Raw genomic sequence first — 144,179 nt, 5'->3', positions numbered from 1 at the left:
CCGATTTACACTCATATGACCACAGAGGCCAATCTTTTACTCCGATTTAATTGAAATTTTGCACAGGGAGTAGAATGAGCATTGTAGCTATGCGTGCCAAATTTGGTTGAAATCGGTTCAGATTTATATATAGCTCCCATATATATCTTTCGCCCGATTTACACTCATATGACCACAGAGGCTAATGTTTTGCTCCGATTTAGTTGAAATTTTGCACAGGGAGTAGAATTAGCATTGTTTCTATGCGTGCTAAATTTGGTTGAAATCGGTTCAGATTTAGATATAGCTCCCATATATAGCTTTCGCCCGATTTACACTCATATGACCACAGAGGCCAATCTTTTACTCCGATTTAATTGAAATTTTGCACAGGGAGTAGAATGAGCATTGTAGCTATGCATGCTAAATTTGGTTGAAATCGGTTCAGATTTATATATAGCTCCCATATATATCTTTCGCCCGATTTTCACTCATAAGACCACAGAGGCTAATTTTTTGCTCCGATTTAGTTGAAATTTTGCACAGGGAGTAGAATTAGCATTGTTGCTATGCGTGCCAAATTTGGTTGAAATCGGTTCAGATTTAGATATAGCTCCCATATATATGTTTTTCTGATTTCGACAAAAATTATCAAAATACCAACATTTTCCTTCTAAAATCGCCACTGCTTAGTCGAATAGTTGAAAAAATGACCATTATTTTCTTAAACTTCTAATACATATATATCGAGCGATAAATCATAAATAAACTTTTGCGAAATTTCCTTAAAATTGCTTCAGATTTATATGTTTCCCATATTTTTTTTACTAACATTGTGTTCCACCCTAGTGCATTAGCCGACTTAAATTTTAAGTCTATAGATTTTGTAGTAGTCTATCAAATTCGAGTGATATTTAAATGTATGTATTTGGTACAAACCTTTATATATAGCCCCCAACACATTTGACAGATGTGATATGGTATCGAAAATTTAGATCTACAAAGTGGTGCAGGGTATAATATAGTCGGCCCCGCCCGACTTTAGACCTTCCTTACTTGTTTGTTTTTAATAAAATTCGGAAGACTAAGTCAGTAAAAAAACTGATGAAGATTTTTTTAAATTTTTAATTAAAAATGTATTTGAAACAATCAATTGTTAATCGAAATAAAAACTCTAAGCCAATTCAGAAAGTAATTGAAACTAGTTACATTTTTTAATAAAAACAAGTATATATAGCAGTAAGTTCGGTCGCGCCGAATCTTAAATACCCACCCCCATAAATGAAATATTATAGTTTCCTTTGAAATTTCACGGGGGATTGATGACAAATTTTCTCCCAAGCAGAGCAGTTCAACAATTGCACTTTCCGTAGATAAATTTAAAGATTTTACATATGAAGACTATATCAGATTCCGGATTTATAAGAACCATTTTTGTTTGAGTTTTAGAGGAATCATTAACATCTCCTGTAAGTATGCAAGAAAATTATGAAATAACGCCTTGATTTGAAATCTAAGATCTATAGATTTTCACCCCCATTATTTAGATGATTACGAAAAGTAAAATTTGGAAATTTTACTTTCAGTTTAAAACCATTTTCATGATCAGTGCGCCTTCTATATCCTCAAGAAGTGAAATCGATCTATATGGAGGCCTTACCAAATGGATAAAAACTAAATTCGATAAACGTTTTTGTGAGTCTAAAATACCAGTATATTTCCAATTTCAGGCAAATTGGATAAAAACTACGGTTTCTAAAAACCCAAGCAGTTAAATCGGGAGATCTGTCTTATGGGGCTATACTAAAACGTGGACCGATACTCAATGTTTTCGGCACACCTCTTTGTGGTCGAAAAAATATTCCAGATTTAAAATTTCGTGCAGATTGAATAAAAACTGCGGTTTGTATAAGCCCAAGAAATAAAATCGGGAGATCGGTCTATATGGGGGATATAGCAAATCGTGGACCACTTCTCGTCATTTTCGGCACACGTATTTGTGGTCCTACAATACCTCTAAATTTTCAATTTCAGGCAAATAGGATAAAAACTACGGTTTCTATAAGCCCATGAAGCAAAATCTGGAGATCGGTCTATATGGGGACTATACAAAAACATGGACCGATACTCACCATTTTTGGCAAACCTCTTTATGGTCCCAAAATACCTCTAGGTTTTAAATTTCAGGTAAATTGGATAAAAACTACGGATTCTAGAAGCCCAAGAAGTAAAATCGGGAAATCGGTCAATATGGGGGCTATACCTAAACATGGACCGATACTCAACATTTTTGGCACACCTCTTTATGGTCCTAAAATACCTCTAGATTTTCAATTTCAGGCAAATTGGATGAAAACTATGGTTTCTATAAGCCCAAGACTCCAAATCAGGAGGTCGGTTTATATGGGGACCATATCAAAACCTGGGCCGATATAGCCCATCTTCGAACTTGACCTGCCTGCAGACCAAAGACGAGTTTCTGCAAAATTTCAGCACAATTGCTTCATTTTTTAAGACTGTAGCGTGATTACAACAGAGAGACAGACAGGAACACTTATTTATGCACCCAAAATACATCTAAATTTTGAAACTCAGGCAAATCGAATTAAAACTTGGGATGTCTTGACGCTCAAGACCCAAAATCGGGGGGTCTTCACAAATGTTCATCACGATAGCTTCATTACTGAAGACTGTAGCGTGATCACAACTGAGAGACACCCATACGGGCACGTCTATATCGTCTTAGAATTTCTCCCTGATCAAGAATGTATATACTTTATGTAGTCGGAGCCACCATGGTGCAATGGTTAGCATGCCCGCCTTGCATACACAAGGTCGTGGGTTCGAACCCAGCTGCGACCAAATACCAAAAAGTTTTTCAGCGGTGGATTATCCCACCTCAGTAATGCTAGTGACATTTCTGAGTGTTTCAAAACTTCTCTAAGTGGTTTCACTGCAATGTGGAACGCCGTTCGGACTCGGAGGTCCCTTGTCATTGAGCTTAACATAGAATCGGGCTGCACTCGGTGAGAAGTTCACCATTGTGGTATCACAACCCAGCAAAAACTCCTATTACCAGGTATGAGTACAAGTATGCCTGCGCCAAATTGGTAACAACTTCCTCGTACATATATCAGGGCATGACATTGGAGGAAAGTACTTCCGTGCAAGCATACCAGCAGTCGAAAAATAAGTACTTCTTCGCAAGCATACCAGCTCTCCAAAAATAATATCTTTACCATAAAGATACCCAAAAAGTGCGAACTCACCCCTGTTGTTTTGTAATCCAACACACTATACCACGCTCCACGACATGGATCTATTCAATGATGTTATTTTGTAATATAAATTATGTACTATACAACTTTACAACTTTAGAAAACAAAGAAATATTTTATTGGCAATTTTTTCTGAAATGTAATTGGCATTACTTATCGCTACTATTAAGGTGCCCACTGTAGAGCCGAACCCGGACCTCAAGATATGATTTTGATTACCGGTATTAATAGAAAGAATCACTTTTTGCCTACACAGGTAAGTTATTAATTTTAAATCCCAGGTAATACTGCAAGTAGTAACCTTTTTGATTACCGGTATTACTGAAAGAATCCCTAATGCTTACCCAGTTTTTGGTGGGAATTGACTGAATAGTCTAAGTGAGCCTGAAATATCGGGCTGCCACTATATCTACCTAACCTAATCTATGTAGTCGGAAATCAATATGTTACAAACGGAATGACAAACTTATTATACCCCCATTACTATTCTGCTGGGTATACAAATTGGAGTTAAACACAATTTAAGAAAAAATTTCTCATATTATAACTTTATGATGGTTAATGCACTTATAAATGCATATTATGTAAAACTCACACACTGAACTAATTTATAATGTCATGTCATAAAAGTAAGTAAAAACTAATTGAAATAAGGAATCAATCTATTTTCACGAATTTGAAAAAATCCAAAGATACTATAGAAATATTCCCCTTTTCATCCAATGTCGAGTTGTCGACTTTTTCGTTAAACGACGATTTTCACCAACTGTCAAAAGTAGACAAAAAGTCGATTAGGCCACTCAAAAAAAAAGTTTACTTGGATCCAAAGATTGCGACCTTCCCTTAAGGGTTTTGGTATTGATTCTGAGCCAAAGATGCGGCTTCTTTAAAATAAAGAAGTTTTTTAGCGACCTATCTGGTTTCAAATCTAGGACCAATAACATTAAAATTAGGATACATATCTCATTTATCAAATTTTCAGTTTAAAAATCCAAATTATAACTGATACTGCAAAGTAAAAAATGTTTTCTTAATTCCAAAAAAAAAACTTTAATCCAAAGACGCTAAATCCTCAAAATAAGTCTTAGCCTATATTTGAAGCGTTTTTATCTTAAATCTAAAATTTCAATATTTCAATTAATTTAAGGACAATTTCTTTAAATCAAAAATGTGTTTCTTTACTTTAAGAAAAATTAGCCTTAGTCCAAAGACATGTGACTTCAGCGGAGGGACGCAAATTTACAAAATTTGTGTCCTAAATTTGATGCAAAAAATGTTTGAAGCAAAGATTGTAAACTTTATTTGAATTAAAATTTCATTATTTTAAAGAAATTTGCCCTTAATATTTTGTGAATTTCGCATCCTAAAATTTAGGTTGCATAATCTTTAATATCACGTCAATATTTTTTCAGTGTCGAAAAGTCGATATTCGACTTTTGTAACCCTAGTTAATATAATAAAATTTGTATTATAATATTTATAAATAGAACTATTAAAAATAAAAAAAGTATATATTTAATTTTCTTGTATAATTATGACCTTGCTTTGCTTTGTAGGGAACATGATATAACGATCTTAGATTTGTCAAACTATGAAAATAACCACTTTCGCTTTTCTCATCGAATTTTGTAATAAAGATAAATAAAATCTATAAATGGACATTAGGTCTGTTCATCAACTAATAACCATAATCAATTTCTTGCTTATGCCATATTTGTAAGACACAGCATAAACTTGACGATACAATGAACTCTGTTTTAAGTGTTTATGTTTTGCCAAAATAAAATCTACTACAACGCCCTCGCAAAATTTACAAATATTGGTTGTATCACTGTTACTTACTTTGGGTGTCTTCGTTTGCCTTTCGATAGGACCATATTGGACAGTGTTTACAAAAAAATACCATGTTAATTGTATTTGCTTGATGTCAGATGTACTATATTGTTTTTTTTTTTTAAAGAAAAGTGTCCTGAATATTATGTACATTGCGTATTCTAATATTTAGATTGCATAATCTTTAATATTAAGCCAATAGATTTTCTCGTTTAGATGCTAGCTATACAGAAAAAAAGTAAACTGTTTTATAACAAGAATGAACTATCTCGCGCGAAAATTCAACTAAATTATACTCCACATTTTGAGATTTCCACAAACCATTGTTAAAACTAGGAACATTAAATGCCCTGTTGTACTTTTTAACCGCAGTTCACGGTTAAAAGGAGAAGAAAAAATTAACTAAAAACAAGTATATACGGCCGTAAGTTCGGCCAGGCCGAACCTTATGTACCCTCCACCATGGATTGCGTAGAAACTTCTACTGAAAACTGTTATCCACAATCGAATTACTTGGGTTGCGGAAACACTTGCCGATGGCAAGGTATCTTCAAACTTCCTAACACCGTCTTCTAAATTGCAAGGTAGTCCATACGTGGTATATATTAAACTAAAAAAGGCCGATTAAATATGTATATAATTAAGTTTGACAAAATTTTTTATAGAAATAAAATTTTGACAAAAGTTTCTATAGAAATAAAATTTTGACAAAAGTTTCTATAGAAATAAAATTTTGACAAAATTTTCTATAGAAATAAAATTTGGACAAAATTTGCTATACAAATAAAATTTGGACAAAATTTTCTATAGAAATAAAATTTTGACAAAATTTTTTATAGAAATAAAATTTTGACAAAAATTTTTATAGAAATAAACTTTTGACAAAATTTTCTATAGAACAAAAATGTTGACAAAATTTTCTATAGAAATAAAATTTTGTATAGAACAAAAATTTTGACAAAATTTTCTATAAAAAAAAATTGATAAAATTTTCTATAGAAATAAAATTTTTACAAAATTTCATATAGAAATAAAATTTTGGTAGATTATTTTTGGCTCGAGTGGCAACCATTATTATGAACCGATATGGACCAATTTTTGTGTGATTGGCTATATATAACTATAGACCGATATGGACCAATTTTGGCATGGTTATTAGCGGTCATATACTTACACCACGTTCCAAATTTCAACCGGATCGGATAACTTTTGCTTCTACAAGGGACTCCGAGATCAAATCTGAGGAACGGTTTATATGGGGGCTATATATAATTATGGACCGATATGGACCAATTTTTGCATGGTTGTGAGAGACCATATACTAACACCACGAACCAAATTTCAACCGGATCGGATGAATTTTGCTCCTCCAAAGGCTCCGGAGGACAAATCTGGGGATCGGTTTATATGGGGTTATATGTATTTATGGACCGATATGGACCAATTCTTGCATGGTCGTTAGAGACCATATAGTAACACCACGTACCAAAATTCCAACTGGATCGGATGAATTTTGTTCCCGTAAGAGGCTCCGGAGGTCAAATCTGGGGATCGCTTTATATGGGGGCTATATATAATTATGGACCGATGTCGACCAATTTTTGCATGTTTGTTAAAGACCATATACTAGCACTATGTACCAAATTTCAACCGGATTGGATGAATTTTGCTCTTCCAAAGGCTCCGGATGACAAATCTGGGGATCGGTTTATATGTGGGCTATATATAATTATGGACCGATATGGACCAATTTGTGCATGGTTGTTAGAGACCATATACTTATACCATGTACCAAATTTCAGCCGGATCGGATGAAATTTGTTTCCCTTAGGGGCTCCGCAAGCCAAATCTGGGGATCGGTTTATATGGGGGCTATATATAATTATGGACCGATGTCGACCAATTTTTGCATGTTTGTTAAAGACCATATACTAGCACTATGTACCAAATTGCAGCCGGATCGGATAAAATTTGCTTCTCTTAGATGCACCGCAAGCCAAATATGCACCGAAAGAATTTTCTTCGTAAAAAGAACGAAAAATTTCGTTAAAAGTACGAAATTTGTCATTGTTTTACAACCAAAGAAACTTTTCATTAAAAGTACGAAATATTTCGTACTTTTTACGAAGAAAAGTTCTTCCAAAATTTTCGTAGTTTGTAAGAAAAAAATTCGTACTTTTTATGAAGAATCTTCGTACTTTTTATGAAACAATTTCGTTCTTTTTATGAAAATGTTTCGTACTTTTTATGAAAAATTTTCGTAGTTTTTATGAAAAATTTTCGTACTTTTTATGAAAAAATTTCGTACTTTTTTCTGAAAAATGTTCGAACATTTAGAAAAAAAAATTATAGTCGAAAGTGCATTTGGTTGTAGTTGCAAGTGTGAAAAATGACATCACTACTTTACATCTTAAGTTTTTGAATAATTTTTAGTTTTATTGCTTCACTTTTATTCATAGCGCGCTATCAACCAAATGAGAAGTAGCATAGACTTGCATAAAAAAATAGAATAAAGGAATACACTCAAGCACATTATAAAAGACAATTTAATGCTGCGAACGGAAATTTTACAACTTCAATGAAACTTCTTCGTTATTTCAAAGAAAATGTTTCGTACTTTTTATGAAGAAATTTTAATGCAGAATGTTTCGTAAAATATTCGTAAAAACTTCTTCACAAAATTCATGAAATGTGAAGAAAGTTTCGTTAAAAGTACGAACTTTTTACGAAGAAAAGTTAATGTAGAATGTTTCGTTGAAGTTTCGTATATTCGTAAAATTTTCTTCGTAAAATTTACGAAAATGAATGAAAATTTCGTTATTTTAATGAAGAATTCAGGAAGAATAGTTAATGAAGAATTCTTCGTAAAATTAACTAAGAGAATTCTTTCGGTGTGGGGATCGGTTTATATGGGGGCTAGGTTAGGTGGCAGCCCGATGTATCAGGCTAACATAGACTATTCAGTCCATTGTGATACCACATTTGTGAACTTCTCTCTTATCACTGAGTGCTGCCCGATTCAATGCTAATCTTAATGACAAGGGACCTCCTTTTTATAGCCGAGTGCGAACGGCGTTCCACATTGCAGGGAAACCAATTAGAGAAGCTTTGAAACCCTCAGGTGCGTAACTATAAAGGGGTCAGAATTATAATAATTAATAATAATTAATTTATGCTTGCCTATTTTCCTTATTAAGAAAATGTCAAGTCCCCAGAACATGTAGAAGCCAGTTCTCCATTTATTTAATTAATATTAAAAAATATACCCATTAGCCTTCAAACTCACTTTCTTCGGCGTCTAATTCTAATTCCGTCGGTCTGAGTTTGTTGTTTGCAGAATTAACTGATCTTGATGAAATTTCGTACAACGTGTTTTCTTGGCAAAAAGACGAACGTTGCTGAATTTGGAAAAAATCGGGTCACATTTAAATATAGTCCCCATATATATACATATGCCCGATTACGACAAGTGAGATGTTGCGCTTACCTTTAACCCGATAATTTCCAATTTAACACAAAGTATTTATTTATGGTACCTTGAAGTGTGCAAAAATTTTCTCAAATTCTGTTCAGATTTAGATATAGCTCCCATATATATGTATCGCCCGAATTTCCTACATTTGACTATAAGACTTTTATTTATTAACCGAACTTACTCAAATTTGGCAAAATTTAATCTTCTATAGTACTAGCTATACCTGTGAAATATCATCGAAATCGGTTCAGATTTAGATATAACTCCCATATATCTGTATCGCCCATTTTTGGCCATAGGACCCTTATTTTGGTTCTCTTGTGGCTTTCCCACTTCATTTCCTCAACTCTTCGTCGTTTTTATTGCGGAAAAAATTAAGCACGAAAGTTTTCAATTTTTGCTCTCCTTGATCACACAAAAATTTTGGTAAACAATGACAGCATCTTTGCTCATGAACAGGGTTGCCAAGTTTTCAATTTACTTTTGATTTATACTTTCCAAGATGTTCTAAAGTAATTCCAATTGGAATATCGAATAATTTTTGATATTGAAAATTTAATTCTTTGCCATTGTTTTGCAATTTCCCCCCATAGTGCAACGGGCGGATAGTAGACGGCCTATTTCTTATAACCACTAATTATTATATGGCATTCATATAAGTGCTACCTTACCCCAGTTTACCTTTAGACATTGCTGAAATTATACTTCCATATTATCTTATTACGTCTACGTCATGAATTCGATCATTGTCTACGGAGAGGGAAGAAAATTCTGCAAAAATCCCGTCCTTACTTTCATTAGAGCGTTTCGCTTTCGCGTTGTGTATCCCAATTCAATGAATGAATGAGTGAATCGATGAATAAGTGGACGTAGACCGAGTGTACAAAGCCAACGACGATGGTTAGTATTGACTGCAAAAGCATTTGAGCATTTTTTCTGCACACATCCATTTCAAACACAGTTTCAATTACGAACTAAGCTTGATTTTGGTTGAGCCATATAAAAGCCGTTAGCATTTGAAAATAGGTTTTTATTTGCTCGCATACTGCGGAACGGATTATTTCATATTTGACTATCACTTACAAACGTAGCACATGCGCAAGTGTTTTTTCTCAATTGCATAATTCGCTTTTAGTGTAAAAGTTTGAAGAAAGAAATACTAATAAAACAAAAACTTTATTAAAAAAACAAATATTGATTAAAAAGGATTTGTTGTGAAAACTGCAGGCCATGGAAATGGATTCAAATATTCAAAATTTTTTCCGTGATAAAAATGTTTTTCTTACTGGAGGCACTGGATTTCTGGGAAAAGGTGTGTGTGTGAAATCAAACAAAAAAAAAAAAACAATAAAATATTAAATAAATAAATATAATTAGGATTTTGTGGAAATTACAAAATGCAGGAAATGTCATAAAACAAATTACAAAGTAGCTAAAATTGTGTGACGTAAACTTTAGAAAAATAATATTCGAATACTATAAAGATAATTATAAACAAGTTCGAAAACAATTTTTGCAGATTTATTATTAGTAAAGATAAAAGCCAAAACAATGATAAATCAAACCAAAAAAAATGCAACAAATGGCTATAAAAACATCTAACTACTAAATAATTACTAATGATGAGAAAATTAATGTGTCTTCATAAATATTTTCTGATTAGAAAAAAAAAATAATAATATTAATAAAAAGGTATCGTTGAAACATCAGGCTTATTGGCGGGTAAATGAAAATAAATATTTTGACCGTCTTGTTGAACTAATATAATAAAGTGATTAATTATTTATACGTAGTATATTGTATAATACATAATGAAAATCATCGCACACAAAATAAATATGAATAACAACAATACCAATTAGTTTAACAAACCAGTTAATTTTAGAACAAAGATATAGCAATAATATGCAAATTAATTTCAACAATTTATTTGATATTGAAAAGAAAACTATAAGAAATGTGAATATAAATGTGATAATAAAAATTTCGTAGAAATGCGATATACACCGATAATAATGCACGAAAATCTACAGTGGTGGTCATATAATTACCCAGCAACAAAAAAATCTAAAAAAGTAGTTTGTATCACCAACTTGTGATCCGGAAAAATATTTTTTTTTTGCCAATTTCACTTTTTATTCTTAACACAATTTTTAATTATACTTTTATATTCTAATTAACTAATTTTTAAAAATTGAAAAAATTTTTCGCTGCGTCTGCTGGTGGAATTTGTGTTTGTTGGCATCATTACAGAATGCATAAGCACACTCAGCCAAAAACGCCATAGAATACGAAGCGTTAAAACGGCAATTCAAATATTTCTGATATGATCGTAAGACATAACATTATAACTACTTCTCGAGATGTTCTTTATTAGTATATATGAAAAACTAAAAACACAGACTCAAATCTCACCGGCATCAAAATTTTTATCAAATATTTTTTCAAAAAATTTTTTGAGAATTTTTGAGAAGGAATATGATCACCTCAAACATGTTTCAAGAGCAAAATGTTATTTTTGTATGGTGACCATGTAACATGTTTGCCACTAAAATGTTATTTTCTCGTCAAATATAACCTGCTTGCCGAAATCAGATACATGATTTCCGAGAAAATAACATGGTTGCGAAAACCATGTTACATGGTCACCACCCAAAAATAACATTTTGCTCATAAAACATGTTTGAGGTGATCATATTCCTTCTCTGGGTGTAGACATTGTAGCGCTAATGACAACTTAACTTTATTTTAGTTCATAAAAATATGTTGATTTTAGTTAAATATTGTCGAATGTGGGTACAAGTTCCTTATTTGCTTTCTTTAAAAACGTGAACTAAAAATAAGAAAAAAAAAGTTGTATAAAAATTTAGTACACAATTTTACTAAAAATTAAATTGAGTTCATAAGTCGCTCAAATGAGTAAATTTTACTAATTTTCGTATGGGGCTAAAGACATTTCAACAATTTATAAATTAATTTTTTCCTTCAACGTATGAAGTTTCTCTAAACAACTGAAATAAATTTATTATTTTTATTAAATTTTCTTCAATTTGACAAAAAGTACAAACTTATTTGTAACATTTTGCAATTAGAACACTATTTTAGTTAACATTTTCAAAAATAAACCTACATTTTCTTTCATGGTTTGTTCACTTTTTTGGTGTATTTTTTCCATTTTAACTCAATGAAAAATTGAAAATTTGTAAAACCTTCTAAAAAAAGAACTTCCGTGGAAGTTAAAAAACCAACAGGCAAATGAAATTTTTAATTTTATATTTATTATTGTTTTATTTTTTTGGTGATTTTCTTATCTTTTTTGTGACATTTAATTGTGTAAAATTGAAGTCTGACCTTAAAAGGCTAAATGGCAAATTTTCTAAGATTGATCCAAAATAACTTCATCGGAAGTGGAAAAAAATGAGGGGGGATCCCGGGATACTCTTAAATAGAAATTGTATGGAACAACTTCCAGTTTTTTTGCATAATAAAAATATTTTTATGTGATTTAGAAATGTATGCTATATTTAGGTGGGTATTAAATTCGAGTTTAGTCGCTAAAATCGTCATTTTTATAGCCTCCACCATAGAATAGGGGGTATATAAACTTTGTCATTCTGTTTGTAACACATCGAAATATTGCTCTAAGACCCCATAAAGTATATATATATATTCTGGGTCGTGGTGAAATTCTGAGTCGATCTATGCATGTCCGTCCGTCCGTCCTTCTGTTGAAATCACGCTAACGAAACAAGCTATCGACTTGAAACTTGGCGTAAATAGTTGTTATTGATGTAGGTGGCATGATATTGCAAATGGGCCATATCGGACCACTTTTACGTATAGCCCCCATTTAAACGGACCCCCCAGATTTGGCTTGCGGAGCCTCTAAGAGAAGTATATTTCATCCGATCTGGCTGAAATTTGGTACATGGTGTCATAGTATGATATCTAACAACATGCAAAAATCACTCCATATCGGCCCATTATTAGATATAACCGATCCCCAGATTTGGCTTGCGGCTGAAATTTGGTATGTGGAGTTACCATATGGTTTCTAACAACCATGCAAAAATTGGTCGATATCGGTTTAAATTTGCATGCAAAAATTGGTCAATATCGGTCCATAATTATATATAGCCCCTATATAAACCAATCCCGAGATTTGAACTCCGGAGCCTCGTAGAGGAGCAAAATTCATCCGATCCGGTTGAAATTTGGTACGTGGTGTTATTGAAAGTCTCTAACAACCATGCAAAAATTGGTCAATATCGGTCCATAATTATATATAGCCCCTATATAAATCGATCCCCAGATTTGATCTCCGGAACCTCTTAGAGGAGCAAAATTCATCCGATTCGGTGAATCCGGAGCCTCTTGGAGGAGCAAACTTTATCCGATCCGGTTGAAATTTGGTACGTGGTGTTACTAGATGGTCTCTAACAACCATGCAAAAATTGGTCAATATCGGTCCATAATTATATATAGCCCCTATATAAACCGATCCCCTGATTTAAACTGCGGAGCCTCTTGGAGGAGCAAAATTTATCCGATCCGGTTGAAATTTGGTACGTGGTGTTATTAGATGGTCTCTAACAACCATGCAAAAATTGGTCAATATCGGTCCATAATTATATATAGCCCCTATATAAACGATCCCCAGATTGGCCCTCCAAAACCTCTTGGAGGAGCAAAATTCATCCGATCCGATTGAAATTTGGTACGTGATGTTATTAGATAGTCTCTAACAACCATGCAAAAATTGTTCAATATCCGTCCATAATTATACACCCAGAGAAGGAATATGATCACCTCAAACATGTTTTAAGAGCAAAATGTTATTTTTGAGTGGTGACCATGTAACATGGTTTTCGCAACCATGTTATTTTCTCGAAAATCATGTATCTGATTTCGGCAAGCAGATTATATTTGACGAGAAAATAACATTTTAGTGACAAACATGTTACATGGTCACCATACAAAAATAACATTTTGCTCTTGAAACATGTTTGAGGTGATCATATTCCTTCTCTGCGTGTATATAGCCCGTATATAAACCGATCCCCAGATTTGAACTCCGGAGCCTCTTAGAGGAGCAAAATTCATCCGATCCGGTTGAAATTTGGTACGTGGTGTTATTAGATAGTCTCTAACAACCATGCAAAAATTGGTCCATATAGATCCATAATTATATATAGCCCCCATATAAATCGATCCCCAGATTTGACCTCCGGAACCTCCTGGAGGAGCCATTCGGTTGAAATTTGGTACAATGCACTAGTAAATATATGACGCTAAAAGTCATGCAACAAGTGGTCCATATCGGTCTATAGTTGTATATAGCCGATCGCCAATCTCACAAAAATTGGCCCATATCTCCAAAAATAATCTACCAATATTTTATTTTGTCAAAATTTTATTACTACACTGAAAAGAATATTTACGGGATATTAAAGATTACGCATCTTCAATTTTAGGATTCGAAATTTACAAAATATTAAGGACAAATTTCTTTAAAATAATGACATTTTAATTAAAATAAAATTTTTAATCTTTACTTCAAATTTTTTTTCATTAAATTTAGGACACAAATATTGAAACATTAGATTTAAGATAAAAACGCTTCAAATATAGGCTAAGACTTATTTTGAGGATTTAGCGTCTTTGGTTTAAAGTTTTTTTTTGGAATTAAGAAAACATTTTTTTCTTTGAAGTATCCGTTATAATTTGGATTTTTAAACTGGCATTTGTTCGTACGTGAGTACCTTTATTAATAAACCGCGAAAAGAGAATGAAAATTTGATAAATGAGATCTGTATCCTAATTCTAATTTTATTGGTCCTATATTTAAAGCCAGATAGGACTCTAAAAAATTTCTTTATTTTAAAGAAGCCGCATCTTTGGCTCGGAATCAATACCAAAATCCTTAAGGGAATGTCAAAATCTTTGGATCCAAGTAAACATTTTTTTGAGTGTATAGAAAATCTTGTCAAAATTTTATTTCTATAGAAAATTTTGTCAAAACTTTTATTTCTATAGAAAATTTTGTCAAACTGAATTATATACGGCTTTTTTCGATTCGATTGTGGATGCCAGTTTTTAGTAGAAGTTTCTTCGCAATCCATGGTGGAGGGTACATAAGATTCGGCCTACCGAACTTACAGCCGTATATACTTGTTTCACGATTACTTTTCTTTAATAATCAATTTAAAGGAATACAAACTTTGTGGAAATTTACTTTGGGCTATTTCCCATCAAGTTATAATAAAATTTGCAACAAATATGTATAATTTTATGCCTGTTTTTGCTGATTTAGTTTTCACTTTAGCGGCTAAACTCGAATTTAATACTCACCTTTTTTGAGCATTTTTTTATTGTTCATAGAAATAAACAGTTTTTTTTTTATAAAAAAAATGTTTCTTCAATTCACAATATCTACTTATTGTGATTAATTTGACCAACAATATATAATATATAAAATGTATTTAAGTGCCATAAACATGATTTTTTTCTCGATTTCATACCTGGGAAACCGGGAATTTCTTCAAAATTTCGTGGGATTCCGCTCAAAGAAAAACTTCCTACTTATCGTATCAACCTTAGACAATCTTGGGAGCCACCGTGGCAATAGTTAGCATGCCCACCTCTAAGTGGTTTCACTGCAATGTGGAACACCGTTCGGACTCGGTTATAAAAAGGGGGTCAATTGTCATTGAGCTTAACATGGAATCGGGCAGCACTCAGTGATAAGAGAGAAGTTCACCAATGAATGGACTGAATAGTCTAAGTGAGCTTGATACATCGGGCTGTCACCTAACCTAGACAATCTTACACCAGCCAGAAAGTATCACCAAAAGAGTCGACTTATCCATAAATTATCCAAAACGAAATATTTAGTAATAACACAAAATTTTACCATTGTTTGGACAGTCTTATCATATAGAAATTTTTCATGGCTTCTTCATATCGGCCCAGAATTAAATATAGAGCTCTTGGAAAATTTCATTCGATCCGATTGAAATTTCGTACGTGATGTTATAATATGTACTCTAACTAGAATGTAAAAATTGATCCATATTTGTCTATATTTATATATAGCCCCCAATATAAACCGATACCCTATGAACTAAATTCCATTTAGTCCCAACATCGGACCAAAACAAAATTTAAAAATTAAAAATATTATGGACCAATTTCGTTCCGATTGGACCAGAATGGAAACGTTAATGGATAGACCATTTTCTAAGAACTCAATAGCCAAGTCTTAAAGTTCTAAAAGTAAACACAAATCGCGTCTATTCCGAACATGTAAATAATGTGCAACACTGACGTCAGCTGTTTGAATACAATCAATGAAAGTAAATGATTTTACATTGTAATTGAGATCTACTCAAATATTAATAAATATTCTATTAATAAAAAGGGTGATTTTTTAAGAGCTATAGGAAAATTAAAAATGAGGTCCTTTGTTATAGAATCGGGCAGCACTCAGTATTAAGAGAGAAGTTCTCCATTGTGGTAACACAATGGACTGAATAATCTAAGTGAGCCTGAAATATAGGGCTGCCACTATACCTAATCTATAATAAATAATTTGCAAGCGTTGTTCGTTCGTAAAACGATTCATGGTTGCCAAAGAGATACAGCTAAAAAAGCACCCTTTATTGGAGAATAAATAAAGCACAATAAGTGATCAAATTTCCTATAAAAAATGTTCCATTTAGCCTACATTATACTTTAGCATACCTTATAACTTGTTGAAATTGTTATTACATATTTACAAAGAATGAAAGTAAATTTCTAGAAACAGCAAATAGGTTTCATAAACCAGAAATGTTCATTATCTGTTGGCAAAAAAACAGTCTCACCTTACTGTCAATTGACGTCTGTTTGCACCATTTGATTAAGATTGAAGTAATCAACAAGTTCCCATTACAAATTAAATCTTTTAAATAATTTACATAACTGAACTGCATAAATGCATTAATTGCTTTGCATGTATGTGTGAAACTTCTATTACAACAAATTCGAAACAAAACAGGAAATATTTAACGGAAAACTACCACAAAGTACATGATTATATTTTAATTACGATTAAATGTTCATGGTTCATATTGTAAGGTTTGATAATGCGTTTATAAATACTGTTTTATTGCGGTACAACAATAGCATTCTAACTTTGTTTGGAAAATAATACCGTTTTTGGCAAAAAAAAAAAACAAAATAAATTTTAAAAACCTAATGTATTTTAAGGAGATGATAATTATGAATAAATTTCTTCACCTTGTGACAAAAGATTATTATTGCAAACTTTATTTATTATACTGAACTGATTCCCCATAAAAATAAAATTTTTACAACATTTTCTATAGAAATAAAATTTTCCATAGAAATAAAATTTTGACAAAATTTACAACTCGTATAGAAATCAAATGTTGACAAAATTTTCTATAGAAATAAAATTTTGACAAAATTATCTATGGAAATAAAATATTGACAAAATTATTTTTAGAAATAAAATTTTGAAAAAAACAAGTAAGAAAGTCTAAAGTCGGGCGGGGCCGACTATATTATACCCTGCACCACTTTGTAGATCTAAATTTTCGATACCATATCACATCCGTCAAATGTGTTGGGGGCTATATATAAATGTTTGTCCCAAATACATACATTTAAATATCACTCGATCTGGAAGAATTTGATAGACTTCTACAAAATCTATAGACTCAAAATTTAAGTCGGCTAATGCACTAGGGTGGAACACAATGTTAGTAAAAAAAATATGGGAAACATTTAAATCTGAAGCAATTTTGAGGAAACTTCGCAAAACTTTATTTATGATTTATCGCTCGATATATATGTATTAGAAGTTTAGGAAAATTAGAGTCATTTTTACAACTTTTCGACTAAGCAGTGGCGATTTTTCAAGGAAAATGTTGGTATTTTGACCATTTTGGTCGAAATCAGAAAAACATATATATGGGAGCTATATCTAAATCTGAACCGATTTCAACCAAATTTTGCACGCATACACTCTTAGAAAAATATGTTTTTCATATGTTCCGATATAAACAAAATGTGTTTCGGGCACAATTTTAAAACACAATATATTTAAGTGCAAACATGTAATGTTCGTAAACTAACACTAAATGTTTGGGACATCTATGTTAATATGTTAGAATATATCATGTTTGGGGCATGAATGTTTCATAAAAATCATATGTGTGAATGCAAACATGTATAAATTTACAAATTTCGACTAAACATACATATGTTGTGATATTTTATTCAAAGCGACAGAGAGAGTATAGAGAAAGAAATAGAGATGGAAACCGGGAGAGTTGACAAAAGATATCAACATAACACAGCGAAAGAATCAAAAGAGAACAATTTCTGTGAAACCGCTTGTATGTTGTTTCGGAAAACTGTTTTATGATAAGGCCAAAAATTTGATATGCTTAAGTCTAAATATTATTTAATTTGAATAAAAATTATAGACATTCGGAACCAAGCGAATAGACATTTGAAAAACAAACAGCATATGTTTTCGCCTTGAGAGCAGCATTTTATGTTATGTATGTGTGGACATGTGTTTTGTTTATCATTTTGGCATTATGGGCACAATTTTTTTCTTGGTTCGTTAAAAGAAATCAGGGGTCTTCATAAAAATAAGGAAAGGGCACTATACTCTTTTTAGAGTTGGGACAGTAAAATGAAATAAGGAGGAAATAGTGACAAATTACACAGTAAAATGTATAAAAACAAAGTTTAGTTCCTCTTTATTAATAAGTAGTCCACGAGGAGTTGACGGACACCTTCAAATATAAAAGCGGACATTAAGTTCGAGTTTTGCAGCTAAAACAATTTTAAAAGTTTATTTTCTTTAAAATGAATTATTAAAGAAAAATAAAAGGCATTTTAGAGGGATGGTGTTAGATGCAAGTAAAAAACTGTTCACGCCTAAATAAATTTATGTTTATATTATAAAATTATTTATGCATGTTTATACTCGACTCCACGTTCTTCTTTTGTTAGAGTTTTTGAATTCCTTCCAAATTTTAAAGTTTTGTACCAAAAACAGTTTTTTTTACAAAATTGCTATTTTTGCAATAAAAAAATAATATTTTATCCAAAAATCAGTCAATTTCGTTTATATCAAGCACTGTTACTGACTTTAAATCTTTAATAACCCACATTTCGAAGTTTCATTATAAAAATTTAATATAGTATAAATATAAATGTGTAAATTAAAAAAAAAATGTTCGGTCGGAGCAGGGATTGAACCCACGACCCTTTGCATGCAAGGCAGACATGCTAACCACTGCTCCACGTGGCAAACAAATGTATGTTTCTGTTAAATAATGTTATGTTTGCATGGGCTCGTGGGCGCTGCAAACTATGCTATATAAATGTAACGTATAACGATAATTATCTGCTGGTGACTATAACAACTACGTAGCCCAGTGGATAGTGTGTTGGCTTACAAACTGTATGGTCCTCGGTTCGATTCTCCGTGCAGGCGCAAGGTAAAATTTAAATAATTTATAAAAGTGAATAATTTCTTCAACATTATTTGTATTACAGAAAAAGGTGCCAAGAACTAAAATATTTCGTGGAAGTGAAAATTACGAGTATGTTAGGAAATGAACACAATCGTCTTTGGGAAAAATTCTTCAAGCATATAATATTTTTGGGCTCAAAATGCTTCCAAACATATAATATGTTCACATAAAACAAACATATTAATGTTTCGGCAGTATCCAATAATATATGTGCTTCCTGCAAAATATGTTTGGAACATATGTTAAAGAAGCGATTTTTTTTTGAGGGTGTAGCTACAAAGCTAATTCTACTCCCTGTGCAAAATTTCAACTAAATCGGAGCACAAAATTGGCCTCTGTGGTCATATGAGTGTAAATCGGCCGAAAGCTATATATGGGAGCTATATATAAATCTGAACCGATTTCAACTAAACTTGACACGCATAGCAACAATGCTAATTCTACTCCCTGTGCAAAATTTCAACTAAATCGGAGCAAAAAATTGGCCACTGTGGTCATATGAGTGCAAATCGGGCGAAAGCTATATATTGGAGCTATATATAAATCTGAACCGATTTCAATAAAATTTGGCACACTTGACTACACTACTAATTCTACTCCCTGTGCAAAATTTCAACCAAATTGGGGTAAAACTCTGGCTTCTGGGACCGTATTAGTCCATATCGGGCGAAAGATATATATGGGAGCTATATCTAAATCTGAACCAATTTCGATAAAATTTGGCACACTTGACTATAGTACTAATTGTTCTTCTTGTACAAAATTTTAAGCAAATTAGGGTAAAACTCTGCCTTCTGGGGCCATATAAGTCCACATCGGGCGAAATATATATATGGGAGCTATATCTAAATCTGAACCGATTTCTTCCAAAATCAATAGGGATCTATTCTGAGCCAAAACACATACTTGTGCCAAATTTGAAGTCGATCGGACTAAAACTGCGACCTAGACTTTGATTACAAAAATGTGTTCACGGACAGACGGACAGACGGACAGACGGACATCGCTATATCGACTCAGGAGCCCACCCTTAGCATTTTTGCCAAAGACACCATGTGTCTATCTCGTCTCCTTCTGGGTGTTGCAAACATATGCACTAACTTATAATACCCTGTTCCACAGTGTGGAGCAGGGTATAAAAAATCCATTGAAATAAAATTTTGACAAATTTTTTTCGGAAGGTGAAGTGTGGTTCACCTTGGGTTTATTGAACTGCCTGAATTTATTCTGATAATTGGTTGATAGTTTTGCTGCAAGTAGAGGATGCTGATTAGGAATGTGGTAATTCCGAAACGTGCGTCCATCCAACCATCTTGCAGTCTATAGGGCTTTGCCCAAATAAATTTGACAAACATTATTTTGTTGGTTAAGCTACACTTGTAGTTTAGTCAATGTATGGTTTTAAGCTGAAATAAAGAAAAACAACAACAATGCAGAAATACAATTTTTAGAAAATTTCTATATAAATAAAATTTTTACAAAATTTTCTATAGAAATAAAAGTTTCATAAAATTTTGCATAAAATATAAATTTTGACAAAATTTTCTATAGTAATAAAATTTTGATAAAACTTTATATACAAATTAAATTTTGACAAATTTGTATATAAACTCTATACACACCATATTCGAATGAAATATTTGTGGTCCTAAAATACCTCTAGGATTCCAATTTCAGTGGATAAAAACTACATATTCCACCAGCCGAAGAAATAAATTAGGGAGGTTAGGTTATGTTAGGTTAGGTCTTAGACCGATGTATCAGGCTCACTTAGACTATTCAGTCCATTGTGATACCACAGTGGTGAACTTCTCTCTTATCACTGAGTGCTGCCCGATTCCATGTTAAGCTCAATGACAAGGGACCTCCTTTTTATAGCCGAGTCCGAACGGCGTTCCACATTCCAGTGAAACCACTTAGAGAAGCTTTGAAACCCTCAGAAATGTCACCAGCATTACTGAGGTGGGATAATCCACCGCTGAAAATCTTTTTGGTGTTCGGCCGTAGCAGGAATCGTACCCACGACCTTGTGTATGCAAGGCGGGCATGCTAACCATTGCACCACGGTGGTGGTGGGTATTTAAGATTCGGCCCGGGTATTTAAGATATGTTATACTTGTTTTACTTCACGCTAAAAAATTTTCGAATGGATCTATATGAGTCATTCGCAGTACTATCCGACCTACATCTATAATCGATACTTGTTTCAAGCTGATAGATTGTTTTGTTCGGATGTTAGCGATTTTAACAGACGGACATCGCACAATGGTTCCAAATTGTTTTTGTTTTAAGAATTCTGCAACTTTGGATGAAGATTTTTATTTGAGTGAAAGCTTAGGTGTTTTCCTGTAAGTTTTTGAGTCTACGGGCTGGCCTTTTATGTAAGCAATGTATTTTGTATTTACCATTGATAAAATAATAATTCAGTAACTAGTTTTAAAAAAATTAATTATTTTATTTCGTTCTTATGTATTACTTCCTCCAATTAATCACTAATCTAGTTCTACATTACTATTAGAATAGATGATTTTCTTTGAAATTCTATTTGTTTAAAGTTTTATCAAAATTTTATTACTATAGAAAATTTTGTCAAAATTTATATACAAATTAAATTTTGACAAATTTTTTTATATAGAAATAAAATTATGACCAAATTTTCAATAGGAATACAATTTTTGACAAAATTTTCAATAGAAATAATATGTTCACCAAATTTTCAATAGAAATAAAATTTTGGTAAATTTTTCATTAGAAATAAATGGCCTGTTCCTGTATATCGAACGAAAACTCATTCGAAAGAAAGGCAGTCACTCGAATTCGTATGAATTTGGGTTTTTCTATTTTTGAAAGTTCGTTTCGTTTGTAGGAGAATACATTGATTATCCAAAATGAGTATTTTCAAATTTTTGGCCTGAGAATTCAGTCAAATGTTAACAATGTTTTTACTTTTTTCTTGATACTTATTGTATATGTTCGTTTATTACTCGACAACAAAATATGAAGTGACTTGCCTTTCGAAATAGAAGAACAAAAATCAATTTTCTTTCGTTTGGAATACGAAAGAAACCTTTCGTTCGATATACAGGAACAGGCCAAAAGTTTAGACAATATTTTCTTTGAAAATATATTTTTTGTAAAATAAAATTTTGCAAAATATTATTTGTATTTTCACATTACTTTTATACCCTTATTTCAAATGGAAAGCTACATTTAGTTGACGTCAATATATTCTAGGAAAATATTTGTATATGGCACATGTAAAATTATATATAATTAATCAATGGGATTTTTATAATATATTTAGCTCTAAACAAATAGAATTTCAAAGAAAATCATCTATTCTAATAGTAATGTAGAACTAGATTAGTAATTAATTGGAGGAAGTAATACATAAGAATGAAATAAAATAATTAATTTTTTCAAAACTAGTTACTGAATTATTATTTGATCAATGGAAAATACAAAATAGATTGCTTACATAAAAGGCCAGCCCGTAGACTCACAAACTTACAGGAAAACACCTAAGCTTTCACTCAAATAAAAATCTTCATCCAAAGTTGCAGAATTCTTAAAACAAAAACAATTTGGAACCATTGTGCGATGTCCGTCTGTTAAAATCGCTAACATCCGAACAAAACAATCTATCAGCTTGAAACAAGTATCGATTATAGATGTAGGTCGGATAGTACTGCGAATGAGCCATATAGATCCATTCGAAAATTTTTTAGCGTGAAGTAAAACAAGTATAAAATATCTTAAATACCCGGGCCGAATCTTAAATACCCACCACCACCGTGGTGCAATGGTTAGCATGCCCGCCTTGCATACACAAGGTCGTGGGTACGATTCCTGCTACGGCCGAACACCAAAAAGTTTTTCAGCGGTGGATTATCCCACCTCATTAATGCTGGTGACATTTCTGAGGGTTTCAAAGCTTCTCTAAGTGGCTTCACTGGAATGTGGAACGCCGTTCGGACTCGGCTATAAAAAGGAGGTCCCTTGTCATTGAGCTTAACATGGAATCGGGCAGCACTCAGTGATAAGAGAGAAGTTCACCACTGTGGTATCACAATGGACAGAATAGTCTAAGTGAGCCTGATACATTGGGCTGCCACATAACCTAACCTAACCTATCTTAAATAGCCGGGCCGAATCTTAAATACCCACCACCATGAATCTAATATAATAGTTTTAGAGAAAACATAAACATATCGTATAACTGATGAAAGAAAGCCTTGATTTAAAATCTTAAATTTGTAGATTTTTACCGCCATTATTTAAATGATTACGAGGAGTAAAATCTGGAACTTTTACTTTCAGTTTCATGCAATTGTTATGATCAGTGCGCCTACTATACCCTCAAGAAGTGAAATCGGTCTATATCGATGCCTTATCAAATGGACCGGTAAAATAAATACGATACAGAGTTTTGAGAGTCTAAGATACATTTTCGGGCAAATGGGATGAAAACTACGGTTTCTAGAAACAAAATGAGGAAAATTGGGAGATCCGGGATATACCAAAACATGACTCTATACACACCATATTCGGATGAAATATTTGTCTTCCTAAAATACCTCTAGGTTTCCAATTTCAGTGGATAAAAACTACATATCAAAGTGGATAAAAACTACATATTCCACCAGCCGAATAAATAAATTAGGGAGGTTAGGTTAGGTTAGGTCTTAGACGGATGTATCAGGCTCACTTAGACTATTCAGTCCATTGTGATACCACATTGGTGAACTTCTCTCTTATCACTGAGTGCTGCCCGATTCCATGTTAAGCTCAATGACAAGGGACCTCCTTTCTATAGCCGAGTCCGAACGGCGTTCCACATTGCAGTGAAACCACTTAGAGAAGCTTTGAAACCCTCAGAAATGTCACCAGTATTACTGAGGTGGGATAATCCACCGCTGAAAAACTTTTTGTTCGGTCGAAGCAGGAATCGAACCCACGACCTTGTGTATGCAAGGCGGGCATGGTAACCATTGCACCACGGTGGCTCCCAATTATTAGGGAGGTAGGTCTATATGGAGGCTATACCAAACATGGACCAATACACACCATTTTCGACACACCTCTTAATGGTCCTCACATACCTCTAGAATTCCAATTTCAGACAAATTGAGTAAAAGCTACGAATTCTAGAAGCCCAAAAAGTATAGTCGAGAGATCAGTCTATATGGGGGCTATACCCAAACGTGGACCAATAAGCACCATTTTCGGTACACCTTTTGATGGTCCTAAAATACCTCTAGAGTTCCAATTTCAGGCAAATTTGATAAAAACTACGGATTTTAGAAGCCCAGGACCTAAAGTCAGGAGATCGGTCTATATGCGTACTACACCAAAACATCGACCGATACACCACATTTGCGACACACCTATTTGTGGTCCCAAAATAGCTCTATTATTTCAATTTCAGGCAAATGGGATAGTAAATACAGTTTCTAGACGCCCAAGAAGTAAAATCGGGATATCGCTCTATATGGGGGCTATACCAAAACATGGATCGATACTCCCAATTTTTTACACACCTTTTTGTGGTCATAAAATACCTTTAGGTTTTCAATTTCAGCCAAATCGGATAGTAAATACAGTTTCTAGAAGCCCAAGAAGTAAAATCGGGAGATCGGCCTATATGGGGGCTATACCAAAACATGGACCAATACACTCCATGTTTGACACACCTTTTTGTGGCCATAAAATACCTCCAGGTTTTAATTTCAGGCAAATCGGATAGTAAATACAGGTTCTAGAAGCCCAAGAAATAAAATCGGGAGATCGGTCTATATGGGGACTGTATCGAAACATAGACCGATAGGCACCATTTTCGGCACACCTTTTTAAGGTCCTAGAATACATCTAGATTTCAAATTTCAGGCAAATCGGATAGTAAATACATTTTCTAGAAGCCCAAGAAGTAAAATCGGGAGATCGGTCTATATGGGGGCTATACCAAAATATGGACACCTTTTTATGGTCCTAAAATACCTCTAGATTTCCAATTTCAGGCAAATTGGATAAAAACTACGGTTTTTATAAGCCCAAGACCCCAAATCAGGAGGCCGGTTTATATGGGGACTATATGAAAACTTGGACCAATATAGCCCATCTTCGAACTTTACCTGCCTGCAAACACAAAACGAATCTGTGCCAACGATAGCGCCATTATTGAAGGCTGTAGCGTGATTACAAAAGACAGACAGACGGACATGCTAATATCGTCTTAGAATTTCTCCCTGATCAAGAATATATACTCTATATAGTCGGAAATCGATATTTCGATGTGTTACAAACGGAATGACAAACTTATTATATCCCGTCACCATTCTATGGTGGTGGGTATAAAAATGGAGTTAAAAATTACAAGAATGTCTTTAGTACCATACGAAGTTCAAGATTGGCGCATTTGTAGTAAAATTTACAAATTTAAAGAAATAATGAACTTTTTTAAGAAGTACGAATTTAGTAAATCTTTTTGCTACATTTAAAAAAAAAATTATTAGAATAAAGGACACTTTCTCCAATATAATTCCATGAATTACAAAAAAAGTTAAATTGGCTTTAGTGAAATAGAGAGTTCATTTTTGGAGTGTTTCTGCCTCATTTGCGTATACTTTTTTCCTTTTGTTAGCTCATTTATCGAATTAATTGGGTTGTAGTATCTTAAAACTTCTTAACATGGTTTTCCAAATTGTGAGTTTGTCCATACGTGGTATATATTAGACAAAAAAGGTATGTATAGGTAAGTCTACAAATAATTACGAATCGATATGGACTTTTGCGGTACGTAGAGAGCCAGAATTGAAATATGTGGGCCGCTTATATGTGGGCTATATACAATTATGAACTTGATATGGACCAATTTTTGTGTGATTGCGGATCGATTTATCGGCGACCGGACATATCCCCCAACGGACATTTCGCCCAAAATGATTTTTGGGCGTTATGACCTCCATTGGGGCGGTCACATCGCCCAATTTTAGTTTGGGCTTTATGTCCTCCCTCATCGCGGTCATAAGCCCCATAAAAAAATGTGGGTGTTATGACCGTTTGAATATAATTGAATATAAACAATAGTTTAAAATAACAAAATATATTTTTTTAAATCATTCAAAAGCTATATATGATTACTTCATCTATCCATAATATTTTTTTAAATATTTAATATATAGATATGCCTCTTATTGACAAATATCGAATCCTGCTTTTATTGTGTATGCTGGAAGAAGATGTAAAACTGGCATATCGTGGCTTCATCGTTTGTTTTAATTGTTTTTGACTGGAACATAATTTTTGACTATTTTTCTTCTCAGCGTACGATTGAAATGGAAAAGCGGCTAAAGTGGCACTACGAAGACCTATTACGCTCGTGAAATAGGACGGTTTAAGCTCCAAGACATTTGAATTTATATATTGAAACATGAAAATTCGGAAATTGATAATTTTTTTCTTTTGAACAAACCAGACAAATGCTGTATTGAAAATTATGTATTTTAAACTGAAAATTGGAAAGAGATGAGATGATCGATGTGCTGCTGATGGGTACGTGAAAAAAATCGCGCGCGCGATTTATTTCAAGTACCCATCAGCAGCACATCGATCATCACATCGATCATCACATCGATCATCACATCTCTTTCCAATTTTAATGTTTAGAACAAGATAATAAAACGAAAGTTGCAAGAATGTGAGGATGAACTGAATGTGATGAATTTAAAATAGGATTCGCACGCGCGATTTGGAGGCAGATGAGATGATCGACGTGCTGCTGATGGGTACTTGAAAGAAATCGCGCGCGCGATTTTTTTCAAGTACCCATCAGCAGCACGTCGATCATTTCATCTCTTTCCAATTTTAATGTTTAGAACAAGATAAGAAACTGAAAGTTGCTAGTATTTGAGGACGACGAGAATTCGCGCAAGCGAATCCTTTGTTAAATTCATCACTACAGTTTGTCCTCAAGTTCTTGCATCTTTCGTTTTATTAACTTGATTTAAAAAATTAACACAGTTATACTGACATGTCGTTTGTAACCTTCGTAAATATTAGTAATTTCTTGTACCCATAAGATAAAATGGAACGACCGAAAAAGGGACATCAATAAAACAATAGCATCTCTGGGGTGGAACACAAAGAGACTGTATGCCAAATCGGCTTCCATAATAGTGGTTTGCTAAAATATCTTTTCCGGCACACTTTCGAACATTTAGTATTCACTCATATGTTCTGATTTGGCAAATACACGCTCACAAAAAATCGCTTCTGTAACATATACTCCCAAACATATTTTGCTTCAAGCATATACGTTTTTGGCTATTGCCCAAACATTTATATGTTTGATCTCTTCCAATATATAATATGTTTGAAAGCATATTGGTCTAAACAATATATGTTTGGGTAGTCAATTTCCAAACATTTTGTATTTTTGCATCCAAATTCAATAATGTTGTCTTCCAAAAAACAATATGTTATTATGTGAACATATAATATGTTTGGAAGCATTTTGCACCCAAAATTATTATATGCTTAAAAAAAATTCTCCCTAACAATATTGTGCTCAAAATTTTATTTATTTATTTATATATTTACAATCATAATGAATTATGAAAATAAACAGGTAATATAGGTGCTAACAACATAGGTTTTCGAACCGAATGCTCAAAATTTTGTTTCTGCCTAATTGTATATTCCCCCACATCTTTCTCACTTCCACGAGATTTTTTAGTTATTAGCACCTTTTTCTGTAATACAAACATTTTAGAAGAAATTATTCAATTTTATGATTTTTTTATTTTAATTTTACCTTTTGCCGGACGGGGATTCGAACAGCGGACCACACAGTTTGTAAGGATCAAAGAAGTATCTGATCAATTGCCCAAGGAAAACTAAAATGTTAATTTTGTAATAACAAGCAACAACCACAAACTTAATTCAATATCGCTCCCTGTTAAATAGCGCTCCAAGCTACTAAACACATATATGTTTATAGGCTATTTCTAAATTAATATATGTTTGCATCCAAGCATATTATATTTACAAACATTTTATGTCCCAAACATAATATGTTCTAACATATTAACATATATGTCCCAAACATGTTATGCTAGTTTATGAACATTATATGCTTGCACTCAAAAATATTGTGTTTAAAAATTTGTTTTCCAAACATATAATGTTTGTAGCCAAACATATGAAAAACAGTTTTTTTCATCCGTGTAGTGCTATGAGTTCTTGGGGGCTTTGTGGAGCGTTTTGCACCATTTTCTCCTTAATTTTCTTATAGACCACGAGATCTGCACTGTCTTTCTAGTTACGGCATTTTGAATTAAATACCGTACGTATTTAGTTAACCAAAATTGGGGATCAAAACTACTTCATTTAGGACAGTTTTTGATTTGTATTCCGACATTATTTTCCTCATAAAATATTGGGCGTTTTGACCGCCTATTTTTTGGGACATATGACCGCGATGGGGGAGGACATAAAGCCCAAACTAAAATTGGGCGATGTGACCGCCCCATTGGAGGTCATAACGCCCAAAAATCATTTTGGGCGAAATGTCCGTTGGGTGATATGTCCGGTCGCCCGATTTATCTGAGAGCTATATATAAATATAGACCGATATGGACCTAGTTAGGCATGGTTCTTAACGGCCATATACTAGCACAATGTACCAAATTTCAAATGAAATTTGCTCCTACAAGTGGCTCCAAAATCAAATCTCGAGATCGGTTTATATGGGGGCTATATATGATTATGGACTGATATGGACCACTTTTGGCATGATTGTTAAATATCATATACTACCTCCACGTACCAAATTTCAACCAGATCGGATGAATTTTGCTTCTCCGAAAGGCACCGGGGGTCAAATCTGGGAATCGGTTTATATGGGGGCTATATATAATTATGACTGATATGAACCAATTCCTGCATGGTTGTTGGATACCATATACTAACATCACGTACCAAATTTCAACCAAATCGGATGAATTTTGCTCTTCCAAGGGGCTCCGGACCATAATTATGGGCCGGTTTCGACCAATTTTTGCATTGGTGTTTGAGGCCATATATTAACACCACGAACCAAATTTCAACTGAATCTGAATTTTGGTCTTCCAAGAGGCTCCGGAGGTCAAATCTGGTGATCGGTTTATGTGGACTAATTTGTGCATGGTAATTAGAGATCACATACTAACACCATGTACCAAATTTCAGCCGGATCGGATGAAATTTGCCTCTCTTAGAGGTTCGGCAAGCCAAATCGGGGGATCGGTTTATATGGGGGCTATATATTATTATGGACCGATGTGGACCAATTTTTGCATGGTTGTTAGAGACCATATACTAACACCATGTACAAAATTTCAGCCGGATCGGATGAAATTTGCATCTCTTAGAGGATCGGCAAGCCAAATTTGGGGGCTATACGTAAAAGTGGACCGATATGGCCCATTTGCAATACCATTCGACCTACATCAATAACAACTACTTGTGCCAAGTTTCAAGTCGATAGCTTGTTTCGTTCGGAAGTTAGCGTGATTTTAACAGATGGACGAACGGACGGACGGACGTGCTCAGATCGACTCAGAATTTCACCACGACCCAGAATATATATACTTTATGGGGTCTTAGAGCAATATTTCGATGTGTTACAAACGGAATGACATAGATAATATATCCCCTTCCTATGGTGGATGGTATAAAAAGAATTAAATTGGCTTTAGTAGCATATGGGGTTAACTTTGTTTTTGAGTGCATATCAGTCTATAATTACCAAGCAAAAACATCTGAAAATTTAAAAGCACTTCCAAAATGTCCTCCGAAAGAGGACATTTTGGAAGTGCTTTTAAATATCTTAGTGGGTAATTATCTTTAATAGAAGTTTGTACACAATCCATGGTGGAGAGTATATAAAATTCGGCCTTACCGAACTTTCGGGCGTATATATTTGAAAAACCTTTTTGGAATGAGTCCAAAGAAAACAATAAATCACTAAGAAAAGATAATGTTGTAAATTGTAGAAAATTTTTATTGAAAATATAAAATAAATTATTATCAAAATAAATGAGAACTAAGTCATTGTTGAAACTGTAACAAAATAATAGATTTTTTCGACGTTCTTCTTGCTTTTCAATTTCATTTTGATTTATTACAAAAATTAGCTTCAAGATTATCCAAAATCGTAGAAATTTAATTGAATTAATGAGAAAAAAAACCCATATGTACTCATTTCTCTCTCTATCACTCGAATTGAGTTGGCCTATGGGAATGCAAATGATGACGCAATCGTCCCAAACGGTAACTAGGTAAGGGATTGTTGATATAAACCAAACATTTGGGAGTCCTTGGTGAGGGAGTTAGGAAATTGTCATTCGTACCATGAATATTTGATGGAAGTTGCAAATGATTATTGTCACCTATTATGGGTGATTCGTACGATTTTATGATAGGAGATTTTACTTTACAGCTGGAACTGAGTGAACTCCTCTGTATTTTTGGTGTATTTTCATGAGAATTTCGTGGGGAAACTTTGCATTTGATAATTGGGCCTGTTGGTGTCAATTCAATTTGACTTAAAGGCGTGTTTTTATCACCCATAATATGATTTTTTTCTGCTTTGAGTTCTCTCATTTTTCTCCGAATAAAACGTTCAAAACTTTTTTCCACATCCATGCTGTAGCGTCCTTTAGTGTCCATTGTAAATTTAGGGTGTTGTTTTTATATGTTTTAAATTAGATAACTTTATTGCTTTAATTTGACAGCTTGTAAAATTTATAAGCTAGAAGATATATATGAGATGTCCCTTTCACTCTCATAGTGAGAATAGTATAAGAGTATTATATACAGCAGTATATCATAATATATAGTTGTCAATTAGTTAAACGTCGCTGATCGTTTTGGCTTCGCAACGTTTAGCAATTTAGTCATTTCTACGTTACTTGAATATGCAGGTAATATATTAAAGTGCAAAAATATCAGCACTAGGATATATTTGTATATGAATGAAAATGACTCTTCTATTTGTTTGCATTGAAACAAACCAATATTAGAGAATTAGGGTATGGTCACACTAGGCAAATATTTACCCAAAATGAGTATCAAACTTTTTTCCTGGAGCACTTTTGAAAAAATCTGAATGCTGTTTTTGGAAAATATTCCTATTGTTATGTAATATATTCAAAATGGTTTGCTGGTTTGACTGTGGCGACGAATTATTTTTTGATTTCTTTCAAATATTTGCCCAGTGTGACCATACCGTTAGAAACATTCTAATTAATTTTTTTTTTCATCTTCTTCTACTTACAGTATTCATAGAGAAGCTTTTACGGTGTACTGAAGTGCAAAGGATATATATACTGACCCGACCCAAGGCTGGTAAAAATATCAATGAACGCTTCAGTCAAATATTTAAAGAACCCGTAAGTATGGTATATGCGACAAATTTATATTTTAGTACACTGACAAAATAGTTTAATTAGTTCAATGTAATTAGTTCCGATATGGAAATTTGTATACCCTCCATCATAGGATGGGAAGTGTATGTTACTTACTTTGTCATTCCGTTTATAATACATCGAAATATTGCTTTCAGACCCCATAGAGTATAGATTTTGGACCGTGGTAGAATTCTGAGTCGACTTAACGACTCAGTCCGTCCTCCCGTCCGTCTGCTGAAATCACGCTAACTTTCAAACAAAACAAGCTATCGACGTGGTACAAGAAGTTTTCTTATGTATGTCGGAGGGGTTTGCAAATGGATTATATCGGACCACTTTTACGTATAGCCCCAGTATAAACCGACCCCCTGATTTGCAGAGCTTCTTGTAGAAGCAAATTTCTTCCGATCCGGTTGCAAATTGGTACGCAGTGTTAGTATATGGTCTCTAATTACCATGCAAAAATTTGTCCATATTGGTCCATATAAAGCGATCATCAGACTTGGCTTGAGGAGCCTCGGGGGGAGCATATTGCAAATGTGCCATATCAAACCACTTTTACGTATAGCCCCCATATAAAGAGACCCCCACATTTGGCTTGCCTATTGGAGGAGCAAATTTCATTCCACCCAGTTGTACATTTGGACGTGGTATTAGTCTATGACATCTTATTACCATGCAAAAATGGATCCATGTCGGCCCATAATTATACATAGCTCCCATAGATTTAGCTTCGGAAGCCTCATTCATGGATGAGTGCATTTAATTTAATCCAGTTGAAATTTGCCCTTTAATTAATAAATTGGTTCATATATGTTCATATTTTGAAACTCCTCAATGTAAAACGAATAAGGACTAAAGAGGCTTACACTGAAAAAAAAAGTCCGTAATTGAACTCACGCCTTTTTTAAACTATTTGTATTCACAGAAAAAAATGTCACGAAAAATTTTCCAATTAAAATTTTAATTGAGTTTTAAAAAATATTCAATTAAAAATTTAATTGAATCAACAAATTTTTTAATTGAAACAAAAATCAATCACGAGAATTAATAGTATCAATTAATTTTTTAATTGAATCAATTATTTTTTTAATTGACCTTCAATTATTTTTTTAATTGATACTATCATTTCTGTGATTGAAGACATTTCAATTAAAAATTAATTGGATCAAATAATTTCGGGATTGAATAAGAAATTTTTTTTTTATGTGTTGTAAAATTAGTTTGTAGTTAAATTATATTATTTTTTTTCGAAATTTGTCAACAGCCCAGTGAAATTTTCCATTTTTAAGTGTGTCTCAAACATTTTATGTATGAACTAAACGTGGATATAAAGTTCAATGACCGTACACATAAGTTCAATAAGAACTAAAGCAAAAGAAAATTTTCGTACGAGTGTTAATTTTTTCTTCTATTTATGAGAGGGTGTAATTTCGTGAGTTGTAAATTTTCCTGATCTTAACAACGTTTTATGGAAATCTCAAAATATGGAGTATAATAGTTCAAATTTCGCACGAGGTAGTTCATTCGTGCTTTAAAATAGTTATCTTAGTTTCGCAGACACAGACTGTTTTTAGCTTAATTTTTTGAGTGTACTAAAATCCATGTTACTTTAATTAAATTTTATTTTCTGTGTAGTTATTCTTAATTCAACAATATATTTAAAATCTCTATCAAATTTTTTTTTTATTTTGTGTTCTTTTCTACAGCTTTTTGAAAAATTACTCACCGTACGTCCTGACCCATTGAAATCCATCAAAACAATTGCTGGCGATTGTACACTTCCAAATCTTGGCATATCCAATGATGATTATCAGGAGTTGATCGAGAACGTTGATGTTGTTATTCACAGTGCAGCTACTGTACGTTTTAATGAACCCCTAAGCAATGCAACACAAATCAATATTGAAGCTACAATCGATCTCATCAAATTGGCCAAACATATGAAACGTTTGAAGGTAAGACCATAGGGTGATCATTATCTGAAGACAATAAAACACATATTTAAAATGAGTAACGAAAGTCTAAAGTCGGGCGGGCCGACTAGTTTGTACCATAGCAAGAATGATAATTAATAATTAAAAAGTCAATAGGGGTAATAATAGTGAAATTTTGACCTACGATGGTCATATGAGTATAAATCGGGGAAAAATATATATACGGGTACCATATCTTAATCTTAACCGATTTCACTCAAATTTGACACATATGGCTAGAATGTTAATTCTACTCTCTGTGCTAAATTTCATGTAATTTGGAGTTAAACTTTGGCCTCTACACCGAAAAAAATCAGTCCATAATTACCAAGCAAAAACATCTGAAAATTTAAAAGCACTTCCAAAATGTCCTCCGAAAGATGTTCTTTATATTACACTACTCACCTTTTTTATATTCTTAGTGGATAATTATCTTTAATAGAAGTTTGTACACAATCCATGGTGGAGAGTATATAAAATTCGGCCTTACCGAACTTTCGGGCGTATATATTTGAAAAACCCTTTTGGAATGAGCCCAAAAAAAAACAATAAATCACTAAGAAAAGATAATGTTTTAAATTTTAAAAAATGTTTATTGAAAATATAAAATAAATTATAATCAAAATAAATGAGAACTAAGTCATCGTTAAAACTGTAACAAAATAATAGATTTTTTTCTTCTTGCTTTTCAATTTCATTTTGATTTATTACAACAATTAGCTTCAAGATTATCCAAAATCGTAGAAATTTAATTGAATTAATGTTAATTCTACTCTCTGTGCTAAATTTCATGTAATTTGGAGTTAAACTTTGGCCTTTTTTTGAAAAGTTTTTATGAAAAATGAACTGACCCATAGTAAGAATTACCATGATTTGGCCCCAAAGATTTTTATACCCTCCATCATAGGATGGGGGTATATTAACTTTGTCATTCCGTTTGTAACACATCGAAATATTGCTCTAAGACCCCATAAAGTATATATATTCTGGGTCGTGGTGAAATTCTGAGTCGATCTAAGCACGTCCGTCCGTCCGTCCGTCTGTTGAAATCACGCTAACTTCCGAACGAAACAAGCTATCGACTTGAAACTTGGCACAAGTAGTTGTTATCGATGTAGGTCGGATGGTATTGAAAATGGACCATATCGGTCCACTTTTACGTATAGCCCCCATATAAAGGGACCCTCAGATTTGGCTTGTGGAGCCTCTAACAGAAGCATATTTCATCCGATCCGGCTGAAATTTGGTACATGGTGTTGGTATATGGTCTCTAACAACCATGCAAAAATTGGTCCATATCGGTTCATAATTATATATAGCCTCCATATAAACCGATCCCCAGATTTGGCTTGTGGAGCCGCTAAGAGAAGCCTATTTTATCCGATCCGGCTGAAATTTGGTACATGATGCTGGTATATGGTCTCTAACAATCATGCAAAAATTGGTCCACATCGGTCCATGATTATATATAGCCCCCATATAAACCGATCCCCAGATTTGGCTTGTGGAGCCTCTAAGAGAAGCATATTTCATACGATCCGGCTGAAATTTGGTACATGGTGTTGGTATATGGTCTCTAACAACCATGCAAAAATTGGTCCATATCGGTCCTTAATTATATATAGCCCCCATATAAACCGATCCGCAGATTTGGCTTGTGGAGCCTCAAACAGAAGCAAATTGCATCTGATCCGGCTGAAATTTGGTACATGGTGTTGATATATGGTCTGTAACAATCATGCAAAAATTGGTCCACATCGGTCCATAATTATATATAGCCCCCATATAAACCGATCTCCAGATTTGGCTTGCGAAGCCTCAAAGAGAAGCAAATTGCATCCGATCCGGCTGAAATTTGGTACATGGTATTGGTATATGGTCTCTAGCAACCGTGCAAAAATTGGTCCATATCGGTCCATAATTATATATAGTCCCTATATAAAACGTTCTCCAGATTTGACCTCCGGAGCCTCTTGGAGGAGCAAAATTCATCCGATCCGGTTCAAATTAGGAACGTGGTGTTAGTATATGGTCGCTAACAACCATACCGAAATTGGTCCAATCACACAAAACTTGAAACTAGAGCCAAAAATAACCTACCAAAATTTTATTTCTATAGAAAATTTTGTCAAAATTTTATTTCTATAGAACATTTTGTCAAAATTTTATTTCTAGAGAAAATTTTGTTCAAATTTTATTCGGTTCATAATAAAATTTTCATCATTGTCAAAATTTTATTTCTATAGAAAATTTTGTTCAAATTTTATTCGGTTCATAATCATGGTTGCCACTCGAGCCAAAAATAATCTACCAAGATTTTATTTCTATAGAAAATTTTTTCAAAAGTTTATTTCTATAGAAAATTTTGTTAAAATTTTATTTCTGTAGACATTTTTGTCAAAATTTTCTTTCTATATTGGATCGATCTTTTTCGATTTAATATATACCACGTATGGACTTACATACAATTTAGAAGATGGTGTTAAGAGGTTTTAAGATACCTTGTCATCGGCAAACGTTACCGCAACTTAACTGCCACTTGTGGGTGGCAGTGTTTAGAAGAAGTTTCTACGCAATCCATGATGGAGGGTACATAAGCTTCGGCCTGGCCGAACTTACGGCCGTATATACTTGTTTTCATCTAACTCATGTTCATGATTTTCTTATAAATTAGTTCATGGATTGCATCGTATTTTAGTTCATTATTACTACGCTGTGAGAAGAAAATACTTAAACTCTTTCAAAATATTCCTGCTATCCGGAAAAATGAAAAAATTTTTGGGAAACCTGTATTAAGAAATTGATTTGAAATAAACTGTTAGTCAGTATAATTTTCAAAAAAGTAAAGAAATTGAGGAATTAAAGGAACAACAAGCCTGTATACAACTAAGAAATTGTTCGTACAAAACAAGTCATTTTTCTATAACCACCAGTTTTTTATTTCAAAAAATTATTATTATATTATACAAAACTATGGCTTATGATATACAATAAATGAAATATTTATATTCGTACGTTGGATGCAGTTACTTGTCGGTAGTTAGTAATTGCTTCTTCAAAAGAGTAATATTCTATGTTATTACGACAAAATTAATTAATTAAAATTCCATGTTTTCTATCCATATGAAAGATATATGTGGCATAAGTTGTTATATTCATTGAATTTTTGTCCAATTTAATCGATTTTGGCTAACTTTTGTTGGGCGGATTTGTCTTAACAGGTTGGCTGATAAGTCTCCGGTCTGACACATAGATGGCGTTGCTAGTATTAAATGCATATTATTTTTATATAGTACCCACCTTCAAATGATTCGTGTCAAAATTTGACGTCTGTATGTCAATTAGTTTGTTAGATAGAGCGTCTTTTGTGAAGCAACTTTTGTTATTGTGAAAAAAAATGGAAAAAAGGAATTTCGTGTTTTGATAAAATACTGTTATCTGAAGGGAAAAAATACGGTGAAAGCAAAAACTTGGCTTGATAATGAGTTGCTGGACTCTGCCCCAGGGAAATCAACAATAATTGATTGGTATGCAAAATTCAAGCGTGGTGAAATGAGCACGGAGGACGGTGAACGCTGTGGACGCCCGAAAGAGGTGGTTACCGACGAAAACATCAAAAAAATCCACAAAATGATTTTGAATGACCGTAAAATGAAGTTGATCGAGATAGCAGATGCCTTAAAGATATCAAAAGAACGTGTTGGGAGCCACCGTGGTGCAATGGTTAGCATGCCCGCCTTGCATACACAAGGTCGTGGGTTCGATTCCTGCTACGACCGAACACCAAAAAGTTTTTCAGCGGTGGATTATCCCACCTCAGTAATGCTGGTGACATTTCTGAGGGTGTCAAAGCTTCTCTAATTGGTTTCACTGGAATGTGGAACGCCGTTCGGACTCGGCTATAAAAAGGAGGTCCCTTGTCATTGAGCTTAACATGGAATCGGGCAGCACTCAGTGATAAGAGAGAAGTTCACCACTGTGGTATCACAATGGACTGAATAGTCTAAGTGAGCCTGATACATCGGCCTGCCACATAACCTAACCTAACCTAATGTGTTGGTCATATCATTCATCAATATTTGGATATGCGGAAGCTCTGTGCAAAATGGGTGCCGCGCGAGCTCACATTTGACCAAAAACAGAACGTGTTGATGATTCTGAGCGTAATACAACCGAGTTTTTCCTCGATATGTGACAATTGATGAAACATGGCTCCATCACTACACTTCTGAGTCCAATCGACAGTCGGCTAAGTGGACAGCGACCGGTGAACCGTCTCCGAAGCGTGGAAAGACTCCAAAGTCTGCTTGCAAAGTAATGGCCTATGTTTTTTGGGATGCGCATGGGATAATTTTTATCGATTATCTTGAGAAGGGAAAAACCATCAACAGTGACTATTATATGGCATTATTGGAGCGTTTGAAGGTCGAAATCTCGGCAAAACGGCCCCATATGAAGAAGAAAAAAATGTTGTTCCACCAAGACAACGCACCGTGCCACAAGTCATTGAGAACGATGGCAAGTCATTGAGAACGATGAATTGGGCTTCGAATTGCTTCCCCACCCACCGTTTTCTCCAGATCTGGCCCCAGCGACTTTTTCTTGTTCTCAGACCTCAAAAGGATGCTCGCAGGGAAAAAAATTGGCTGCAATGAAGAGGTGATCGCCGAAACTGAGGCCTATTTTGAGGCAAAACCGAAGGAGTACTACCAAAATGGTATCAACAAATTGGAAGGTCGTTATAATCGTTGTATCGCTCTTGAAGGGAACTATGTTGAATTATAAAAACGAATTTTGACAAAAAAATGTGTTTTTCTTTGTTAGACCGGGGACTTATCAGCCAACCCTTATAACCATCTGAAATTGCAAAGTTATACAAAATATAAGAAAAATATTATCAAATTCTATCGTACATATTGATTTTTAACTTACTGTTTTCAAGAGTATTTCCTAAAGCCAATAAGGATATCAGCTTAGTTAGCATTAAACGGTAAGAATATTCCAAAAAATTACCAATACAAGGCATGTCTACCTGCAAATGAAAATAATTATTTTTAATAAATTGAAATTTTGGTTTTATTAAAAACGGACAAAGTACCGTTATAATTTTCTTTAATAATCCATTATAAAAAAATAATCTTTGTAAAAAACTTGCTTTGGGCTATTCTCAAGTTATATTTAAATTTATATCGAAGATGTATAATTTTATACTTTTCTTAGAATTTGTTTATTTTTAATTTTAGCGTCTAAACTAAATAAAGAATAAATGACGCAATAACAAACACAAACAATCATACGAGATATTCACAAAATGTTTCTAAAAATTCCTTCACATGATGCCATGATTTCATTACTCTATTCTCACTTCATTTTCCAGTAGAACGTTTATTGATTAGTTGGAATTCTATCTATAAGTTAAGGTAAAATATATACCAAATTTATAAGGAATCTATAAAAAAATTATATACACCCGTCAAGGATTATATTAACTACTTTTATTCTACTTTATCAAAAATTTTCAATGCGAGGAAAAACATTCCAACATATAATAAAGAGGGAAATAATCTGTAGGTAGTCGTCATACGAATCGGTAATGTCGTTAAGTTAATGTTTACTAAAAAAAATTTCCATACAAAATTTTTTGTTAGTAAATTGTCCATATTTTGTAGTAAGATTTTTATATTGCCCATGTATTTTTATAATAGAATCAACGATGCATTAACTACTATGTTGGAAATTTATTTAAGGAACAATACTTCCCATTTCGTAGTTAGTGAACTAAAAAACATTTACTGAATTTTTATAAGTTTTCCTTTAGCTAAGTTAATTTTCGTTGTGGTTACGGAAAATGAACTATATTACAGTAAATTTGTTGAACTATGTGAAAATTAAAATGGTCCTTTAATTTACAAGACACTTTTTTCTGTGTAGGACATATTTTAACCAACAAAGTTGATACAACCCATTTAAAATAAGAAAAAAGCAACCCTGCAAAAAAAAATTGGAAGCTCTTCCAAAGGCACAACTTTAAAAGCACTTCCAGAAGATGCACTCCCAATGATGTTCTTTATTTTAACTACCCAGGAAGTTCTTTTAATTCAATTTTTTATAACTTGGTTTTTTCATACTTTTAATGGATAATTTTAATTTTTTTTTTGTTTCAAATAGGTTAAAAACATAGTAAGAATTCATAAAATGGTACAAATCATTTAAATTTTGTCGACAAAAATGCTAAATCCAATCTGAAAAAATTGTGAATTTTTGAAAATATTTGAGGTGAAACGTATCCGACAAGCGTTAGAATCCATTAAAAATGATAAAAAATTATAAAAATTATTTATTTGACAAAATATCACAGAATTTTTTGATTTACACCCAAAGCATTGAATTCGGATCACACCTAAAGAAGTGATGCAAATTCAGTGCAACGGCTGTTGAAATGAAGGACTTCCGTCCTATGACAAGCCCATGCTAAATTCATCGCTTCTGCGTCAATTTTGCACCACTTCCGGATCCAAAAAGAACATTTTCATTACTTTTTTGGCGACGCTTTTTTTTGCTGGGAAGTTGTAAAAAATAGAATTAAAAGAACTTCCTGTGCAGATGAAATAAAGAACTTCTTTGCGAGGATATTTTTGGAAAAGCTTTTAAAGCACTTTCAATTAGAATTTGTAGTCTACAACAAAATTAGTTTTGCCTTATTGTAGGCCTCTTAGAAAATTTAATTTAACGGAATATGTTTAGGCATTTGATCGGTATTGTTATAACGATTTATGGTACCGAACACAAACAATTTCTCACAGCTTTTTGGTTGTCTGTACAAATATGACGCAATTACGTTATTACGCTTGAACTCCATCACGAATAAGGTACTATTTAAATAATTTCCCAGGCAAATGCTTCTGATTGCTGATTGACAGTGTACTAGTCTGTCAATAAATCAAATATCTTATACCTGTCGTTTCTAGTTTCACTTTTCATCAGTTACTTTTGTATCAAACTACCTCATATTAAAATTGCAATACAAATATCATTGATTAATTTCATTGCTTCCTCATGGTTACCAAAAATCCAATGCTGGTCCAAGATTTTCATTAGCCTTTTGGATATTTAGGTCTTCAGGCTACCAAAGATACAGGTCACTAACCATATTTATCTATGGTCTTATGGTCAACTGCGTGTATTTAAAATAAACTCCTTGTATCTATACCAACTAACGCCAACTTAAAGAAAGATTGAAAGAAACAACTTAAAAACGACATGTAATACGTATTACAAGAAACCATGGTGGCTACAAAAACAAACGTGGCACTGGAAATGTGGTCAATAGGCCGGTTAGTAATGTCTCTGGCCGGGATGTTGCACCACAGAAGGAGGAATGAAAGACAACTCACAAGTGTCTGAAAGTGATTTCTTTCCTATGAATGACTACCTCAGTGGAGAGGCGAAAAGACTCTGTGCGGTAGTCGATGGAGACCAACTTTTGTTATGTTCCACAATATTTGCTCTGATCAAACTCAACGTAATAGCTACAACTATGCAACCAAGTGGCCGACGTTGCTCCAACTGTGTGCGTTGGGATAACAAATGTTTTGGGCGGTTTTGTGGGGACTGGCCTACGGATCAATGAATGGACTGAAGAAAAATGTATTTTCCAACATACGTATTACCCCACTGATAATGGTGGTTGTATGAAATCTTATATAAATCCATAGCAAAGACGTGCATCGCAAAAAAAAAAACCAACCAAGTTGCATATTGCATAATTGATAGCTTTAAAGAGTGCGCTTTAGCTTTCCTTTTACATTTTATTTGTTGTCTCCCCAATGGCAGTGTAAATGACTCCTATCGTATCATGCATTTATTTCCCCTTAAGTTTTGAGTCATGTAAACGCAAATGGCATGATATGGTGGAGATGTACAAGTGTCGTTTCAATATTAGATAAAGTGTTATTCCCAAGACTAATTTACAGCCTGTTTCTGTATCTCGAACAAGCTCTATCGATTGACTTAAATGCATAGAAACAGCTGATTTTTGGTTATAAATCCAGCTGTTTGACTCCATTTCAGTCGATCGATAGAGCTCGTTCGACATACAGAAACAGGCTGTTACTTAAATGGATCTTATTCGTATTACTCCCAAAATGATTGAAGTATTCTAAAACTGTAGTACTAGATATTGTGGTCAAAAAGTTAAAATGGTCAATTTAAACTTCGCTGCAGTTCTTTTATACTTGACCTGGTTGGACTATTATCTGACATCCAATGGCAATTTAAAACAAATTCGAAAACGTAAATGAATTTGTCAAAGTTTCCAGAATTTTTTGTTATGAATTAGTAACAACAATAGACTCAAAATTTAAATTGGTTAATATCCGGGACGGGCCACAATGTTCGTAAAAAAAATATTGGAAATATTTATGATTTATAGGTCGATATATACAAATTAGAGTATAGGTAAATTTGAATAATTTTTGTGAGTTTTCGACTGAATAGTGACGATTTTATAAGGAACATGTGGGTATTTTGGACGAACATATATATGGGGGTTTTATCTAATACTGAGCCGATTTTGATAAAAATTTGGCACACATTGCTAAAATTTAAATTGAACTCTCAGTGCAAAACTTCAAAATTTTTTGAGGGTGTTTGTCCTACACCCTCAAAAAAAAATTGCTTCTGTAACATATACCCCAAACACATTTTGCTTCAAGCATATATATTTTCAGGATTGGTCCAAACAAAATATTGCTTGTATTTTTCAAACATATTATGTTTTACCTTAGGCCATACACTGGTAGTAAAAAATTTTAATGAAATTTTCTTTGTGTGGATGTCCCAAACATAATATGTTCTAACATATTAACATATATATCCCAAACATGTTATGCTAGTTTATGAACCTTATATGCTTGCAATTAAAAATATTGTGTTAAAAAACTTGAGTTCCAAAAATTTTTGTTTTAAATCCAAACATATGAAAAACAGTATTTTTCGTCCGTGTATTCTGTGTGCAAAACCTCAAATAAATCGGAGTGAAATGTTGACCTCTGGGGCCATATTAGTGCGTATCGGACGAAAGATAAATATGAACTAATAAATGTGAACTAATAAATGTGAACTAATTTCAACTAAATTTGGCATACATAGTAAAAATGTTATTTCCATTCCCTGTGCACAAATATAAGTAAATGGGAAGGATTTACCATAGATTTTTATCTAACATACGGTGATCATATGACTGCAAATCGGACGACAGATATACATCAGAACTATATCTAAATCTGAACCGATTTCAACCAAATTCGGTGTGCATATTTATAATGTTAGTTCTACTCCTTATGAAAAATTTTACGTAACTCGGGGTAAAACTTTGGCCTCTGGGGTCATACGAGTGTAAATCGGGCGAATGCTATATATGGGAGCTATATCTAAATCTGAACCGATTTCAACCAACTTCAGTACGCATATTTAGAATGTTAATTCTACACCCTGTGAACAATTTCACGTAACTTGGAGTAAACCTTTGGCCTCTGGGGCCATAGGAGTGTAAATTGGGCGACTGCTATATATGGGAGCTATATGTAAATCTGAACCAATTTCAACCAAATTTGGTGTGCATATTTATCGGAACAAAATGTTGGCCTCTGGGGCATTCTCTGCCCATTTTTGTCTGCGGCGGCTAATACTATTTTTTACTTCCGGCGGCGGCGGATTGATGGCTAAGCCGATATAAATTTGTCTTATCGACGGCGGACAATTATCCATAATAAAATCAATTTGATGTTATCCGTATGGTAATGAGATTAGTTGTACATTATATAGCAACTTATTATAGCAACTTGATACTGACGGATTTTGGGTGGAAAGTTAAACATTTTGACAAAAGTGCAACCATTATTAATAATTTTTCCTGATTCAAATCAATATTTTTGATTAATTGGCGGCTAACTTTGAGTCGAGGTAAGTCGACAAATTCGGCGACGGCTTCGACTGGTAAAAACTAGTCGGCGGCGGCTAAAATCGGCGGCACGACTCGGCGGCTTCATTCTCTGCTCTGGGGCCATAGGAGCGTAAATCGGGTGATAGCTATATATGAGAGCTATATCTGAATCTGAACCGATTTGACTTATATTCTGCTAAATTTACGAGACTCACACAATATTCGATTATACGAAATTGGAAGAAGATCGGTTGATAAATACGTCATTCCGGACCAGATCGGCTACAAATATATATGGCAGCTATATCTAAATCTGAACCGATTTTTTCCAAAATCAATAGGGATCGTCTTTGAGTCAAAAAAGGACCGTAGGGTTCAAATTTAAGGACGATCGGACTTAAACTGCGAGCTAGACTTTGCACACAAAAATACAACAACAGACAGACGGACATCGCTAAATCGACTCAGAATTTAATTCTACTAAAAGATGGGTCTATGACTATTCCTTCACGCCGTTACATACAAATGCACAAACTTATTATATCCTGTACCACAGTAGTGGTAAAGGGTATAAATAGAGTAAGAATTAATAAAATGATTCAAATTATTTAAATTATCTTAAAATATTAATCCATTCGAGGAAAATTGCGAATCTTTTAAAATATTTGATGTCAAACGGTTCAGACAACCGTTAGAATCCATAACAAATCGTAAAAAAGTAAACAAATATTTATTTAACAAAATATCACAGATTTTTTTTAATTCACATCCAAAACACTCAATTTGTATCACATCTTAAGAAGTGAAGCGAATTCGGTGCAACGGATGTTGAAATGGTAAAAATCGGTCTTATATCATAAGATCCCATGTTAAATTATTTGCTTCTGTGCCAATTTTGCACCACTTCCGGATCCAAAAAGAACATTTTCGCTACTTTTATTGCGGTACTATTTTTAATGGGCATTTGGATCTGAACCTAGATTTCCTAACATATAGAATTATTATTATAGTTTATAAATTTTGTTCAGATGGAGTCAGATTTAAATGTATGTATTTGGGCCAAAAACCTTTATATATAGCACCCAACACATTTGACGTCTTTGATATAGTATCGAAAATGTGGATTTACAAAGTGATGCAGCGTATAATATAAAGGGTGATACGGTCAAAATTTGGTCAAGGGAAAACGCGTGTAAATCGGTGAAATCGTTTATTTAAAAAATCAAATTAAATTTCTTTTTCAAGTTTAATTAGTATAAAATTAAGGAATAATATTCAGTTAGGCTTTCGCTTTCCCAAATACGAATTGCCGGGCCTCACGCTTGACACCTGCCATCAGATTTTGTACAGCCACCTTGTCCACCTTCTTCGCCGCAGAAAGCCAGTTTGCCTTGAACTGCTGCTCGTCCTTAGCAGTTTTTTTGGTCTTCTTTAGGTTCCGCTTGACAATAGCCCAGTATTTTTCAATTGGGCGGAGCTCTGACGTGTTGGGAGGGTTCTTGTCCTTGGGAACCACCTGTACGTTGTTGGCGGCGTACCACTCCATGGCCTTTTTACCGTAATGGCAAGATGCCAAATCCGGCCAAAACAGTACGGAACAACCGTGTTTCTTCAGGAAAGGCAGCAGACGTTTATTCAAACACTCTTTCACGTAAATTTCTTGGTTGACAGTCCCGGAAGCTATGAAAATGCTGCTTTTCAAGCCACAGGTACAGATGGCTTTCCAAACCAGATATTTCTTTGCGAACTTTGACAGTTTTATGTGCTTGAAAATATCTGCTTCCTTTCCCCTTCCTTTTGCCCTATAAAACTCCTGTCCCGGAAGCTGCTGGTAGTCGGCTTTGAAGTAGGTTTCGTCGTCCATTACCACGCAGCCAAACTTCGTCAGCATCGTCGTGTACAGCCTTGGGGATCGCGCTTTGGCCGTCGTATTTTGTTTATCATCGCGATTCTTGTAAGTCGATAGACCGGCTCGGTTTTTGGCTCGATGCACGGTTGCGGCATCTCGGAGAGAGAGGTTAGGGTTTCGCTTGAAACTACCGGCAACTCTCTTTGTCGTCTCAGCGGCTTCCGGTTTTCGATTTCCCCTCGATCCAGACTTCCTGGCTGTCGACAAACGTTCCCCAAACACTTTAATTACATTTGTAACGGTTGATTTGACAACTTTTAGCGATTTTGCCAGCTTTGCGTGCGATAAGCTCGGATTTTCGCGATGCGCGCGCAAAATTTTGATACGCTGCTCTTCTTGCTTGGACGGCATTTTGACAACTGAAGAGTGAATTCCAAAATCAAAATAGGAGCAACATTCTACAGACACACGCCTTCAAAATGAGGGGTGTTCAGGTTTTTAAAATGCAAAATTGAAAGAAATACGTCTAGTTTATATTGACCAAATTTTGAACGTTCACCCTTTAGTCGACCCCGCCCGACTTTAGACTTTATTTACTTGTTTTAATTAAAAACATAACTATTATTTATTATTTAATACCTATACTATTGTTACGAATTTGATAATTATAGTTTAAGTTTATTTAAATTAGTTTCCGTTAATTTAAATTTCAAATTGTAACGATAAAATTTCGTTATAACTTGTTGGAATCATCTATTCATTTTCTAGCACTTTCCTGAACTTCTTTTATGTTCTTTTGTTTGCTTATTTTCATGTAAGTTCTCACTCTCTTTGATAACAACCCCTTTGTTTTGTTATTTTGCATTCTCATTTCATCTCATTGTATATTGTCATTGTTTTTGTTCTTGTAGTAATGCGAGCGCATATCTATGTGAGTGTGTATGTGTTTGGCAGCCACCAGATGAATGACTTAATGGTCGTAGATCCTTCTATCATTGTCTAAGAATGTTCTGGCGTTGCCAGAATATTGTAGTGCTACCAGAATGTTCTCGAATTGCCACACCGTCATATATAAGAGCGCTCGCATGCTGCTAACGAGGAGTCTTAATTAAAGCGTCAAACGAATAACTTCAGTGTGAACGAATTGTAAAGTGTGAAGTCATAGTAAATAAATTGTAGATTGTCGTTATTTAAAAGAACTGTGTTTTAATTGTCGGGTAATTAAAAACGCCTAAATATAAAAACGTAACAATTGGTGTCAGAAGTGGAATAACGAAAAAAAAAATCTACAATGAAGTTTAATGAGCTTCGAGTGGAAGACTTAAAAAAGGAATTGAGCAAACTGGAGCTGCCGACAACGGGCAATAAGGCCCAGCTTCAAAAGCGTCTACTGGAAGAGTTTGAACGGCGTAATATGGACATTGCGACGCATGAGTTTGATTATAAGGAAGACATTGATGAATCAATACTCGTCAATACAAGCAGTGTAGAAACTCCATCTGTGGCTTCGAATGTTGTGGATTACACATCAATGCTCAATGCTTTGAGCAAAATGATGGAAGAAAATTCTAGAAAAATGGAAGAAAATTCTAGAAAATTGGAAGAAAAATTCGACGAAAATTCTAGAATGGTCAACGAAAAATTACAACAAATTTCTGAAGGCATGGAGAAACGTGTGGACCATATAGAAAATCAAATTGTGGAATTGGATAAGAAAGTTCTTTCCGTGGATGAGAAAATTATGGTTCATGATGAGAAGTTTCTGCACATCGAGAAAAAAATGTCAGAGCTGGAAATTAAAGGTGGTCCAGTGCGCGTCATCGAGGGCTCAAAAATCAAAACTCCTGTTTTCGATGGCTCAACGTCATTTGATGTCTTCAAATTCCAATTCGAAATGGTTGCTTCTAGAAATTTGTGGAATGACGATGATAAAGCAATTGAACTTCTATTGGCATTAAAGGGCAATGCTGCTGATGTGATACAGAGCATTCCCGCTGCTTCTAGAAATAACTATAATGAAGTAATAGCGGCGCTTCAACGCAAGTATGGTGGAGAGCACAAGCAAGACATCTTTAGAATGGAATTAAGAGGTAGAGTCCAGAAATCAAACGAGACCCTACAAGACTTCGCAACAGAAGTTGAGCGGCTAGTGCTTTTGGCATACCCTGGAGAGAATCATCCTCTTATAGATCGTATCAAGATTGAGACTTTTGTGAATGGCATTCGAGACCCTGAGATAAAATGTGCAACATATGCCGCACAAAAAGCTACATTCACAGAAACAGTAACATTTGCACTTGTACAAGAGACTGCGAGATTGCTGGCACGGCCTCAAATTCACAAAGTACGCAGAGTAGAGACCGAGTGTGAAGAATCGAAATCGGTCATTGAATTGGTAAAAGAGGCTCTAAAGCAGATAATGCAAGAAATGAAGCAGCAAGCAAATAAATCTAGAATGAAATGCTATAACTGTGATAAGGCTGGACATCTTTCCCGGGAATGTAAAGCGTGGCGTAAAACGTCGGGGTCAATCTCGCCATCTCCATTAAACAATAATCAGAAGAAGGCGACCACAAAGCCAAGCGACTCAAATTCAAATTTTGCGGATAATAGAAAAGGTGGCAAACAAGTTATTGATCAAGCCTTGACACGACGGCATTGCAATGTAGAAAACAGACGCTACTCGAAGGCTGAACCAAAGGAGACAGTTGTAAATGTCAGGCAGTTACACATCGAATCTGGCACAGACTGGTCAACAGAGCAACGTAAAGATCCCATTCTGAGAAAAATTATTTCGGCAAAACAAGAAAATAAGAAACCCAGCAAGAAAGACATCGCAGCCGAAAGTCCACTTATGAAAGCATACTGGGCTCAATGGGATAGTTTAGTTCTAGTCAATGGATCCCTGCAACGTAAATGGGAAAGCGAAGATGGCAAGAGCAGCCGAAATTTGATCATCGTTCCAGATTCCAAAATAAGAGATGTTTTGGCGGAGTTCCATAATGGTCCCAGTGGAGGTCATCTGGGAATAACCAAAACCGCCGAGAAAGTGAAGCAACGATTCTACTGGGTTGGATGCCAGAAATCAATTGCTGAATGGGTAGCCAATTGCGAGAAGTGCATGAAGGCGAAAGGTCCAACAAGGAAAAGTCGAGGTCCTATGCAAGAATATAGACCAGGAGCCCCGTTTGAAAGAATAGCAATGGACGTGGCAGGCCCTTTCCCAGTAAGTGATTCTGGAAACCGTTATGTCCTTGTGGTCATGGATTACTTCAGCAAATGGCCGGAGGTGTATGCAATTCCAAACCAAGAGGCAAAAACGATTGTGGATGTTGTCAACAAAAACTGGATATGTCGCTACGGTGTGCCGTCCGAGATTCACTCAGACCAGGGAAGAAATTTTGAATCGGCCATATTCAAAGAGATGTGTGAATCCCTTGGTATCAAGAAAACGAGGACTACACCATTACATCCACAATCCGATGGCATGGTAGAAAGGTTTAATCGCACCCTGGAGGAACATCTTCGAAAAGTGGTGGACAACGGCCAGAGGGACTGGGACGAGCATATACCAAAGTTTTTGCTGTCCTATAGATCTGCCATTCATGATTCCACCTCTCGAACACCGGCCAATGTTCTATTCGGAACTGAGTTAAAGTTGCCTGGAGATCTGATATTCGGCGCTAAACCTTATGAGCTCGCCATGGAAGTAAACAGAAACGACATCCCAAACACTTTCGGAGAAGTTCACGAATCAGTGCGCAACAAAATAAAAATGGTCAGCAACAGAATGAAGGCGAGATACGATCGTGCTGTAAATACTGAGGGCTTCAAGAAAAAGAATTGGTTCTGCTATTTAACCCGCAACGAAAGAAAGGACTGTGTCCCAAACTGCAAACACAGTGGGAAGGTCCATACAAAGTCATCAAGAAGATCAATGATGTTGTATACCGGATTCAGAAGGACGACAGCCCTAGATCAAAGATGAAAGTTGTACATCTGGAACGATTGGCTCCTTACGGAACAGGTTCTGTGCCTGTTCGGGACGAACAGGCTTAAGCGGGAGGCAGTGTTACGAATTTGATAATTATAGTTTAAGTTTATTTAAATTAGTTTCCGTTAATTTAAATTTCAAATTGTAACGATAAAATTTCGTTATAACTTGTTGGAATCATCTATTCATTTTCTAGCACTTTCCTGAATTTCTTTTATGTTCTTTTGTTTGCTTATTTTCATGTAAGTTCTCACTCTCTTTGATAACAACCCCTTTGTTTTGTTATTTTGCATTCTCATTTCATCTCATTGTATATTGTCATTGTTTTTGTTCTTGTAGTAATGCGAGCGCATATCTATGTGAGTGTGTATGTGTTTGGCAGCCACCAGATGAATGACTTAATGGTCGTAGATCCTTCTATCATTGTCTAAGAATGTTCTGGCGTTGCCAGAATATTGTAGTGCTACCAGAATGTTCTCGAATTGCCACACCGTCATATATAAGAGCGCTCGCATGCTGCTAACGAGGAGTCTTAATTAAAGCGTCAAACGAATAACTTCAGTGTGAACGAATTGTAAAGTGTGAAGTCATAGTAAATAAATTGTAGATTGTCGTTATTTAAAAGAACTGTGTTTTAATTGTCGGGTAATTAAAAACGCCTAAATATAAAAACGTAACACTATATTTCAATCACTTTCTATAACTATTTTTAATGCCTTTTTAATTTGTTTAAAAATTTATTATTTAAAAAAATTAAAAATTTATGGTCGTATTTGTTTTTTTTATAATATGGATTAGTAGAAAATACGATCTATTGCAAAATAAAATTTTTCTAATATTTGAAAATATAGTCGTATCACTCCGGGCTAAAAATAAATCAAAAATTTAGACTTTATAGTTCAAGAATTTTTCGTTGATCATTTATGGATATAATTTTTTTTTATATATTTTTTATGTACAACATCCTCAGGCCTTTGTTCATGTCTCTTCTGCATTTGCGAATTGTTTGGCTTTGCATGGTGAGGAACGTTTCTATACTGAATACTTGGGTATAACCAGCGATGGTCTATTGTCCGTCAAAGGTATTTTGGGAAATGATAAATTTGATCGAATGGAAACAGAATTTGTGGGTAAATTTCCCAATACCTATTGTTTTACTAAATCCGTGGCCGAAGAAGCTGTTCTCAAACATGGTAATACATTGCCGATATGTATCTTTAGGCCAGGAATAAGTAAGTATTGAAGATCTTCTCCAGAATTTTTTTACTTTCATAAATTTCTTACAGTTCTACCCACCAGCGGCGAACCTATACCAGGATGGATTGACAATCTCTATGGACCAATGAGTGTGCTATATGGTAGTGCTTACGGAGTACTCAGAGTAATGTATGGTAATGCCAAGCAACCAGCAGGTTTGGTACCAGTGGATTTTTGTGCAAATACAATGCTAGCATGTGCCTGGTATACAGCAACAGCAGTTAAACAAATGTAAGTAAATCGAGGAAATCCTATGATGAAAATACTCTAATGATTTTGTTTTTACCCCCTTTCAGCCCCTCTCAACAACCACAGATTTATAATTTAGTACCTGATAAATCAAATACATTGGAATGGGGAGCCTATAAAAAATATGTTGAAGTTCATGGAGCCGAAATTCCATTGGCTAGCATGATTTGGTATCCATTTTTAATTTTTGCCAACAATATCTACTTGTATCGCTTTCTAACACTGGTCTATCATACACTGCCTGGTTATTTTATAGACTTTTTACTGATACTCATGGGAAGACCTGCTAGGTATGCCTTGCATAATGAAATCCTGGATCATGTAGATGATGTTTTTTTTAATATTTGCATTTGCATTTTCGTTTTAGAATGACAAAGGCATACAAGAAAATCCATAAACAGTGTGGCTTGTTGCGTTACTTCTTGGACCATACATTCACGTTTGATATGGACAATACCAAAGCTATATGGAAAGCAATGACTGCAGATGATCGTCGAATATTCAATTTCGATATGGCCTCTTTGAATTGGAGTGATTATTTCTACAACAGTCTTTTTGGTGTAAGGCGATTTTTGGCTAAAGAGGATCAATCGACCATACCCAAAGCTAAGAAGCTTTTAGTGAAGTAAGTATCTTAGGTATAATTTATCAAGCCGATAATTCGAAAGGATGAGACTAAACGATACTATACTGAATTTTAAAAAACGATCACAATGTACACTAAAGGTGGATATTATGTTCGAATTTAGGCGCTAAAATCGTAATTTTTTCACGATTACTTTTCTTTAAAGTTCCATTTTAAGGAATACAAACTTTGTTAAAACTTTGCTTTTGGCTATTCCCCATCAAGTTATAATAACATTTGCAACAAAGATGTATAATTTTATGCCTTTTTGACTGATTTTGTTTTCATTTGCAGCACTCAGTGATAAGAAAGAAGTTCACCACTGTGGTATCACCACTAAGTGAGCCTGAAACATCGGGCTTCCAACTAACCTAACCTATATAGGATTCAATTTATAGTTTTAATTTCCAAAAAAATATTTAATAAAATGTTTCCACTAAAATGGCCCCAAAAGCTATAAATGGTGATGGGGGTATAATAAGTTTGTCATTCCGTTTGTAACACATCGAAATATCGATTTTCGACTATATAAAGTATATATATTCTTGATCAGCGAGAAATTCTAAGACGATATAAGCATGCCCACCTGTCCGTCTGTCTGTCTGTCTGTTGTAATCACGCAACAGTCTTCAATAATGGAGCTATGGCCCTGAAATTTGGCAAAGAATCGTCTCTTGTCTGAACGCAGGCCAAGTTCGAAGATAAGCTATATCAGTCCAGGTTTTAATATAGCTCCAATACAAACCGATCGCCGATCCAATACAAACCGATCCGTAGTTTTTATCCAATTTGCATGAAATTGGAAATCTAGAGGTATTCTTGGACCATAAAGAGGTGTGCCGAATATATTGTGTATCGGTACAGTTTTCATATAGCCCCTTTATAAACCAGCCCTCCGATTTGGGGTCTAGATTCTAGAACTACAATTAGATGTGCTGCATATGTGTGTATACCTCCATGTTTGTGACATAGCCCCCATTAGACCTATCTCCCGATGTAACTCCTAGGGTTTCTAAAAATTGTAATTTTTATCCGATTTGGCACAAATTGAAAATAGACTGGCATTTTAGACCCATAACAAAGTGTATATGATTTAGTTATTATTGGTCCATTTGGTAAGACCTCCATATAGATCGGTTTTAGATCTTGAGGGTACAGAAGGTACACTGATCATGAAATTTGCTTGAAACTGAATGTAAAATTTCCAGATTTAAATAATTTGTGTAAAAATCTAGATTTCATCATTTTCTTAGAAGAGATGTTTGTGATTCCTCTAAAACTTAAACAAAAAATGCTTCTTATAAATCCAGAATCTGATCTAGTCTTCATAGGTAAAATCTTCACATTTATCTTCGGGAAGCGTACTGGTTGAACTGATCTGCTTGGGAAAATATCTGTCATCAAACGCCCTGAAATTTTCAAAGGAAACTACCCAGCAAAAAATATTTCAGCAGTAAAATTTAGTTGCGCTTTTTGGTAGGCAGTGCATCCACACTGCATGTATCGGCGGCAATAACGTAAACGAGTAATCAAACTAGTTTATGATCATTCGTTTACGTTATTGCAACCAATTCATGCAGTATAGATGCGCGAAAGGTAGTGCTGTTTTCCTTCATACCAATAACAATATTGCTCAGAAATGAGCAATTATATCAGCGCTACATTGAAGCTGCTATAAATCGGGACATCGCTCACAAAAATTCAGCACTGATTCGGTTGTTTTGTAGGCAGTTGGTACTGCCTCTCTCCCTTACAATCCTGCTGAAATAGTGCTCCATTTTTTGCTGGGTATTATATTTGATTCATGGTAGTGGGTATTTAAGATTCGGCCCGGTCGAACTTACTGTTGTATATACTTGTTTTGATTTTCTGTGTAGGATTGATTTGTGTTATCCTATCTTTTATTAATTATTTTGTTATAAATTTAATTCTTCATTATATTTTCTTCTTCTTCTTCTTCTTCTTTTAGATTACATTTTCTCAACTATGCCATCCATATTATTGTGTTTGTGGGCTTCGGTTGGCTGTTATGGTCTCTATTAAAATTGACTGTCCTGCCGTAGTTGATATTTTTTCATTCATTTGAGAATTTTTTATTTAGTAGAATATTTTGTAAAAAATTAGATTTTTTGTTTTTGTTACATATTTAGGGGATATCTTTTTTTTGTATTGTAAGTTACTTTTCATATGCATTGTTTACACAACATTTTTTCATTTAAGCATTGAATAATTCATTTTTGTATTGTAATAAATTGTACTAGGATTAGTCATATTGTAATGCAAATAAGGCTTATCAAAGTTGTATAATATAAAATAACATGTGTGTTTGGACAATGAAAATAATTGTATTGCTCAATTTTCTTCCAAGTATAATTCTTAATTTATATTGCAATGTTCATCTGCAATATAAATTAAAATAATTTTAATTTAGTTTTTTGAAAGTATTTTTGTTTTTATCAAGACCTATGGCAAATGGAAAATGGTTTAAGGTGAGTATTAAGTTCGAGTTTAGCCGCTAAAATCGCTAAAGTGAAAACTAAATCCGTAAGAAAAATGCATAAAATTATACATATTTGTGGAAAATTTTATTATAACTTGATGGGAAAAAGCCCAAAGCAAATTTTCACAAAATTTGTATTCCTTAAAATGGATTATTAAAGAAAAGTAATCGTGAAAAAATTACGTTTTTAGCGGCTAAACTCGAACTTAATACCCTCCTTTAGATAGAAACATAGTTTTGTCCATATTCAAATTACAAAATCCAAATCTAGCGAAAAACAAACATTAATTAGTAACACTGGTCACCAGATGAAAATTGTCCTAATCAAAGAAATTTTTTGGGTGCCATTTTACGCTGTTATTTTCTATGGGACTATATTAAAGCTCATGTCAGAGAAGCCGGACGTCAAAATTGGACTAAGCAGATGCAGCGTTTGAGGCGCAAGTCTTTCAACTTTAAATTATATGGACCATACAATTGATTCAAATAAATATTTTATGCATTTTCGGAATTGTATGTATTTTTTTTTATATTATTATCTTTGATTTGTGACGAAGTGTTTTCTCACCTATTGCTGGGATAGCTAGTCGAGTGTTCAGGGTCGTCACAAAAATTGAGTGATTTAAGACCGTCCGAGAGAGAATTAAATGAAAGAAGTATATACGGCCGTAAGTTCGGCCAGGCCGAATCTTATGTACCCTCCACCATGGATTGCGTAGAAACTTCTACGAAAGACTGTCATCCACAATCGAATTTCTTGGTTTGTGGTAATACTTACCGATGGTAAGGTATCTTAAAACTTCTTAACATCGTCTTATAAATTGTAAGTTAGTCCATAAGTGGTATATATTAGACAAAAAAGGTATGTATAGGTAAGTCTACAAATAATTACGAGTCAATATGGACTTTTGCACGGTACTTAGAGAGCCAGAATTGAAATATGGGGTTCGCTTATACAATTATGAACTTGATATGAACCAATTTTTGTGTGATTGCACGGATGAAAAAGACTGTTTTTCATATGTTTGGCTATAAACATTATATGTTTGGAACACAAATTTTTAAACACAATATTTTTGAGTGCAAGCATATAATGTTCATAAACTAGCATAACATGTTTGGGACATATATGTTAATATGTTAGAACATATTATGTTTAGGACATAAAATGTTTGTAAATATAATATACTTGGATGCAAACATATATTAATTTAGAAATAGCCTATAAACATATATGTGTTTAGTAGCTTGGAGCGCTATTTAACAGGGAGCGATATTGAATTAAGTTGGTGGTTGTTGCTTGTTATTACAAAATTAACATTTTAGTTTTCCTTGGGCAATTGATCAGATACTTCTTTGATCCTTACAAACTGTGTGGTCCGCTGTTCGAATCCCCGTCCGGCAAAAGGTAAAATTAAAAAAAAAAATCATAAAATTGAATAATTTCTTCTACAATGTTTGTATTACAGAAAAAGGTGCTAAGAACTAAAAAATCTCGTGGAAGTGAGAAAGATGTCGGGGAATATACAAACAAAACAAAATTTTGAGCAGAAACAAAATTTTGAGCATTCAGGTCGAAAACCTATGTTGTTAGCACCTATATTACCTGTTTATTTTCATAATTCATTATGATTGTAAATATATAAATAAATAAATAAAATTTTGAGCACAATATTGTTTGGGAGAATTTTTTTTAAGCATATAATATTTGTGGGTGCAAAATGCTTCCAAACATATTATATGGTCACATAATAACTTATTGTTTTTCGGAAGACAACATTATTGAATTTGGATGCAAAACTACAAAATGTTTGGAACTTAGACTACCCAAACATATATTGTTTAGACCAATATGCTTTCAAACATATTATATATTGGTAGAGATCAAACATATAAATGTTTGGGCAATACCCAAAAATGTATATGCTTGAAGCAAAATATGTTTGGGAGTATATGTTACAGAAGCGATTTTTTGTGAGGGTGTGGGGATTGATTTATATGAGGGCTATATATAACTATAGACCGATATGGTCGTAGTTAGGAATGGTTGTTAACGGCCATATACTAGCACAATGTACCAAATTTTAACTGACTCGGATGAAATTTGCTCCTCCAAGAGGCTCCAAAACCAAATCTCGGTATAGGTTTATATGGGGGCTATATATAATTATGGATCAATACCTGCATGGTTGTTAGAGACCATATACTAACACCACGTACTAAATTTCAATCAGATCGGATGAATTTTGCTTCTACAAAGGCATCGGAGGTCAAATCTGGGAATTGGGTATATATGGGGCTATGTATAATTTGGACAGATATGGACCAATTCCTGCATGGTTGTTAGAGACCATATACTAACATCACATACCAAATTTCAACCGAATCGGATGAATTTTTCTCTTCCAAGTGAATCCGGAGGACAAATCTAGGGATCGGTTTATATGGGGGCTAATTATACACCCAGAGAAGGAATATGATCACCTCAACCATGTTTCAAGAGCAAAATGTTATTTTTGAATGGTGACCATGTAACATGTTTGTCGCAACCATGTTATTTTCTCGGAGATTATGTGTCTGATTTCGGCAAGCATATTATTTTTGGCGAGAAAAGAACATTTTTGTCATAAACATGTTACATGGTCACCATCCAAAAATAACATTTTGCTCTTGAAACATGGTTGAGGTGATCATATTCCTTCTCTGCGTGTATATTAGGGGATAATTATATATGATGGACCGATTTCGACCAATTTTTGCATGGGTGTTTGAGGCCATATAACAGGTTGGCTGATAAGTCCCCGGTCTAACAAAGAAAAACACATTTTTTTTTTGTCAAAATTCGTTTTTATTATTCAACATAGTTCCCTTCAAGAGCGATACAACGATTATAACGACCTTTCAATTTTTTGATACCATTTTGGTTGTACTTCTTCGATTTCGCCTCAAAATAGGCCTCAGTTTCGACGATCACCTCTTCATTGCAGCCAAATTTTTTTCCCTGCGAGCATCCTTTTGAGGTCTGAGAACAAGAAAAAGTCGCTGGGGGCCAGATCTGGAGAATACGGTGGGTGGGCAAGCAATTCGAAGCCCAATTCATGAATTTTTGCCATCATTCTCAATGACTTGTGGTACAGTGCGTTGTCTTGGTGGAACAACACTTTTTTCTTCTTCTTCTTCTTACGAGTTAACAGCTGCAAACACCGCTCAGAATCATCGACACGTTATTGTTTTTGGTCAAATGTGAGCTCGCGCGGCACCCATTTTGTATAGAGCTTCCGCATATCCAAATATTGATGAATGATATGACCAACACGTTCCTTTGATATCTTTAAGGCTGCTATCTCTGCTATCTCGATCAACTTCATTTTACGGTCATTCAAAATCATTTTGTGAATGTTTTTAATGTTTTCGTCGGTGGTTACCGACTTTCGGGCGTCCACTGCGTTCACCGTCCTCCGTGCTCATTTCACCACGCTTGAATTTTTCATACCAATCAATTATTATTGTTGATTTCCCTGGGGCAGAGTCCGGAAACTCATTATCAAGCCAAGTTTTTGCTTCCACCATATTTTTTCCCTTCAGAAAACAGTATTTTATCAAAACACGAAATTCCTTTTTTTTTCCATTTTTTCACAATAACAAAAGTTGCTTCACCAATACGCTCTACCTCACAAACTAATTGTCTTATAGACGTCAAATTTTGACACGAATCATTTGAAGGTTGGTACTATATAAAAATAATATGCATTTAATACTAGGGACGCCATCTATGTGTCAGACCGGGGACTGATCAGCCAACCTGTTATTAACACCACGTGCCAAATTTCAACTGAATCAGATGAATTTTGCTCTTCCACGAGACTCCGGAGGATCGGTTTATATGGGGGCTACATATAATTATTGACCAATGTGGACCAATTTTTGCATGGTTGTTAGAGACCATATACTAACACTATGTACCAAATTTCATCCGGATCGGATGAAATTTGTTTCTCTTAGAGGATCCGCAAGCCAAATCTGGGGCGTTTATATGGAGGCTATACGTAAAAGTGGACCGATATGGCTCATTTGCAATACTATCCGACCTACATCAATAGCAACTACTTGTGCCAAGTTTCAAGTCGATAGCTTGTCTCGTTCGGAAGTTAGCGTGATTTCAACAGACGGACGGACGGACGGACATACATGCTTAGATCGACTCAGAATTTCACCACGACCCAGAATATGTTATATATACTTTATGGGGTCTTAGAGTAATATTTCGATGTGTTACAAACGGTATGACAAAGTTAATGTACCCCCATCCTATGGTACACACATAAAAATATCACGAAAATTTTTTCAATTAAAATTTTAATTGATTTTTAAAAAAGATTCATTTAAAAATTTAATTGATTCAACAATTTTTTTAATTGAAACAAAAATCAATCACAAAAATAATAGTATCAATTAATTTTTTATTGGATCAATTAATTTTTTAATTGACCTGCAATTAATTTTTTAATTGACCTGCAATTAATTTTTTAATTGATACTATCATTTCTGTGATTGAAGACATTCCAATTAAAAATTAATTGTATCAATTAATTTCGTGATTGAATCAGAAAAAACATTTTTTTGTGTGTAGAGGGTATAAAAAGCAATTTTCTAATTCAAACGAATAGCATTGGATGTGGGACAGGATAAGGATCTCTTTTAGTACTGCGATTGCACGCATCAACTCAAATGATCTGCCTATTTGGGTTGGCACTTTCTTACCACTGCTATGGGAGCTAAGCTTCTCCCTATCAGCGATGGACTGTATCAATTTTTTTTTTTTGGATTTGCAACTGTCGCAATGTTGTAGACGTCGTAAACGTCACATACGCGTCGTAAATGTAAAAAAACGTAACTAACGTCGCAAACTCAAAATACTTCAGTCGATTCAGCTAGTTAATGGCCTCTGTTTTTTTGGGATGCGCATGGAATAATTTTTATCGATTATCTTGAGAAGGGAAAAACCATCACTAGTGACTATTATATGGCGTTATTGGAGCGCAAAACGGCCCCATATGAAAAAGAAAAAAGTGTTGTTCCTCCAAGACTACGCACCGTGCCACAAGGCATTAAGAACGATGGCAAAAATTCATGAATTGGGCTTCGAATTGCTTCCCCACCCACCGTATTCTCCAGATCTGGCCCAGCGACTTTTTCTTGTTCTCAGACCTCAAAAGGATGCTCGCAGGGAAAAAAATTTGGCTGCAATGAAGAGGTGATCGCCGAAACTGAGGCCTATTTTGAGGCAAAACCGAAGGAGTACTACCAAAATGGTATCAAAAAAATGGAAGGTCGTTATAATCGTTGTATCGCTCTTGAAGGGAACTATGTTGAATAATAAAAACGAATTTTGACAAAAATAATGTGTTTTTCTTTGTTAGACCGGGGACTTAACAGCCAACCTGTTATATATTTGAAAAGAGAGAGAAATTGTCAGAGGATCTAAAGATGTCCGTCTGTCTGTCTGTTGCAATCACGCTGCAGTCTTCAATGATGGAGCTGTCGTTCTAATTCATCAGTTTCTGTTTTTTGTCTACATTTGTCTGGAAGTACTTTAGGTCGACAAAGAATCTTAGCGTTTCGAAAAGTTTCAATAATAGATTTTTTATACTTGTACAACCAAGTTCAAACACATTAAGGGACTTGAAATATATGAATTTAGTCATGGATATAATTCTATTGATATAATTTGATTATATTGATAATATTAATAAAAATTTCGAATTTAATACATTTTTCACAGTATAGAATTAAAAATTATAGAAAGTATCTGTGAAAGAGAATTTGTATTGTGTTTTTTTTTATGATATTACCTTTTTAGGTCATATCTTGGGGAGATCTGGTTTTGGAAAAAAAAAAATAAAAAAAGGCAATTTCTTCTCTACACCTTCAGATTTGATCGTTAATTTTCAGAACATACGGATTCAATTAAAAAATATTTAATTAATTTTTGCTATAAAATGACGATTGCAAAACTGGAATTATAATTGTGCATATTATAATTTTATTAAAATATAATGGATGTTATAATTGTACATGAAACAAATTTGCATCGATTTAGGAAAGACAAGAAAATTCTCTATTTATTAAAGGCATAAGTCAGAGTTGGTCCGAGTAGCATTTTTTTTTTTTTTGGGTTTTCTACAGTCAAAAAATTGTAAACGTCAAAAACTTCATAAGCCCGAATAAAACGTAGAAGATGTCAAAAATACTTACAGGATCCTCAGATTTAACGACGCGATTTGCACCGCTGAGATGTTCTGGATAGCTCATAGAAATGTTGCATCGAGGACAAAAAAAAATTATGACTGCACCGCTTTTAAATTGATGTTTTATTAACAATTTGTGAATCGAAAAACGTCACTTTATCAAATGCAATCTGGAAACATCGAAGCGATTTGCACTGAAGAGATGTACTGGATAGAGTACCAGTGCAACGATTTTCTGGATAGCTCATACAAATGTTGCAAAGCAAAAACCATTAGGAAAACGTGTTTCTTTTGTTAGAGTTTTTTTTTTTTAATTTTAAATTTTAAACTTTTATCACCAAAAAACCATATCTGGAATATATAAAAAAAACATGTTGGTGTTCGGTCGAAGCAGGGATCGAAAACAGGACCTTTGGTATGCAAGGTGGACGCACAAACCACTGCTCCACGGTGCCCAACTAAATGTATTATTCTGTTAAATAAAATTTGTTTAATCGGCTCGTGGGTGCCGCGAACTATGCTATATAAATATAACTTAAAACGATATTTATCTATTGATGAGAATAACAGCTACGTGGCTCAGTGGATAGTGTGTTGGCTTACAAATTGCATGGTCCGCGGTTCGATTCTCCGTTCAGGCGAAAGGTAACATTTAAAAAAATGTATAAAATCGAATAATTTATTCTACATTGTTTGTATTACAGAAAAATGTGCTAAGAACTAAAAAACCTCGTGGAAGTGAGAAAGGTGTGAGAGAAAATGCAATTAGCCAGAAAAAAATGTTTTTTGAATTAGTCTTTATGAAATGGTTTTTACAGCCTGGAAAAGAATAAACGTTTATCACAAAAATTATATACTTTTCTACCAAATAAACTTCCTTAGAGCGAAAAACAAATGAAAAACGATCTTTGTTTGTCTAAAATTTCGTTTGGGAGGAAAGAATTATTTTTTGTGTGTAGAAAACAGACCTAATATATATGTGTTGTGGGAAAAAATCGTGTGGGCATGCAAATTACCAACCACGCCGATTTAAAATTGTAGGTAAGGCACAAATGGTTCAAACAACGTATACTATAAAAAAATTTATATAAAAACTTATTCTTTTCTGAGGAACGAAATTTTAGACAAGCAAAGTTTTCTTTTGACACTAAACAATTTTCCTTCAACGCAAATTAACATTTTTACAGACAATCGTTGAATCGCTTATTATAAATTCTGATTAATTTGCTCTAAACGAAAATATGTTATACTAAAGGGGAATTTCGTTTGTCTAAAATTTAGTTCCGGAGGAAAGTATTTTTTCTTTGGGTGTACGAAGGTTTTTGACGTATGGTAAAATATGTCGTAAATGTATGTCAAATACCTTACAATTTACGACAGACCATCTCTGACACAAGTAGAACTAGACAAATTATTATTTTTGACATAAAATATAATTAGTTCATCAAAATTTGAATCTATTAACTACAGTTCATTTGCTGACTTAAAAAAAGCGAAAACTTTTATTTGGCATCAAAGTGTACAGAACAAAGTATTTCAGTTCGGAGAAAGATCTTAATTTAGACTGTTGTATATGCAAGAAAAAATAACCTAGGCAAATTGTGATTTGTGTTTGAAAATGGAATCAAATATTCAAAATTTTTTCCGTAATAAAATTGTATTGATTACCGGTGGCACTGGATTTGTGGGAAAAGGTATAAAAGCAATAATTTCAACTATAATAAATTACCCCGAACATATGAGTATAAGTTTGTTAAAATAAGTGGAATAGAACTAAAAATTCCAAGTTGTTAAAAAATGTATTACTGTAGGTAACGAATACAAGCGTATCTCAAACAAACAAAAAAAAAAACGCATGGAAGAAGATGTAGCAAAAAACACCATGTCTTTTTGCTGTGTTTTGGTGCGAAAAATGTTTCATATAAGAAAAAAACTGATCACAGAACTGATAACGGATATAAGCACATCGAACTTACGGCCAGGTCGAAGCTTATGTACCCTGCACCATGGATTGCGTAGAAACTTCTACTGAAGACTGTCATCCACAATCGAATTAGTTGGGTTGCGGCAACACTTGCCAATGGCAAGGTATCTTAAAACTTTCTAACACCGTCTTCTAAATTGCACGGTTGTCCATACGTGGTATATATTAAACTAAACAAGACCGATTAAATACCTATATAATTAACGGCCATTTTCATGTAGCTCCGTTATGCTTTAACTGCGAGTTAACAGAAAGTAAATTGCTCTCCAGTTAACATTAACTGAGTGAAGTTAAGTTCCTAACTGGGATACGGAATATATATGCAAGACGTCAGCTTCGTCCATAATACGGTTTAAAAGTTGCTTAGTTAACGGAACACTAACGGAGCTTTATGAAAATGGGGGTAAGTTTGACAAAATTTTCTATAGAAATAAAATTTTGACAAAAGTTTCTATAGAAATAAAATTTTGATAATATTTTCTATAGAAGTAAAATTTGGACAAACTTTTCTATAGAAATAGAATTTTGACAAAATTTTCTATAGAAATAAAATTTTGACAAAACTTTCTATAGAAATAAAATTTTGACAAAATTTTCTATAGAAATAAAATTTTGACAAAATTTTCTATACCAATAAAATTTTCAATAGAATTAAAATTTTGACAACATACTCTATAGCAATAAAATTTGACAACATTTTCTATAGAAATAAAATTTTGCCATAATAAAATTTCACAACATTTTCTATGGGAATAAAATTTTGACAAAATTTTCTATCGAAATAAAGTTTTGACAAAATTTTCTATAGAAATAAAATTTTGTTATATTATTTTTGGCTCGAGTGGCAACCATGATTTGGACCAATTTTTGTGTGATATGCGATATGGAACAATTTTTCTGTGATTGGGAATCGGCTATATATAACTATAGACCGATATGGACCAATTTTAGCATGGTTATTAGCGGCCATATACTAACACTACATTCCAAATTTCATCGGATCGGATGAATTTTGCTTCTACAAGAGGCTCCGGAGATCAAACCTGGGGATCGGTGTAACAGGTTGGCTGATAAGTCCCCGGTCTAACACATAGATGGCGTTGATAGTATAAAATGCATATTATTTTTATATAGTACCAACCTTCAAATGATTCGAGTCAAATTTTGACGTCTGTAAGTCAATTAGTTTGTGAGATAGAGCGTCTTTTGTGAAGCAACTTTTGTTATTGTGAAAAAATGGAAAAAAAGGAATTTCGTGTTTTGACAAAATACTGTTTTCTGAAGGGAAAAAATACGGTGGAAGCAAAAACTTGGCTTGATAATGAGTTTCCGGACTCTGCCCCAGGGAAATCAACAATAATTGATTGGTATGCAAAATTCAACGTGGTGAAATGAGCACGGAGGACGGTGAACGCAGTGGACGCCCGAAGGAGGTGGTTACCGACGAAAACATGAGTGGACAGCGACCGGTGAACCGTCTCCGAAGCGTGGAAAGACTCAAAAGTCCGCTGGCAAAGTAATGGCCTCTCTTTTTTGGGATGCGCATGGAGTAATTTTTATCGATTATCTTGAGAAGGGAAAAACCATCAACAGTGACTATTATATGGAGTTATTGGAGCGTTTGAAGATCGAAATTGCGGCAAAACGGCCCCATATGAAGAAGAAAAAAGTGTTGTTCCACCAAGAGAACGCACCGTGCCACAAGTCATTGAGAACGATGGCAAAAATTCATGAATTGGGCTTCGAATTGCTTCCCCACCCACCGTATTCTCCAGATCTGGCCCCCAGCGACTTTTTCTTGTTCTCAGACCTCAAAGGGATGCTCGCAGGGTAAACATTTGGCTGCAATGAAGAGGTGATCGCCGAAACTGAGGCCTATTTTGAGGCAAAACAGAAGGAGTACTACCAAAATGGTATCAAAAAAGTGAAAGGTCGTTATAATCATTGTATAGCTCTTGAAGGGAACTATGTTGTATAATAAAAACGAATTTTGAAAAAAAAAAATGTGTTGTTCTTTGTTAGACCGGGGACTTATCAGCCAACCTGTTAATCATTGCTTTGGTAAGTCATTATTTGCAAGCATTGTGAAATCCTTCGGGTAATCTGTAAAAATGGTAACTGGAAGATAATATTAGTCCATATAATTTAAACAATATTTGTTAGGTTAAAATTTAATTTAACATATTAACAACTGCTTGTTTTTGTTTTGTTCACTTCTTGCAGTATTAGTCGAGAAATTACTACGTTCTACCGACATCAAATACATTTATTTACTAGTACGCCATAAAAAGGGTAAAGACGTCAATGAACGAATACAAGAAATGATAAACCTACCGGTAAGTTTGCATAAATATGCATGTTCCATTAAAATTACAATATTTCATATTCCTGTCATTCAATAGATTTTTGAAAAATTGAAATGTATGCGACCGAATATTCTGAAAATAATAAAACCCATTGTGGGTGATTGTACTTTGCCGAACCTGGGTCTATCGCACATTGATCGGCAGGACTTAATCGACAATGTCAATGTGGTAATGCATTGTGCAGCCACAGTGCGTTTCATTGAACCACTCTATCGGGCCACCCAAATTAATGTTGCAGCAACAAAAGATCTTCTGGAAATTGCCAAGGAAATGAAAAATTTAAAGGTGGGTTCTATATAGAAACAAGTATATACAGTAGTAAGTTCGGCCGGACCGAATCTTTAACACCCACCACCATGAATCAAATATAATAGTTTCCTTTGAAAATTTCAGGGGGGTTTGATGACAGAAATTTTCCCAAGCAGATCAGTTCAACCAGTACGCTTCCCACATTTAATTTTATTTTATTTTTTTTTTTTTTTTGGTATCACAATGGACTGAATAGTCTAAGTGAGCCTGAAATTTAATCGGGCTGCCACTTTGACCTAACCTAACCTTCCCACATTTTTTGTTTGAGTTTTAGAGGAATCATAAACATCTCTTGTAAGTGTGCAAGAAAATGATGAAATAACACCTTGATTTGAAATCTAAAATCTGTGGATTTTCATCCCAATTATTTAAATGACTACGAGAAGCAAAGCTATACCCACAATAAGTGAAATCGGTCTATATGGAGGCTTTACCAAATGGACCGATAAAACTAAATCATATAAACTTTGTTATGGGTCTAAAATGCCAGTATATTTTCAATTTGTCGATATTCGGATAAAAACTAAAATTTTTAGAAACCCTAGAAGTTAAATCGGGAGTTCGGTGTAATGAAGGCTATACCAAAACATGGAAGGATACACACAGCATTCCTTGGCATTGTAGTTCTAGAATCTAGACCCCAAATGGGAGGGCCGGTTTATAAGGGGGCTATATCAACAACTTACCGATACTCAATATATTTGGCACACCTGCCTGCAGACAAAAGATGATTTCGTGCAAAATTTCAGCACGATTGCTTCATTAATGAAAACTGTCCGTCCGTCTGTTGAAATCACGCTAACTTCCGAACAAAACAAGCTATCGACTTGAAACTTGGCACACGTAGTTGTTATTGATGTAGGTCGGATGGTATTGCATATGGGCCATATCGGTCCACTTTTACGTATAGCCCCCATATAAACGGACCCCCAAATTTGGCTTGGGGATCCTCTAAGAGAAGCAAATTTCATCCGATACGGCTGAAATTTGGTACACGGTGTTAGTATCTGGTATCTAACAACCATGCAAAAATTGATCCACTTGGGTCCATAATTATATATAGCCCCATATAAATCGATCCCCCGATTTGACTTGCGCAGCCTCTTAGAGAAGCAAATTTCATCCGATCCGGCTGAAATTTGGCACATAGTGTCAACATATGATCTCTAACTACCATGCAAAAAGTGGTCCACATCGGTCCATAATTATATATAGCCCCAATATAAACCGATCCCCCGATTTGGCTTGCGGAGCCTCTAAGAGAAGCAAATTTTATTCGATCGGGCTGAATTTTGGTACATAGTGTAAGTATATGGTCTCTAACAACTATGCAAAAATTGATCCACATCGGTCAATAATTATATATAGCCCCCATATAAACCGATCACCAGATTTGAACTCCGGAGCTCCTTGGAAGACCAAAATTCATCTGATTCAGTTGAAATTTGGTACGTATTGTTAGTATATGGCCTCAAACACCAATGCAAAAATTGGTCGAAATCGGTCCATACCCTACGGGAAATTGGTGCAAATTGCCACTGACGGACCTATCACAGGACTGGTACCGGTGATCCAGTTTGTCGCAGTTTTTATACCCACCACCATAGAATGGTGACGGGGGTATAATAAGTTTGCCATTCTGTTTGTAACACATCGAAATATCGATTTCCGACTATATAAAGTATATATATTCTTGTGTGCCAAAAATGGTGAGTATCGGTCCATGTTTTGGTATAGCCCCCATATAGACCGATGTCCCGATTTTACTTCTTGGGCTTATAGAAACCGTAGTTTTTATCCAATATGTCTGAAATTGGAAATCTAGAGGTATTTTCGGGCCATAAAGAGGTGTGCAAAAAATGGTGAGTATCGGTCCATGTTTTGGTATACCTCTCATATAGACCGATGTCCCGATTTTACTTCTTGGGCTTATAGAAACCGTAGTTTTTATCCAATTTGCCTGAAATTGGAAATCTAGAGGTATTTTCGGGCCGTAAAGAGGTGTGCCGAAAACGGTGAGTATCGGTCCATGTTTTGTTATAGCCCCCATATAGACCGATCTACCGATTTTACTTCTTGGGCTTATAGAAATCGTAGTTTTTATCCGATTTGCCTGAAATTGTAAATATTCTGGTATTTAAGGCTCACAAAAACGTGTATCGGATTAAGTTTTTATCGGTCCATTTGGTAATGCCTCCATATAGACCGATTTCACTTCTTGAGAGTATAGAAGGCGCACTGATCATTAAAATTGCTTGAAACTCAATTTCTCGGGTGAAAATCTACAGATTTAAGATTTCAAATCAAGACGTTATTTTATAATTTTCTTGCACACTTACAAGAGATGTTAATGATTCCTCTAAAACTCAAACAAAAATGGTTCTTATAAATCCAGAATCTGATATAGTCTTCATAGGTAAAATCTTTAAATTTATCTTCGTGAAGTGTACTGGTTGAACTGCTCTGCTTGATCTGTCCTCAAACCCTCTGAAATTTCAAAGGAAACCCTAATATTTGATTCATGGTGGTGGGTGTTTAAGATTCGGCCCGGCCGAACCTACTGCTGTATATACTTGTTAAATAGTCATAATTTTATGATTTCCATACTCGCTTGATATAAAAAAATCTTCTTAGATCTACACATTTAGCGAAGTAGAATTATCAGAATAACCTATTGTTCAACATATTTCAAAAGTTTTTCATTTCTGGTGCCATTCGAATAACCAAACTGAAACAGATTCCTAAGAGTTTATCCGAGACTGGTTCATAAGGACCTGTCTATGGAGTGCTACTACTAAAATGTCCCAGGACGTGTCCTTAGGAACGAGTCCAAGACGTGTCCTAAAGTGTAAATTTACCCCGTCAATGACAAACCCATGTTGAAGTGAACGGTCCCTTCCATACTTCTTGACCAGAACTGGGACTGGTCCATGCACACCAGGGACTAGTCCTGTACCGGTCCTGTAGTTGATCCATTTCCCGTAGGGTAATTATATACAGCACCCATATCCCCAGATTTGACCTCCACACAAAAAAATAACTGCAAATAAATATTAACAACTTTATTTGTATGTAAAATCTGCTGATGCTCAACAAATTTGTCTATTGAATATAAGGCATTTGTTGTTGAAATGTGTTTGTAGATGGTTGACAGAGGAAATAATAGAAATATTCTGAATTTTCAACAAATTGTTTTGTTGCGAAAATAATTGACTGCTATCGACATGAAAACAAAAACAAAAATGCAAGACTGGTTACGCGCACATCGCTGAGAACATGTACGAAAGCTAAAAGAAGTATGCGAAGAATACCGTTAGAACATGAGTATGCGCACATGTACGTGTATGATAGAAAGCAAAGAGCTCATACATCAGAGAATACAGAAAAGCATTTATAAATGTTTGTGAAAAATTTATATTTTTTAAATTTGGTAGTTTCTTAAATGTGTTTGTTGTATGAGATAATTAATAAAACCATATTAATATCGGGATTAGAGTTATGACAATTGTAATTAACTAGAATATATATCATTGGGCAAAAAGTTGTCAAAATGCTTGCTAGATCCTGGACTACTCAAATTTAAAATCGTCATACATTTACACAAAAATGTTACATGTTCCCCGTCCAAAAGTATCATTTTGGTCATATTCCTTCTCTGTGTGTACTTAACAAAATATCTCCAAAATCGTTCCGGCAATTTTGCAATTTTGGTGCAATAATTCTGTCAATTTCAATTTAATTTTTTGTCAATACACCAATAAATTTGTTACAGGGCATTGATAGACTCCAACAAACCACATACAAATTTTTTCGTTCAAATTCAAAAATATTTGTTGAGGATTAAACGTAACGTTCAACGACAAATATTTTGTACTGTTGGATGCTCAACAAATTACTTACAAATTATGTTATTGAGAACACAAATTATTTGTTGCCTTCTGATGATAACGATTGCTAACAACTTTTTTGTAATAATGGTTATTAAAAGTACAAATTAATTTGTTGCAGGAAAATTAACAAATTTTGTTATTGGTTTTCCAGCAATAGTTATTGGTTCTCAAATTGATTTTTATCTGTGTCCGGAGCCCCTTGGAAGAGCAAAATTCATCCGATCTGGTTGAAATTTGGTACGTGGTGGTAGTATATGATATTTAACAATCACGCCAAAAGTGGTCCATATCAGGCCATAATCATATATAGCCCCCATATAAACCGATCCCGAGATTAGGTTTTGGAGCCACTTGGAGGAGCAAATTTCATCCGAGAGGTACATTGTGCTAGTATATGGCCGTTAACAACCATGCCTAACTAGGTCCATATCGGTCTATAGTTATATGTAGCCCTCATATAAATCGAGCCCCAATCACACAAAAATTGGTCCATATCAAGTTCATAATTGTATATAGCCACCATATAAGCGACCCTCATATTTCAATTCTGGCTCTCTACGTACCGTGCGAAAGTCCATATCGATTCGTAATTATTTGTGGACTTGCCTATACATACCTTTTTTGTGGAGTGTACAAAAGATTCAGCCTGGCCGAACTTACGGCTGTATATACCTGTTTTTTTTTTTTTTTTTAAATTTAAGACATTAATCGTATGTCTTATTTTGTAAAGTATTTAATAATGACAAATTTCTTTATAACAAAGAAAATTTAATTTAAAAAAAGTTCATAATTTTTGCTTTAAAACTTAGTTTTTTTTACACTTAAGACATAAATCGTATATCTTTGAAGCAAGCCAATTTTTTCTTAAGTAAATAGTCTTTAAATTAACTGAGATATTGAAGCTTTGATTTAAATATAAAAAAGCTTCAAAAGTATGCTAACTCTTTTTTTTGTAGATTTTTTTTTTTTAATTTAGAAAAGTGTTTTACTTTTTATTATTATCTGTTATAATATACCGTAAAACGAGAACGAAACTTCGATAGATGAGACCTGTATCTAAATTTAAAATTAATGGAGTCAAAACTTAAAGCTAGATATCACACTAAAAATTTTTTTAAGGGATGGTCAAAATCTTTGAATTCGAGTAAGCTTTTTTTGAATGTTGGAAGGCAAAATAATGTTGAATATATTCTTAATTTTTTTGAGACTTCAACTAAATTATTTCACTCCTCTCATTGCATTAAATATTTTTATTTTCTTATTCATTTCTAGGTATTTGTCCATGTTTCATCAGCCTTCGCCAATTGCCTGGTCATAGATTCTGAAGAAAAATTCTATACAGAGTATTTAAATGTAACCAGTGAACAATTATTGTCTCTTAAAGAACAATTAGAAGCTGAAAAATTTAATAGTATGGAATCGGAGTTGATGGGGAAATTTCCGAATACATATTGTTTTACCAAATCTGTGGCTGAGGAACTGGTACTTAAACACGGTAGTGGTGTATTACCAATTTGCATATATAGAGCACCTATTGGTGAGTATACTATAAACCAAAAGACTAAGGGCATGGTCACACTAGACAAATATTATTTTCTAAGCATTTGGATACAATTTTTTATCCTGATCTAACACATCAAATATGAGATAAAAATGTTTTTTTTTTTTGGACTGTGGTGAGGAATTCTTTTTGAATTCTGCCAAATATTTGCCCAGTGTGACTGTACCGTAATTGAAACAACTCAGTTGAATTCATGAAATTCAGTCTTCAAGCTACAATCCTCTACGAAATATCTCCAATTAAAAAGCTGATTAAAACTGAAAACATCTAGGGGGACCGACTGTATTATTGCGGATCAATATTATTGATATCAACTCAAATCCTTTAAATATATTGTACCAACTTTCTGGAAGCCTAGGAAATCAAACCGATTCCCAGGGTTCATATGGCGGCTATATATAATTATATACCGATTTGGACTAGATTTTGTATGGTTAACAACATGTACCCAATATAAACCGGATCGGAGGGAATTTGCACCTCCTAAAGGCTCCGTAATCCAAATCTGGGGATCGGTTTATAGCCCCTATATAAACCGATTCCTAGATTTGTATTGCGGAGCCTCTTGGAGGTGCAAATTCCCTCCAATACGTAAAAGTGATCCGATATGGCCCATTTGCAATACCATCCGACGAACATCAATAACAACTACTTTTGCCAAATTCCAGGTCTATAGCTATATAGAAAATTTTGTCAAAATTTTATTTCTATAGAAAATTTTGTCAAAATTTTATTTCTACACACAAAAAATTTTTTTTCTGATTCAATCACCAAATTAATTGATCCAATTAATTTTTTAATTGAATTGTCTTCAATCACGAAAATGATAGTATCAATCACAGTTTTAATTGGGCATAGAAAAAATTCTTGATTAAAGAATTAATTGATTTTTTCAGCAAATTTCAATTAATTTTTTAATTGATTCAATTAAAAATTTAATTGATGTTGATTGCAAAACTCAATTAATTTATTAATTAAAAAAGGTAACTATTTTAATCACTTTCTGAATTGACTTAAAGTTTTTATTTGGATTAACAAATGATTGTTTGAAACACATTTTTAATTTAAAATTAAAAAAAAAAAATCTGCACTTTTTTTTTACTGAATTAGTCTTCCGAATTTGATTAAAAAGTTAATTGCATCAATTAATTTTTTAATTAAAAATTTTAAAATTTTCAATCATTGGCTTAATTAACTTAATGTTTCTATCATGATTAAAAAGTTAATTGTATCAATCAATTTATTAATTGAAAACATTTTCAACTTCAATTAACTTTTTAATTGGAAATATTTTGGTGATATTTTTTTCTGTGTATAGAAAAAATTTCCAAATTTTTCTTTCTATAGAAAATTTTGTCAAAATTTTATTTCTATAGAAAAATTTTTCAAAATTTTCTTTCTATAGAAAATGTCTCCAAAATTATATTTTTATAGAAAATTTATACAAACTTATATTTCTACAGAAAATGTTTCCAAAATTAAAGGTGAAACTCTGACCTCTGGGTCCAATGGGAAGAAAGATAAATATCGGAGCTATATCTAAATCTAAACACACAAAATCTTTTTTTTCTGATTCAATCACGAAATTAATTGATCCAAATAATTTTTTAATTGGAATGTCTTCAATCACGAAAATGATAGTATCAATCACAGTTTTAATTGGGCATAGTAAAAATGTTTGATTAAAAAAATAATTGATTTCATTAGCAAATTTCAATTAATTTTTTAATTGATTCAATTAAAAATTTATTTGATGTTGATTGCAAAACTCAATTAATTTATTAATTAAAAAAGGTAACTATTTTCAATTACTTTCTGAATTGGCTTAGATTTATCATTTAGATTAACAATTGATTTTTTGAAATACATTTTTAATTAAAAATTAAAAAAATGTTCATCAATTTTTATACCCTCCAGCATAGGATGGGAGTATATTAACTTTGTCATTCCGTCTGTAACACATCGAAATATTGCTCTAAGACCCCATAAAGTATATATATTCTGGGTCGTGGTGAAATTCTGAGTCGATCTGAGCATGTCCGTCCGTCCGTCTGTTGAAATCACGCTAACTTCCGAACGAAACAAACTATCGACTTGAAACTTGGCACAAGTAGTTGTTATTGATGTAGGTCTGATGGTATTGCAAATGGGCCATATCGATCCACTTTTACCTATAGCCACCATATAAACGAACCCCCAAATTTGGCTTACCAATCCTCTAAGAGAAGCAAATTTCATCCGATCCGGCTGAAATTTTGTACATGGTGTTAGTATATGGTCTCTAACAACCATGCAAAACGTGGTCCACATCGGTCCATAATTATATATAGCCCCCATATAAACCGATTCCCCCGATTTAGCTTGCGGAGCCTCTAAGAGAAGCAAATTTCATCCGATCCGGCTGAAATTTGGTACATGGTGTAAGTATATGGTATCGAACAACCATGCAAAAATTGGTCCACATCGGTCCATAATTATATATAGCCCCCATATAAACCGATTCCCCCGATTTAGCTTGCGGAGCCTCTAAGAGAAGCAAATTTCATCCGATCCGGCTGAAATTTGGTATCTGGTGTTAGTATATGGTCTCTAATGACCATGCAAAAATTGGTCCACATCGGTCCATAATTATATATAGCCCCCATATAAACCGATCACCAGATTTGACCTCCGGAGCCTCTTGGAAGACCAAAATTCATCTGATTCAGTTAGGTTAGGTTAAAGTGGCAGCCCAATTAAGATTCAGGCTCACTTAGACTTTTCAGTCCATTGTGATACCAAATTAACTAAAAGTACCTAAAGGGTGATACGGTCACAATTTGGTCAAGGGAAAACGCGTGTAAATCGGTGAAATCGTTTATTTAAAAAATCAAATTAAATTTCTTTTTCAAGTTCAATTAGTATAAAATTCAGGAAAAATATTCAGTTAGGCTTTCGCTTTTCCAAATCCGAATTGCCGGGCCTCACGCTTGACACATGCCATCAGATTTTGTACAGCCACCTTCTCCACCTTTTTCGCCGCAGAAAGCCAGTTTGCCTTGAACTGCTGCTCGTCCTTAGCAGTTTTTTTGGTCTTCTTTAGGTTCCGCTTGACAATAGCCCAGTATTTCTCATTTGGGCGGAGCTCTGGCGTGTTGGGAGGGTTCTTGTCCTTGGGAACCACCTGCACGTTGTTGGCGGCGTACCACTCCATGGCCTTTTTACCGTAATGGCAAGATGCCAAATCCGGCCAAAACAGTACGGAACAACCGTGTTTCTTCAGGAAAGGCAGCAGACGTTTATTCAAACACTCTTTCACGTAAATTTCTTGGTTGACAGTCCCGGAAGCTATGAAAATGCTGCTTTTCAAGTCACAGGTACAGATGGCTTGCCAAACCAGATATTTCTTTGCGAACTTTGACAGTTTTATGTGCTTGAAAATATCTGCTACCTTTCCCCTTCCTTTTGCCGTATAAAACTCCTGTCCCGGAAGCTGCTTGTAGTCGGCTTTGACGTAGGTTTCGTCGTCCATTACCACGCAGTCAAACTTCGTCAGCATCGTCGTGTACAGCCTCCGGGATCGCGCTTTGGCCGTCGTATATCGTTTATCATTGCGATTTGGAGTCACTACCTTCTTGTAAGTCGATAGTCCGGCTCGTTTTTTGGGCTCGATGCACGGTTGTAGACGATACACCCAGCTTATTTGCGGTATCTCGGAGAGAGAGGTTAGGGTTTCGCTTGAAACTACCGGCAACTCTCTTTGTCGTCTCAGCGGCTTCCGGTTTTCGATTTCCCCCCGATCAAGACTTTCTGGCTGTCGACAAACGTTCCACAAACACTTTAATTACATTTGTAACGGTTGATTTGGCAACTTTTAGCGATTTTGCCAGCTTTGCGTGCGAGTAGCTCCGATTTTCGCGATGCGCGAGCAAAATTTTGATACGCTGCTCTTCTTGCTTGGACGGCATTTTGACAACTGAAGAGTGAATTCCAAAATCAAAATAGGAGCAACATTCTACACACACACCTTCAAAATGAGGGGTGTTCAGGTTTTTTAAATGCAAAGTTGAAAGGAATACGTCAAGTTTATATTGACCAAATTTTGACCGTATCACCCTTTATTACAAATGGGCACTTCTAGTTTTAACCGCTGAACCTTCTCTTATATATAGGCCCCATATAAACCGATCCCCAGATTTGACCTCTGGAGCCTCTTGGAAGAGCAAAATTCATCCGATTCGGTTGAAATTTGGTACGTGATATTAGTATATGGTATCCACCAACCATGCAGGAATTGGTTCATATCAGTCTATAATTATATATAGCCCCCATATAAACCGATCCCCAGATTTGAGTAGAGGTGTGCACGTGACACGAAAATTTTCGTGACTCACGCGTGAGTCGTGTGCGTGAGTGTGATTAACAAACCAAAATGTCGTGCGTGAGCGTGAGTCACGAAAATATTATCTTCGTGAGTGTGCGTGAGTAAAGATTTACGCTCACGAAAATAATCCTGCTCACCCACATAAAACGCTTAAGAGTTAAATTCATTTACAATTTTAGTGACACCTGGGATGTTAAGAGTGTAATAACGCTATCAATTTTAATAATGCTCATATTTTCAGACACGTCGCTAAGGTAAATTACTCAAAAAATTGTTCGTGAGTCACGACAATTTTCGTGAGACACGATATTTTTCGTGAGTCACGGTATTTTTCGTGAGTCACGACATTTTCGTGCGTGAGTACAAATCTTCTTTTCGTGAGTGTGCGTGAGCGTGAGTCCTACCAAACAATATTGTGCGTGAGTAAGATTTTTCCGTCGTGAGTGTGCGTGATCTTGAGCAAAATATTACTCACGTGCACACCTCTAGTTTTGACCTCCGGTGCCTTTTGGAGAAGCAAAATTCATCCGATCTGGTTGAAATGTGGTACGTGGTGGTAGTATATGATATTTAACAACCATGCCAAAAGTGGTCCATATCAGTCCATAATCATATATAGCCCCCATATAAACCGATCCCGAGATATGGTTTTGGAGCCTCTTGGAGGAACAAATTTCATCCGAGTCAGTTGAAATTTGGTACATTGAGCTAGTATATGGACGTTAACAACCATGCCTAACTAGGTCCATATCGGTCTATAGTTATATATAGCCCTCAGATAAATCGATCCCCAATCATACAAAAATTGGTCCATATCAAGTTCAAAATTGTAGATAGCCCCCATATAAGCGACCACCGTATTTCAATTGTGGCTCTCTACGTACCGTGCAAGGTCTATATCGATTCGTAATTATTTGTAGACTTAGCTATACATAGCTTTTTTGTCTAATATTTACCACGTATGGACTAACTCACTATTTAGAAAACGATTTAAGATACCACAACCCAATTAATTCGATTGTGGATGACAGTCTTTCCTAGAAGTTTCTACGCAATCCATGGTGGAGGGTACATAATATTCGGCCTGGCCGAACTTACGGCCATATATACTTGTTTTAACTGACTTAGTCTTCCGAATTTGATTAAAATGTTAATTGTATCAATAATTTTTAAATTACAAATTTTTAAATTTTCAATCATTGACTTAATTAACATAATATTTTTGTCTTGATTAAAAAGTTAATTGCATCAATTAATTTATTAATTGCAACATTTTTCAATTAACTTTTTAATTGGAAATATTTTTGTGAAATTTTTTTCTGTGAACCGATTGTGACCAAATTTGACATGCATAGTCAGAATGTTCACTACCGATGTCCACTTAGAAGGACATTCGAAAAAGACAACTAATTCTATTTTCCCACTTAGTTTCGATTTATTTCTCGATGTTATTTTAAAGTAGAGGCTTTAATCTAAATAAGCTATAAATATTTTCTATATTGGTGAGCACTAAAATACAGTTTTATAAAGTTCTTTAACAATAATCGAAAAATACGAAAATTTGAGACAATTTTTCTACTATATGTTTCTACACACAAAAAAAAATGTTTCTGATTCAATCACGAAATTAATTGATCCAATTAATTTTTAATTGAAATGTCTTCAATCACAAAAATGATAGTATCAATTAAAAAATTAATTGAAGGTCAATTAAAAAGTTAAATGATCCAATTAAAAAAATTAATTGTTACTATTATTTTTGTGATTGATTTTTGTTTCAATTAAAAAATTTATGGAATCAATTAAATTTTTAATTGAATATTTTTTAAAACTCAATTAAAATTTTAATTGGAAAAATTTTCGTGAAATTTTTTTGTGTGTAGTAAATGGACATTCATACAAAAACTATAGCTGATACTACTTCGGGTTCTTTTTTGTATTTTTCTCACACTTTGAAAGATATTATAGGCCAAATATTTTCGTAAGGTCATTTGGTCACAATTCAAGAATCAAGTTTTCAGAACTAAAGGGTGATTCTTTTGAGGTTAGGATTTTCATGCATTAGTATTTGACAGATCACGTGGGATTTCAGACATGGTGTCAAAGAGAAAGATGCTCAGTATGCTTTGACATTTCATCATGAATAGACTTACGATCTGCCACAACGTCGAATTTTCAGTGAATGGGCCCTAGAAAAGTTGGCAGAAAATCCGCTTTTTTATCGACAAATTTTGTTCAGCGATGAGGCTCATTTCTGGTTGAATGGCTACGTAAATAAGCAAAATTGCCGCATTTGGAGTGAAGAGCAACCAGAAGCCGTTCAAGAACTGCCCATGCATCCCGAAAAATGCACTGTTTGGTGTGGTTTGTACGCTGGTGGAATCATTGGACCGTATTTTTTCAAAGATGCTGTTGGACGCAACGTTACGGTGAATGGCGATCGCTATCGTTCGATGCTAACAAACTTTTTGTTGCCAAAAATGGAAGAACTGAACTTGGTTGACATGTGGTTTCAACAAGATGGCGCTACATGCCACACAGCTCGCGATTCTATGGCCATTTTGAGGGAAAACTTCGGAGAACAATTCATCTCAAGAAATGGACCGGTAAGTTGGCCACCAAGATCATGCGATTTGACGCCTTTAGACTATTTTTTGTGGGGCTACGTCAAGTCTAAAGTCTACAGAAATAAGCCAGCAACTATTCCAGCTTTGGAAGACAACATTTCCGAAGAAATTCGGGCTATTCCGGCCGAAATGCTCGAAAAAGTTGCCCAAAATTGGACTTTCCGAATGGACCACCTAAGACGCAGCCGCGGTCAACATTTAAATGAAATTATCTTCAAAAAGTAAATGTCATGGACCAATCTAACGTTTCAAATAAAGAACCGATGAGATTTTGCAAATTTTATGCGTTTTTTTTTTAAAAAAAGTTATCAAGCTCTTAACAAATCACCCTTTATATAGCTCTTGAAGTAATTGAGGTAGGTTCTCAAAATTAAAATTTTTGTTCTACATGCTGTTAGTACAAGTAGAAACAGAAGAAAAATTAAAGTTTTTACCATTAGGTTTATTCCGGTAGTGAAAGGGTTAACTCTACAACTGTGAAAAATTCCACGTAAATCTGAGAACAGTTTTGGCATCTGTGCACTCCCAGCAAAAAATTGGAAGTTCTTCCAAAGGCACAAATTTAAAAGCACTTCCAGAAGATACACTCCCAATGATGTTCTTTATTTTAACTACCCAGGAAGTTCTTTTAATTCAATTTTTTATAACTTGGGTTTTTCATACTTCTAATGGGTAATTTTAACTTTTTTTGTTTCAAATAGGTTAAAAACAGAGTAAGAATTCATAAAATGGTACAAACCATTTAAATTTTGTCGAAAAAAATGCTAAATCCAATGTGAACAAATTGTGAATTTTTGAAAATATTTGAGGTCAAACGTTTCCGACAAGCGTTAGAATCCATTAAAAATTATAAAAAAAGTATAAAAATTATTTATTTGAGAAAATATCACAGAATTTTTTAATTTACATCCAAAACATTGAATTCGGATCACACCTAAAGAAATGATGCAAATTCAGTGCAACGGCTGTTGAAATGGATGACTTCCATCCTATGACAAGCCTATGTTAAATTCATCGCTTCTGCGTCAATTTTTCACCACTTCCGGATCCAAAAAGAACATTTTTATTACTTTTTTGGTAACGCTTTTTTTGCTGGGCTAAAAAAAAGTTTACTTGGATCCAAAGAGTTTGACCTTCCCTTAATAATTTTGGTATTGATTCCGAGCCAATAGGCTAATTCTTCTTTAAAATAAAGGCAAAAAATATGGAAAATATTTGTAGCTTATTTAGATTAAAGCCTCTACTTTCATATAATATCGAGAAATAAATCGAAAGTAACTGGGAAAATAGAGTTTGGTGTCATTTTAGAATGTCCTCAAAGGGTTAATATCTCAATTAATATTTTAACTTTCTGCAAATCTATGCAATAAAATCAATTAATTTTTTAAGCATTGTATACAAAGGTGCGTGGGTTCAATTCCAGGTTCGATCGGAAACCAAACAACTTTTCCCCTCTCAGCTTAACAACGTTCACTTTTTATACCCTTCACCACTACTGTGGTACAGGGTATAATAAGTTTGTGCATTTGTATGTAACGCCAAGAAATAGTGGTCATAGACCCATCTTTTAGTATACCGATCGGCTTAGAATTTAATTCTGAGTCGATTTAGCGATGTCCGTCCGTCTGTCTGTCCGTCCGTCCGTCTGTCTGTATATGTAATTTTGTGCACAAAGTACAGCTCGCAATTTAAATCCGATCGTCCTCAAATTTGGCATAGGGCCGTTTCTTGGGACAGACACAATCGCTATTGGTTTTGGAAAAAATCGGTTCAGATTTAGATATAGCTGCCATATATATTTATCCCCGATGTGGTGATAGTTAGCGTGTTTATCAACCGATTTTCTTGAAATACCGTACATCCAAATATTAGCCAAATCGGTTCAGATTTAGATATAGGTCCCATATATATCTTTCGTCCGATTTAGACTCATATGACCACAGAGGCCAAAGTTTACTACCGATCTTCGTGAAATTTTGCACAGAGGGTAGTATTTACATTCTACCAATGCTTGGTAAATTTGATTGAAATCGGTTCAAATTTAGATATAGCTCCCATATATATCTTTCGTCCGATTTGAACTTATATGGCCACAAAAGTCAGAGTTTTACAGTGATTTGCTTCAAATTTTGCACAAGGGGCATGTTTAATAGTATCGTTAAATGTGTCAAATTTTGTTAAAATCGGTTCAGATTTAGATATAGCTCACATATATATCTTTCGCCCGATTTGGACTTATATGGTCTTAAAAACCAGAGTTTTGCCCTGACTTACTTCAAATTTTGCACAAGCGGTACTTTTAACGATACTATTGTATGTGCCAAATATGGTGAAAATCGATTCAGATTTAGATATAGCTCCCATGTATATATATATATATATATATATATATATATATATATATATATATATATATATATATATATATATATATATATATATATATATATATATATATATATATATATATATATATATATATATATATATATATATATATATATATATATATATATATATATATATATATATATATATATATTTCGTCCGATTTGAACTTATATGGCCTCAAAATCCAGGGTTTTGCCGTGATTTGCTTCAAATTTCGCACAAGGAGTACGTTTAGTAGTATAGGTAATTGTAGCAAATTTGGTTGAAATCATTTCAGATTTAGATATGGCTCCCATATATATCTCCCATCCGATTTGCATTCATATGACCAGGGGGGCCAAAGTTTATCTCCCATTTACTTGAAATTTCGCATAGATAGCAGAATTAATAGTCTACCTATGCATGTCAAATTTAGTCAAAATTGGTTCAGATTCTATATATAGCTCCCATATATACGTACACCAGAGTTGTGGAAATATGGTAGACTGTGTCATATTTTAGACCCATTTTCAATGGGGTTTTCCTCCAATTGACTGGATAGTTTCCTCAGAGAATACAAATATGGCCAAAATTCTCACACTTTACACAAAATTCTGTGATTATTTCCCCATATCTTAGCCATATCCTACAAGCTGCAATGCCAAAATTTCCACAGAACGGATGAGTTTTAAATAAGGCTCCTAGTCGCCGACTAGACCAAATAATATATCACAACTCACACTTGGCGAGATCTAACCAATATTCTTGTAAAATCGCCACTGCTGAGTAGCAAAAATTGTAAATGTTACTCTAATTGTCCTATATCTCGAATACATATGTATGGCCTGAAAAATCATAAATCTATTTTGTACAATTGCATTAAAATTTCTCTCGCTTCATATATCCCATATTTTTTACTAACATTGTGTTTCATCCCAGGGCGTTAGCCGATTTGAATTTTAATTCTAGAGTTTTTGTAGAAGTTCAAAATATTGTTTCCATTAAAAGTATTTTTATGTGGAAATGCAAACTTTTATATAGCTCCCAGCAAATTTTAAGTAGTTGAGATGGTAACACAAATGTTTGTCTACATATTGGTGAAGGGTATAATATAGTCGGCTCCGCCCGACTTTAGACTTTACTTACTTGTTATTAATTAATAATTTCATTTATTGCAAAATTTATCTTTCAACCTTTTTTTTGCAGTTATAAGCACATGTGACGAACCAGTACCAGGATGGGTTGACAATCTCTATGGACCTTTAAGCATTTGCTATGGATGTGGTTTAGGTGTTTTAAGAGTGGTAAATGCTCGAAGTAATCAGACTGCCGAATTTGCTCCGGCCGATTATTGTGTCAATTCAATGCTGGCAAGTGCTTGGTATACGGCAAAGACATTTGAAGAAATGTAAGTTGTTTCGGTTGAGTTTCTATAGATGAATTACGGATTTAATGTAGCCCTCTATCGTTTTCTAGAAAGCCTGAGGAACCTCCAATTTTCACTTTTGTCCCAAACAAATCGAATAGTTTGAAATGGGGATGCTTTAAAAAGTTATTGATGGAATTTGGTTGTAAAATGCCACTTGTCGCGATGATATGGTGTCCTTTTCTAATATTTGCTGAATCCAGATTCGTTTACATATTTCTATCTATCATTTATCATTTACTACCAGGACTTCTTATAGATTTGTCGCTGGTATTGGTGGGCAAATCGCCCAGGTAAGAAGTGTTTTGCCCCCTATTATGACGTTGTAGATGTAATTACTTCTTTCTGTTTTTTTTTTTGTTTTATTTCTCCCATAGAATGATAAAAATCTATAAAAAGATCTATAAGCAATGTAGTCTCTTACAATATTTTGTGGCATATGATTTCAATTTCGATACCAGAAATTGTAATAACCTTTGGAAAGCTATGTCACCACACGATCAAAAACTGTTCAATTTTGATATGTCCAAGTTCGACTGGCCAGACTATGTGCTAAAAGCTGAAGAGGGTATGCGTTTATATATGTGTAAAGAAGAGCCATCGACAATTCCGAAAGCTATTGTAAAACTAAAGATGTGAGTATAATATCCAATTAGTCAAATTTTATAGTACACAGAAAAATATAACTAAATTATTTCCCATCAGAAAGTATTATTAAAAATAAAAAAATTAAAAAGTTTTTAATCGAGCAAAAAAATAATAATTGGTATAGATAGTTTTTTAATCTAATTTGAAAAGTTACTTAAATAAAATATATTGGGTAATGGAAAAAGTCTTTTCGTATTATGTCAATAGATGTAGCTATAGTCGCCTATCTCCAGTGTTACCAATCACATAAACCTCCATTTTCATGAAGCTCCGTTAGTTCTGCTTTAGCTAATGAACATTTAAACCGTACTACGGATATATCTGCCATCTTGCCTCATGAATACAAAGTTGTATTAATTTTATTTTTATTCCACAGTTTCATTATTCTCAACTACATCCTCCATGGTGGTGTCTTGCTCCTTGGGATTCGTCTAATATGGCTTCTTCTGGAAAGGATCTTCCCAACCGGAATATAACATAAAGTACCCTACTCATAGGACGCCATGCATAAAATTTTTCTTTAAGTCCAAGCTCTCATAAAAGCAAATCATTTGCGGAGTTCTCTTGACCTATGAAGATATATATAAATGTTTTTTTTTTTTTTTTTTTTTTTTTTATGAAATAGTATAATTTACCAATGAGTTTAATATATGAAATAATAAAAACGTAATTAAGTTTTGGTTTTTAAACGATATATAGAACAAGTAAGGAAAGTCTAAAGTCGGGCGGGGCAGACTATATTATACCCTGCACCACATTGTAGATTTAAATTTTCGATACCATATCACATCCGTCAAATGTGTTGGGTGCTATATATAAAAGTTTGTCCCAAATACATACATTTAAATATCACTCGATTTGGACAGAATTTAATAGACTTCTACAAAATCTATAGACTCAAAATTTAAGTTGGCTAATGCACTAGGGTGAAACACAATTTTAGTAAAAAACAAGTAAGTAAAGTCTAAAGTCGGGCGGAGCCGACTATATTATACCCTTCACCACTATGTAAACAAACATTTGTGTTACCATCTCAACTACTTAAAATTTGCTGGGAGATATATAAAGGTTTACATTTCCAGATACAAATACTTTTAATGGAAACAATTTTTTGTACTTCTACAAAAACTCTAGAATTAAAATTTAAATTGGCTAACGCTCTGGGATGAAACACAATGTTAGTAAAAAATATGGGAAATATGAAGCGAGAGAAATTTTAATGCAATTGTACAAAAGAGATTTATGATTTATCAGGCGATACATATATATTCGAAATATAGGACAATTAGAGTAATATTTACAATTTTTGCTACTCAGCAGTGGCGATTTTACAAGGATATTGGTTAGATCTCGCCAAGATATGTGGTCAAGTGTGGGTTGTGATATATTATTTGGTCAAGTCGGGCGACTTGGAACCTTATTTAAAACTCAACCGTTCTGTGGAAATTCTGGCATTACAGTGTTTTGTGTAAAGTGTGAGAATTTTGGCCATATTTGTATTCTCTGTGGAAACTATCCAGTCAATTGGAGGAAAATCCCGTTGAAAATGGGTCTACATTTTGAAACTGTCTACCATATTTCCCCAACTCTGGTGTACGTATATATTGGAGCTATATATAATCTGAATCGATTTTGACCAGGGATCCGGAGCGGAGCGGAGCGGAGCAAGCCCTTTTTTTGCCGGAGCGGGAGCGGAGCGGGAGCGGCATTTCTAAAATCCGGAGCGGAGCGGTTTCCAAATGAAAAACCGCTCCGATCCGAATAAAATATTACTTGAATGAAATGTGTAACTTTGAAATTACACTGTGTAGGTAATTTCAAATATAGCTAGTACTAAGCGTAGTGTGAGTAAACGTTTAAGATGTACGATATGTATTTTTGTACGTACGTACATTGGGGAAAACACAACGTGTTTTTTTTAGTAATTGTTTTCAAAAACGGCAAATGCCAAAATATATCCCTAGTATGTGTTGTAAAAGTAACAGCAGTACTTTCGATCAATTTCAACTCGTATTACTACAAAGATGTTTGTAATGAACGTCAAATAAATGCAATTAAACGATCTTATTTATATTTAATTTTTTAGTTTTCTGAAAAAAATATTGTCGTGAAGTCAAAGATTTCATGTCCTTAGAATAAAAATGCAAATTTTGCTTAGCATGGAAGACGCTTTTCTCTAAAACAAAGTGTTTTTCCTTGTCCAAATGCCAATAAACTTTTGAATGAAGTTGTAATGTCCTTATAATTAAGTGATTTTACTTAAAAATGTGTATCATAACATGAAAGATAAAATTTTTGAGGTAAGGTCTGTTTTAAGTATCAAATTTATTAGTAAAACAGTACACTGCTGATTACAGTTCACAACTCTTTATTATAAAACGTTCTGTTCTTATTACAAGTTTATGCTACCGGCGCTTAGAATACAATGACCTTTTATGATAGTTTTTGTTGCCATACGAAAATACAATATACTTAATAGACATGCCAGATGTTATTAAAATACTAGAATCCCACTTATTACAAGGTCAACGTGACTTTAATAATTAAGAAAAAAAAATTTTTTTTCAGTGTAAGGACATTCATATTTGCTTTACTATTGTACTATATCCTAGCATTCTCTTATTTCTGATATTAGTTCTCGAAAATGTAATTAAAATTATGGATAGTTTCAATTTTGGTTGAAAAATGTGCGCATATACATTTATTTTAATTTTTCTCACATTGAAAAATAATGACTTGATTTGTATTATTGCATGTTATCTACTTATTTTGAGAACGAACATTTCTTAAAAACGCTGTTCGAAAATGTATTTTTACAATAAAGGGGAAAAAAGCGAAATTAGGTAACACTAGATCTGAGTAAGAACATTCGTAGGTATACCACGGACTGATTTCGATGGAGGTTGTTGCAAACATAAACATAAACATAAACATACACACACACATTACAAATATAACAAAACCTCTTCTCTACGTCTGTTGCAAAACAAAAAAAAACTTTCGGAGAGTAGTTACTTCTACTCTGTGTATATACTTTCAATTCCAATCAGCGTTGCCGTTTTGGTCCGATCGGACCAAAATTGGTCCAAAAGATTTCTAATTTTTAAATTTGGTCCGATTGTCGGACCGAACAGAATTTGGTCCATTTTGGTCCATTTTCATAAATTTGGGTTCTCTCACATATTAAATAGTAGATGGTGCACCGCAAAGAATATTGTCGGGAGGCCAAATATTTCACATGCTTAAAATACGAATACGAATTTTGCTTAGAATAGAAGACGTATTTCTCTGAAATAAAGTTTTTTCCTTGTCTAAAAGTCTCTAAACTTTTCAATGAAGTCCGTTTGTCCTTATAGCTAAGTGATTCGACATAAAAATGTGTATCCTAACATGAATGAAAATTTTGCTTTAATGAAGTCAAAATGGATTTAATATTTCTGAAAAAATCTTCAAAATTAATAAAATGTTTCAACACATTGTTTTAAAGTCATTATACCCTAAACCACATAGTGGTTAGGGTATAATAAGTTTGATCTGCCAAAAAATGTGCCTACCAGAAATATTGATTTTAAATCCCATAAAATATATACCGATCGACTCAGAATCACTTCCTGAGTCGATCTAGCGCTTGGTGTCCGTCCGTCCATCCGTCCGTCCATGTATTTGTTGTTCACAGGATTCCGGTCGCAATTATTAAACGATTTTGATGTAGTTTGGTACAGGGAGTTTTTTTGGGCACAAGGACGAACGCTATTGAATTTGGAAGAAATCGGATCAAATTTAGATATAGCTCCCATATATATGTATTGCCCGATTTCGAGAAATGGGGTCACGTTGCACTTTTTTACTAACCGATCGTCGTCAAATTTAGCACAAAATAATCTTCTCTATCACCCTTTAAGTCTGAAAATATAATCGAAATCGGTTCAGATTTAGATATAGGTCCCATATATATGTATCGCCCGATTTTGCCAAATTAGGTCATAAAACCCTTATTTATCAACCGATCTTACTCAAAGTTGGCTAAATGTAATCTTCTATAGCACTAACTATATGTGCAAAAAATCATCGAAATCGGTTTAGATTTAGCTATAGCTCCCATATATGTACCGCCCGATTTTTCTAAATAAAATAAAACTCAATTGAACAAATAATACAATGTTTGTACTATAATTTTCTCGAAGAGGAGCGGAGCGGAGCGAGGAGCGGGAGCGGAGCGGAGCGAAAAAAATGGACCGCTCCGGATCCCTGATTTTGACTAAATTTGATATGCATAGTTAGAATAATAATTCTGCAATCTCTGCAAAATTTCACGTAAATGGGAGTATAACTTTGGCCCCCGTAGTCATATGAGTGTAAATCGGGCGAAAGATATAAATGATATATAAATCTAAGCCGAATTTGGCACACTTGCCGATACTATTAAACGTATTCCATGTGCAAAATTTGAAGCAAGTCAGGGCAAAACTCTGGCTTTTGAGGCCATATAAGTGCAAATCGGACGAAAGATATATATGGGAACTATATCTAAATCTGAACCGATTTCAATCAAATTTATCAAGCATTGGTAGAATGTCAATTCTACTCTCTGTGCAAAATTTAACGAAAATCAGTAGTAAACTTTGGCTCTGTTGCCATATGAGTCTAAATTGGACGAAAGATATATATGGGAGCTATATCTAAATCTGAACCGATTTGGATAATATTTTGCAAGTTTTTCGAGACTCATGAAATATTCGAATGTACGCAATTTGAAGAGCATCGGTTGATAAACACGCTAATTATAACCAGATCGGGGATAAATATATATGACAGCTACACTGATAGAAAAAGATTCGTAATATTAACGAAATGTGTCATTAAAAGTGAGCCAATGAAACATATTCGTTAATACAATGAAATTTTTCGTTAATATGATGAATTTTCTGTTAATCAACGTAACATTTCGTACTATTAACGAATATTTCCATTGTATTAATGAAAATGTTTCATTATATCAATGAAATAGTTTCGTTGGCTCAATTTTTATGAAATTTTCTTTGTGTGTATATCTAAATCTGAACCGATTTTTTCCAAAATCAATAGCGATCGTCTTTGTTCCCCAAAACGACCCCGTGCCATATTTGAGGACGATCGGACTTAAACTGCGACCTGTACTTTGCGCACAAAAATATATGAACAGACAGACAGACGGACGGAAAGACTCAGAATTTAATTCTAAGACGATCGGTATACTAAACGATGGGTCTCAGACTTTTCCTTCTTGACGTTACATACAAATGCACAAACTTATTATACCCTGTACCGCAGTAGTGGTGAAGGGCATAATAAAAATGGTTTTTATTTACCGGGGGTAATCGTACCTTAAGGTTATTTACAGAGAGTGAGCAACAGTAATATTACATCCAGTGAAGGCATATGATTACCTCAAACATCCCAGCAAAAAAAAATTGGTAACTCTAAAGGCACGATTTTGAAATCACTTCCACAAATGTCCTCCCAAAGATGTTCTTCATTTTAACAACACAGGAAGTTCTTTTAATTCAATTGTTTACAACTCGCTTTTTTCATACTTTTAATGGGTAATTTTAACATTTTTTTTTTGTATCAATACCCAGCAAAAAATGGAGCACTATTTCAGCAGGGTCGTAAGGGAGAGAGGCAGTACCAACTGATTACAAAACAACCGAATCAGCGCTGATATTTGTGGGCGATGTCCCAATTTAGAGCATTTTCTACATAGCGCTGATATAATTGCTCATTTTAATAGAAATATTGCTCAGAAGTGATATATAATCTTGAGTATAGAATTGTCGGCATGGAGGAAAACAGCACTACCTTTCATGCATCTATACTGCATGAATTGGTTGCAATAACGTAAACGAATGATCATAAACTAGTTTGATTACTCGTTTACGTTATCGCCACCGATTCATGCAGTGTGGATGCACTGCCTACTTTAGTGCATACCAAAAAGCGTAACTAAACTCTTACTGCTGAAGTAGTTTTTGCTGGGTAATAATTAACAACTGAGTAAGAAGTAATAAAATTGTATAAATTATTTAAATTTTGCGGTCAAATGTTTAGACAAGCGTTAGAATACATTAAAATTTTAAAAATAAAAATTATTTATTTAACAAAATATGTTTCATCCACATCCAAAACACTCAATTTGGATCACACATTAAAAAGGTGGTCAGAGAAACGTGTGGATATTCGTCCTATGACGTCACATACAACATTTTTTTCAATCACGAAATTAATTGATCTGATTAATTATACCCTGCGCCACACTGTGGAACAGGGTATTATAAGTTAGTGCATATGTTTGCAACACCCAGAAGGAGACGAGATAGACACATGGTGTCTTTGGCAAAAATGCTCAGGGTGGGCTTCTGAGTCGATATAGCCATGTCCGTCTGTCCGTGAACACATTTTTGTAATCAAAGTCTAGGTCGCAATTTTAGTCCAATCGACTTCAAATTTGGCACTAGTATGTGTTTTGGCTCAGAATAGAACCCTATTGATATTGGAAGAAATCGGTTCAGATTTAGATATAGCTCCCATATATATATTTTTCGCCCGATATGGACTTATATGGCCCCAGAAGCCAGAGTTTTACCCTAATTTGCTTAAAATTTTGCACAAGAAGAACAATTAGTACTATAGTCAAGTGTGCCAAATTTTATTGAAATCGGTTCAGATTTAGATATAGCTCCCATATTAATCGTTCGTCCGATTTACACTCATATGACCACAGTGGCCAATCTTTTACTCCGATGTAATTGAAATTTTGCACAGGGAGTAGAATTAGCATTGTAGCTATGCGTGCCAAATTTGGTTGAAATCGGTTCAGATTTAGATATAGCTCCCATATATATGTTTTTCTGATTTCGACAAAAATGGTCAAAATACCAATATTTTCCTTGTAAAATCGCCACTGCTTAGTCGAAAAGTTGTAAAACTGACTCTAATTTTCCTAAACTTCTAATACATATATATCGAGCGATAAATCATAAATAAACTTTTGCGAAGTTTCCTTAAAATTGCTTCAGATTTAAATGTTTCCCATATTTTTTTACTACACGCAAAGTTTTTTTCTTTGGAAAACGTGTACCGAAAACGTTTTTCTTTTGTTAGAGTTTTTCGAATTGCTTCGAAAAGTATACACTTTTATCACCAAAAAAATTCGTTTGTTACAAAATGTTAATTTTTTTAATAAAAAAAGTTTTTTTTTGAACCAACAACACAGTCCATTTCGTTTATATCAAACACTGTTCTTTTCTGACTTTAGGTCTTTAATAAGACACATTTTACAGTTCAAAATGTAATGTTCTACAATGTAATGTTGAACATTTTTTCGGAATCTTCCTAACATATCTGGAATATATGTAAAAAAAAAAAACACTTTGGTCGAAGCAGGGATCGAACCCACGACTCTTGGCATGCAAGTCAGACGTAGCAACCACTGCTCCATGGTGCCCAACTAAATGTATTTTTCTGTGAAATAAACTTTGTTTAATCGGCTCGTGGGCCCCGCAAGCTATGCTATATAAATATAACTTATATGGGTAATTGTCTATTGATGACAATAACGGCTACATAGCTCAGTGGATAGTGTGTTGGCTTACAAATTGCATGGTCCGCGGTTCGATTCTCCGTCCAGGCGAAAGGTAAAAAAAAATTTAAAAATTTATAAAATCGTATAATTTCTTCTACATTGTTTGTATTACAGAAAAACGTGCTAAAGAACTAAAAAACTTCGTGGAAGTGAGAAAGATGTGAGGGAAAATGCAATTAGCCAGAAAAATTTTTTTATACCCACCACCATAGGATGGGAGGTATATTAACTTTGTCATTCCGTTTGTAACACATCGAAATATTGCTCTAAGACCCCATAAAGTATATATATTCTGGATCGTGGTGAAATTCTGAGTCGATCTGAGCATGTCCGTCCGTCCGTCCGTCCGTCTGTTGAAATCACGCTAACTTCCGAACGAAATAAGCTATCGACTTGAAACTTGGCACAAGTAGTTGTTATTGATATAGGTCGGATGGTATTGCAAATGGGCCATATCGGTCCACTTTTACGTATAGCCCCCATATAAACGGACCCCAAAATTTGGCTTGCGAGGCCTCTAAGAGAAGCAAATTTCATCCGATCCGGCTGAAATTTGGTACATGGTGTTAGTATATGGTCTCTAACAACCACGCAAAAATTGGTCCACATCGGTCCATAATTATATATAGCCCCCATATAAACCGATCCACCGATTTGGCTTGCGAGGCCCCTAAGAAAAGCAAATTTCATCCGATCCGGCTGACATTTGATACATGGTGTTAATATATGATCTCTAACAACCATGCAAAAATTGGTCCACATCGGTCCATAATTATATATAGCCCCCATATAAACCGATCCCCCGAGTTGGCTTGCGAGGCCTCTAAGAGAAGCAAATTTCATCCGATCCGGCTGAAATTTGGTACGTGATGTTAGTATATGGTCTCTAACAACCATGCAAAAATTGGTCCACATCGGTTCATAATTATATATAGCCCCCATATAAACCGATCCCCAGATTTGACCTCCAGAGCCCCTTGGAAGAGCAAAATTCTTCCCATTCGGTTGGAATTTTGTACGTGATGTTTGTATATGGTATCCAACAACCATGCAGGAATTGGTTCCTATCAGTCCATAATTATATATAGCTCCCATATAAACCGATCCCCAGATTTGACCTCCGGTGCCTTTTGGAGAAGCAAAATTCATCCGATCTGCTTGAAATTTGGTACGTGGTGGTAGTATATGATATTTAACAACCATGCCAAAAGTGGTCCATATCAGTCCATAATCGTACATAGCGCCATATAAACCGATCCCGAGATTTGGTTTTGGAACCTCTTGGAGGAGCAAATTTCATCCGAGTGAGTTGAAATTTGGTACATTGTGCTAGTATATGGTCGTTAACAACCATGTCTAACTAGGTCCATATCGGTCTATAGTTATATATGGCCCTCAGATAAATCGATCCCCAATCACACAAAAATTGGTCCATATCAAGTTCATAATTGTATATAGCCCCCATATAAGCGACCCCCATATTTCAATTCTGGCTCTCTACGTACAAAAAGTCCATATCGATTCGTAATTATTTGTAGACTTAACTATACATAACTTTTTTGTCTAATATATACCATGTATGGACTAAATCACAATTTAGAAAACGATGTTTAAGATACCACAACCCAAGTAATTGGATTGTGGATGACAGTCTTTCGTAGAAGTTTCTACGCAATCCATGGTGGAGGGTACATAAGATTCGGCCTGGCCGAACTTGCGGCCATATATACTTGTTTTCATTTAGTCTTTATGAAATTGTTTTTACATCCTGGAAAAGAGTAAACGTTTATCACAAAAAGTATATACTTTTCATCCAAAGACACTTCCTTTCAACGAAAAGCAAATGAGAAACGAACTTTGTTTGTCTAAAATTTCGTTTGGGAGGAAAGAATTATTTTTTTGCGTGTAACATTGTGGTCCACCCTAGTGCATTAGCCGACTTAAATTTTGAGTCTATAGATTTTGTAGAAGTCTATCAAATTCTGTCCAGATCGAGTGATATTTAAATGTATGTATTTGGGACAAAACTTTATATATAGCCCCCAACACATTTGACGGATGTGATATGGTATCGAAAATTTAGATCTACAAAGTGGCGCAGGGTATAATATAGTCGCTCGACTTTAGACTTTTCTTACTTGTTTTTACTAACATAGTGTACCATCCCAGGGCATTATCCGACTTAAATTTTAAGTCTATAGATTATAAATTTTGTTCAGATGGAGTCAGATTTAAATGTATGTATTTGGGACAAAATCCTTTATATATAGCACCCAACACATTTGACGAATTTGATATAGTATCGAAAATGTGGATTTACAAATTGGTGCAGGGTATAATATAGTCGTCCCCGCACGACTTTAGGCTTTCCTTACTTGTTTTTGTTTTTTTTTTTGGTTAGTCCTTATGAAATTGTCCTGGAAAAGAATAAACGTTTATCACAGAAAGTATACACTTTTCTTCCAAATAAACTTCCTTACAGTGAATTGCATGTGAGAAACGATCTTTGTTTGTCCAAAATTTCGTTTGGGAGGAACGAATTAGTTTCTTGCGTGTAATTATATTTTATGTGAAAAATAATACTTTGTTTAGTTCTACTTGTGTCAGAGATGGTTTGTCGTAAATTGTAAGGTATTTGACATGCATTTACGACGAATTTTACCATACTTAAAAAGCCTTTGTAAACCCAAAGAAAAAATACTTTCCTCCGGAACGAAATTGTAGACAAACGAAATTCCCCTTTAGTATAACATATTTTCGTTTAGAGCAAATTAATTAAGCGATTCAACGATTGTCTATAAAAATGTTAATTTGCGTTGAAGGATTTTTTTAAAGCGTCAAAAGAAAACTTTGCTTGTCTAAAATTTCGTTCCTCAGAAAAGAAAACTCTTGTTTCAGTGTGAAATAATAAGTTTTTGACAATATAATTTTTTTTATAGTATACGTTGCCACAACATATATATATATATATATATATATATATATATATATATATATATATATATATATATATATATATATATATATATATATATATATATATATATATATATATATATATATATATATATATATATATATATATATATATATATTATATATTTCTAGTACTACTAGTATGAGCTATCCAGAACATCGTTGCACTGGTATTCAATCCAGTACATCTCATCAGTGCAAATCGAGTCGATGTTTCCAGATTGCATTTGATAAAATGACGTTCTTCGATTCACAATTTGGAGGAAAGGATTATTTTTTTTGCGTGTAAGTTTACAAATCATGAAGTCTTAGAACTAACAGGATGGCAACCTGAACGTAAATTATTTGTCCATTTGGAACTTTGTGTAACGAATTCCATGCAGTTTTAATATAATGTACTTTTTTTGATTTTCGGATTCAGTGAGTCATCAATTAGAGCCTTTTTGATAGATCAATAAAAAAAGACATTTATTTAAAAAAATTTTTAAAAATCACCGAAACCACATTCATAAACATTAAATAACGTTAATATATAAATCAAATAAAAATCTTCTATGGTATTAGCTAAAGAAGGGAGAATTGAATAATTAAAATTGAAAGAAATTTTCTATAAAACAAAAAAAAAACATATAGCAATGACAAATGTTTACAACGTATGCCTTTTTAATGACGTTGTGCTGTCATTAATCGCAATAGAAATAACACAGCATTCTATAAAAAGTTTTTGGATAACTAATTAATTACTTTTTAAAACAGGTTCCCTTCATTCTTAAACAAAAAATATTATTCCGAGAGATATGTGGTATTTTAAATATTAAATTTTCACTGTGGTCTCATTTAAAATAATTCCAGAAATTTCACAAATAATTGCAAATCATCATATTGGAGAAATGGTTGTTTACTTTGTTCTAATCTGTATTGAAGAGGTTTGAATAACCAGTAATAACCACAAATTAATATTTTACTTTAAGAACGGTATCAATAGAAGAATAATAAATTTATACTGGTTTTGTTAAAAACAGATGTATATATTTTGTATGCTGTATAAATATATTTTTTGAGTGAGTGAAATTTCACTCACGCGTACACACACTCACACCTCTGTCCATATGCCATTTTTCCGGCAGCGATATTTTAAAATATTTTGTGAGATCATCTTCGAATAAATAATCCAATTTGAATTCCCATCCACTTGTCTCTGCAACCAGTGTCTCTTTATAGGGTAATTGCTGGATGGGATTTTTTTTTTGATCAAATGTATTCGATTTAAAATGAAAATTTATTATATTTAAAACCTGATATTTTAATTTGCAATAAACGAAATGACAAACTTTTTAGATATTTCATTGGGTGATAGTTAATTTCCAAGCCACAAGACAATCTTCTCGTTTCAATTTAAGCACATGGTTGATGTTCACGTGCGCTTCTTAAATTCTTGTTTTGTCATCGTGCATTAAAATCTCAAACGAAATAGAAAGTAAACATTTCATAATGACAATCGGTGGTTGCCTAATAGACTGCCTGCAGTAGAACAGGTTATCATCGCACCATAATTAATTAGATATTGGAATTAGCTGAATCATCATTATTGATAAGAATTTAGAAGAATATTCGACGAATGCTAATAAAATTTGGTGAACATCAAAATGAGATTTAACCAAAAACTTACAGACGTTTATCCCACAAAGGTTCACAAATATACCGATATTTAGCAAAAAAAAAAAAAATAATAATACAAACCAAAGATTCAATCGATAAAAAACCACAGATTACAAAACCAAATACACAATGTCCCAGCAAAAAAAATTGGAAGTTATTCCACAAACATTTCTTTTAAAGCCCATCCCAGAATCCCCCATCCGATGCAGTCCTTTTGGACAAGTCCACAAACATTTCTTCTAAAGCGCATCATAGGATCCCCCAATGATTTTTTTCCACTCCCGATGCAGTCCTTTTGGACAAGTCCACAAGCATTTCTTCTAAAGCGCATCTTGGGATCCTCCAATGCTATTTTTCTACTTCCTGCTGCAGTCCTTGTGGACAAGTATTAGAAAGCCTCTGTTAAGTGTACATTTTTAACAATTAAATTTGAAAAAAATGGAAAATTAATAAAAATAGAAAATAAAAAATAAAAAAGTAAAAAAATAATAATAAACAAAAAATAAATTTCATCCCCGCTGGGATTTTAACCTATGCCCTTTGACTTTTTCGCTTCCGTGGAAGTTCTTTTGAGAAGGTTTTGCAAATTATCATTTTTAATTTTTTTGCTGATTTTTAATAGAAAAAAATATATTTATACGAAAATATATGCCGAAAATAAAAAAACTATGCATAACATAAAAAAATATTTTTCTAGAAAAATATCTGATAAAAAAATTGCCGCTGGTGAGATTTGAACCTGCGTTTCTTTTTTTTTTTTTGTTCATACTAATACTCGAGAAGCAATTATAATGTTATTCCTTGGTGTCGTATTACGATCATATCACAAACATTTGAATTAACCTTTCGACGCTTTATGTTCAATGGCGTTTGTGGCGGAGTGTGCTAAGGCGTTCTGTTATGGTGCCATCAAACCCAGTTTCAACCCCTGGTAGGAGCGAAAAAGTTTTTCAAATTGTAAAAAATTAGGTAATAGGAAAATAATAGTGTAATAATAGTGTAATAGTATGGTTGAAAAAAAAAAAAGAAATTGGTTGAAAAAAATTTTTTTCGCTTTTTAAATTTCTTCATTCAAATTAACTTCCAGGGCACAACTTCTAAAGCAATGCAAAGGATCCAAAAAGGGAGTACTTCCCTCCTATGACAAGCCCATGTAAAATTCATTGGAGATGATCCAAGTTTGCACTACTTCCGGATCACAGATTGGGGATCCAAACTACTTTTTTGGAAGCTCTTTTTTGTTGGGGTATGTTTCTTTCCATCGCATATGATAGAGAGGGCATATGGAATAGAGAATTCACAGATTCGAAAAAAAAAAATTAAAAAAGAGCAGACTCGATCGATGATTCCAATCTTTATTTGTGAATTCAGAGGACTTTAGTTTAGATTAGGTATAGTGGCAGCCCACTATTTCAGGTCAAAATCTTTGGATACAAGTAAACTTGTTTTCCAGTGCATCTTTAGTGATAAGTGGAGGAGTTCACTGGTGTGGTAATATGTAGTGAATAGTCTAACTCCATATTACCACATCAATGAACTCTTCCCTTATAACTAAAGGTGCACTCAAAAAAAGTTTACTTGGATCCAAAGATTTTGACCCTCCCTTAATGATTTTGGTATTGATTCCAAGCCAAAGATGCGGCTTCTTTAATATAAATACATTAATAAAACAAGTAAGGAAAGTCTAAAGTCGGCCGGGGCCGACTATATTATACCCTGCACCACTTTGTAGATCTAAATTTTCGATACCATGTCACATTCGTCAAATGTGTTGGGGGCTATATATAAAGGGTTTGTCCCAAATACATACATTTTAATATCACTCGATTTGGACAGAATTTGATAGACTTTTACAAAATCTATAGACTCAAAATTTAAGTTGGCTAATGCACTAGGGTGGAACAAAATTTTAGTAAAAAAAAAAATTTTGTAAAAAAAAATGGGAAAATATTTAAATCTGAAGCAATTTTAAGGAAACTTCGCAAAAGTTTATTTATGATTATCGCTCGATATATATGTATTTGATGATAAGGAAAATTAGAGTCCGTTTTAGAAGTTTTCGACTAAGCAGAGGCGATTTTAAAAGGGAAAATGTTGGTATTTTGACCATTTTTGTCGAAATCAGAAAAACATATATATGGGAGCTATATCTAAATCTGAACCGATTTCAATCAAATTTTGCACACTTGACTATACTACAAATTGTACTCCTAGTGCAAAATTTCAACCAAATTCAGCCAAAAAACCTGGCTTCTGGGGCCATATAAGTCCATATCGGGCGAAAGATACACCCAGAGAAGGAATATGATCACCTCAAACATGTTTTAAGAGCAAAATGCTATTTTTGGGAGGTGACCATATAACATGGTTTTCGCAACCATGTTATTTTCTCGGAAATCATGTATCTGATTTCGGCAAGCAGGTTATATTTGACGAGAAAATAACATTTTAGTGACAAACATGTTACATGGTCACCATACAAAAATAACATTTTGCTCTTGAAACATGTTTGAGGTGATCATATTCCTTCTCTGCGTGTATATATGGGAGCTATATCTAAATCTGAACCGATTTCAATCAAATTTTGCACACATTACTATACGGCTAAGTGTTATGTTTGTACAAAATTTCAAGCAAATCGGTATAAAACTCTGGCTGCTGGGTCCATATTAGTGCATATCGGGCGAAAGATATATATGGGAGCTATATCTAAATCTGAACCGATTTCTTCCAAAATCAATAGGGTTCTATTCTGACCCAAATTAAGAACATGTGCCAAATTTGAAGGCGATTGGACTTAAATTGCGACCTAGACTTTGATCACAAAAATGTGTTCACAGACAGACGGACGGACGGACAGACGGACAGACGGACATGGTTATATCGACTCAGGGACCCACCCTGAGCATTATTGCCAAAGACACCATGTGTCTATCTCGTCTCCTTCTGGGTGTTTCAAACATATGCACTAACTTATAATACCCTGTTCCACAGTGTGGCGCAGGGTATAAAAAGAGAAAATCGTTAAATTAGTGTGGGTAATAAATACAAATTCGTAAAAATCGAGCAATATTCTTATGTAAGAGCTACAAGTACGTGTAAGTACGATCGGCTAGTACATCAAAATTTGAAAGTTGAGTAACATTGGTTAATAAATAAGAGTACTATAGCCAAATTTGGGAAAGTCGAGTGATGCATATATATGGAAGCTATATCTAAATCTGAACCAATTTGCATAATATTTTGCTGGTTTGATTAATACCACAAAAGGTTACCTTGTGCAAGATTTGAGTAAGATCAGTTAAGAAATGAGGCCTGTATGGTCAAACATAAAGTAATTAGGGGTGAATTTTTCAAAATCGGGTGATACATATATGGGAGCTATATCTACATCTGAACCGATTTCGATGAAATTTTGCACATATAGTTAGTACTATAGAGGACTGCATCTAGCCAACTTTTAGTAAGATCGGTTAATAAATAAGGGTTCTATGTCCAAATTTGGGAAAATCGGGCTATACATAATATGGGAGCTATATCTAAATCTGAACCGATTTCGATGATTTTTTGCACATATAGTAAGTGGTATAGAAGACTACGTTTAGCCAAATTTGAGTAAGATCGGTTGATAAATAAGGGTTTTATGGCCAAATTTAGAAAAATCGGGCGATACATATTTATGAGAGCTATATCTAAATCTGAACCGATTTGGATGAAATTTTGCAGACTTGAAGGGTGATGGAAAAGATTAGCTTTTGCCAAATTTGGTGACGATACGTTTGAAAAAAAGCGCAACGTGACCCCATTTGTCGAAATCGGGCGATACATATATATGGGAGCTATATCTAAATTTGATCCGATTTCTTCCAAATTCTATAGCGTTCGTCCCCGTGCCCAAAAAACTCACTGTACCAAATTTCATCAAAATCGGTTAATAATTGCGACCGGAATCCTGTGAACAACAAATACATGGACAGACGGACGGACACCAAGCGCTAGATCGACTCAGGAGGTGATTCTGAGTCGATCGGTATATATTTTATGGGGTCTAAAATCAATATTTCTGGTAGGCACATTTTTTGGCCGATCAAACTTATTATACCCTGACCACTATGTGGTTTAGGGTATAAAAAGGTGCTAAGAACTAAAAAACTTCGTGGAGGTGAGAAAGATGTGAGGGAAAATGCAATTAGCCAGAGTTTTTTTTTTTTTTTTTTTTGAGTTAGTCTTTATGAAATTGTGTTTACATCCTGGAAAAGAATAAACGTTTATCAAAAAAGTATATACTTTTCTTCCAAATACACTTCGTTTCAACGAAAAGCAAATGAGAAACGAACTTTGTTTGTCTAAAATTTCGTTTGGGAGGAAAGAATTATTTTTTTGCGTGTACATACCGTGCAAAAGTCCATATCGATTCGTAATTATTTTATTACCTATACATACCTTTTTGTCTAATATATACCACGTATAGACTAACAATTTAGAAAACCATGTTAAGAGGTTTTAAGATACCACAACCCAATTAATTCGATTGTGGATGACAGTCTTTAATAGAAGTTTCTACGCAATCCACGGTGGAGGGTACATAAGATTCGGCCTGGCCGAACTTACGGCCGTATATACTTGTTTTGTTCTCATTTTTAGTTCACGTCATTAAGCATTGAGCAAAAAATAATTAAAATAAAAAAATTTTCTCACATTTGGCAAAATTTAACTAAAATCAACTAATTTTCATGAACAAAAATAAATTTAAATCGACTATAAAAAAATGTCGTTTTCTTTTTTCTGAGGGAATAATATTTCATGCAAATGTTGACCGCAACTGCATTCAAGTGGTCCATCCGTTTAGTCCAATTTTGGCATACTCTTCCCAACATTTCGTTGAGTATATCATGAATAAATGCTTCTATATTGTCTTCCAATGCGTCAATTAAAGCGGGCTTGTCTCTAACATAAAAAATGAGATTTAACATATGTAGCCCCACAAAAAGTAAGCTAAAGGCGCTAAATCGCACTATGTAGGCTTTGATTTTAGTCCCTCATTGCTTGGTTATTCTACACAAGATATAATAGAGTATTAGAAATGAATCTATAATTAACATATTTTGTATAGGGGGTTAGAATATAAATTAAAATACATTTTATCTACTAAGTATTTCATAGATTGAATTTTTAATGGTGCTATATATATTATTCATCTTCGAAGAAAGTATAAAAATACTTCTAGAACGTCATTAGATTTTTATTTATTCTTCGGAGGTTACTTATTTTGTAACTAGTTAATTTTTAAAAATGAAAACAATTACGAGTTTCAAAATTTCTTTTCATGGTCATAGCAAATGTTGAAATTGCTAAACTGCGTTTAAGTTCGACTAGCTATCGATTACCTACTTTCAACACAAACCACCATACTAAATTTTATAGGCTATTCAAAAATTCAATTGAGGAAAAAAAATCATAGAAGGAAAACAACTTTTATTGAACTTACCGTCTTTTATGGGAACTTTATAAACTTTTGTATCGTCCGTGGCATTGAATGCGATTAAATTTTGTTTGCGGGCGAAAACCGTTTTTCCTCCACTGCTTCCCATTACCGGAAAAATATTGGAAATATTCTTGTTTCTTTCAAGACTCGCGGCATTACCAACACCACTGTACATATCAGCCACAAATGGAATATCGAAAGCCAAATAATAAAGTCACCCAAACCCAATAACAATGGCATGAAAAGGACATTATATACACACCGTGGTGCAATAGTTAGCATGCCCGCCTTGCATACAAAGGGTCGTGGGTTCGATTTCTGCTTCAACCGAACACCAAAAATTTTTTTCAACGGTGGATTATCCCACCTCAGTAATGCTGGTGACATTTCTGAGTGTTTCAAAGCTTATAATCTTCGATTTAAAGAATTCCTTCTTTAAGTTTGACACATAAATCTTTGAAATTCGGGTCCCTCTATCAAAATCGAATGTCTTTGAAGTAACTCAAATTTTCCTTAAAGTAAAGAAACACAGTTTTGAAACAATTATTAAATTAACTGATATATTGATTGGATTAAAGAAAAAACTTCATATATAGGCTAAGACTTATTTGAAAGATTTTGCATTTTTGGTTTAGGGGTTCGTTTTCTTTTTACTTTGAAGCATCTGTTATATTTTGGGATTTTTGAACTGAAATTTATATGTACATGAAAAACTTTGCTATCAGGTCTGTATCCCATTTCTTTTAGACTAGATTTAACGACAATTTGTTTTGCTAGGTTTGTATGGATGGTATGGTATATGAAATAGGGTATTCCCCACGGCGGGATAATATCTCCGACACTGCATTCTCTACACAGAAAAAATATTTATGTGATATTAAAGATTACTCAACCTAAATTTTAGGATGCGAAATTTACAAAATATTAAGAAAAAATTTCTTCAAAATAATGAAATTTTAATTAAAATAAAGTTTATAATGTTTGCTTCAATTTTTTTTTCATTAAATTTAGAACACATTTTTTTTAATTTGCGTCCCTCCGTTAAAGTCGCATGTCTTTGAACTAAGGCTAATTTTCCTTAAAGTAAAGAAACATATTTTTGATTTAAAGAAATTGTCCTTAAATTAACTGAAATATTGAAACTTTAGATTTAAGATAAAAACGCTTCAAATATAGGCTAAGACTTATTTTGAGGATTCAGCGTCTTTGGATTAAAGTGAAATTCTGAGTCGATCTAAGCATGTCCGTCCGTCCGTCTGTTGAAATCACGCTAACTTCCGAACGAAACAAGCTATCGACTTGAAACTTGGCACAAGTAGTTTTTATTGATGTAGGTCGGATGGTATTGCAAATGGGCCATATCGGTCCACTTTTACATATTGCCATATAAACGGACCCCCAGATTTGGCCCCTATATAAACCGATCCCCAGATTTGGCTTGCGTACCCTCTAGAGAAGCAAATTTCATCCGATCCGGCTGAAATTTGGTACATGGTGTTAGTATATGGTCTCTAATAGCCATGCAAAAAGTGGTCCACATCGGTCCATAATTATATATAGCCCCCATATAAACCGATCCCCAGACTTGGCTTGCGGATCCTCTAAGAGAAGCAAATTTCATCCGATCCGGCTGAAATTTCGTAAAGGGTGTTAGCATATGGTCTCTAATAACCATGCAAAAATTTATCCATATCGGTTCATAATTATATATAGCCCTCACATAAACCGTTCCCCAGATTTGACCTCCGGAGCCTCTTGGAGGAGCACAATTCATCCGATCCAGTTGAAATTTGGTACGTGGTGTTATTAGATGGTCTCTAACAGCCATGCAAAGATTGGTTCACATCGGTTCATAATTATATATAGGCCCCATATAAACCGTTCCCCAGATTTGACCTCCGGAGCCTCTTGGAGGAGCAAAATTCATCCGATCCGGTTGAAATTTGGTACGTGGTGTTATTAGATGGTTTCTAACAACCATGCCAAGATTGGTTCACATCGGACCATAATTATATATAGCCCCCATATAAACCGATCCCCAGATTTGACCTCTGGTGCCTTTTGGAGAAGCAAAATTCATCCGAACTGGTTGAAATTTGGTACGAGGTGGTAGTATACGATCCCGAGATTTGGTTTTGGAGCCTCTTGGAGGAGCAAATTTCATCCGAGTCAGTTCAAATTTGGTACATTGTGCTAATATATGGCCGTTAACAACCATGCCTAACTAGGTCTATAGTTATATATAGCCCTCAGATAAATCGATCCCCAATCACACAAAAATTGGTCCATATCAAGTTCATAATTTTATATCGTCCCGATATAGGCGACCCCCATATTTCAATTCCATGTCGATTCGTAATTATTAATAGACTTATCTCCTGAAGCTTCAATACACTTAGTCCAACGCTTTCCTAGCAATTTTAACCCTTGATTAAAATAGTTTTCCTCAAGGCCTTCAAAATAGTGGTTTACAACTATATTTGCATCTTCATTTGAGGTAAAGCGCTTGCCAGCAAGGATTTTTTAGATTTGGGAACAAATAAAAGTCACTGGGAGCTAAATCAGGAGAATAAGGTGGGTGGTCAAGTAACTCGTACTTTAATTCGTTGATTTTAGCCATTGTTAAAACACTCTTTTGCGCTGGTGCGTTATCTTGATGAAAATTTTTTTTTGTTGTAAGCCAGGGCGTTTTTCTCGAATTTGTACATTTAATTAATCAAAAAGGTTGCAATAGTACTCTGAATTTATTGTTTTACCCTTTTGCAGATAGTCAATCAATAAAATACCTATGAAGTCCCAAAAAACCGTTGCCATAACCTTACCAGCCGATTGAATTGTTTTTGCCTTCTTTGGGGCACTTCCTCCAGCTTCAGTCCATTGTTTGGATTGTTCTTTTGACTCTGGAGTATTTCGCTTGTGAATGACAGTCTTTCGTAGAAGTTTCTACGCAATCCATAGTGGAGGGTACATAAGATTCGGCCTGGCCGAACTTACGGCCGTATATACTTGTTTACTTTGAAGTATCCGTTGTAATTTGGATTTTTAAACTGGAATTTGTTTGTACATGATAAATGAGATCTTCTTTATTTTAAAGAAGCCGCATCTTTGGCTTGGAATCAATACCAAAATCCTTAGGTGAAGGTCAAAATCTTTGGATCCAAGTAAACTTTTTTTTTGAGTGTAGCCATCATCTATTCCTCCCACTCTTGCCTGCGTTGATATTGTATCTTATGCGTATCTTAGGTTGTATCTTAGACCGTTATATGTGACACCAGGACATGTTGACATGTTGTCAAAGTAGTATATCCTGGGTTGTTGGAGCTTCAACTATCGAAATAGCCATCTGGTAGATAAACCACCTCCCAGGAATGTCAGGCGCTAACCTGATAACATAATTCATTTTAGATTCCATCAATTGGAATTCCAGTCAATTGAAGTCACGCTTCAAAAAAATCGATTCGTTAACGAAAAATCGGTTGAGGGGGCCAGGCCCAATGTGTGTGGATAGTGCAAATTCTTTAAAATGGGACCATTGCTCATGGGATAATTTCTCCATTATTTTTACTTTTCCTAGATTCCGATGAAATCCTTTGTGTGACATATGCTTCTTGGCATTTTTCAAAAATTTATATTCTGCATTTAAATTCTATTAAACTTTGATTTTTCGAAGCCCTACATTCTCCTCAATACCACTCAGCTCTTATGGATATTTCATATTAAAGCGTGAATGCAGAGCAAACACTTTTCCTGAATTATAGATTAATTCATGAGGCGATAAATCATTAACATTCATGAGGGTCGTCGATGTTGTTGCAGAGGTGGACGCAGTAGAAACGCAGGTGGAAACGTTGTCAAATGATGTCACATTGGGAAGAGAGCCAATAATTGATGCGTCATGTGAACTGGACACATTGACCATAATGTTTTCATTCGTTGCAGTGCTATTTCTTTTCGTGGTGTTCAATGCTCCCGTAGTGGCGCTTGGTATAGACGTTCTTCTTTGAAGTGGGGATATAATTGCAGAAAATGTATTCAGGCAATGTGGTACTCTAAACAACTGATTTACGGTATGGAAGATTTCCCACACAATCCAAACAGCTGCATAAAATGAGAACGAAGACGAGGAAGAGAAAGAACTCAGACGGTATAGATCAATCGGAAACGGATGTTTCAATTTTTGTTAAAAACACGAAAACCAAAATGTTTATAGTTATATAAAATTTATGATTCTTTATTGATATACAAAAAATATGATTTGTTTTGATGTAATATTTTTGAAATGATTTTTATTTAATTTTCATCGGTTGGTCGTTTTCGAACACCGCACAACAAGTGACAGAATGCCGGATAGTCAATCATTGGTGGATCATCCAAACACTTTGGCTTTACCAAGGGAGCGTGTCTTAAAGCTTCGGTTGCTTCCGATATTGACAGCTTATCTCCATAACTTGTCAAATCGTCAAACATTCTGTAAAGATAGAAAAAAGAGAAATAGATTTTACAAGGTTAGGTTATGACACATCTATTAAGGCTAATCTGTATGACATTTAAAATGGATTGGAAAAGAAGGAATTGTACATTTATAATAGAATTTATGTAAGAATTACATGTTTCCATTTAATACTGAATACATCGAACATTTAGTACTGAACCAGATCAAATGGTGATCACATTGACATTCTACACGCAATAAAATAATTCGTTCTTCCCAAATGTAATTTTAGACAAACAACGATCACTTATCATTTACTTTTCAAGGTAAAGAAATTTTTTTTGGAAGAAAAAAAGGTAAATGTTGATTCTTTTACAGTATGTGAAACCAATTTTATAAAGAATAACAAAAAATTGCTTTTGATTTTCAAAAATTTCTTCTACACTGTTTGTATTAAAGAAAAAAGTGTTTCACGAAATTTTCCCGATTAAAGTCTTAATTGAGTCTTAAATAAGTATATACGGCCGTAAGTTCGGCCAGGCCGAATCTTATGTAGCCTCCACCATGGATTGCATAGAAACTTGTACTAAAGACTGTCATCCACAATAGAATTAATGGGTGATTTGTTAAGAGCTTGATAACTTTTAAAAAAAAAAAACGCATAAAATTTGCAAAATCTCATCGGTTCCTTATTTGAAACGTTAGATTGGTCCATGACATTTACTTTTTGAAGATAATTTCATTTAAATGTTGACCGCGGCTGCGTCTTAGGTGGTCCATTCGGAAAGTCCAATTTTGGGCAACTTTTTCGAGCATTTCGGCTGGAATAGCCCGAATTTCTTCGGAAATGTTGTCTTCCAAAGCTGGAATAGTTGCTGGCTTATTTCTGTAGACTTTAGACTTGACGTAGCCCCACAAAAAATAGTCTAAAGGCGTCAAATCGCATGATCTTGGTGGCCAACTTACCGGTCCATTTCTTGAGATGAATTGTTCTCCGAAGTTTTCCCTCAAAATGGCCATAGAATCGCGAGCTGTGTGGCATGTAGCGCCATCTTGTTGAAACCACATGTCAACCAAGTTCAGTTCTTCCATTTTTGGCAACAAAAAGTTTGTTAGCATCGAACGATAGCGATCGCCATTCACCGTAACGTTTCGTCCAACAGCATCTTTGAAAAAATACGGTCCAATGATTCCACCAGCGTACAAACCACACCAAACAGTGCATTTTTCGGGATGCATGGGCAGTTCTTGAACGGCTTCTGGTTGCTCTTCACTCCAAATGCGGCAATTTTGCTTATTTACGTAGCCATTCAACCAGAAATGAGCCTCATCGCTGAACAAAATTTGTCGATAAAAAAGCGGATTTTCTGCCACTGATTTTGGTAATAAAATTCAATGATTTGCAAGCGTTGCTCGTTAGTAAGTCTATTCATGATGAAATGTCAAAGCATACTGAGCATCTTTCTCTTTGACACCATGTCTGAAATCCCACGTGATCTGTCAAATACTAATGCATGAAAATCCTAACCTCAAAAGAATCACCCTTTACTTGGGTTGTGGTATCTTAAAACTCCTTAACATCGTTTTCTAAATTGTTAGTTAGTCCATACGTGGTATATATTAGACCAAAAAGGTATGTATAGGTAAGTCTACAAATAATTACGAATCGATATGGATGGAGGGAGCCAGAATTGAAATATGGGGGTCGCTTATATGTGGGCTATATACAATTATGAACTTGATATGGACCAATTTTTGTGTGAGAGGGGATCGATTTATCTGAGGGCTATATAAAACTTTAGACTGATATGGACCTAGTTAGTCATGGTTGTTAACGGCCATATATTAGCACAATGTACCAAATTTCAACTGACTCGGAGGAAATTTGCTCCTCCAAGTGGCTCCAAAACCAAATTTCGGGATCGGTTTATATGGCGGCTATATATGATTATGGACTGATATGGACCACTTTTGGCATGGTTGTTAAATATCATATACTACCACCAAATTTCAACCGGATCGGATGAATTTTGCTTCCTACTTGGGTTGCGGTAACACTTGCCGATGGGAAGGTATCTTAATACTTCTTAACACCGTCTTCTCAATTGTCAGTTAGTCCATACGTGGTAAATATTCAACTAAAAAAGGCCTAAATAATTAAATACGTATATAATAAAGTTTGACAAAATTTTCTAAAAAGATAAAATTATAAACAAAATTGTCTAAAGAAATAAACTTTTGACAAAATATTCTAAAGAAATAAAATTTTGACAAAATTTTCTATAGAAATAAAATTTTGACAAAATTTGCTAAAGAAATAAAATTTTGACAAAATTTTCTAAAGAAATAAAATTTTGACAAAATTTTCTATAGAAATAAAATTTTGACAAAATTTGCTAAAGAAATAAAATTTTGACAAAATTTTCTATAGAAATAAAATGTTGACAAAATTTTTTATAGAAATAAAATCTTGACAAAAGTTTGTATAATAATGAAATTTTTACAAGAATTTCTATAGTAATAAAATTTTGACAAAATTTTCTATAGAGATAAAGTTTTGGTAGATTATTTTTGGGGATCGGCTATATATAACTATAGACCGATATGGACCAATATTGACATGGCTGTTAGCGGCCATATACCAGCGCAATGTACCAAATTTCACCACGTACCAAATTTCAACCAGATCGGATGAATTTTGCTCCTCCAAGAGCTCCGGAGGTCAAATCTGGGGATCGGTTTAAATGGAGGTTATATATAATTAAGACCGGTATGGACCATTTCTTACATGGTTGTTAGAGACCATATACTAACACCACGTACCAAATTTCAACTGGATCGTGTGAACTTTGCTCTTTCAAGGGGCTCCGGAGGTCAAATCTGGGGATCGGTTTATATGGAGCCTATATAATTATGCACCGATGTTGACCAATTTTTGCATGGTCATTAGAGACCATGTACTTACACCGTGTACCAAATTTCAGCCGGATCGGATGAAATTTGCTTCTCTTAGAGGATCCGCAAGCCAAATCTGGGGGTCCGTTTATATGGGGCTATACATAAAAGTGAACCGATATGGCCCATTTGCAATACCATCCGACCTACATCAATAACAACTACTTGTGCCAAGTTTCAAGTCGATAGCTTTTTACGTTCGGAAGTTAGCATGATTTAAATAGGCGGACGGACGGACTTGCTTAGATCGACTCAGAATTTCACCACGACCCAGAATATATTTACTTTATTTGGTCTTAGAGCAATATTTCGATGGTCGAGGGGATAAAAATATTCCAATTAAAAATTTAATTGATTCAATAAAATTTTTAATTGAAACCAAAATTAATCACAAAAATTAATAATATCAATTAATATTTTAATTGAATCGATTAATTTGACTGACTTTCAATTTTAATTGATACTATTATTTCTGTAATTGAAGACATTTCAATTAAAAATTAATTGGATCAATTAATTTCGTGATTGAAAATAAAATATATTGTTTTGTGTGTAAATAAGCCTCGTGAATGTGGAAAAGAATTTTCCAAACAAATTTCCTTACACCGAAAAGAAAACACCAAACGATATTTATTTGTCTAAAATTTCGTTTGGAAGGAAATTATTATTTATTGCATCTAGTGTGTTACATGACACGGGAATTTATAATATTATGACTCATTGTAACGAAAGGACATTTGCAAACCGAAGTTCGTTTAGGATGAATGAATTATTGTTTTCCGTGTATATACTTACTTTCTCTCTTCTATTTTGCCCGTGCCATATAAATCCCATTTACTCCATGCCTCCAATAGAACATCTTCTGGATCTAATTCCACTGTTCGATAACTCATTAATTCAACGAAAGCATTTAAATCCAAAGGATCTTTTGCCTGAAATCAATATAAAGAATAAATTTTGCATCAAATATTCACTGATAGTTGAAGAAATCCGATATAATATGAGATTCTTTTATGAGGAGGCAATACATTGACCTATTGATTAGAATATGATATGTCCTGGATATACAGAACGAAGGCCAGATCAAACGTACTTTCCTATTGACCTAGTGTGAAATTTTATGCAACCTAAATTGAATCAATTAAAAAATTAATTGAAAGTGCCGAAATAAATCCATTAATTTTTTTAAGCAAATATATTTTTTTATTTGGGATTGCCGTAGTGAATCCACTACGGCAATCCCAAGTGAAATAAAAACCTCATAAGAACGAAGATGCTGAACAGTCGGCCTTTCCTCGTCGATCGGAACTTCTGGTAATAACATAAGAAGGAGCAATGTCTGGGCTATAACACGATCCGAAAATTGGGTCAATTCGCGGATTGAGATAAAAGAAACGTTGATTTTGTCGCGGTATCCTTATGTTGCTAGAAAAATGGAAAAGACGGTAACGATGGACTATACTTCGATTGATCAGTCTGCTAAAATATTTTCGAAATAAATTCTCGAACATTTGAAAAAATTTCGCATTTTTAATTTACTCTCCAAAATCAATTAATATTTTCATTGGACAAATGTTGGCGATTTTGCTCCTCTTTCAAAAAATTATCTCAAAGGAAGTGAACTCTATACAGGATGGCTGATATGTAATACAACAAAGTAAATCTTTATTTTTTATATTTTTATTACTCACAAGTAAAAAATTTCGGAAATAACATACAATTTTCGAATCAGTTTAGATTTGTTCGAATTGCCTACCTTTTGCAAGAGTTATGACCTTAAAACAATCGACAAAGCCATCACACGTTGCACGAAAGTGGCTCTGCTGTATTTTTTCCATTCCCGGCGAATGGCAATCTTGAGATAAACGACACTTTGATTTTTTTTTTACTTGGTAAAGAACATTTCGAAATTTGAAGGAAAAAATTGCAGTTAAACATTGCAAAAATGTCTTTAGTACCATTCGAAGATCATGTTGGGCGAATTATTGGTAAAATTTTCAACTTCTAAACTATTTTGACTATCTGGCTTTCACTTTTCGGATCATTTCTGGAGTTGTTACCGTTTCGTCCTCTTTTTGGACGCTATACAGTATCACGGTAACGAGAATCAACTGTTGGAGGGCTCTGACGAGCCTCTTGTGGGTTTCTAGCAAACTATAACTTTCATCCACGGTTGTTACTCGTGCCAAATATATTCTACCAAAATTTTTCCACAAAACCTACCAACTAAAAAAAAGGTCTATTTTTTATAGAAAACTTTGTGATTAGTATGAAAAAATGATTTTTTCCTACATAAATGTTTTATTTTATTTTTGTGAATTTTATTTCCTTAGAAATTTTTGTTAAAACTTTATTTCTTTAGAAAATTTTGTCAAAACTTTATTTCTATACAAAATTTTGTCAAAAGTTCATTTTTTTAGAGAATTTTGTTTGTAATTTTATCTTTATAGAAAATTTTGTGAAAATTTTATATCCTTAGAAAATTTTGTGAGATTTTATTTCTTTAGAAAATTTTATCAAAACTTTATTTCTTTAGAAAATTTTGTCAAAATTTTATTTCTTTAGAAATTTTTGTTAAAATTTTATTTCTATACAAAATTTTGTCAAAATGTTATTTTTTTAGAATTTTGTTTGTAATTTTATCTTTTTAGAAAATTTTGTTACAATTTTATTTTTTTAGAAAATTTTGTTAAGATTTTAGTTCTTTAGAAAATCTTGCCAAAATTTTATTTCTTTAGAAAATTTTGTCAAAATGTTATTTCTTTAGAAATTTTTGTTAAAAATTTATTTCTTTAGAAAATTTTGTCAAAATTTTATTTCTACACAAAATTTTGTCAAAAGTCTATTTCTTTACAGAATTTTGTTTGTAATTTTATCTTTTTAGAAAATTTTGTCAAAATTTTATCTCTTTAGAAAATTTTGTGAAAATTTTATTTCCTTAGAAAATTTTGTAAACATTTTATTTGTTTAGAAAATTTTATCAAAACTTTATTTCTTTATGAAAATGTAGTCAAAATTTTATTTCTTTAGAAAATTTTGTTAAAATTTTATTTCTATACAAAATTTTGTCAAAATTTCATTTCTTTAGAGAATTTTGTTTGTAATTTTATTTCTTTAGAAAATTTTGTCAAAATTTTATTTCTATACAAAATTTTATCAAAATTTTATTTCTTTAGAGAATTTTGTCAAAATTTTATTGCCTTAGAAAATTTTGTGAAAATTTTATTTCTTTAGAAAATTTTATCAAAACTTTATTTCTTTAAAAAATTATAACAAAATTTAATTTCTTTAGAAAATTTTATCAAAACTTTATTTCTTTAGAAAATTTTGTCAAAATTTAACTTCTTTAGAAAATTTTGTTAAAATTTTATTTCTATACAAAATTTTGTCAAAATTTTATTTCTTTAGAGAATTTTGTTTGTAATTTTATCTTTTTAGAAAATATTGTTAAAATTTTATTTTTTTAGAAAATTATGTTAACATTTTATTTCTTTAGAAATTTTTGTTAAAATTTTATTTCTTTAGAAAATTTTTGTCAAAATTTTATTTCTATACAAAATTTTATCAAAATTTTATTTCCTTAGACAATTTTGTGAAAATTTTATTTCTTTAGAAAATTTTATCAAAATTTTATGTCTTTAGAAATTTTTGATAAAATTTCATTTTTTTTAAAAATCTTGTCAAAATTGTATTTCTTTAGAAAATTTGGTCAAAATTTTATTTCTTTAGAAAATTTTGTCAACATTTTATTTCCTTAGAAATTTTTGCTAAAATTTTATTTCTTTAGAAATTTTTGGTAAAATTTTATTTCTTTAGAAAATTTTGTGAAAATGTTATTTGTTTAGAAAATTTTATCAAAATTTTATTTCTTTACAAAATTTTGCCAAAACTTTATTTCTTTAGAAAATGTTGTCAAAATTTTATTTCTATACAAAATTTTATTTCTTTAGAGAATTTTGTTTGTAATTTTATCTTTTTAGAAAATTTTGTCAACATTTTATTTCTTTAGAAAATTGTATCAAAACTTTATTTCTGTAGAAAATTTTGTCAAAATGTAATTTCTTTAGAAAATTGTGTCAATATTTATTTCTTTAGAAAATTTTGTCAAAATTTAATTTCTTTAGAAAATTTTGTCAAAATTTTATTTCTTTAGAAATTTTTGTTAAAATTTTATTTGTTTAGAAAATTTTGTCAAAATTTTATTTCTATACAAAATTTTGTCAAAATTTTATTTCGTTAGAGAATTTTGTTTGTAATTTTATCTTTTTAGAAAATTTTGTCAAAACTGTATTTCTTTAGAAAATGTTGTGAAAATTTTATTTCTTTAGAAAATTTTATCAAAACTTTAGTTCTTTAGAAAATTTTGTCAAAATTTTATTTCTTTAGAAATTTTTGTTAAAATTGTATTTCTATGCAAAATTTTGTCAAAATTTTATTTCTTTAGAGAATTTTGTTTGTAATTTTATCTTTTTAGAGAATTTTGTTAAGATTTTAGTTCTTTAGAAAATCTTGCCAAAATTTTATTTCTTTAGAAAATTTTGTTATTTTATTTCTATATAAAATTTTGTCAAAATTTTATTTCAAAAGAAGATTTTGTCAAAATTTTATTTATATACAATTTTTGAGATTTTTTTTCTATAGAACATTTTGTCAAAAAATTTTTTTTTATAGAAAAATTTGACTAAATTTTAATTTTAGGAATAGTTTGCAAAATCTACCAAAACATCAAGAATTCTACCTATCTACCAAATAATAGAAAATCTACCATTTTCGCTAGAACTCTACCAACTTTGACAACCGTGATTCCATCACAAATAGATCAATATGATTTTGTACGCTTGTATACAATAAAATGAGCCGTTTAGAAATGATAGCAAACCTGAGGTCTCTATATATGAGGTAATTGCTCAGTGTATCACCACATTATATTCGATGAAGTTGTGGAACGTGAAAATCCATTTTAGCCTACCTCTTTTAGCATTTCATCCAACTGTTCATCAGTGGCTTCACAGCCCAGAGCAGCAAATGTAAATCTCAAATCACTCTTTGATATTAAACCATCACAATCGGTATCAAATAATAAAAATACCTGAAAAAGGAAGTTATTTGTGAATTCTCTGCCCAATGTGTCGTAACATCGACCCATTTACTTCCTTTAATTCAGCCAACTTTTTTATATCCACATCACGTTCAACATTGAAGTTTTCTGGATCAATAATTTTTGGTGCACGAAAAGGACCTTTGCTGACAGGAACTTTCAAACTAGGATTGAAAATCTCATGAATAACATGCATTGCCATAGATTCCGTGCCAGGTGGTGGTTGTTGCATAGATGGTTTACGCGAAGCGGCAACCTTTTGGCGTCGCTATTTTTGTTTAAAAAAAAGGTTTTATAATTTATTTCAAATTTAGGATTTTAAGTTGTTACAACACATTTTTGTTTTTAAATTCTTATACCTTTTCCAAATCTTCAAAGGATATAGCATGTTCACTGGTCATATTCGATATTAGCACTTAATACAATTTTATTATAGAACTTCTAATCCTTTGCTTTTTTATGCCAGGATATTCTCGGGAAATGTTGCACTTTTATGCGTTTTCTCACTTCGCGTTCACTACCCGATGAGCTTCGAAAAATAACTGAATTTAGAATTTACCGAATTTTATTAAACTCACTCAATCAATCGATCATAAGAGCAATAAAATTGATGTACATATCATATAATGTAATTTTCGGTAAAGCATTTTTTTTTTCATAAATTGACACAAATTTACACATATTTAACATACATCAATTGGAAATGTTCTGAAAAATATTAAAAAAAAAGTGTCCATTGAATTTTCATTTAATTTATCGTTGTATGAGTACATGGAAAAAATATCACCAATGTATTTAAAATTAAAAAATTATTAAAGATGGAAATGGTTGAAAATTTTTACGTTTTTAATTAAGCTAATTATGGTCAAAATGAAACAGGTTCCTAAAAGTTTGTCCCAGACTGAGAACCAGTCTACGGCGTAGTCCTACTAAGTTGTCCCAGGACTTGTCATTTGTACTGATTCCTGTGGTTGATCCATTTCCCGTAGGGTATATACACAGACACTCAACCTGCAACCTCCTCAACTCGAAAAGGGCTATAGAGAGCAGCACATCTCTCAAATCGAACAGAAGAATATTCCCTTAATATGAGTGTCTGCTCACAGGAACATACCTTACATATTAGAGGAGAACTAGAACTTTAGGTACCAGCAAGCTCATACAGCGTGAAAATACTGCAAATAAAGCCCAAATCAACTTAATTGTGAATATGAATATGACCCCATACCGATAAAGAAGAAGTTCGTCTATCAGCCTCAGTATCTCTGGATCAACATTCAGAGTATCTCTGGATCAACATACTACATTTACTATTGAACTCGAATGGACGTTATTGAAAGCAATCTTGATATCTAGAAAAGCCACAATTGTGTATTCATTGATAGATAATAAAGCAATGAGAAAATTTTCTATAGCAATAAAAATTTTATAAAATTCTCTATAGAAATAAATTTGTGACAAAATTTTCTATAACATAAAATATTGACAAAATTTTCTATAGTAAAACAATTTTGACAGAATTTTCTATACAAGTAAAGTTTTCTATAGAAATAATATTTTGACAAAATTTTCTAAAGAAATAAAATTTTGAAAAAAAATCTATAGAAATAAAATTTTGAGAAAATTCTCTATAGAAATACAATTTTTTATAGAAATACAATTTTGACAAAAATTTTTATAGAAATACAATTTTGACAAAATTTTCAATAGAAATAAAATTTTAACAAAATTTTCTAAAGAAAAAAAATGTTTATAAAATATTCTATAGAAATAAAATTTTGACAAAATTTTCTATAGAAATTAAGTTTTTATAAAATTCAAAAACCTTTGTTGTTAACACCTAATTTTTTATATTTATTTTCATAATTTATTATGATTGTAAATCTTGTAATAAATAAATAAATAAATAAAATTTTCTATAGAAATAATAATTGACAAAATTTTCTATAGAAATAAAATTGTGATAAAATTTTCTACAGAAATAAAATTGTGAAAATATTTTCAATAAAAATAAAAATTCAATAAAAATTTAAAACAAAATTTGCTATACAATTAAAATGTTTATAAAATTTTCTATAGAAATAAAATGTTGTCAAAATTTTCTATAGAATTAAAATTTTATCAAAATTCTATAGAAATAAAATTTTGGTAAAATTTTCTATAAAAATAAATTTTTCCATAGAAATAACCTTTCGACAAAATAAATTTTTTTGTTTGGTAGTTTTTTGTTAAAATTTTTAAAAATTGTGGTAGATTTTTTATACACTGACTTTCAATTTCAACCGGATCAGGTAAAATTTGCTTTTCCTAGAGGTTCAATAACTATAATCTGGAGATCGGTTTAGATGGGCGATTTATGTAATTATGGACCAATCTTTGAACGATTGTTAAAGCGACTTATAAACACCAACAGAGAAAAAAAACGAAACGAGAATGTTTCCAATTAAAATTTTAATTGAGTTTTAAAAAATATTCAATCAAAAATTTAATTGATTCAAAACATTTTTAATTGAAACAAAAAACAATCACAAAAATTAATAGTATCAAAAATTTTTTTTAAGTGAATCAATTAATTTTTTTAATTGACCTTCAATTAGTTTTTTAATTGATACTATGATTTCTGTGATTGAAGACATTTCAATTAAAAAATGAATTGAATCAACTAATTTTTTGTGATTGGATCAGCAATTTTTTTTGTAGTAACAAAATTTTAACCGTATCAGATGATATTTGCACGTCCAGGAAGATCCGGAAATCAAATCTGGGGATCGGTTTATAAGGGCGCCATATATAATTATGGACGGTGGTTGTTAGAGGCCACAGAGTAACCACCACGTACCAAATTTCAACTGGATCGGATGAAATCTGCTCTTCCAGAAAGCTCCGGAAATGAAATCAGCAAATTGAATTTTATGGGGGCTTCATAACACTATGAACCCCCTATGGGAAATTGATGCAAATTGCCACTGACGGACCTATCACAGAACTGGTACCTGTGCTCCAGTTAGTTGCAATTTAGTCGTACTTTATTTCCGTACTCGATATTAAAATCTTAGATCCACTAAGATTTTAATATCAAGCATTTTCACATTTAGTGAAATAAAATTATCAGAATAATCTATTGTTCGAGATATTTCAAAAGTTTTTTTTTCATTTCGGGTTCGATTGGGATGCCCAAATTGAAACAGATTTCTAAGGGTTTGTCCGAGACTGGTTCCTAAGGACCTGTCTATGGGGTTCTCCTGCTAAATTGTTCCAGGACGTGTCCTTTGGGATGAGTCCAAGACGGGTCTTAAAATGTAAATTTACCCCGTCAATGGCAAACCAATGTTAAAGTGACCGGACCCTTCCATACGTTTTGACCAGAACTGGGACTGGTCCATACACACCAGGGACCTGTCCTGTACCGGTTCTGTGGTTGATCCATTTCCCGTAGGGCCGATATAAACCAATAACATAACACCATATAACAAATTCCTATCGGATCGGATAAAAATTACTCCTCCAGTCCAATCTGGCAATCGGTTTATGTGGTGGCTATACCTAAAATTGATCCGATATGAACCATTTGCTATACCACACGACCTACCTAAAGAACACTTACTTGTTCAAAGTTAGAAGTAAATAGCCTATTCTTGTTCGGAATTTAGCGTGATTTCAATCGAGAGTCGGACGGACAATATCATATCTACACTGAGTTTCACTACGATCCATATATGTATATTTTATTAGGTCTTAGACCAATATTTCGATGTGTCACAAACGGAATGACAAAGATAATATATTTTGTATTCCAATTAATTGACCAATTATTTGTTTAAACAATTATATTTTCAGTTTCTACACACACAAAAAATATCAATTAATTTGATTGTCAATACAATTAAAATTATGTTTAAATTTGAGCTAACAACGTAATTTGTAAATACAATTACGAGTTTAGTCACTTTAGCAACCAATTTTGTTATATCAACAAAAATTTTGTTGAACTTAAAAATTTTCTGTAACAACAATTTATTGTTAGCTCAAAAATTATAATATTATTTTCTGTGTAATAAAAACATTAATCGATGCTATCAATTTAAGGATAGACACAATTTAAATTAATTCGATCAATTAGTTTTGTGTTTGCATCAAAAATAATTTTCTTTATGTGTACGAAGAGGTTTATTCACCTTTTGATATATCTTCCCCAAAATATACCACAGATACTAAATATTTCAAATAAGAATGAATATGGTATGTTTCACTACTAGCATATTTGCCGATGTGTAAATTTTCTGTAATGGAATTGTTGTTTGCTGGTCTATATACTTATTTGAATACAATTTATTAAATTTTTAATATAAAATGGGTACAAAAAAAAGTATATGGAAAAATTCAATCAATCCAAAATATAGAGATGTCTTATCATCTCCTCTTCTCTAATAGTTTAAACGCATAACTCACACGTATATACTAGGGCTGTCACCCGGGATAAATCCTGTCCCGAAATCCCGGGATTTTCGGGACGGGATTAATATTTTTAAAAAGCTACTTAAAACGATGAAGTAAAAAAGGACTAACACAGTGTACAAAAATAGACCTAATCTAATCAAAGTCCTTAAAATGTGTTGCTGAGTAAGATAGCGATATGAAATTGGGTTTTAATTTATTATACCCACCACCATAGAATGGTGATGGGGGTATAATAAGTTTGTCATTCCGTTTGTAACACATCCAAATATCGATTTCGGACTATATAAAGTATATATATATATATATATATATATATATATATATATATATATATATATATATATATATATATATATATATATATATATATATATATATATATATATATATATATATATATATATATATATATATATATATATATATATATATATATATATATATATATATATATATATATATATATATATATATATATATATATATATATATATATATATATATATATATATATATATATATATATATATATATATATATATATATATATATATATATATATATATATATATATATATATATATATATATATATATATATATATATATATATATATATATATAATTGAGAGAAATTCTAAGCCAATATAACGATGTCCGTCAGTCTGGATGTCCGTTGTAATCACACACAAAAATTTTTTTTTCTGATTCAATCACCAAATTAATTGATCCAATTAATTTTTTAATTGGAATGTCTTCAATCACGAAAATGATAGCATCAATCACAGTTTTAATTGGGCATAGAAAGAATTCTTGATTAAAAAATGAATTGATTTTTTTCAGCAAATTTCAATTAATTTTTTAATTGATTCAATTATAAATTTAATTGATGTTGATTGCAAAACTCAATTAATTTATTATTAAATAAAAAAGGTAACTATTTTTAATTACTTTCTGAATTGACGTAGAGTTTTTATTTGGATTAACAAATGATTGTTTGAAATACATTTTTAATTAAAAATTTAAAAAAAAAATCAGCACTTTTTTTAACTGAATTAGTCTTCCGAATTTGATTAAAAAGTTAATTGTATCAATTAATTTTTTAATTACAAATTTTAAAATTTTCAATCATTGACTTAATTAACTTAATGTTTCTATCATGATTAAAAAGTAAATTGTATCAATTAATTTATTAATTGAAAACATTTTCAACTTCAATTAACTTTTTAATTGGAAATATTTTGGTGATATTTTCTTCTGTGCACGCTACAGCCTTCAATAATAAAGTTATCTTGCTTAATTTTTGCACAAACTCGTTTTTTTTATCTCCAAGCAGGTCATGTTCCAAGATTGGCGATATCGGTCCATGTTTTAATAATGCCCCCACACAGAAAAAAAATTTCACGAAATTTTTTCCAATTAAAATCTTAATTGAGTTTTAAAAAGTATTCAATTAAAAATTGAATTGAATCAACAAATTTTTCGATTAAAATAAAAATCAATCACACAAATTAATAGAATCAATTAATTTTTTAATTGAATCAATTATTTTTGAATTGACTGTCAATTAATTTTTTAATTGATACTATCATTTCTGTGATTGAAGACATTTCAATTAAAAATTAATTGTATCAATTAAATTCGTGATTGAATCAGAAAAAAAAATTTTATATGAAAACCCACCACACGATTTGGGGTCTGGGGCTTCTATCCAATTTGCCTGAAATTAAAAACCTAGATTTATTTTAGGACCATAAATATGAGTGCCGAAAATTGTGCCTATCGGTCCATAGCTCCCATATATACCGACCCCCCGATTTCGGGTCTTGGGCTTCTAGTAACCTTATTTTCTACCCGATTGGCCTAAAATTCGAAATCTAGAGGTATTTTAGAACCCCAAATATGGTTAGCATGCCCGCTTTGAATACACAAGGTCGTAGTTTTGATTCCTGCTTCGACCGAACACCAAAAAGTTTTTCAGCGGTGGATTATCCCACCTCTGTAATGCTGGTGACATTTCTGAGGGTTTCATAGTTTCTCTAAGTGGTTTCACTGCAATGTGGTACGCCGTTCGGACTCGGCTATAAAAAGGAGGTCCCTTATCATTGAGCATGAAATCGGGCAGCACTCAGTGATAAGAGAGAAGTTCACCAATGTGGTATCACAATGGACTGAATAGTCTAAGTGAGCCTGATATATCGGGTTGCCACATAACCTAACCTAACCCGCCCACCGATTTGGGGTCTCAATTCTGTATGTTTTTCAGAACCACAACTAGGTATGCTGAATTTTGTGTATCGGTGCATATTTTTGACGGATTTCCTGATTTAACTCCTTGGGCTTATATAAACCGTAGTTTTTATCAGATTTGCCTGAAATTGTAACGGATTTAGCTTTTATCGCTCCAGTTGGTAAGGCCTCCATATACACCGATTTCACTTCTTGAGGGTATAGAAGGCGCACTGATCATGAAAGTTGTTTGAAACTGAAAGTAAAATTTCCAAATCAATAGATTTTATATTTCAAATCAAGGCATTATTTAATCCTGGCCGAACTTACTGCTGCACTCTTAGAAAAATATGTTTTTCATATGTTCCAATATAAACAAAATGTGTTTCGGGCACAATTTTAAAACACAATATATTTAAGTGCAAACATGTAATGTTCATAAACTAACACTAAATGTTTGGGACATCTGTGTTAATATGTTAGAATATATTATGTTTGGGGCATGAATGTTTCATAAAAATCATATGTGTGAATGCAAATATATATAAATTTACAAATTTCGACTAAACATACATATGTTGTGATATTTTATTCAAAGCGACAGAGAGAGTATAGAGAAAGAAATAGAGGTGGAAACCGGGACAGTTGACAAAAGATATCAACATAACACAGCGAAAGAATCAAAAGAGAACGATTTCTGTGAAACCGCTTGTATGTTGTTTCGGAAAACTGTTTTATGATAAGGCCAAAAATTTGATATGCTTAAGTCTAAATATTATTTAATTTGAATAAAGAGAATGCACATTCGCAACCAAGAGAATAGACATTTGAAAAACAAACAGCATATGTTTTCGCCTTGAGAGCAGCATTTTATGTATGTGTGGATATGTGTTTTGTTTATCATTTTGGCATTAAGGCCGGTACAATGTTCATTCTTGCGGAAAATTCTTATAGAAACCATTATTTCGCACATAGAAAGCGGTGTTTATTTAGGTAACTTGGAGCGCTATTTTACAGGGAGCAATATTGAATTAAGTTGGTGGTTGCTGTTTGTTATTACAAAATTAACATTTTATTTTCCTTGGGCAATTGATCTGCTGCTCCTTTGATCCTTTGTATAGTTTCGGAACAAAAATATAATCCGTGTTTGTGTTATAAACCCACACAAATAGTTTTAATAAATAAATTATTTCTTAATTCACATTGCAAATGGCGCCATGCTATAAACGTCAGTTTTTCAACTCGAAAAAAAAACAAAGTACCACAAATGGAAAAATTTCGCTAGTTTTTCGCATTTTTTAATTTTGTATGGAGTTTCAACGCGAAAACCGAACAGAGTACCGGCCTTTACGGGCACAATTTTTTTCTTGGTTCGTTAAAAGAAATCAGGGGTCTTCATAAAAATAACGAAAGGGCACTATACTCTTTTTAGAGTTGGGACAGTAAAATGAAATAAGGAGAAAATGTTGAAAAAATACACAGTAAAATGTATAAAAACAAAGTTTAGTTCCTCTTTATTAATAAGTAGTCCACGAGGAGTTGACGGACACCTTCAAATATAAAAGCGGGCATTAAGTTCGAGTTTTGCAGCTAAAATAATTTAAAAAGTTTATTTTCTTTAAAATGAATTATTAAAGAAAAATAAAAGACATTTTAGAGCGATGGTGTTAAATGCTAGTAAAAAACTGTTCACGCCTAAATAAATTTATGTTTATATTATAAAATTATTTATGTATGTTTATACTCGACTCCACGTTCTTCTTTTGTTAGTTTTTTAATTTCCTTCCAAATTTTAAATTTTGAATTCCTTCCAAAAACAGTTTTTTGTTACAAAATTGTTATTTTTGCAATAAAAAAAATAATATTTTATCCAAAAATCAGTCAATTTCGTTTATATCAAGCACTGTTACTGGCTATAAATCTTTAATAACCCACATTTCGAAGTTTCATTATAAAAATTTAATATAGTATAAATATAAATGTGTAAATTTAAAAAAAAAGTGTTCGGTCGGAGCAGGGATTGAACCCACGACCCTTTGCATGCAAGGCGGACATGCTCCACGTGGCAAACAAATGTATGTTTCTGTTAAATAATGTTATGTTTGCATGGGCTCGTGGGCGCTGCAAACTATGCTATATAAATGTAACTTATAACGATAATTATCTGCTGGTGACCATAACAGCTACGTAGCCCAGTGGATAGTGTGTTGGCTTACAAACTGTATGGTCCTCGGTTCGATTCTCCGTGCAGGCGAAAGGTAAAATTTAAAAAATTTATAAAAGTGAATAATTTCTTCAACATTATTTGTATTACAGAAAAAGGTGCCAAGAACTAAAATATTTCGTGGAAGTGAAAATTACGAGTATGTTAGGCAATGAGCACAATCGTCTTTGGGAAAAATTCTTCCAAGCATATAATATTTTTGGGCTCAAAATGCTTCCAAACATATAATATGTTCACATAAAACAAACATATTAATGTTTCGGCAGTATCCAATAATATATGTGCTTCCTGCAAAATATTTTTGGAACATATGTTAAAGAAGCGATTTTTTTTGAGGGTGTGTATATACTTGTTTTTGTCCTAATTTTGTTTTTCTTTTCTTCATATTGTTCAGTTGGACTAAGCGTTAAGTATTATAGCAATTTTTAATTGGTTTTTAATTAACTCTTATGTTCTTTTGTAATTTTTATACCCTAAACCACATAGTGGTCAGGGTATAATAAGTTTGATCGGCCAAAAAATGTGCCTACCAGAAATATTGATGTTAGACCCCATAAAATATATACCGATCGACTCAGAATCACCTCCGTGTATTTGTTGTTCACAGGATTCCGGTCGCAATTATTAACCGATTTGAATGAAATTTGGTACAGGCTGTTTTGTGGGCTATCGCCATTGAATTTGGAAGAAATCGGATCAAATTTAGATATAGCTCCCATATGTATGTATCGCTCGATTTCGACAAATGGAGTCACGTTGCGCTTTTTTTACAAACCGATCGACATCAAATTTTGCACATAGTAAACTTTTTCATAACCCTTTTAAGTCTGCAAAATTTCATCGAAATCGCTTCAGATTTATATGTATATAAATCTGAACCGATTTATATACATATAAATCTTTTATTATATATATGTATCGCCCGATTTTCCCAAATTTGGCCACAAAAACCTTATTTATTGAGCGATCTTACTCAAACTTGGCTTACTCTAATCTTTTATGGTACTGACAATATGTGCCAAAAATAATCGAAGTCGCTTCAGATTTAGATATAGCTCTCATATATATGTATCGCCCGATTTTGCCAAATTTGGCCGTAAAACCCTTATATATCAACCGATCGTACTCAAAGTTGGCTAAATGTAATCCTCTATAGCTCCAACTGTATCTGCGAAATTTCATCGAAATCGGTTCAGATTTAGATATAGCTCCCATATATATTTATCGCCCGATTTTGTCAAATTTGGCCGTAAAACCCTTATTTATCAACCGATCGTAACCAAGGTTGGCTAAATGTAATCTTCTATAGCACTAACTGTATGTGCAAAATTTCATCGAAATCGGTTCAAATTTAGATATAGCTCCCATATATATGTATCGCCCGATTTTTAAAAATGTTCCCCTAATAACCTTATTTTTGACCATAGGGGCATCATTTATTAACTGATCGTACTCAAATTTTACACAAAGTTACCTTCTGTGGTATCAATCATACATGCAAAATATTATACAAATTGGTTCAGATTTAGATATAGGTCCCATATATATGCATCGCTCGATTTTGTCATATTTGGCCATAATACTCTTATTTATTAACCTATGTTATTCAAATTTCAAATTTTGATGTACTAGCTGATCGTATTTTGTCTTACATGTAGCTTTGACATAAATTTATTGCCCTATTTGCAGAAATTTGGATTTATTACCCACAACTAATTGACCGATTTCCTCTTTTTTAATAATGGACTCAATAATAGTGGCATACTAAATCTTTTGGTGCAAAATAAACTATAGCTCCTAATATTAGACATTTCTGCTCAGATTGTGACAAGACACACATAAAAATGTACCCCCTTTATGTTCTCCAAAACCTATACCAATGATACCCAAAAAATGCGTATGTTTACTAATTCAGTAGGGGTGGTTTAGGGTATGATATAGTCGGCCCCGCCCAACTTTCTACTTTATTCACTTGTTTGTTCATAAAATTGATTTACAAAATTTTGTTTTGTTCTTGCATAAAATATTTAAAGAATCCCGGTATTCATCCCGAATCGCGGGATTTATAAAAATCGATCCCGAATGACTAAATAAATACTAAAGACTTTTTACTCACGAACGAAAAAAGTTACTCACGAACACGCTATATTTGAAATTGTCACATTCTCTTGTTTAGTTCATATGCAAAATATGGAACCCATATTACTACATCAATTCCATTCATATCTGTATATGGATGGATGGACTGTAGTCCAATAATGTTCTTTGATATGCTTACACAGCTGCAATGATCAACCATCATCTCATAGACATGATCAGATAAATCTCAGGAGAACGGATGTCAACCAATGGAATTAGAAAATGAAATGCTTTCATTCCCAAGATTGATGTATGCAGATGAAGTGCACCACAATTTAGATACCATTTTACCATGAGCCATTGAAGATGGCAAATGCAATAAATAATTCTTCACTAAAGTGAAAAAATGAAAAAGGAAATAATTTGGAATATTTAGAGCTTCGTATTTTTACAAATGTTCAAGAGATGACGTATGACTGTGAGATTTCATAATTTCTTTTGAGAGATTAAAATAGATTTGGCGCCCACATAAATACAAGAAAAGCAAATTTTCTTATGGCTATATACAAAATAATTGCATATCCAGTATTAACGATAGACCTATTAAAATTACATATTAAATTTCTTTCTTAAGTTTTATTATCGTTTTATTAGAATAGTTTAAAAAGATTTCTATTTTTTTTATTGGAAGAGAAAATTCAAAATCAAGATCAAAAATTGTTAGGCAACAAATTTCTACAGACTGTCCAATTGAAGTTTTATTTTTGAGGTTTTTATTTCCCGTTATTGTTTTTTTTTTTTTTTGATCTCAGCTTAAAGCCATGCATTGACTAAACTACAAGTGTGCTTAACCAACAGAGGAAAAGTATGCTTGTCAAATTTATTTGACAATCATACTTACATTCCTCATCAGCATCCTCCACTTGCAGCAAAACTATCAACCAATTATCAGAATAAATTCGGGTAATTCACTCAACCCAAAGTGAACTACACTTGAACCTCCCGAAAAAGGGTTTGATAGTCGGCTACTTCCTAAACAAATTTGCCAGCATATCTCTTTTCCTTTGCCAAACTCAAATCATCGATTTGAATGTATTTGGCTGGGTTTGTTTTTGAGCGTGCTTCCTCTATCTTCATTCGTTTTATTTGTTATTGTTGGCTTCTCTTCAATCGTTATTGTTGTTTTTTGTTTTTTTTTTTTTGATCTCAGCTTAAAGCCATTATTTCCCAATAAATAACATGAACGCCCGAATCACAAATGTAATAAAATACGCAAATCATGTGGTGGCACCACAATAAAAAAATTTATGGATTCCTGTATATTCATTTGGTGACATTATTTCCTATATAAAATAGTGGCAAAAACATTAGGTCTAACTAAATAAAAATTTTTCATTCGATTTTTGAAAGTAGCATATAAATGAAACATATTTCACATTCGCCATTAAGTAGGAAGGAAACATATGCTCAAATAGATACATGTGTCAAAAAACCAATGAGGCTTTTATCTAATAAAATTAATAAAATCTATGACATCAAAGCCACAGAAGAAAACATACTTGGATCGTAGATGCAATTGTTTGCAACGCAAAGAAATGATCTCCTCATTGGAAGCGGTAATAAAAATCACTAAGCAATCAATTTTGGCGTGACGAGCCACTGAAGCATTCACTGCGGCAAATTTTGGTATGTGTCGATGTGCCATTATGATCGTAAATAAGAACACTGTATAAAATAACAAACAAACAAAAATTAAATAGCCGTTTAATACGACTGCCACTGTAGATCATGAATTTCTTGTATCCAATAGCTGGCCAATAAAAAGGAAATATTGTATTCGATGACATTTCCTTATTTTTTGTTTATGATGTTTCTCAGTTTTCGTTTTTATATTTCTTTTCAATTTCACTGTTGTTTTTTTCACATTTTCTATTCAGAAATTTTATTTTTCTACTGTTTTTTAGTAATCTTTGGTCCAAAAATTATATGTCCGTCTAATATATAGAGCGGTCTAATCCTATTTTTGCATACAAAATGTTTTGATCTGAGGTCAATTTGATTTTAAAAAATTGAAACTTCAGTATCATTAATATCGTCTTTCAATTCGATGATTTGACTTGACTATAAAGACTACAAAGGAAAAATGTGTTAAAAATTGAAGGTGTCTTTCAAAGGCGCTGCTTACTTTAAACACTTTTTAAAGGTGCTGTTTTCTTTAACTCTAGACAGTCATCCTTCGTCAAAATGACGACGCATACTTTCAATTTCGATCTAAAATGCATTTTAGTCGTTTGAAAAATGATAAATTTAAGTTAAATAAATTCAACTATTTTATGAATTTTTGTTTTATTATAAATGAATAAGAAAATAAACTCAATTTTGGTTCTCATTTTTGCTCAAGATGCAAAATATAGCGTCTTGAAATAAGCCGTAGTCAAAATGACGAAGGATGTACAAAATGACGAAGGATGTACGTTTGTGTACAAAAAAATAAGGATGACTTTCCAGAGTTAAACATGACATTTTTAATGAAAAAAGTAGAAAGAAAAAAAAAACAAGTATATACGGCCGTAAATTCGGCCAGGCCGAATCTTATCCATGGATTGCGTAGATTCTTCTAATAATCTGTCATCCACAATCGAATTACTTGGGTTGTGGTAATACTTGTCGATGAACTTGCCATCTTAAAACTTCTCAACTTCTCCTCTAAATTGTAAGTTAGTCAATATGTGGTATGTACTAGACAATAAAAAAAACGTATATAATTCAGTTCTTGGCCCGGTATATGGTACACACAGAGAAGAAACATAACTGTCACAATCATATTCGAAGAGCAAAATAATATGATGGGAGCTATTTTTGCGCCGACCATGTAACATTTTCACCTGCAACCATGTTTGCTCAGTGAACATGGTTCTAAGAAAAATAAAATTGTCCTCATCTAAAATGTTATTATATTGATAAAAATAATATAGTTTGAATCAAATGATGGTCACGATCTAAGATGTTATGGTATTCGTCAAAAATGTTTTTCTTCCAGTTAAAGGAACATGGTCACAACCTAAAATGTTTTGATCATTATGAAAAAACTTTTTCAGTCATCAAAAAAAGGACGCCACTTGAGAAAAGAAAACAAAAAATGAAGTTTATTTGTTTTTATTTATTTATAAACTAATTCAATATGTGATGCAAGCAAACATCACATAAATATTTTTACACATTCTATTTTGGTTCAATTTCAACAATAAGTAAACATTCTATATGTACTTCGTGCCCATCAAATGTACAAACGCAGACATCATGTAACTGCAAATAAAAACAAGTATATACTGCCGTAAGTTCGGCCAGGCCGAATCTTATGTACCCTCCACCATGGATTGCGTAGAAACTTCTACGAAAGACTGTCACCCACAATCGAATTAATTGGGTTGTGGTATCGTAAAACTTCTTAACATCGTTTTCTAAATTGTTAGTTAGTCCATACGTGGTATATATTAGACAAAAAAGGTATTTATAGGTAAGTTTACAATTAATTACGAATCGATATGGACGTTGAGAGCCAGAATTGAAATATGGGGGGTCGCTTATATGTGGGCTATATACAATTATGAACTTGATATGGACCAATTTTTGTGTGATTGGGGATCGATTTATCTGAGGGCTATATATAACTAAAGACCGATATGGACCTAGTTAGGCATGGTTGTTAACAGCCATATGCTAGCACAATGTACCAAATTTCAACTGACTCGGATGAAATTTGCTCCTCCAAGTGGCTCCAAAACCAAATCTCGGAATCGGTTTATATGGGGGCTATATATGATTATGGACTGATATAGACCACTTTTGATTATTAAATATCATATACTACCACCAAATGTCAACCAGATCGGATGAATTTTGCTTCCCCGAAAGATCGGATGAATTTTGTTTCCCCAGATTTGACCACGGGTGGGGATCGGTTTATATGGGGGCTATATATAATTATGGACTGATATGAACCAATTTCTGCATGGTTGTTGGATACCATATACTAACATCACGTACCAAATTTCAACGGATCGGATAAATTTCGGATCGGATCGGATAAAGAACCCTATTGATTTTGGAAGAAATCGGTTCAGATTTAGATATAGCTCCCATATATATCTTTCGCCAGATATGGACTTATATGGCCCCAGAAGCCAGAGTTTTACCTTGATATGCTTAACATTTTGCACAAGAAGAACAATTAGTGCTATAGTGAAGTGTGCCAAATTTTATTGAAATCGGTTCAGATTTAGATATAGCTCCCATATATATCTTTCGCCCGATATGGACTAATACGGTCCCAGAAGCCAGAGTTTTATCCCAATTTGGTTGAAATTTTGCGCTAGGAGTACAATTATTAGTGTAGTCAAGTGTGCCAAATTTTATTGAAATCGGTTCAGATTTATATATAGCTCCCATATATAGCTTTCGCCCGATTTACCCGCATATGACCACAGTGGCCAATCTTTTACTCCGATTTACATGAAATTTTGCACAGGAAGTAGAATTAGCATTTTAACTATCTGTACCAAATTTGGTTGAAATCGGTTCAGATTTAGATATAGCTCCCATATATAGATTTCGCCCGATTTACACTCATATGACCACTGAGACCAATTTTTTGCTCCGATTTAGTTGAAATTTTGCACAAGGAGTAGAATTAGCATTGTAGCTAAGCGTGCCAAAGTTGGTTGAAATCGGTCCAGATTTAGATACAGCTCCCATATACATGTTTTTCTGATCTCGACATAAAGGGTGATACGGTCAAAATTTGGTCAATATAAACTTGACGTATTTCTTTCAATTTTGCATTTAAAAAACCTGAACACCCCTCATTTGTGTGTGTGTGTAGAATGTTGCTCCTATTTTGATTTTGGAATTCACTCTTCAGTTATCAAAATGCCGTCCAAGCAAGAAGATCAGCGTATCAAAATTTTGCTCGCGCATCGCGAAAATCCGAGCTACTCGGATCAACCGTTACAAATGTAATTAAAGTGTTTGGGGAACGTTTGCCGACAGCCAGAAAGTCTGTATCGGGGGGAAATCGAAAACCGGAAGCCGCTGAGACGACAAACAAAGTTGCCGGTAGTTTCAAGCGAAACCCTAACCTCTCTCTCCGAGATGCCGCAAAAAAGCTGGGTGTATCGTCTACAACCGTGCATCGAACCAAAAAACGAGCCGGACTATCGACTTACAAGAAGGTAGTGACTCCAAATCGCGATGATAAACAAAATACGACGGCCAAAGCGCGATCCCGGAGGCTGTACACGACGATGCTGACGAAGTTTGACTGCGTGGTAATGGACGACGAAACCTACGTCAAAGCCGACTACAAGCAGCTTCGGGACAGGAGTTTTATACGGCAAAAGGAAGGGGATAGGTAGCAGATATTTTCAAGCACATAAAACTGTCAAAGTTCGCAAAGAAATATCTGGTTTGGCAAGCCATCTGTACCTGTGGCTTGAAAAGCAGCATTTGCATAGCTTCCGGGACTGTCAACCAAGAAATTTACGTGAAAGAGTGTTTGAATAAACGTCTGCTGCCTTTCCTGAAGAAACACGGTTGTTCCGTACTGTTTTGGCCGGATTTGGCATCTTGCCATTACGGTAAAAAGGCCATGGAGTGGTACGACGCCAACAACGTGCATGTGGTTCCCAAAGACAAGAACCCTCCCAACACGCCAGAGCTCCGCCCAATTGAGAAATACTGGGCTATTGTCAAGCGGAACCTAAAGAAGACCAAAAAAAACTGCTAAGGACGAGCAGCAGTTCAAGGCAAACTGGCTTTCCGCGGCGAAGAAGGTGGACAAGGTGGCTATACAAAATCTGATGGCAGGTGTCAAGCGTGAGGCCCGGCAATTCGGATTTGGAAAAGCGAAATCCTAACTGAATATTTTTCCTGAATTTTATACTAATTGAACTTGAAAATAAACGATTTCACCGATTTACACGCGTTTCCCTTGAACAAATTTTGACCGTATAACCCTTTAAATGGCCAAAATACCAACATTTTCCGCTACATATATATCAAGCGATAAATCATAAATAAACTTTTGGGAAGTTTCCTTAAAATTTCTTCAGATTTAAATGTTTCCCATATTTTGTGTTCCACCCTAGTGCATTAGCCGATTTAAATTTTGAGTCTATAGATTTTGTAGAAGTCTATCAAATTCTGTCCAGATCGAGTGATATTTAAATGTATGTATCCCAACACATTTGACGGATGTATCGAAAATTTAGATGTACAAAGTGGTGCAGGGTATAATATAGTCGGTCCCGCTCGACTTTAGACTTTCCTTACTTGTTTTTAATTTTAATGTGATTATATATCGAAGGTCTCACTAAAATTGTATTCTGAGAGTTGTCATCGTTTCAGAGTATTCAAGGTTTCACTGTGCCCTGGTCAAGTAAATAAATCAAAAATCAAACTGTCTACTTATTATTTATTTCCTTTACAAATTGCATGATAGATCATTACAAACCAAATACAAGACATTTTATTAATTACGTTATGCTCATATAATAACCTACAAACTAATAAACTGTAGCTCCTAAAAGTATGCAACAGCTTTTGGTTAAATATTTAAATGTTTATTCAAATTCGTGTATCACCCTATTACAAACCGAGATGCCACCCGCACTTATTTCAGCAGCTTTTCTTTGAACATTTCAGCCAATATTAATGCTTGATTTCCATTCAATTCCTGCGAATAAATAGTATATAAAAACAATGTTTTATCATAAGTGAGGGTTTTAATAATTATTAAAATTTACATTGGTCATACCTCATAATCAAATGGTTGCATGTACTCCTTGCATCTTTTGTACCACTGTTGAATTCTTTTAAATGAAATTAGATCAAATCCAAAAGCTTCGATTTGCGAGATTGTCACCATTAATGTTAAATCTGCAATAGTGAATTGATCAGCTGCTGAATATTGTCTTCCTTTGAGGATTTCATCAAACCATCCCAAGGCTTCATATAATTTGGCCTTTTTTGTTTCATCTAGCGGGGCGCCCATAAACATTGTGGGAAACTGGAAGTATTTAAAAAGGAAATAAAAATGAAATCGTATTTCTATGTAACAAAAATTTTTATGCAAAATTGTAGATAACAGCTTAAATTATTTTTAATAATCACACTTAAAAACTTTTTACTTTTTTTTACAATTTAAAAGTATTCGATTTCATACAAAAGGAGGGGTTTCCTTATAATAAAGATGTAGCTAGGAACCTACTTGACATTAGGAAAGTAAAGGACAATTGTTGCAGATCAGACTCGCGGTTGAATGGGGGAGAATTCGAGGATTCAGGATAAATGTAAAACAGATACTGCAACTTATCTCCCTTGGCCACCAACTCTGAGGTTATAGCTTTTCAAAGAACTCATATTTTCTCAACTTCGTTCGAAATCTCAGTCATAAGACGTTGAGCCTCCATTAGCAAACCATTTCCTTGTCTTCGATATTTTAGTGCTCCTTTCTAACCCTGTTTCCGAATCCTTGTATATCTTCACGTAGCCGTAACTCACCATGTCCTGGGATCTGTCCGTCTTCTTCCATCCAATCGACAAACCCTCCAGTCAGTTCTTGTTTTCATTCTTTTTTCGTGGTTGTTGTTGTGCCCAGCATGCGTCCAAATCAAGAAATTCTGACACTACAATGGGGTGTGCACAGAGTGATCTGGTGGTGAGTCGGGTAGATTTAGATGAACAATAGAAAATGTGAAGCGTGTCATGTGGCCTTTGGTTGCAGATGGGATATACGCTGGTAGGTAGGAATTGTGGCGGCTGCACATTCCTTCGGTGCTATGGGCGGTGATCGAGCTCCGAGAATAGACCTGTCTGGTATGATGCCTGATCAAGAGACACTCTTTGGTTGCAGATGCCTGATCAAGAGACACCCTTTGGTTGCAGATGGGATATACGCTGGTAGGTAGGAATTGTGGCGACTGCACATTCCTTCGGTGCTATGGGCGGTGATCGAGCTCCGAGAATAGACCTGTCTGGTATGATGCCTGATCAAGAGACACTCTTTTGTAACGCTGGATCACGCGTTCCAGAAGATTAACACCAACCCTTATATTCCTGGTTATCTATCCATAGGATTGTGATTTTGATAATTACTGTGATAACAACTCGGGAAATACTGCTTTGATAACATGTAATTATGTCTACGCCACGGGATGATCTTGGTATCCACATAAAGGTGATACAGAGGTGTAGTGCGGAGACACCCTTTCAGTTCTTTGTCCGCACCCCAAGTGTTCAAGGTAAGCGACTTGAGGACCCTCTTTCTATGTGCGAGCTTATCACAAATTGTGGTCGCATAGGCAGACGTATGATAGGATAGGAATTGAGGTACGTATCTGATCTTAGATGGGTGAAAACTACAATGGACTGCTGCGAGAGGTCTCTTCCCTACGTGTCTGATCTTAGTTGGGTCAAAACTACAATGGACTGCTGCGGGAGGTCTCTTTCCTCCGGTTCTATGGGACGTGGTCGAGCTCAGAGAACAGGATTCCCCTTGTAGCTTCCCACCGCTTCAGCTGCAGAATCCTGATGACTCCTGTCCACACCTCTCTGGTATGCGGCTTGGTCTAGAGGCTCTTTTTTGTAACGCTGAATCTCGCGCTCTAGAAGGTGCATATCAACCCTTAAATTCCAGGGTGGTGGTTGTGTATCCACAGGATTGTGATTTGGTTGATTACTGCGATAACAACCCAGGAGATACTGCTTTACAACATATAATTATGTCTATCTTGGTCTCCACATAAATATAATCCAGGGGTGTACTGCGGAGATATCCCGTTGTAATAATAATAAAAAGGCAAGGTTTTAACAGGTCTGTTTGTTATTGCACTGTGTGTCGCTTGTTTGAAGTGTGCAAATTGGTGCCGCATTGTTTACAATTGATCGACCAATTGCCGCCTTATATGTAGTCAACAAGGTTCCTTTGACCGCACCCCAGGAGCATGAATCCGGCTCAGACTTGTCTAGTAAGCTGCCTGGATTAAATGCTCTCTTTTGGGTGAAGATCAACCTTTACAGTCCTGGGTGGTGGTTGTCTATCCACAGAATTGTGAGTTGGATAGTTACTGCGATGATCTTGGTTTCCACATAAAGGTGATCCATGGGTGTACTGGGGAGACCTCTTGTTGCAGCTCTAAAGGCAGCGTCCTCGCTGGTACACTGCGTGTCACCCGCCAGTTGTCTTATGTGTAGTCGACAAGGTTTTTTTGTCCGCACACTAAGTACTGCCGACAAGCGACTTGAGGACCTTGTTTCTACCTTCGAGATTATCACAAATTGGACTGGTATGGCCAGACGACTTGAAAAGCTGTCTAATGTAAGTCCGTGTATATTGCGGTAGTTTGGAATTATCGGAGTTATCCATTTGGAATATGACATAGACCTGTGGTAACTACTTGCTTAAGTCTTTTAAAGACCTGGATATACACATCAGATTCATATCCCTTATATTTAATGTAGTAGCGCCTTTTTAAGCAACTAAAGCCGCTATGTTCACACCTTAAACAAAAAAACGTTTTCGATTACTTTTATGGATAATTACTCACATAATACTCCGTCATGCGTTGATACAATGTTCCCAGATCAAACATTAAACGTTGATCCACCAATGCCCTCACACGTACATCCTTCGGATATAGGGCATCATCTTTGCCAAAAGCTGAAACCATGTAGGATAAAATGGCACGACTGTAACAAAAATAAAATCCCATAATCATTCTGCCATTACCTATAGAATTTAATTTGGTTCGTAAACATTTCGAAAATTGTCGGCCATGGAAGGTACATCGTTCATGGCCATTATTTCACTCATTCACTTACTTACCTTTCCCATAAGACCAAGCCATCATCGTTTAAAGTTGGTATACAATGTTGAGGATTCATTTCCAAGAAGTCCGGTTTCATTTGTTCACCCTCCAATACATTGATAATCTTCAGGTCAAGTTGCAATTCCAACATTTTAGCCAATAACAAAATGGTGCGGCATGGCGGACTTGGTGGCAGATAATAGAGTGTAGGAGTCATTGTGCCGCCTCTAATCAAAAGGCAATAGACAAATTCTTTAACAATGTGTGTTGTCTCTTGCAGCATAATTGAAATAGAAATGACCCGAGGGCTTTTGAGCAACTCAAAACAAACTCCAATTTGTTAAAAGAAAATTAAGGGAAGCGGGTCAGTTAGCAATAAAATGAAGGAAAATCGATTTAGTGACAAATGGATAAGGGCGCACACACACATACTAATGCGGCTCTATTTTGTGTTTACTAATAAAATCCTCAATTGGCCAATAGTAATTACCAAACACAGGAAAATAATATAAAACACCTCAATTAATTTTTTTTTATTAAATGGTATTGTGACACAGTGGGATGAGATGTGGTGAATGCTGAGCGAATTTTCTATTAAAGCTACAGTAATTTTCCCATTTCCCGGAATGAATGTTAAAAGTAAAATATAAAAAAGAATGCCACTTATGAAATTTATGAATTCCAGAGACTACGTTTCCTCACCATCGCATTTTGCCCTGGGAGGGGATCATATTTCAGAGTTTCGCAGAAGACAACATTCGAAATTTCATACGGATCGGGCTCTTACCTTTAATTTGTGTGGAAGGAACAGTTGATTTTAGACAAATAGAAAAGAGTATTATCGGTCAGTGATTCGAGTCTTGTTTTTGGAAGGTAAATCGCTTAAATCAAAGAGCACTTTTTCAACATATTGCATATTGGTTTTCGATAAGCTAAATTTAGATGCTCTGAAAATGGCTACACAGAGGATAAAATGACCGATAACCATGATTTCCTATTGGAAATGTAGGAATTTCCACAGACGCGTTGCTCATAGCCTGTATAAAATGTTGGACTATTGTGTGTGAAAATGTGAAGCTCTCTAAATGCAGCACATACAGTGTGGCACCTCTCCCTGATAAGAGAAAAGTTAACCGCCTGTGTAATCACAAAGAACTGAGCCAAATTTTAACTAACAAAATTAAAAATTATTACACACTGCAAGTTTGCTTTGAAGATGGTGAAGATGTCGGTTCTATACACTAGGATTCACAAAGTATGCTTCACGTAGGCTCCCCAGAGAAGAATAAACTATCCAGGGCTTTATTATGCCGAATTATGAACCCGACTCGACGTTGAAGATGATTTACATGGAAAGCTCAAGTACCATTTTTGAGTATAGGACCATAAACATTAAACATTTTTAGGATGCTTTTTTCATCTAATTTTCGCAAATCGAATTAGATGATTTTGTTGATGGGCATTGGCCTAGGGGGGGAGGTGCTGGGGATTACGCCCCCAGAATGTGCGTGCATGCAAATCAAGATGATCAAAAAATTAAATTTGTGGGATGTCATTCTGACATAACTTGTATAGCCATTTATCTTTCTGGCTTAAAAAATTATTAAAAATTAAAGAAAATTGGGTGATAAAAGCAACTTCTAGATCAATCTTAGGCTCATTTAATTTAATTTATTAAAAAAAAACTTTTTGCAATGGTACTTTGTATCATTTCATAATTTAGTTGACCTTTAGTTTTAATTTATTTATTTCTTATTTTGGCTAGAGATACTTTTATAATTGTTAATTGTCAATTAACTTTCGTTAGGAACGGATGAAAACTCTCTCTTTTTCCTTCTCTTTGTTTATGTGTTAAAATTTTAATTTCCAGTCGAAGACTGGCGATGTTAGTCGAAGTATTGGAAAAATATTTTTTTTTTTTAAATAAGAAATAAATAAAGAAAACTATATAATTTTATTCTGCTTTTACAGATTCATTTTTATTTTATTTTAGCGACCAAGCTGGCACTTAATATTCATCTTTAACGAAAACTACTGTACTGAACGAAGAGTTTTCTTTTCTGAGGAACAAATAAAACAGTTTAGAGACAATTGTTGAATCACATATCATAAATTCGGGCCTATTTCCTCTAGAAGGAAATATTTCATAAGAAAGGGAAATTTTTTCTTTGGGAATGATATGTCGCTGTGCCTCGGTTGCGGATTCAACTCTTAAAAATGATTTTGCCTTTTTCCTTTTCTTTCTTCTTTAATTATTCCCACATTTTTGGCTATAAATTAAATACGCTGCAATCATATCCTTACTTTACATGAAAAGAAAATTTCTTGTACTAAGGTCAACGTGGCTTCAATAATTCTGAAAAAATCTTCACAGTTAATGAAATCGTTTTTAACTTTATTCATTTGTTGACTTTTTGTATCTTGACCACAAAGTTAAACAGCGTTCAAAAATAGGAATTGCCGTTAACCAGTTTTTAAAGCATTTGGCACATGAAGAAAATAAGTAGAAAAAATAACTTATAAATTCAAATTTGTCACTTACACACAAAAAAATAACTGCAAATAAATATTAACAACTTTATTTGTATGTAAAATCTGCTGATGCTCAACAAATTTGTCTATTGAATATGAGGCATTTGTTGTTGAAATGTGTTTGTAGATGCTTGACAGAGGAAATAATAGAAATATTCTGAATTTTCAACAAATTGTTTTGTTGCGAAAATAGTTGACTCTATCGACATGAAAACAAAAACAAAAATACAAGACTGGTTACGCGCACATCGCTGAGAATATGTACGAAAGCTAAAAGAAGTATGCGAAGAATACCGTTAGAACAAAATGAGTATGAGCACATACCAGGGATGGAAAATACAATTTTTAAGAAAGTACAAAAAAGGTATTTTTTTGAGCGGAAAGGTACTTTTTACTAAATTTCAACAAAAATTTCACTGGAAAATTATTGTCAAGAGACTAAATTTTAAAGAAAATAAAATTTTGACAAAAGTTTCTATATAAATAAAATTTTGCAAAAATTTTCTATAAAAATAAAATTTTGCAAAAAAAAATCTGTAGAAAAAAATGTTGCAAATTTGTTTCTATAGAAATAAAATTTTGCAAAAAATTACTATAGAAATAAAATTTGTACAAAATTTTCAATTGAAATAAAATTTTGACAAAATTTTCTATAAAAATAAAATTTTGCAAAAATTCTATATAGAAATAAAATTTTGACAACATTTTCTACCGAAATAAAAAATCGATTATATAGAATCGCATTCTTTTTTCGACTAAAACATTCTTGAAGTTCAATAAAATCCTGTTTTTGACTATGTCTTTTACAAAATCGAGATTTTCTTCCCACATGAACATGTCTGTTTTGCCATATTTGTAAAAGACTATTAGCAAATAAGGTTGATAAAGACTTTCTCAAAATATTAAAATATTTTGTCAAAGCTATTGTACCATAAATCTCAAAAATATCTACACAAAAGGTACTAAATCATTCGCGGGGGTACTACGGTACTGACCGGGGTGGAAAAGTATTGAAAAAAGTACTATAGTACTGCATTTTCCATCCCTGGCACATACACGTGTATGATAGCAATCAAAGAGCTCATTCATCAGAGAATACTGAAAAGCGTCTTTAAATGTCTGTGAAAAATTTATATTTCTCAATTTGGTAGTTTCTTATATGTTTGTTGTATTAGATAATTAATAAAACCATATTAATATCGGGATTGGAGTTATTACAATTCTAATTAACTAGAATATATATCACTGGGCAAAAAGTTGTCAAAATGCTTGCTAGACCCTGGAATACTCAAATTTAAAATCGTCATACATTTACAAAACTGAGTATAGGATTTTCGACACAAAAATGTTACATGTTCCCCGTCCAAAAATAGCATTTTGATCATATTCCTTCTATGTTTTTTTTTTCAATACACCAATAAATTTGTTACAGGTCATTGATAGACTCCAACAAACCACACACACATTTTTTCGTTCAAATTCAAAAATATTTGTTGAGGATTAAACGTAACGTTCAACAACAAATATTTTGTACTGTTGGATGCTCAACAAATTACTTACAAATTATGTTATTGAGAACACAAATTATTTGTTGTCTTCTGATGGTAACGATTGCTAACAACTTTTTTGTAATAATGGTTATAAAAAGTACAAATTAGTTTGTTGCAGGAAAATTAACAAATTTTGTTATTGGGTTTCCAACAAAAGTTATTGGTTCTCAAACTTATTTTTATCTGTGTAGTAACATGTATCCAAAACTCAACTTTAAATGTTTCATACTTTTATCCTGGCTTCAATTCTCTTCTCCTTTGACTCGGAAAAATTCCAAAGTATTAGTGTAAGGATAACATTTTTAGAACCGTTTATTACAAATATATTTTTATACCCTCTACCATAGGATGGGGGTATATTAACTTTGTCATTCCGTTTGTAACACATCGAAATATTGCTCTAAGACCCCATAAAATATATACAGTATGTCAAGAAAGTCTTTTGACATTGCCAAATATTTCAAATTCTAGAAATAATTGAAATATTAAATATTTTATTAAATTTTAAATTCTGTGTACGTATGTATACTTTGCAAAATACATAATAAAATATTTTTTTAAAATTTCATTATATTTAATTTTGGAACAAAACATAATTTTTATCCCATTGTCAAAACACTTTCTTGACAAACTGTATATTCTGGGTCTTGGTGAAATTCAGAGTCGATCTGAGCATGTCCGTCCGTCCGTCTGTTGAAATCACGCTAACTTCTGAACGAAACAAGCTATCGACTTGAAACTTGGCACAAGTAGTTGTTATTGATGTGGGTCGGATGGTATTGCAAATGGGCCATATCGGTCCACTTTTACGTATAGCCCCCATATAAACGGACCCCCAAATTTAGCTTTCCGATCCTCTAAGAGAAGCAAATTTAATCCGATCCGGCTGAAATTTGGTACATGGTGTTGGTATATGGTCTCTAATAACCATGCAAAAATTGGTCCACATCGGTCCATAATTATATATAGCCCCCATATAAACCGATCCCCAGATTTGACCTCGGAGCCTCGTGGAAGAGCAAAATTCATCCGATTCGGTTGAAATTTGGTACGTGATGTTAGTACATGATATTTAACAACCATGCCAATAGTGGTCCATATCAGTCAATAATCATATATAGCCCTCATATAAACCGATCCCGAGATTTGGTTTTGGAGCCACTTGGAGGAGCAAATTTCATCCGAGTTGAAATTTGGTATGTGGTGTTAATATTTTGCCTCAAGCACCCATGTAAAAATTGGTCGAAATCGGTCCATAATTATATATAGCCCCCATATAAACCGATCTCCAGATTTGACCTCGGAGCCTCGTGGAAGAGCAAAATTCATCCGATTCGGTTGAAATTTGGTACGTGATGTTAGTACATGATATTTAACAACCATGCCAATAGTGGTCCATATCAGTCCATAATCATATATAGCCCTCATATAAACCGATCCCGAGATTTGGTTTTGGAGCCACTTGGAGGAGCAAATTTCATCCGAGTTGAAATTTGGTACATTGTGCTAGTATATGGCCGTTAACAACCGTGCCTAACTAGGTCCATATCGGTCTATAGTTATATATAGTCCTCAGATAAATAGATCCCCAATCACACAAAAATTGGTCTATATCAAGTTCATAATTATATATAGCCCACATATAAGCGACCCCCATATTTCAATTCTGGCTCTCTACGTACCGTGCAAAAGTCCATATCGATTCGTAATTATTTTTGGACTTATCTATACATGCCTCTTTTGTCTAATATATGCCACGTATGGACTAACTCACAATTTAGAAAACGTTAAGAAGTTTTAAAATACCACAACCCAAATTATTCGATTGTGGATGACAGTCTTGCGTAGAAGTTTCTACGCAATCCACGGTGGAGGGTACATAATATTCGGCCTGGCCGAACTTACGGCCGTATATACTTGTTTTTTTTTTCATACTGTAGAACTATTGCACAAATATTAAATGTTTGGTCTCTAGTAGATTCAATTTAGTACTACTGCACACAATACATCCCACTGTTTCGCTTAGCTGTGTTCAGTAATTAAGTTTGCATGCGCCCAAAAATATGCTATACAATATTACTATATTACTTTATTTCATGGATAGAATAATAATCACCGGATATCGGATATTGTAAATAAGATAAAAATCTATATTTTTTTTTGGTATTTCACGTTTGATTGTTGTATTTCGAAATTAATAGAAGTCTTTTCTGGTTTTCTCTTTTAATCGATTATCCTTAATTTCATTGCTGCGAGCCTATATGGTCAAATGTTTTTCGCGGACTATTCCTTCGAGCCATTGTCTAGTTAATACTTACTTGAATTGATGCACAAATTTGTGTTGCACCACTTGCACCGAGTCTATGCAATTACCCAGTTTTAACAAAACTTTAAGTCACTTGCTACAAGCGGAGACACTTTTCACTTAAATTATTCAAATATTGCACTACCCCGGCGGATAGGTTGTCACTTTGATTGTCAACGATGTCTTGATGTACTGTTGTTGTTTGCCATAGAGGAGGAACGGATGTGTTATGGCAGTTGTCGTGATTGCGTTTGCGATAGCGACAATATGTGGGCCCAACGGTCAGTAGTAATGTTTTCACAGTCAAGTGTGGTCAAGCTCTAGGAACTAGAAAATGAGTATGATGTGGTCGTCCACATAGGAACTTTACAGAGTTATACTACAGGCATGAAAACAAAAATATTCAGAGTTCTCTGCAGTAAGGATTTCTTGGCATGGTTATTTTCCATTGATGACTCTGGTGTTTGAATGAGTGTGTGGGGGTAGTAAGTATTTACCCAAAAAATCAGTTGCTAAGCGACCATTTCAAACGGTGAACCACTTAAACAAAAAATCGAACACTTCTAGATGGGATATTCCATGATGTGTGTGGCACATTCATACACTGAAAAAAGGTTTACTTGGATCCAAGGATTTTAACCTTCCCTTAAGAATTTTGGTATTGATTCCGAACCAAAGATACGGCCTCTTTAAAATAAAGACATTTTTGGCGACCTATTTGGCTTTAAATCTAGGATCAATAAAATTAAAATACGATATACATATTAATAAAGCTATTCACGTACAAATAAATATCAGTTTTGAAATCGACACTAAAAAAGTTAACTCTTTATTTCACTAAAGCCAATTTAACTTTATTTTAGTTCATGGAATTATTATTTCTAGAGAAAATGTCCTTTACTATAATAATTTTTTGCGTACGTTAGTTAAATGAAACAAGTATATACGGCCGTAAGTTCGGCCAGGCCGAATCTTATGTACCCTCCACCATGGATTGCGTAGAAACTTCTACCAAAGACTGTTTTCCACAATCGAATTAATTGGGTTGTAGTATCTTAAAACTTCTTCATATCGTTTTCTAAATTGTTAGTTAGTCCATATTTGGTATATATTACCCAAAAAAGGTATGTATTGGTAAGTCTACAAATAATTACGAATTGATATGGACTTTTGCGCGGTATGTAGAGAGCCAGAATTGAAATACGGGGGTCGCTTATATGTGGGCTATATACAATTATGAACTTGATATGAACCAATTTTTGTGTGATTGGGGATCGATTTATCTGAGGGCTATATATAACTATAGACCGATATGGACCTAGTTAGGCATGGTTGTTAACGGCCATATACTAGCACAATGTACCAAATTTCAACTGACTCGGATGAAATTTGCTCCTTCAAGTGGCTCCAAAACCTAATCTCGGGATCGGTTTATATGGTGGCTATATATGATTATGGACTGATATGGACAACTTTTGGCATGGTTGTTTAATATCATATACTACCACCACGTACCAAATTTCAACCAGATCGGATGAATTTTGCTTCTCCGAAAAGCATCCGGGGTCAAATCTGGGGATCGGTTCTAATGGGGGCTATATATAATTATGGACTGATATGAGCCAATTCCTGCATGATTGCTGGATATCATATACTAACATCACGCACCAAATCTCAACCGAATCGGATGAATTTTGCTATTCCAAGGGGTCCGGAGGTCAAATCTGGGGATCGGTTTATATGGGAGCTATATATAATTATGGACCGATTTCGACCAATTTTTGCATTGCAAATTTCAACTGAATCAGATGAATTTTGGTCTTTCAAGAGGCTTCGGAGGTCAAATCTGGTGATCGGTTTATATGGGGGCTATATATAATTAAGGACCGACGGGGGCCAATTTTTGCATGATTGATAGAGACCATATACTAACACCATTTTCAAAATTTTAGCCGGATCGGATTAAATTTGCTTCTCTTAGAGTATCTGCAAGCCAAATTTGGGGGTCCGTTTTTATGGGGGCTATATATAATTATGGACCGATGTGAACCAATTTTTGCATGGTTGTTAGCGACCATATACCAACACCATGCACCAAATTTCAGCCGGATTGGATGAAATTTACTTCTCTTAGAAGCACCGCAAGCCAAATCGGGGCATAAGTTTATATGGGGGCTATATATAATTATGGACCGATGGGGACCAATTTTTACATGGTTGTTAGAGACCATATACTAACACCATGTACAAAATTTCAGCCGGATCGGATGAAATTTGCTTCTCTTAGAGGATCGGCAAGCCAAATTTGGGGGTCCGTTTATATGGGGGCTATACGTAAAAGTGGACCGATATTGCCCATTTGCAATACCATCCGACCTACATCAATAACAACTACTTGTGCTAAGTTTCAAGTCGATAGCTTGTTTCGTTCGGAAGTTAGCGTGATTTCAACAGACGGACGGACGGACATGCTCAGATCGACTCAGAATTTCACCACGATCCAGAATATATATACTTTATGGGGTTTTAGAGCAATATTTCGATTGCAAGAATGTCTTTAGTGACATACAAAGTTCATGATGAACGCATTTGTAGTAAAATTTTCAAATGTAAAGAAATACTGAACTATTTTGTGGAAGACACGAATTAGTTAAACTTTATACTTCATTTGTGTATATTTTTTTCCTCGGTTTTAGTTAATTTAACTAACGTACGCAAAAAATTATTAGAGTAAAGGAAACTTTCTCCAAATATAATAATTCGATGAACTAAAATAAAGTTAAATTGTTTTTAGTGAAATAGAGAGTTCACTTTTTTAGTGTACATAGAAATTTGTTGGATAATATTTAAAGCATTCCCCTCGTATATTTATATATCAGGTTTATATATTTGGATTTTTTCGACAAATTCAAGAAAACTTATTGGAAAGATAAATTTTCTCTTGTGAAGAAAAAAGTCTTAGTTTACAGGAAATAATTGGAGTTCAAAACCAATGTTTTAGCGCCATACTAAGTTCAAGATGTACTGAAAAAAAGCATACCCTGTTCCAAAGATTTTGTCTTTACTTTAAAAAGTTTTGTATTGATTCCGAGCCAAAGAGGCGGAGAATACAAGTAAGGATACTTTTAAGACACAATTCTCTTTTAAAACCGGGTTTTGTGTACTTGCTTCTAGGTAGCAAATTTTAATTTTTCGCTTCTTCAGCGTTTTTTCTTCATATTGCTAACAAAGTCCTTTAAAAACAAGTTAACGATGACTTTATTTTCCAAATTAAAACTCGACTTCTAGTAGAAATTATGCTGTGTTTCAAGTAAAAAACGTCTTTAAAATAAAGTGTTGAAAAACATGTCCTATATTTGAACGATTTTTTGCTTTGTACTCAAGATGCAAAAAGACAACAAATTTAAAGACAATTTCATTAAATTTATAGATTTTTTCTAAATTATTAAAGTCAAGTTGATTAGCCCAAACATTTTTTATTTCATGTTATGATACCCATTTTTAATTCAAATCACTTAATTATAAGGACAATACGACTTCATTGAAAAGTTTATCGACCTTTGGTCAAGGAAAAAACTTTATACTAGAGAAATGCGTCTTCTATGCTAAGCAAAATTTGCATTCGTATTTTAAAGACATGAAATCTTTGACCTCACGACAATATTTTTTTCAGTGTGGGTGCATTATTGCAATACTAGTAATGAAAGCGTTTTGCTAAGTACATTTTGCCTACATTTTTACAGCTCTCTAATTCTAATGGAAATACCCATATTCCCACCTCCATTCAATAAAACACAGGACTACGACGACACATGTAAAAGTACCAACAATATGAGAAGCAAACAAAGTCGAACATTCTTGTATCATCGCTCTATTTCCTTTGTTGACGTATATTTTGTTCTACATATTCGATAGGTTTCCTAACGTGACGGGGAGAGAGTTTATGACAACTAAAAAGTACCAATGGGTGCATATTGCTCAGTTGGATAGTACCTGATGACCATAGTCCACGTTTGCTGTGGTAACCAATATATCATGAAGTCTATCATTGAATTGAAGTCTTTTACATCGTTTATGCAGTGATTCCAGTAGCTTTGTGACCTCTTAGTAAAAGGATTATAAATGCACCTAAGCCTTTTTCTCTTCACACTCTTTTTCATTACACCAATCGATAAGGACTATTATTAATTTTTGTATTGATTATTATAGCGCCGATAGGTTGCTGGAGCTTGATGTTATATCCAACCCACCCCACCGCACCATTCTATTTTTATTTATGTTCCATATAGTCGGCAGTTTATATTCTATTCTGTTTATAAGGGGTCAACAGACCCAAACATTGTAGTGACCATACGCATGACTGACTTTACGTTTTACTAACCCACATTTATTTACTAGCTTAGTTGGTTTAGTGGGTGTATGCGTGTGTGAGTGACGTAGCAGAGACGCGCTGCTTGTTGCGTGGGTGGCAAAGTAGTGCTGCTAATGTAAATTGAATATTATTGAATATTAAGTTCACACATGTGTCTATACGATTCATAGACAAGGACATTTTAGTTTTCATTGCTATTTTTAATTATTTACACTGATTGTAGGTCATTTTCCACACTTATTTAAATATTGTATACATTGCTAAATTGTTTTAAAAGGTCATTGGGTGTATATCCTTCATTGCATTCACAATGTAAATGCACTGAAAACAGAATTCACACATGCTTTATATTCTTTAAGATACATACATACACAAAAAACAAAATCATTTTTTAGAAAAACCGTAAATGTTTCTCGAAAGGAATTGGTAGATAAACATATTTATCGAACAAAATTCTTTTTTTTTTAGGTCAATACATCTTATGTATTTTTTGTAATTATTCAAGCAAAATTGACCTTAGTCAAAAATCATTTTCTTTCATGTTAGGATACCCAGTTCTAAGTCGAATAAATATTAGGGCA

The 144,179-nt window shown here is 33.6% G+C and overlaps 4 protein-coding genes across 7 annotated transcripts; 2 read left to right on the top strand and 2 right to left on the bottom strand.

Annotated features, from left to right (window-relative positions):
• The first annotated feature begins 9,590 nt into the window (after positions 1-9,590).
• On the top strand, positions 9,591-53,809 carry LOC142222621 (fatty acyl-CoA reductase wat-like). The gene is made up of 8 exons (XM_075292861.1): positions 9,591-9,877; positions 31,443-31,555; positions 33,283-33,531; positions 50,306-50,567; positions 50,622-50,823; positions 50,889-51,131; positions 51,209-51,466; positions 53,436-53,809. The coding sequence occupies exons 1-8, from the start codon at positions 9,796-9,798 to the stop codon at positions 53,527-53,529; spliced, it is 1,503 nt and encodes a 500-aa protein (XP_075148976.1). The 5' UTR covers positions 9,591-9,795; the 3' UTR covers positions 53,530-53,809.
• A 7,953-nt stretch (positions 53,810-61,762) lies between these two features.
• On the top strand, positions 61,763-82,234 carry LOC142234960 (fatty acyl-CoA reductase wat-like). Its single transcript, XM_075306167.1, has 8 exons — positions 61,763-61,908; positions 64,422-64,534; positions 64,601-64,849; positions 70,036-70,300; positions 80,891-81,092; positions 81,161-81,403; positions 81,488-81,745; positions 82,135-82,234. The coding sequence occupies exons 1-8, from the start codon at positions 61,833-61,835 to the stop codon at positions 82,232-82,234; spliced, it is 1,506 nt and encodes a 501-aa protein (XP_075162282.1). The 5' UTR covers positions 61,763-61,832.
• A 21,468-nt stretch (positions 82,235-103,702) lies between these two features.
• Positions 103,703-112,530, bottom strand: LOC142222620 (myosin regulatory light chain LC-2, mantle muscle-like). Its single transcript, XM_075292860.1, has 5 exons — positions 112,344-112,530; positions 112,037-112,252; positions 111,856-111,975; positions 107,682-107,818; positions 103,703-103,967 (listed from the first exon to the last, which is right to left on the bottom strand). The coding sequence occupies exons 1-5, from the start codon at positions 112,383-112,385 to the stop codon at positions 103,790-103,792; spliced, it is 693 nt and encodes a 230-aa protein (XP_075148975.1). The 5' UTR covers positions 112,386-112,530; the 3' UTR covers positions 103,703-103,789.
• A 16,895-nt stretch (positions 112,531-129,425) lies between these two features.
• LOC142222618 (glutathione S-transferase D7-like) lies at positions 129,426-139,563 on the bottom strand. 4 transcript variants are annotated; one of them, XM_075292858.1, is made up of 5 exons: positions 139,240-139,563; positions 132,857-133,066; positions 132,579-132,720; positions 129,788-130,039; positions 129,426-129,706 (listed from the first exon to the last, which is right to left on the bottom strand). In XM_075292858.1, the coding sequence occupies exons 2-5, from the start codon at positions 133,054-133,056 to the stop codon at positions 129,644-129,646; spliced, it is 657 nt and encodes a 218-aa protein (XP_075148973.1). In that variant the 5' UTR covers positions 133,057-133,066; positions 139,240-139,563; the 3' UTR covers positions 129,426-129,643. The 4 variants fall into 4 exon arrangements, with proteins under 4 accessions (XP_075148973.1, XP_075148971.1, XP_075148972.1 ...); XM_075292856.1 differs by lacking the exon at positions 139,240-139,563 and adding an exon at positions 139,010-139,222 and having other exon boundaries at positions 132,857-133,169; XM_075292857.1 differs by lacking the exon at positions 139,240-139,563 and adding an exon at positions 139,010-139,222.
• Between the last annotated feature and the right edge of the window lie 4,616 nt (positions 139,564-144,179).

This window comes from Haematobia irritans, chromosome 1 (assembly GCF_050003625.1).
Source record: "Haematobia irritans isolate KBUSLIRL chromosome 1, ASM5000362v1, whole genome shotgun sequence".
NCBI lineage: Eukaryota > Metazoa > Arthropoda > Insecta > Diptera > Muscidae > Haematobia > Haematobia irritans.
This window is presented reverse-complemented; position numbering and strand designations above follow the sequence as displayed.

Excerpts from the sequence above, each read along its gene's own strand:
- LOC142222618 (XM_075292856.1), bottom strand. The coding sequence starts at position 133,122 with ATGCTGCAAGAGACAACACACATTGTTAAAGAATTTGTCTATTGCCTT. Across the intron at positions 130,040-132,578 it reads AACGCATGACGGAGTATTAT|TTTCCCACAATGTTTATGGG; the intron begins GTGAGTAATTAT and ends AAATACTTCCAG. Across the intron at positions 129,707-129,787 it reads TGCAACCATTTGATTATGAG|GAATTGAATGGAAATCAAGC; the intron begins GTATGACCAATG and ends ATTTATTCGCAG.
- LOC142222621 (XM_075292861.1), top strand. The coding sequence starts at position 9,796 with ATGGAAATGGATTCAAATATTCAAAATTTTTTCCGTGATAAAAATGTT. Across the intron at positions 33,532-50,305 it reads AACATATGAAACGTTTGAAG|GCCTTTGTTCATGTCTCTTC; the intron begins GTAAGACCATAG and ends CAACATCCTCAG. Across the intron at positions 51,132-51,208 it reads CTCATGGGAAGACCTGCTAG|AATGACAAAGGCATACAAGA; the intron begins GTATGCCTTGCA and ends TTTTCGTTTTAG.
- LOC142222620 (XM_075292860.1), bottom strand. The coding sequence starts at position 112,385 with ATGACCAGTGAACATGCTATATCCTTTGAAGATTTGGAAAAG. Across the intron at positions 112,253-112,343 it reads CCTTTGAAGATTTGGAAAAG|CGACGCCAAAAGGTTGCCGC; the intron begins GTATAAGAATTT and ends AAACAAAAATAG. Across the intron at positions 103,968-107,681 it reads GGCAAAATAGAAGAGAGAAA|AATGTTTGACGATTTGACAA; the intron begins GTAAGTATATAC and ends CTATCTTTACAG.
- LOC142234960 (XM_075306167.1), top strand. The coding sequence starts at position 61,833 with ATGGAATCAAATATTCAAAATTTTTTCCGTAATAAAATTGTATTGATT. Across the intron at positions 81,404-81,487 it reads TTGGTGGGCAAATCGCCCAG|AATGATAAAAATCTATAAAA; the intron begins GTAAGAAGTGTT and ends TTTCTCCCATAG. Across the intron at positions 81,746-82,134 it reads GCTATTGTAAAACTAAAGAT|TTTCATTATTCTCAACTACA; the intron begins GTGAGTATAATA and ends TTTATTCCACAG.